At 43.5% G+C, this 121,896-nt stretch overlaps 2 protein-coding genes and 3 long non-coding RNA genes across 11 annotated transcripts; 2 read left to right on the top strand and 3 right to left on the bottom strand.

Moving 5' to 3' along the window:
* Window positions 1–2,080: 2,080 nt before the first annotated feature.
* On the bottom strand, window positions 2,081–16,599 carry MORF4L2 (mortality factor 4 like 2). Of its 6 annotated transcripts, none has more exons than XM_073227672.1 (4): window positions 16,455–16,599; window positions 11,024–11,114; window positions 4,980–5,104; window positions 2,081–3,636 (listed from the first exon to the last, which is right to left on the bottom strand). In XM_073227672.1, the coding sequence occupies exon 4, from the start codon at window positions 3,610–3,612 to the stop codon at window positions 2,746–2,748; it is 867 nt and encodes a 288-aa protein (XP_073083773.1). In that variant the 5' UTR covers window positions 3,613–3,636; window positions 4,980–5,104; window positions 11,024–11,114; window positions 16,455–16,599; the 3' UTR covers window positions 2,081–2,745. The 6 variants fall into 6 exon arrangements, with proteins under 6 accessions (XP_073083773.1, XP_036864419.1, XP_036864420.1 ...); XM_037008524.2 differs by having other exon boundaries at window positions 4,980–5,084; XM_037008525.2 differs by lacking the exon at window positions 16,455–16,599 and adding an exon at window positions 13,679–13,797.
* Window positions 12,744–39,052, top strand: LOC108404347 (uncharacterized). Its single transcript, XR_001854911.3, has 4 exons — window positions 12,744–13,009; window positions 30,280–30,413; window positions 32,519–32,704; window positions 33,867–39,052. It is a non-coding gene; the product is annotated as an uncharacterized lncRNA (long non-coding RNA).
* Window positions 26,823–49,263, bottom strand: LOC108404345 (glycine receptor subunit alpha-4). Of its 2 annotated transcripts, XM_017671873.2 has the most exons (9): window positions 49,132–49,263; window positions 45,440–45,570; window positions 45,092–45,159; window positions 44,219–44,442; window positions 44,001–44,083; window positions 42,379–42,519; window positions 39,064–39,278; window positions 34,431–34,580; window positions 26,823–29,206 (listed from the first exon to the last, which is right to left on the bottom strand). In XM_017671873.2, exons 1-9 carry the CDS (start codon window positions 49,200–49,202, stop codon window positions 28,916–28,918), a joined length of 1,374 nt encoding a protein of 457 aa, XP_017527362.2. In that variant the 5' UTR covers window positions 49,203–49,263; the 3' UTR covers window positions 26,823–28,915. The 2 variants fall into 2 exon arrangements, with proteins under 2 accessions (XP_017527362.2, XP_073083772.1); XM_073227671.1 differs by lacking the exons at window positions 45,092–45,159; window positions 49,132–49,263 and having other exon boundaries at window positions 45,440–45,565.
* LOC118970557 (uncharacterized) lies at window positions 46,555–87,339 on the top strand. The gene is made up of 6 exons (XR_005058615.2): window positions 46,555–46,803; window positions 47,344–49,244; window positions 64,273–64,397; window positions 84,129–84,220; window positions 84,434–84,523; window positions 86,736–87,339. It is a non-coding gene; the product is annotated as an uncharacterized lncRNA (long non-coding RNA).
* A 710-nt stretch (window positions 87,340–88,049) lies between these two features.
* Window positions 88,050–90,775, bottom strand: LOC140847408 (uncharacterized). The gene is made up of 2 exons (XR_012127398.1): window positions 89,920–90,775; window positions 88,050–89,522 (listed from the first exon to the last, which is right to left on the bottom strand). It is a non-coding gene; the product is annotated as an uncharacterized lncRNA (long non-coding RNA).
* Between the last annotated feature and the right edge of the window lie 31,121 nt (window positions 90,776–121,896).

Genomic DNA, 121,896 nt, shown 5'->3' with positions numbered 1-121,896 from the left:
TGGTTCTGTAAGAGAGCACCTCATCTCTAAGCAGTGTGGACACCTGATGGCAGTGGGGATCCTCTCAGGCTTTATTTTGGTACTAGATAATACCTAGGATGCTGTACAACTAATGGAGAGTCCCCAGACTTACTGAAGTGGATATCCCACCATGCTACAGTTGGATCTCAGGGTCATATTTATGTTCATTTAAAGGCAATGTTTTTTAAAAACATGGCATTTCTAACATGTTGAAGCATCTGAGCTAAGATCTATCTGTATTCTAGGCCCCCTATTCAGTTTCAGTAACAAACAAACCCTTATTTTACAGTGTGTTTTGTGTCATGAGCTATTACACAACTTCTCTGAATGTAACAGTTCTTAAGAACCTTCTAGTTGGTCAGGCCCTAGGTCCTGCAGAAATACAATAATTCTAAGAATATAGGCAAACTATGAACTATAATTATTTTGAGATATGTGTGAGCTAGAAATCTCTTCATTTGTTACCCCTGATCCACTTTTCCTCCCTGGTCTGTGTCCTCCCAGGTTAGCAATTCAGACTCTATCAAAGGTTGTCCTTGTCCTTTGGCTTCCAGTTTGGCCAAAGGGAAATACCCAGCAGATTAAAAAGGGAAGGAACAGTGAGGTCAGGTATTTCCCCCATCCTGGATTCTCTCTTCGATTTTCTGTTGCGGTCTCTGTGAGCTGACTGCATCCTGAAGATCACAGATACTGCCAGGTGGTCCTTTCCACACAGCCACCACTCCAGGAACCCCTCCCTCCTCTTTCTTCTCCCCTCCTCTTCTTTCCTGTCACCCCCAGGCCGTCTCCCAGCTCCTACTGTACCCCTCCCTCCCTCCTACTCCTTCCCCCCACCCTGCTCCCTCCCTCCTATTCTCACCTGGAGGTAGTAACACCAAGTTACAGGCTGAACTGTGTCACCTCCAAAAATATGTTGAAGCCTCCAGTACCTCAGAAAGTGACTATATTTAGATAAAGTCTTTATAGAGGTAATTAAATTAAAATGAGGTCATTAGGGTGGGCCGTATTCCAATATGACTAGCCTTATAAGATTAGGACATAGATACAGAGGAAAAGACCATGTTAAGACACGGGGAGAAGGTAGCTGTCTAGAAGCCAAGAGAGAGGCCTCAAAAGAAACCATCCCTGCCAATGCCTTGATCTTAAGACTTCTAGCCTCCAAAACTAGAGGAAAATTAATTTCTGTTGTTCAAAGCACCTAGTCTGTGGTACTTTGATATGGCAGCCCTAGGACACTAATACGTACCATGACCCTATTCCTCTGCTGAAAACATGCAGATAATATTCTGTTAAACTCAAGTCATGCATTTTGAGTCCCATTTATTTCCTCAGGGTTCCAGAGGGTTATAGGATCCACAGGATCCAGTAGGATTGTATGTGGTGGTTCTTTCCATATTCATTCTTACTATACTCTTCAAAATTTCTGCAGTAAGGTAACCATAGAGTACTTCTTTTCACTAAAGTAACAAACACTGTTATGAAACAAAACTTGGACTGACCAAGAAATTTCCATATAAAATGGATTTATAATCACAGGTATCCAAGATTATCCCCTCTTCTGTAGATCCCCTACACTAGTATTCCTAATGGTATGCCCAAGGGACTATAAAAACAGAACATGACATCAATGCTGGAACTCGGGAGAGCTGCCGTCCTTGGCCCCAAATTTACAAATACCTCTGATAGATTAATACTGAAAGGTGGCTGCCCATGTTTACCGTGGTGGAAAAGAGCAAATCTCTGCATTAAAAACATTAAGGGACTATTAAAGTACCCACTTAAAAAATGTAAGCATTAAATATCCTACTGTTCCAGCCCAACTTACAGGGGCAAGGAGCAGAGGACCAAAACTAGCTCTTACAAAAAGCACTAGAAAGCAATCCCACTATAAGAAGCCACATGGAGAGGAAACTAGCCCCAAAAGGCATACTCCTGGATTTCACACCCAACAGAAAAAGGAATTCTTTCACTAGAGTTAGAACCCTCCTTTGATATTACTCAGACCTTTCCTGAACCTTCTGACTTGTCAGCTTTATTAACATTAAAGGCACACTACAAATTATTTGCTTTGAAATTTAGAAACAAATTTTATTTAAGATCTGAAATACAATTCCTAAAATATCAACTTCTCCAGAAAACCGTGGCTACACAATAATGCATTGCCTCTATCATGTTAGAACGTGCATTAGACTCAAACACAAAAACCATGAAACAAATCACCATCCTTCAACAATTTGAGCAAAGATAGAATGCCTAAGGAACAACATAGATGGACTTGCAGAGGATGGGCTGTTTTACTTCAAGCACCATAAAAAAAAAAAAAGAGCACAAATGCATGGGTTTTCGGGTATATACATTAAGTTGAACCTTTGGCACTAGGAATCAGGGCATTTTGTCATGTAGCATTAACACATATTAGAAAATTGTGTAGTGTCAAAGGGATAGAACCACCAGCATTCAAGCAATGTTGTCAACTAGGCAATAAAATGTTCTACTCAATGCTTCTTCTTTGTCTAATTACTGCATACACTGGTAGCAACTTTGAAATGAGAAAAGGAGCTTACACTCCTTTTATTTTCTGTTTAAAATAAAACAAAACAAATTCAAACATAAGCCCTGTTATACATTAACAATTTTAAGGAACATCAATTATACAAGAAAAGGACTAAGAACAAAAAGAGTGTTTACAGATATTAGACATAACAGTGAGTGGTCAGTAGACCCTCACAGGGCTTTGCGGTGGTACTCAGCCGAAGCTACTTTGTAATCACTGGCAGTAAACAGAGACGCAGCATTCTTTGCCAGATATTTTAGGAAATCATGCAGATAGCCCAACAACAATGCAAGGCTCTTCTCATCAAGGGGCGTATACGCCAACATTGCTCCAATTCTTACAAATAATCTCAGTAGGTGTGGTGCTCCATAAACCTGGGACATCGGTGCATCAGGGTGAGCCAAGAGGATCTCGGCATATTGGGGCCTCTCAAATTTGTAGAGCAGCTGAGTGCCCAACATCACATTAAAATACTCTTTTATTCCTGCCACAACTTCATTAACTGCATATTCCTTATTATCAACATTTCCCTGTGATCTCTTGCAATTTGCATACTCTTCCAGAATTGCATCCACATTTTTCTTAGCAGGGAGTTGAAACAGCTGCTTCTGCCTGGTAACTAAGTCCCAGTCCTCAACAAGCCATGGTTTTAATTCTTCAGGGATCTTCACTTTAACTTCCATTCTATTCTTGAAAGCCTCCTCGCTTTCAACAGTGGGGTCTGCCCGGGCCCTTTTCTTCCGAGGTGGCTGAGGTGCTTCGCTGGTACTGCCACCATCTCCGTTTCCTGGAGTCTTCTGCTTGTTCTTTCTTGTCTTCCTCACAGATCCTGAAGGGGGGTTCTCAGCAGAGCGACCCCCCCATCTGCCTGGGAGAGCTGGTTCCAGATTCTTCTGCTGTGGACCAGCTGTCTTCTTTCCTGAGGAGGCCCCTCTCATCTTACTTCTCTGCATATTGCTTCTGGTTGGTTTTTTGAAGTTGTCTTCTTCTGTAGATTGTTGTCCACGAGTTTGAGAACCCTGCTTCCTGGAACTCATTCAACCCTGTTTTTATGCCTATCACTGTAATATATAAAGTATTTTACTTGGTTGTTTCCTATGGTGACCTTTAACACCCTGTGCTTCGTAAAGGCCCATCAAAGCACAACACACACTACTCTCTTAGAATTTGGATTTCCAATCCTATTTCAGGACCATTGGTAAGTGATCACTACCTCCTCCCTTTCTTTGATCCTCACTACCCTACCACCCACCACTCCCACCCCACCCAATCACTCCTCAGACCTGCCCATAAAATTTAGTTTTTTGATCCTGCTCAAAAGACAGGAATGTAATTTTAGAGAAAGAATGAATTAAATGGGAAAGAAACTACAAAAGGCAATGGAGTTGAAATTTAAGACTTTTAAACAGCAAAAATAACAAGATGAAAGGAATAAGATTAATTTAGTTGACTGGAGGCAACAAGAATAGTAAAAGTTTTTGTTTAAGTCCAGGTAGGCACAAACTAGGGTGATGACAGAGTCAAGAGAAACTGAATTTAGAACTTAATAAAGGAGAGGGAGGAGTCAATGGTGGTGCTGCAATTTTGTGCCTGCATAATTAATTAATAAAAGCATTGATTTTTTAATTGTTATTTTGTAGTTAGCAATAAAATAATAGGAACAGGTAATTCATCTACTCAGTCATCATACGTAACTGAGTATCTGCTTTGGAACAGGTACTATATGCTAGCTGCTAGGGATTCAAGTATCTAAAGTGACAATTCTAAAACAATGAGGTTAGTACAATAATCAGGCACAGAATATTTTGGAAGCAAACAAGAAATGGCACATAACACCACTTTCAGCGATAGCTTGTTGGAGGAGGTGATAAAATGGTGAGGGAGAAGTGAGTGATGATTCCTAGGTTTACGGATGGGTGATTAGGTCATGAATATTATCACCAAATGAGACTGCATAAAAAGGAAATGGATTAAGGGAAAGTAGTAAATCAGTACTGGATCTACTCAGTGTGAGGTATGCAGTTAAACACAACTTTAAAGCTCAGGTGAGAAGTCAGAGCCAGAAATGGAGATGTGAGAGTAATCATCATATAGCTGGTAGGGGAAATGATTAGTCAATGAAATCATTCCTGGAGAATACAGAATAAAAACAGATCCAAGTACGGAATTCTGGGAAAAAAATCTAAGAAAGACTAACAGGTGAGCAGAGACCACAAGTAAGACAAAAATGGTCTGAGCAGTCATAACAGAATTAGAATGTTATTCTTGAAGTAAAAGAATTTGAGTGCTTTGAAAAGGGAAAGGGATCATGTACAGTATAAAGTCCAGCAGAGGGCTAGTAAAATAAAGATGAAAAAGTGCTCTGATTCTTATGGTGTGACAGATAGAAATTCCTTTGACTTACATAATCCGCTTCCTTTTTTCTGTTCCAAGAACTCCTAGTGTTTTCCCAGATGGAATCTTATAGATCTTCTGATATGCTTTGGAAGGATGAGGTGGGAGACACAACCTAGAAAGAAAAGCAAGTATCTGCAAATGAAGATGAACTTTCATGAATATAGGAAAAAATTAATTTATAAACATATGGTTTACAAATGTGGCATCAGAAAAAATACAAGTCCCACTGATATGTGTACTTTTACTTCAATTAGGCTTCTCAATGTGAGTTGTGAGGCCTTGGGCAAGAAATGTAAGCTCTCTTGGTATCTTTCTTATCTGCGGAATGTGGCAAATCACCCAGAGCTTTCACAGGCTCTTGCTAAGAATTCCATAAATATGATGGGGCTGCACAGTAAGCACAGTACCGTGCAGGAATACCTCACCTGGGAACAAGGACACAAAAATGTTCACTGCACTGGTGGTTCTAATACTGAAGAACTGGCAACACCTAACTATTCTACAGTAGGGAAGTGGTAATATAGATTATTATGTATGCATACTATGGAAGCACATTCATTCGAAGCAAGCAGAGATCCATTCCTGACATGGATTCTTACATAAACAGGCAGGTTCAATATGTACAATAAGATCCCAAAGAGCACAGGTAGAGAGAGAAACGTCAGTCTCAGACAATTCTTATCAACAGTGACCCAATTTGTGTTTAAACTATGTGTATATAATATACACAGGAAAGAATCTAGATGGACAAACACCAGACTTAAAATTACGGTAACCTCTGGGAAAGAATGAGGAATGATGGGGGACCAGCCTTCAACCAGGTTTCTCTGGTAATTTAGTTTTCACCCACAGAAAAAGCCTCTCCACCAACCCCTCACCCTTAAGACAACATGGACAGGTGTCAGGGAAGCCCTAAGGGGGAAATAAGAGGTAAAAAATGCTTGAAAACTAGAACTCTGAATCAGGGAAGCCAGTTATTGGGAAGAGAAGCCTGGGGGCTAACATTTTCACTAAGCAAATGGTATCCTCTAACTGAAAGGGCACAAAGCTCTGAGCAGAAGTTAAAGGGCAAAGGTGATCCTCAAGAGAGCATCAAAAATCTGTGAATATAGACACCGACTCTATGGGAACAAGAAACCTTTTGGCTCAAAGGGATGTACAGATGCATCCTATGTAAGATCAGACAACAGCCAGCGTGTTAAGGCATTCCATTTCAAGCTATCATGCTTACAAAATGTTTCTGAAAAAAAAAATTCAGTGACTGGGACAGAGGGGACACATTATCTGAGGTTATCAGAGAATTTAGCTTAGTAATAAAGGTAAAATCCAGAAAACCCACCTTGGGGCTAATACAGTACAGAGCTTCCACTAAACAAGGAGTTAAAATACCAACTAAAGGAAGATGGCCCAGTGCCAATCAGACTGTGTAAAACACAAAGTAGAGCCAGCCTGGACAGGAACTATTTTGGAAGTCACACTGGTCACCAGCAATCCCTTATTGAGAAGGTACTTGGAACAGCTGAACCTACTGTATATCCTTGGCACTCATCACACATAATCACACGTAGGTAAACTATAAAAAGATGTGTTTCTCATTGTGTTTTGTCACTACAAATTCTAGTTTATGTTAAGTCCCAAGTCAAATGAAGTCTGACATTGTACAGCAAAGTAACTGCATTATTAGTTAAGATTTGTGCCAGAATAAATAAAACCAGGGAAGCCTTTCTAAGAATTGTCTCAGTACCTTTTCCACCTGAGTTCCTATACATCCAGCTGACAACTATTCCTACCAGGAGTCAGAAGCCAGGCAAGAAAGGGAGCATCCACCCTTTTGGTGTCTGACAACTCCTTGCAATACAAATTTATGGATATGTTTACTAGTCACTGCACTTTGTACCTCCCTTCCCAGCAGCTCACACTGTTCCATGGATTGATGACAGCTGTGCATTTTCCTTAAAAACATTGGCATTATATATTGCTTTATTTTGAGCTTTTAAACATTGAACCTGCCAGTTTCTGTACAGTAAGTTCACTAGCTTAGGACGCTACTCTTTGCTCCAATCACATTTCCTCTGTCTCATCTAAATACCACAAAAGCCCCATTTCCTCTTAAATCTCTGTTAACTACTCCAGTCCATGTTTCTCTCCCATCTCTAAATCTTAATATTTAATTATTTAAATATTCCACGTGTTAGTTTTGCTTATTGAACTACCCCCATTAATCTCCAATTTGCCACAGGTCATGTTATAGAGTTCACATCTCCAGCAGCATTTAGGTCCCTGGTGGGTATTCAATAGTCAATCAAAATAAGGTGGTGATTCAACACATGGCAAAAAAAAATAGAGGCACAAATTAGGAATAAGTCATTGAATACTTTACCACTTGTTTCCCTAGGTCAGCTCTACGGGACGCCAGATGGCGAGAGAACATATTTCTTTGCTACCTCAGTTTCCCGTTGTTCATCTCTGTAAATACTCTGAGATGAACTCATACTGAGTATCAAATCTTAGATCTCCCCTTTTAAAAACTTTGCCATTACAACCATTTCTCCATGTTTGTGGTCATGATATGCAAACATCTTTAACGCTGTAGTTCATCAATGTGCATACCTTATTTTACTTAAAACATCCCCTCTGTAAAGTGTGAACCTCCTCAATTCACCTTACAAGTATCAAAACACTTTCTGCCCTCATTTCATGTCATTGAAGATACCCAGATGCACATTTAGTGGATCAAGGTAACACTTAATATACTGCCACATTATGTCCCCTGGAAGTTGTAACCAGTTCCCAACCTCAGTAGTGTGTAAAAATGTATCTCAATACTCTGGTCAGCACTAACATTAAAAAAAAATGTATTTGTAAATTTGATAGGGCAAATGGTTGCTGTTCAGTATGTATTTATTGTCTTGATATTTGACTGTCTGATGTTAAGACTTTAGTTTTATACGTAGTTTTTCCTTCCACTGTTGTTTGAAATTTAAGATTACATTTTTATGGATATTTTATAATTCCTTAATCCACCCAGTATTTTTGTTACAAACTGAAAATCTGTAATTTTCCAATTTCATGGCCCCTTTTACTAAGTAATCTTTTATGTACCTATAAATACCAGAATACATAAAGATGTGGGTATTCTCCCCTCCAGGCCTCAATCCTAGAATGTGTGCATGCTAACACATCTTATGTACACTCAAAAACATACCCTTAAACTAAATGTGCGTATTCTAATCACAAGCACCTCTGCTTGCACATACCTAGCTCACTCATTTTAATATCCCCATCATTCTGTATTCTGTATAAATTGTAACTTAACAAGTCCCATCCTAATGAACACTTAGATTGTTTCTGTTATTACAGAAATGCTGTAATAGCCATCAGTATACACATACTAGAGCATTAGTATCTCAGGATATAGTCTTGCAACTGTTCAAAGGATTTGCTTATTTTACAACTTTGATGAGAGGCAAATTCAATTTGTAAAGGACCACTTTAGTATGTACTCCCAGCAAAATGTTTTCACCCACACATTCAGTAACACTGGATAAATCTTAAAACTTTTGCCTAGGATATTTCATTTGAATTTGTGTCATGAACATCATGTTCATAGTATCTATTTAAATAGATATTTTGCTCCCCTTACATTTTTCCCTTTTATTGATTTCTAATACTAATTTTTTTCACATGTATTTTTTCCAAGCTGGTTTTTCTAAGTGTGACCGTGTATGTACAAGTATGGAACAAATATGCCAACCTCTTCGTGAACTTTGGCATTTATGTTATGCCTAGGGAAAATGCCTCCAAATCAATATTCTAAAAATGATTTTCTACTATTATTTCTTGGTATTTTTATAGTTTCTTTCAAATATGTAACTATTTTTTCCTATGGGTCTTTTAAGGTACTCCCTCCTCAATGATTTTTGATTATTCAGTTTTTAAAGATATCACTGTTTCCAGGTCATCTGTTCTGTCAGTGATATGTCTGTACTCATACCAGTCCCACACTGGTTTAATTACCATAGTTTAAAATACTATTGTTGCCCTAGAATTAACACTTGTAAATGGGTTCCAAGGATGTTTGATGCAGTACTATTTGAAGTAGCAAAAGACTGGAGTCAACCTAGAGGACTATCAATAGTGATTTGGCAAAATAAAATGTGCTTTATCCTTAATATGGAATATCATGGTGGTTAAAGGAATGCTACTGTGAAAGGAATCATACAACTTTATGAATGGACATGAAGACATCCAAGGAAATTTGTTGACTAAAAATATCAAGTTGCAAAAACAATACCCATAGTGTAACACCATATTCATGTAAAAGAAAACACAAAACAGTATTTTATATATATCCATATACATTTTTTAAACAGGTACATAATTTAGAAATCTAGAAGGAAACAGAACCGGTAATAGTGGTTAACTCCGGGGAAAGTAAGAGAATTGGGGGTATGGAGAACAGGAAACCTGAGTCTATTCCTGACTTTTTACATGGAGAATGTATTCACTTATCAATTATTTGACTAAAAATTTATACTAAAATATACATATTTGAAGTTCAAAATGTTTTTCTGACCTATTCTTATCCATGGATCCCATAGTTGGACTCTTAAATTATCACTGTGTATACTTTGTAGGTGTACCACTTGAACTTGTTTCCCTCCCTCCTCCTAAGTTCTGCTCACCCTCAGAGGCACAGGTCAAGGTCCTTTTCCTCCTTGAGGCTTTCTCCATTTCAGGCTGCCCTGGACCTTCCCTTCTCTGAGCTCCTATTGGCCTAACAGTCCACCTCCCTCCCTTTATCCCTTAATCATTCTCCAAAGGGCCTCCTGTAAAAGTGTTTCATGCCTAATCATCTATGGCATCTTTCCCACCATGGCAGTGCCCTCCCCTACAACCTAGCTTCCCAAAGGGAAAACAAAATAAGGAAAATATAGTGACTCCATGGGAAAAATGAAGCTGTCAAGAGACTGAAAAAACTTCCTTCATCTCCTCATGCAAATGATGGGCCATTCAGCAATGTGGACTCCAAATGCTAACATTTGTGTATATGGATGCCATAAATTACGAGTGTGAACATCCCCTGCATTTTGTTGGAATAATCCTATAAATGCACATGTCAGTTGCATTTATATCAATTCTCTCTTCTGGATCTCGGAACACTTCGTTTATGCTTAACGGATTTTGAGTCTGAGACAAGGGAGGAATGATATAAAAGCTGTTAGATTGAATACAGTTATGATTCACTAGTTAAAATTATAGCTCCTGGAAATTCCTTTTTAAATAAATATGATCAATATACTCAATATCTTTCTAGATTGTTAGGACAAGCCAGAAGTCATAATTTCAGAATTCAGTTCTAGTGGTAACTGCTGCTTCTAGAATCAGGAAAGAAACCAACAGTATTAATTTTTTGTACAATTCCAAAAATACCCACTGCTTTTAGAAGTATTAAGTATGTATGTGTGTTAAACAGAATGTACCAGAATGACCGAGAGAGCCGTAGTCATTATTCAGGCAAACACTTGAATGTGGCCAAGCACCATCCTGGTACTTTCCATGCAATCCCCTTAACAATCCTATTAAGTAGGAACTATTATTATCTTTATTTTACATATGAGGAAATTTAGGGACAAAATGAGTAAGTTGTCTTGCCCAGGGTTAATCACATACTTAAGTGGAAGAGCCACGATTTAAATTCAGGAAGTCAGTATTTGCTCCTAACCACTAAATTATGCTACACATGGTATGCCACAAAGTTAAAAAGTATGTATATGTATACACATACACATATATGGATGTATGGAACTATTATAAGGAAACAATTGCAGTATCTTTTATCAAAGAATGTAAGGTTACAGAGCCCTCTGCTTTTCAGTCACTTGCTATATTGGAAGCACCGAAGGACTTAGCTGCATCCTTTCCTTAGAATTTAAAGTGCTTCCCCAGATAGATGCTTATTAATTTTCAAAATATTCCTGGAGAGTTAGGAACGTTCTGTGGAATTAATCTTGTTTGGGAACTTGAGGCCAGGAGAAGGGAGGCACTTACCCAAGATTCTGTAATCAGGAATGGTTCTGCAAGCAGGATCAGATCTTCTGATCCTTGCTATACAGCAAACTTAAGCTTTTCTGATGATGGCCTAGAAGGTCAAACAAGGGGACAGGAAAGGACATAAATAAAAAGATAGGAAATGATGGTTTTCTTCTCCATCAGTCACTGCATTTTATTACCACATACAAAGGACACCAAAGCTGATAAATAATGTACATTTCTTTTTTCTTTCTTGTGGTTATATTTACAAACCCACTTTATTGTATGTTTATCCTGGTTTTTGATAAAATAATTTCTACTTCATTTTTTATTAAAGACTATTTGAAATGGTTAAAAATGGAGGGAATATTATAAATATTTACCAATTTATCATCCAGCTTCAACAATTACCAACTGAAGGCCATTTTGTTTCATCTATAACCCCACCCACTGCTCCCCCCACCTCCGTTTTTTTTTAAGCTCACCGAATACCTGACTTTCTGAGTATTATGGAAAATTTTGAACATATACCAGAGGAGATGGAATAAGGAGACCCATACGCCCATCACTCAGCTCAAATGATTAATTTAGGGCCAATTCTGTTTCACCTATAACCCTCCCCACTTCCTCCTATCGCTGAGATTATTTTGAAGCAAATCCTAGTCATTCACGTTATTTTGAAGGCAGTAACAGACATTTTATTATTTAATCTGTAAATATTTTCGTATATATCGCTACAAGATAAAGGCAATTTTAAAACATAACCACAATACCATCAAATCGTCTAAATAATCGACATCAATTCCTCAAAAAAAAATCAAATATCGAATCGGTCTTCAAATTTTCCCAATACGTCTTAAACATGTTTTTTTACAGTTGGTGTGTTCAAATCAGGATCCAAACAAGGCCTACTTAATGGTATGTGGTTCACCTCAACCTCGCTCTCGTTCTCCACCCCCCCTTTAAACTTTTCAATATGGAAAATTCCAATCTCCGCTATTTTGAGGTAATTCCCAAACAGCAAATTATTTTATCGATTAAGACTTATATTCCTCTCTTTTATTTCTAATTTCTTCTAGGGAAGAAGTTGTTTGGCAGGAGAAGGACTTATAACGAGCAAATTTACATAATTTGTTTTTTCTCATTCTGTTACGCGGGTTTTTCTCTGCACAAAAGCGAATATATTTCGGAGCCAGGATTCCTATTAAGCGCCTCATACGCACTAACATACAGCAAACGCCTCTAAGGTACACATCTCTGAGGTAGATAATATTATTAACACCATTTTACAAACATGGAAACCGAGACGCAGAAAGAACAGGGGCCAGCCTAAGCTGGGCGTTGGCGAGTAGAAATTTAAACCCAGCTCAGCCCGACTGTGAAGCCATTAATCTTGTCCATATATGAGGATAATAAGAAATCGTTAACCCTTTCTCCCCACCCCCACCCCGAAACCTGAAACGAGAATCCAGTTCTTTCCAGCAGCCGACGTAGGATCACCCCGGGCCTCCAACCGCCATAGTAAAGCCAGGTTTCTCTGGCAACTGATATCCATAGGCAGACACGTCACCCTGGAGGCGGGCATACGCCCTCCAGCCAACCACAATCGTCTTGCCTAAGTTTTAGAATGTTCCATAACCAAATTATTGGACGAGGCTCACAACGTAAGCAATGACACTTCACCGCAGTAAAGGCGGGTGCTAGCAACCTGCTCGTTCACGGTTACGGCTTAAAGCAAACCAATTATCTCCCTCCTTTAGTCCAGGCTCTAGCCAATTACGCTCGCCCTCTTAGGTCCTTACCCCGCCCCCCAAAATCACGACAGCCGTTGGGTCATAAGTCTATAGGGCAGGGTGTTCACGTGGCTTCTTTTCACGACCCAGAGTTCCCCTGACCAGAGGTTTTCCCCGCCCCCCACTGCAGGGAGGCATTATGGGTTTTTTTTCCCTCACTGGGAAAGGAAGTGTCTACGTGGCCTGCGGAAACAGACTGGGCGGAAATGAGGTAAGGTTCCCGCGAGTAGGGAACGAGAGGCCACGCCCCCGGACCTCTCGCGCAACTCTTGGAGAAAAAAATAAAAGGCAAAATAGGAGTTTTGATGTGTGCAGAGTCGGGGTGGTGGGTGCTGCGGGCGTGTGGCGCTGGGCCTGTGTGTCTGTGTGCGAGCGAGGTCCCGTAGCCTTGGGGTTGGGTTGCGCGCACGCGCCCACCCTCGTAGCTCTGGAGACCATGGGTGTGCGCAGGCGTGCGCCCTCAGTGTTCGGGCTGGGAGTGTGTGTGTGTGCGCACGCCCGTTCTCTGTAATGGCTTGTTCTCTACTTTTTATGTTCGAAAATTGTTTTAATGAAAAGGAAAATAAGGCGACCATAACAAAGGCCTTTGCTAGAAATAGTTCGATCTCCCCTATCAGTTTAATTTTAGACCTTAAAAATGCACTTGCTTCCCGCGGTTTCCTGCGTGCCAAAACCCTGTTCTAAACCCTCCCACTCTCATACTTGCAATTAAAAGGAGCGGCTTCATTCCTGTTCTTTAGTATCCTTGCCCCTTCTTCCTCTTCCCCTCCCAGGTTGCGGGCAATTCTGGCACAAACATAATTTTTTGCTGAGAAATATATGACAGCTTTCTCCTCCACTTAGGGACTCCAAATTTCTGTGGGGGCTGAGGCGCTCTTACCTTTTTGTCCTGAGCTCCAAGAATAGTGTCCCCTTCAGGGAAGTACGCACTCAGTTAATTTTCCAGAAAGTTCTCTCGGTGAGGTTTATACCTTTTGAATCTGCCACTAGATGCCGCCAAATCCCAGCAATGGATTGGCTGTTTGGTCCCTGGAATTATGGGATTCCCCCACCCGCCCCTTTTTCATTTGCTGAACTCTTCAATCTATAGGGATCGTATATATTTTTCATTACTTAGGAAAAGTCAAATTAACTTCCGTAAATAGCCCTATGAGGCAAGGGACTACAGCCCTAGATTCAAATGTTTTTACTCGTTTCTCTGCTTCTTTAAAAAAATAACCCCCCTCCATCCCTCTCTTCTTTCCTCCTTGCCTATTTTTGAGTCAGAATTAATGAATGATCCCAGGCACTAATTCTAATGAAGATTTCTGTGCACCTTTTTCAAATGTTCACAAACCCCCTCCCACCCCCCAAAAATGAAAAATACAGATGGATCCTGGTATTGAAAACTAATCTTTTCCTCTTGAAATTTTTGTTAGATATGTGTTTTTTGCATCCTATTTTCTGTAGTGGTACTGCTAAACTTTATTATGTATTTGGAGTCAAGTAAATTTAAATCCCATTTTGCCACTTACTAACTCTGAGACTCTGGGCAGATGATTTATGTTCTGTGATCCTCACTTTTTTCATGCTGTCTGTATTTTAGATACTCTCACATCCTTCTCATGGATATTCTTTTATTTCTCACAAGACCCTTATTAGATGGATACTAATATATCAAAATCAAACAGCAGAACTTATACCTCTTTCAGTTATCAATTCATAAACGTAGGCTCTCTCTGTCTCTCTGTCTCTGTCTGTCTGTCTGTCTGTCTCTCTCTCTCTCTCTCTCACACACACACACACACACACACACACACACACACACACACACACACACACACGGGGGGGGGGGAGGGGGACAAGATTTAGAGTAGTGGTTCTCAAAGTTGGTTTCCCAGACATACCAGTATCATATTATCAACTTTTGGGAAATTGTCAGATTCAGATTCTCAGGCCCCACCTCAAACTTAACGAATCAGAAATTCTAGGAGTAGGGTTTGGTTCTCTGTTCTGGTGATTCCATAGACTGTTCTGGTGATTCCAAAGCACACTGAAATTAAAACCACAACTTTGGAGGGTAGAAATACGATGCTTATTTTTGTTCACTCCACTAGAGGGTGCTAAAGAATGTAAAGCAAAATTAAAAATGTTTTTTTGAGACACCGTGCATATTATCAGTCCTGTTTTACAGATTATTAAGAACTAATGTGTAGAGGTGTCAAATTATTTTCTTAGTGCATACAACAAAAACTTCACCTGTGTCTCAAGCCCAAGCCCTTTACAGTACTCTGTTGTTCAGCCATAATAGCTTGTCCTTCTGGGCCTCAAAATACATTACAGAGACCTTGTTCCCTGCTTTGGCTAACGTTGACTATAGCACCAAAAAGAATGCATGAAAGCAAGCCAAATAAATGGAAATATTTTGATCATTTCCTACCCTACCTTTTTTCATTATTTAATAAGATTTATTTAATTATTTAAATTTTTTAATAAGATATTTAATTTTTTTAATAAGATATAAAAGCTCATAAATGCTTCCCTTCTTGCTTTTCAATTTCCCAAATGCTCTCATGCCCTGGAGTTAATCTTTTTTAGTTTATGTCTGAACCTCTTCTGTGTGTGTATGTGGGGGTGGGGGAAGAATCAGCCTGGTGAGGAAACACAATTATTGAAAACCTATTATGGGCCATACTCTATATATAGCTCTATACCCAGTAATCCCAATAGTAGGCCTGTAAATTAGGTGAGGACTATCATTATTTCATAGATGATGAAAGTGAGTTCTGGAGACTGTGATGATTTTTCTTTGGTTATGTATCTTGTAAGTAGAGAGCCTGGGTAATTCCTCACTTTCACCATACTTTAAATGGGAACAAATATTCCTGCTTCATAATGTTAGAGTTGCAGTATCCAATATAGTAGCCACTAGACATGTGAGTATTTAAATTTGAATTAATTAAAATTCAGTAAGATTAAAAATTCAGTTCCTCAGTTGTACTAACCACTTTTCAAGGGTTTGATAACTACTTATGACTAGTAGTAGTACCTTATTAGATACCAACAGATTAAAACATTCCCAACATCACAAAAGGTTCTATGGCTCAGTGCTGATTTAGAGTATATAAGATATGTAAAAGGACATAGCATATTACATATTTCATGGCAGGTGTGCAAGAAAAGTGATTTCCTCTGCTCTCTCCTTTCAGCATCAGAGTTAGGTGTGTTCTATTTTACTGATGGAATAAGGAAAGAGGAGTAACTTACCCAACGCACTTTATCAAGAGGTGTCTGGTATTGGAGACACATCTCCTGACTGTAGTTGTGACAATAGCTCCAATATTCTGTCTAGTAGCCCCATCTTTATGTTCTACTGAGTGAGATCTCAAGGCCAAGGGTGTGAATAATGTGAATTAACTCTGGAGTCAGGGTAGTAGTGGCAGAAGAGACATAGGAACTGAATGCCTTTTATGTTCCAGGCGCATTGTGCTCAGCTCTTTACATCTATTATCTTAGTGAACCTCACTGAAGACCAGAGAAGTTACTCACTTCAAACTGGCAATTAGTAAACAACAAAACAAAGACTCAGGCTTCTCTCTAACTGCAAAACCATGGTTTTTCCCATTATGCCATGCTACCCTCTTAAATGTAAATACCCGCCTGCCCCTTCCACTTACCACTGGGATAAAGCTTCAGCAGATTCCTGACTGTTAGTGGATCTTCAGAAAATGCGAGTTACTCTACTTGCCTTTGAATTTACGGCTGAATTTCAGTCTTCCCAATCTCTTTTTAACTGGAAGGGAAAGATACCTTCCGTCAAATATTTGGCTTCTAGGCCCAAGGCCAGAATTACTGTCTCAGCCATCAGAGAACACCCAATGGCTCCAAGATCTCTTGTAAATTTTCAAGGTCACTATTTGCACATGCATTGCCTTCCTGCTGATTAGAAACAGGAGCCACCTGGGGGCAGACAAATTGCAGAGAACTGTCCACTCCCGTGGTACAATGAGAAAAATACTTTCCTTTCTCAGCTTCCTGGTTGAAGCCACACCAGGGCAATTGAAGAATGAATTTCAGCCTCCACTTGTTCCCTCTTGATGGGGAACAACTTGTGCAGGGTACAGCATGTCCTGCTCAACAGTATCTTGTCTTGCTTATCTTACCTCACAGCTAAAGAGAGCATTCCTATGTCTGGAAGGTAGTGTTCAGTTTGTTCTAGAGGGTGGGGAGGGACACTGTGTCCTCCCTCCCATGGCTTCTCTGGGTAGTAGATAAAAATGCTCCATTCTAAGGTTATTTGGGTCATTTCTAATTTGGTTCTGACTAGCTTATTGTATGATTTTTAAAAAGAATGGTTACTTAAAAAGTTTTTTAAAAACCCCAATATTTCAAGGCTAAGCAAAATGGTATTTCTTTAATAGGAATGTTTTTCCATCTATTTATACTTTCCTCATTCCACAGGGATTTCATAAAACCAGTTCAGCAAATTAGTCTGAATCAGTCTAGTTTGCTAGCCCATGACATACAGGGCAAACGATGGAAATAGTCATGGGAAAGTTTTACTCTTTCAGGGGTATCTGTTCTCTTCTACCTTCACTCTCCTCCTTTAATCAATCGCCTACTGCTCCAAATGACCCATCCATTTGGCAGACATTACTTCAAATGACTGAGAACCTGAATCTAATCAATGAAGTCCTTGTGTGACCTTGGGATGCAAGACTTGAACATATTCCCTTGGTTTCTCCTTCCTGAATCAATAGTGTAGCATGAAATGTACCAAAATGTGTGGTTTTGTGAAACACAGACTTCATTTGGAATGATAATATCAAGTCATCTGTCTTACACATCAACAAACAGAAATGATCTCTGATTTCCACCAGTGTAGGCTGATTCCTACAATCCAAGTATTGCCTCAAGAGGACGCCTTGAGCCAGTTTTCCAGAGACAATTTTATTCATGCTTATAACCTGTATCCACAATCTCTATTCTACTGGGAATGATTAGAGTTATGTCTTTTGAAAATTTCAGCTGTCATGTTACTAGAGGAGAAACCAATAGTTCTTAAAGTGCTTCATCTTTAAATTGTTGAAGCTTAATGATAGGTACATGGGGTACTCTTCCTCCTCTCTTGTGTATATCTTGAAGGTTTTCATAATAAAACATTTTTAAAAGACAAAAAGAAAAATTAAAAAGCGCTTCATCAGTCCTGGGGAGGAGAATACACATGGGTTTCTTTTTAGAAGGGTACTTATTAACCAAGGGGTTGGGTAGGACATACATTCCTTTAGTAGAGAATGTATCATGTAGAAATTTGAGGAGGGGTGGTATTTTAGATTGGAAAACCCTCTGTGCCAGGAATTCTGATAAGGTCTCCTAGAAGGGGACTCTCCTCTGGTCTGGAGTCCCCTTCCACAAGATCCCTGAGGAAGTGTTGCTGTAATGAGCCCCTGTTAGTGAAAGAAGTATATCATATTCCTCAGGTCTTTGGGAGGGAGGGAGCTTGAAAACCACAGAAACCACCCTCAGCTAATTGGTGAAAACTGTGTTAGGCAGCAGACAGAGGAACGTAGGTAAATGGAACCTGGGGACAAGAGACTCTGATGGTGTAACAAGGTTTTTCTCATCCCAGGTAACTGCTGGAGAGGGCAGAGCTGTTAAGGAAGGAGGGGACCAGGAAGCAGAATATGTGGCAAAGAGGCCCTCACTTAGTATCTCAAAAAGATATTCTTTGAAGGTTCCAGGCCCCATCTGATTTGCAGGTTTTAAAACCATGGAAATTCAATCACTAGGTTGTATACTTGAAACCAATGGAATACTGTATATCAACTATACTTCAATAAAAATATATCAAAATGAAAATAATAAATGAAACAGTGGAAATCTGTCAGAGACAAAGATTACACACACACACACACACACACACAAGCACATGCATGCATCCACGGACCTGGAACCTGTCAGCTCACCTTCAAAAAGCACACAATGGCTCCATAAACACATTGAAAACTGCGGTTTGGTTCTTTTGGGTTGCATTTTTACTGTGTGACTGAGCAAACGGCAGTGTTGGAACCCTGCTGGGAATGAGATAGGATTAGAGAGCTGGGAAGTGTTTAGGGTGTGAGGATCTAAGAGGACATGTTTTTCCAAGGCCCTGAGGTTGAAGTAACGTGATTAGAAACTGGGGACAGAGAAGAGAGCAAGGGCAGTTCCTAAAAGGTACAAAGCCGAGATTCACCCGGCTGCTCCCAGGCCTGAGTTGTGGGTGGGATGTCAGTGAGACCCAGGCGGGTGCCGCCAGCTTTCAATAGAGCTGGTCTGTGAAACTTGGCTGAGAGGACAGAGAAAGATTGATGTTTGCTCCAGAGTGGGGCTGTCAGCTGTACTCACCGCCTCACCATGGTCCCAGCTGTAAACAAAAGTCCTGGCCCTTCATGGCACTGCAGAGCAGTCCAGGCTGGCGTAAGTCTCTGAGGACAGCTAGACCATTTTCTCATCCTGGCTGACGACCAGAAGACAGAAGAAACAATAGAAGGTGGTGGTGGTGGTGGTGGTGGTAGGGGGGCAGGATTGGAAGCAGGTGAGAAGCAATGACCAGTGGGAAGGAGCTGTTCATTTCAAATCTTAGGTCTTTGAATGCAAGTAGCAGAAATCTTTCAGGGAAAGCAGACCCCTTTCCTTGTCAGCTTCACACATAATAGTGAATTACTAAAGGCAGCTTGTAGGGACTTGAGTGCCTCCTTCACACACTCACTCACTCACTCATTCATTCATTCATTCATTCATTCAGTGGGTACCTTATATGCCCATCACTCTGCTAGGTACCCTCAATGATGCCAAAATAATAGAAGAGAGTTCATAAATTCAAGGAGCTCATAAGGAGTTTGGAGATATGTGTAAAGTAACAATACTAAATACTGTATCTTTAAATGCAAAGGGATAAATATGGAATAGGAGTTTAGAAGCAAGAGAAGCCTATCTGGGCTTGATTAGAGAAGTTGGAATTTGAGAGGGTCTTAGAACTATAGACATGATTTAGCTAGAAGGAAAAGGCTCTCTTGGTAGTCCAGTCTGGGACCAAATCACGAGCAAAACTGAGGACTGCTTTGGCTGAAGCAGAAGTGTATTGTGCTGGAGACCCCTCAACTCCCTTAAACTCCTCACCATGGCTAACGAAGCTTCAAGTCGCACTTGAAATGTCACTTCTTCAGGGAGGCTGTCATGGAGATCAAGGAAGATCAAGATCAAGGTTAAGTACCCTTGCTTTATGTTTCCCTAGCACCCACTACTTTGGCCTTTTAAAGCCCCCACCATTTTCACCTAAGGTCTCTACAGTTTGTTCTCCACACTGACTCAGGATGTTCTTTGCAAAATGCAAATCTGTTACATCACTTCCCTCTTCAAAACTCTTCATCCCTTACTACTGTGTTATCTTTTGACTTCCTTTATGCCCTTCCTGCTTCCCTCCTTCTTACTTTTCCTTCAGGTCATATTTTAAATGTTTTTGTCTTAGGGAAGCCTTCCATGCATGACATCCCCTACCCCAACTTCTACTACAACTAGGTCAAGTCTCCCTCTCATATATCTCTGTAATACTTCCACATTTTTTCCATTGTACTTTCTCCAATAATTTAACCCAAGTCTGTCTCTCCGTCCAGAATATAAGTCCTCTGAGGGCAGGGACTGTTTCTTCTTCTCTGTGTTCCCCTTGTATTTAGTACAATGTCTGGCATGTTGTGGTACATGCTCCATGAGAATATGTGAAGGAGTCCAAGGCAGATGAGCAATATTGGTAGGTGAAAGCCAGCCTGAAGAGTTTGTCCTTATATCTACAGGCAAAGGGAAGCCTTTAAAAGTTTTTGATTATGGGATGAAGAAATCATTAGGCTTTTGATTTCTGACCGAACTCTGACTTTTGAAAAAACAGAAAACAATTCAAATGAGCAAAACCCAGAGAACTACAGTCTCAGCTTACCCCACACCCTGGCATCCCAATTATCTTGTGGAATCATATTCTATTCTAATATGCCCTCCACCAGTACCTCCTCCAAAAACACAAGTAAACTTACTCATCGATCCTTCCAACCAGAGAGATCTGGCAGTAGGGCCAAATGTACTTACTGCCAACATGCAGTAGTTCATTTTGGCTGATACTTAGCTACAGATGAAGACCTTTTTCCTACCTTAATGGAGTTCGCAGCTGAGTGAGCCCCTCGTACTGATCACTCACTTGATAGCTTCAAATGTGTGGTGAAAGACTTTGCCTTACCTGGGCTCACTTAGGGAGACTTTTCACAGTGCTAAAACCCTGCAAAGGCCCTGAATCTCAGGGATGGGTCTTCCATAAAACTGGGGACCCAGTGAGACTCAAAGAATAGATGCTTATGCCAATCTGCACTAGACTTTTGCCATTCCATGAGGAGGCTAAATGGTAGGGTGAAGAATGTCTGGAAGGGCATTCAGGCAGTAGCTATTCCTTATCCTAATGAGGCTGGGCCTAATATGGCAAACAGGCCTCCAAGGCATACCCTGTGAGTGAAGCAGAGGGGAGGAACTCAAGCAATGACAAGAAAAGGAATTACATTTCCCAATTAAAATTGAGGAGCTGTCCTGCCTTCTGAGGGAGGGGGGCTGAAACAAAAATGTGACTCCAAGAAACCTTCCAAAGACAATCAGAAAGCACCCACCTTCACCCTGGGGTAGATATTAAAGCCAAGGTATGGTTTCTTTTCATCTTAGATTCATTTCCCAGGTGGTCAGGAATATAGCAAATGGGTATGTCAGAGAGATAGTGCAGCCCTGCCTCCAAGGAAGGGTCAAGTGAAGAAAAGGATACTGTTTTGTAGCTGCAGTCCTTACTCTCTTGTTATCTCTTTGTTGAGGGCTAACATCAAACATGGTATCAGTGACGCTTTGAAGATATACACATTAGGTTTAACCTTCTCTCTCTCCCTTGAATCTTTTACTTTGGATATCCACCACCAGGATATCACAGAGAGAGAATACGTAAGTAGCAGATAGACGGAATGAGACTAATTTCCATGATTTATTGCTCTACTCTGTTAGGTGGCCTTGGGTGAAGAGGGTTCAAACACTTGGAATGTAAAATCCTAAGAGATGGGACAGAAAACGTTAGCTCCAAAATCAATGGAGTGTATTTCGTAGAAGGAGAACAATGTATTAATGAGAAACCCACATTGTGACCTTTAAAGGACCAACCTAAAGCCTAGGCCAATCAAATGGTGATAACAGGTTATGTTTCTATTAGGGAAAGGCTAAAAGAAGTATAAAGGATTCACAGATAAATTCACAAAGGAATCGTGGAGAAGGCCACTGTGAGTTTGTAGAATTTGGAGCTTGGCATGACCATTTTACAACTGTAATATCCTACTGTTGCCAAGATTTGCTACCTTCTTTCTATTCAGACTGTGCACATCTAATCTGATTATCAGCCAACAGATTAGCATGGCAGGGGTTGGGGAATGAATGGTTATCTCAGGGACAGTTTCCTCAGCTACAGATTATTTGTGGCCTTGAATCTGCCACAGTCTCTGTATCAGAACAGCCTCAGAAATGACACTCTGGAACTAATAAGTTATGACACATGCTGGTCCTTCACTTTCAATTCCATTCTTTCCCTTCCAGCTTCAACTAAATTGAGAAAAAAGAGACATATACCTAGGGTCTGAGCTTTGCCAAATCAGGCTGTCAGCATCCCCTTGTTGTCTGATAAGCAGACCAAAATAAATGATCTGGGAAGGCCCTTGCTCTGTTGTGCAAGGTTTTAGAATTCTGTGACATTGTGATCCACTGACCTAGCTGTCTTATGGGCAATCAATCCCATGAGAGATTAGTTTTTCTAAAAGACCAATTGTTAGTTTCTCTGTGTGGGAAGAGTGGTAAATGCAGTCAAGATAGCAAATGTGCTGCTGTGACCAAGAGTCCCAAACCTTTTTGCCCTTCTGATGGTCGGGTGGCTTGTAACAATGATACTCACTGGCTGAAGTAGTTAGGGATTAGTGTTAAATTGATAAGACTGAGATCAGTCAGCAAAGCATTGTTTGGTAAATGTAAGGGAAGGGAGGCTGATAAGAATTCAGGATTTCTGTAGGTTGATAATTTGAAAAGGAGTTTAAAGTCAGCAAGATGCCCAATTGTTAGATTCCTTTGTTGCGACTGCCCTTCATTTTGGCGTATTCTTGAAAAACAATGTCTTTCTATACTATTATCCAAATAATACTGTTGTAAAACCTTTGCCCTATTAAATGGATTACATTTGAAAGTTGTAGATGATGCAGTTTCATTTTACCAGTTTTTTTTAAAGCAGTTGGTCCTCCCCCCAATGACCCTACTCCAAACAAAATATTATGGTACAATAAATAGTAAATCTATCACCTGACAGTAGAGTTCCTCTCACTGATATGTGCGTATAGTGTGTGTGTGTGTGTGTGTGTGGTGGCTGCCTGTTCTAGGACTCCTTGATGATGACTGAAAATCCTTTGCTCAGTAAATAAGACAATGAACTGAGAAATAGGAAACCTGAGTTTTGGTTTTGCCCCTGTCACTAACTCACTGTGAGACATGGGCAAGGCACTTGGCCTCTTTGAGCCTCATTTCCTCTTGCATGGATATATAATTATTTTACCTCAAAGGTTTGCTTTGAGAATAACATGCCATTTAAGTACTTTGAAAATGAAAAGAAAACAAGGATGCTTGTTACCTTGAAAGTATAGTCCCTCAGGACATATCCCTTATAAAGTAAGTATAGTTGGTGAGAACTATGCTGAAATTGGGTGGTCAAAAATGTTTTTTGAAGAACTACAGTGCCCACTACTTTAAAAAGTTATCCAGCAAACACTAATCCATTTCATGCTGTGAGCTTGGTATGGGGAATTCAAAGATAAATACATTATAATCCTATTCACATGTAAGGGAAAACAGACAAAAGAACTCTATATAATCTTACAAGTACAAATATAGATCTATGAACAGGGTGTTATTGGAGACCCCATATCTGTCTGATTGTTGGGGTTAAAAACGTTTGAGAAGGCTTCACAGAAAATGTGTATCTGATTAGAACCTTGAGAGTGAGGGCCTCAGGTGGAAGAGAACAGAGGAGGGCATTTGAAGGCCAGGGAATAGCATATGAAAAGGCACAGAGCATTAGAAAGGATGAGTTATTGGGTTCAGGGATCTGTGGGTGGATCAGCATGGCCAAATGCAGGGTGCACTTAGGGGAGTGAGGCTAGAGGCACTGGCAGGGGCCAGAGCTTAAAAATCTCTTGGAAGACAGTTTGAAGAATGTGGGCTTTTTCCTGAAAACAACAGGGAGCTATTGAAGGATTCAAAGCAAGGAAGTATCATAAATAGATCTGTGTTTTAGAAAGATCAAATTCACAATAATGTGGGGGACAGGAAATGATACTGGAATAAAAAACTGAACCAAGATGAGGTCAGGGAGGATAGAGAAGGAGGAGGTGAAAGAGAGACTACGATGGTCATGTAATAGCTAATTTTTTTGATCACTTACTATGTGCCAAGCACTGAGTTAAATGCTTTACCTACATTATCTCATTTAATTCCCACAACAACCCTATGATGTAGGTGTTATTATCACCTTCATTTAACAGATGTGAAAATCGAATCACAGAAAGGTTCAATGATTTGCTCAAGGCCCTAAAGTTATTGTGTGCTGGATCTTTTCAAGGCTTCAAATGACCCTTTGGAGGAGGAAACAGGCTGAGGAAGGTGGAGTCATTCATTCAAGAACCTATATCTAGTGAATTTTGGGCTCTGTCTGGTACCCAGGCTCTGTCTGGTACCAAAGGCACTCTCTTAATCACTGCACTGTCATGAATGGAAGCTATTCAAACAGAGAATATGTGCATATTTTTGTAGATCAGCTCTGTACAGCAAAGCCTCCCCTGAACTTAAGTGTTAGTAAGAATGGTCCTTGTTCCAGGGAGTCGATAGTGAGAGCATGTATCTCCTTGGTAACGTACCACACAATATGAGGCATCCAGGGCATTTGGAGAAAGCCTCAGGTGAGAGCAGAAACTGAGAAAAGCAGAGCTGTTCAGGTGGGGCAGCAATAGCTGAATTCTCATGTGACTTTTTCAGTGGCTTTATGACAACAGCCATACTTCATGCTTCCAGGGAGGGAATGCTCTGAGAGTGAGAAAGCACCTGGCTCAGATAGCCATCCTCCTCCTAGTCTAAGATTGGTTAACAGGCTGTTCTGATGCCACCAGTCCAAGTTTGTAGACTGTAAATGTTATCCTAGAAGTGAAAGTAGTGTGAGGCTGAGAACAGCTTAATTGCTTCCCTTCAGAGATGACTGGCTCTCCAGTGGGAACAGTATGTGGAGCAGGGAGAAGCAGATGATTGTGCTGCCAAAATCCTACTGCTGTATTTGCCTGTCATTGCCAGAATTTTCACTTGATGATTGGTTTTTGAAATACAGCATGGTACTAGTCTTCATATTTGGAATATTATTAATGTTTAATCAGATCATTATCATTCTTTATTCAACAATGCAATTACCAGGTTTTGATATCTTCTTTGATTATATTATACCCAAGGACCAGCTTGGGTGAGTGTGTGTATGCACATGTATGTGTGAACACTATCTGACTAGAAGTCCTCTTCCAGGTTTATTTTTCTATTATCAATAAGTTAATGGAAAGAGAATGAATAGAAATATGGTATATAATAAACTATGTGAGGTGTCAAGCCTTCATTCTACATATACCTACTGAGTATTGCTATGTATCTGGAGCTTGTGGACTAAAACATTGTATAAGATGCAGTTCCTACCCTTAAAGAGCTTATTCTACATTTCTTCCATTCAGCAAGTGATATTACTACCTGGGTTCCTAATCCCTTGTTGGTTCTCATGCTTGGCTGATCTGCTTTTCATCAGCAGGGCAGCCTAGGAAGACCTTTAATCCCAACATAGCGAATTTGGATTTAAGATTTTGACACCAGAAATGATAAGATAATAATGTTAATTACAACATTGGTAATAGTAAGGCGAGAGTGGAGAGAGGCAAGTGGGGATACATGTAAAGAGTCCCAGGAGGTGATACGTTTTAGACAAAGTTGGGACATTTGCAATGGGTCAGTAAAAAGGGAAAATAACTTCAAGAATCAAATTTCAACTAGAAGAATGTCAGTTCTTTGGTGATGGGTGGGGAAAACAGGCTTATGGGAGAAAGTAAAAGGAATAAATTGTATTTACTACCTTTCTTTGACATAGAAAGCTCTTTTTTTATTTGACTGAATCATGGGAGAGCAAGCAGCCGTGCTAGTGGATTGAGAGGAAAGAGGAAGACAGAGCACTGGTTTTCAAAAGAGCAGAGCAAACTAGAGAAAATATGGAGGTGCTGATAGCCGGAATAAGAACTGAATAAATAAAGCCTTTTCTCTTGAAAAATGTATGTATAAAATATTTAACTGACATTAAAGATTAACAATGAATTAATGAAAACACCTGAAACACTTTATGTAGGAAGTTTTTTCTCCTTTAGAAAATATGCTGTTTTAAAGCTCAAAATCCCTTTATTTGTGATCCAAGCAGAAAGTAGTGTGGAGCTCTGGAGAGGTGAGTACTTTAAGAATGAGGGTAAATAGAAGTTATCCCCAAATGAGTTTCTTATATAACCTCCTGCCAGTTCACTGTGGTGCGAAGGGTCCAAGTTCAAGATTTTCATGATTGAATGGATTGTTAGGAATCAGGCACTTCCAGTGGGACTCGGCATTCCCATCCCTGTCCCCTTACCCCCACCATACATGTGTGGAAGGGTGAGGAAAATGAAAGCCATTCACACCTGATTCTGATACCATGTGTCTCCCTTCTCCATTTAGGGCCTTTGATGGGGAGGGATAGTACCTTCCTCCTGGCATTGCCTCTGAGTAGCTTTGTGACCTCCTTTGGGCTATTATGTTGGTTGGTACTTTGGTTTCTTTGGCTCCCAGCACCAGCTGATGCCCTGACCTGAGTCCCAGTTGGGCAGGCTCTAGTGCTCAGTGCTGTAGCTGTCTCCAGGGCATTGTTCTTGAGACTTCCAACAGGGCAGATTTGTGCAGTTGGCCCATCTGGACAAGATCTATAACAAGTAGAGCTCTGTGCAATAAGCTCATCTCCATAGTTCACCCCCCGCTACCCCCGCCTTCGGGCTGCAGCAGCCTGACACCCCAGCCCCACCATGGACAGTATCAAAGAGATACTCTCTGCTCCTTTCAAAGGGGTATTGCTTGTGGCATCTCATTGATTGGCATTACCTGGGCAGAAATGGGAAAACAGGGATTCTCTACCCTCTCAATTCAATCTCCTCCCTTAAGCCAGTCCTATAGTTTGAATCTCCTTGGCATGGGAGCCATAAATAATATCACCAGTAAGATTAATTTTTGGTCCACCTACCCTAGTCTGCTCACAATATTTTCTTTAAAACCAAGGAACAAACAAGAGGAGTATATCCATGAACAGGCAAGAGCAGATGCGCTCAATGGGGCCAAGTGGGGAGAGAAAGCTGAACTCTTAATTTGACTACAGGGTTTGATTTGGTCATTGGATTTATTGACTTTCAATTTGGAACAGCATGGAGGAAGGCAGGAAGAGAGGGAGAGAGGGAGGAAGGGACGGGGTGGTTGTGGGAGAGAGACTGGACTCCCAAGGTTAATTATTCTAGGTCCAGAGAAAAGGCCAGGATGTTTAAGAGATCATTTGATCACCTCTGTGTTCCAGCTGTTAGCCCTACACTTTAATCTTCTCCTTTTCAGTTCCTCACCGTTGGGTGATTTCAAAGGATTCAGTGCAGCAGGCCCATGCTTCCCCATGTCCCAGTGGCATGTCCAGCCTAAAATGGGCTCTTCTACACACTCTCTATTCTGACATTTCTGGTAGCTTCAACTGACTGCTACCCTTCCTCACTGTGGAAGGAGAAGGGAAGCAAGAAAAGCATTAAGAAATAACTCCAACTTATGGCTCTCTAACTTCTACAACTACTACCCTGAGGTTGGCCAAGTCCATATTTTCCCAGGACAGGGTCATCTATATGCCTAGCCCTTCCCCAGGAACCTTGAAGCCCACTTTATCCTGGAAAAGGTTGCAAGGCACTATTATTTGCTCACTAAAAGGAGGTGAAGGAGCAAGTTAGAAATTAGGGGTCCTGGGAAATAAAGAGACATTGGAGAAAAAGAAGCAAATGAAAGCCCAGCCAACAGAAGACTCTCTGAGGATAGTTTCTGTGTCCTACTCTTCCTGCATCCTACTACCTGGATCACACTTTTCTTGAAAGTTTTCTAGCATCACCAAGTAAGTTTCTGATCGAGGAAGCATTTTTCTCTTTTTACACTCCCCAGCAGCCAAACACACTCTGCCACCATGCTAGTTAGTTAGGGAATACAACAAATATTTCTGAGACCAGGAAGTTCCAATGGATCTGTATAGGTGGTCTTTCTGAGAGTCCCAGATTCCTGACCACGTTCTGACACTGAGCTTCCTAGGAGATTTGAGGAGGACCACGTTGTTGGGTCATAGAGCAATGTCCTACCCTAGTACAGCCCATGACTGTTCCAACCTTGCTGAGAACTGGGGAACCTGTCACCATGCCTTTTTCCCACAGTCAAGGAAACCTGACTGGGTCCCACAGGGCTGCACTTGTGGATGGGAAAGACTCCCTATTGGAGCCTGTGTTGGGAGGGACAGAGGTCACAGTAAAGGCCTGGCTCTGGGTAAGAGATTGCAGGGCGAAGAGGGATGCAGATTAAGGTGACAAATGCCAAAATGAAGTAGCAGTGGTCTGACTGTTCTCCACTGGACAACTGGAAAACAGAGAGGCTCCAGCAAGGGAAAAAGGTCATCCCAGCCCCAGAAAGATGGCCAAACCTTACTCTCATGAAAAATAGGATAGCATGGAGAAAATCTGGATTAGGGTAGATAACCCAGCTTTCCAAGTACAGCCACCCTTGGCACCATGCAGTGTAGACCCACCCAGCTTTGGGATTGGCTGTCCAAGTTCTGAGTGGGAGATCAGAAAGAAGCTATCCAAGCCCCTGACAGATCTAATGGAGGGAGAAGGCCCACGCAGGAGGAAGCAGGAAGCCAGTGGCTGGACTTTCTTTCTACTCCCCACCCTATTCACAGTGCCTGGTGAATATCTTCTGGCCGGAGCACTTTATAGACAACCCAGTAGAGGATGTTGAAGATGAGGAAAGTGAAAGGGAAGACAGCCCGGGATATGGTGTCAATCCTCTTGGCATGGTCCACATAGAGTTTCTGCATGGTTTCTCCCTCCCTTAGAAGAGGGGCTAGGGGTTGGGGCCTATAAATGCTAGAACCTTCCATTGGACCTCCATCCCTTGCCTGCTTGCAGTGGCCCAGGCCATAGCCATGGAAATAGAAGCGACTTGCTTGGATGCTATCTTCCTCCTGGAATTACATGAAAGAAAGGTCAGAATTAAGGCCAGGGCATAGAGACCAAGGTACAAACAAATATTTCATAAGTGATGCTATGCAGAGGGAGTGACAGGATACACAGGTGCACTGCATGCTTTCTTATGCCACAAAACTACTCATGAGATAGGTGTATGCTAAGCAGCTCTACATGGGAAGTAGGCTATACATTATGATTCCATTAGCAGATAAGACCAGAGCTGCCTTTTTAAAATGCATTTCCATTTACAGCCATCTAAAACCCAGTTATAGTGGGACATCTCAATGTCAAGTTATCTCTGACTGGTAATAAACAATAAACAGAACAATGGAAACTTTAAAAAGCATAACTGATATATTTAGTAAACTTGACTTAAATAGCTTTCAAAAGCTGCAGAATTAATTCTCCTTATACATAGTATCTTTTTAAAAATTGTTTATCTGGACTCAAAGTTCAAAATTCCAACATTTAAAAATACCTGATGGATTATGCAAATTAAGGTAAAGTTGATTACTCTATTGCAGATATGTGTGCCTCTCTGCAAATCAGCCGATCTCAACAGAGGGGTCAGTACATGTAGGGTAGCATTTATTACCCAATACACATTCTATTCATGTAGAACACTTACATTATGATGAACACATTAACACTGAGGAGATAAATTATATAAAAGTATTTAAGTAATGTAGCAGACTACACCAAGTTTACTTATTCAGTAGTCAGTTGACAATTTTAAGTAGCTATAACACAGCTGAGAGCCAGGAAATAAGGACAGAAAGATAGAGATGGAGACACACACACACACAGAAAGACAGAGAGAAACAGAGAGACCAAAGCCCCTGAGTGATCAATACAGAGAACTTTACTCCTGTAAGAGCCCTTCAGGACCCCACTCAGAACTTTAAATTTACTCTTAATTTATATATGACCCAAACATGCCTAATTCTGTCGATTTCTAAAGGGCACATTGCCATCAGAAGTGATGGTTCACAGCCTGGAAATTAGACAGAGGACAGGTAAGCATACACCAGAACCTAGAAATACTTCAAAGATCTTTTGATGTTTACAGGAGTAAAAACTTCAACTATCTAAAAGATCATCAAAGTGAAATGCTCCTGTGAGATGATGCCAACTACCTTCTTGGTTTGCCCAGGACTGAAGGCTTCCTAAGACTTGGGACTTTCAGTGCTACAATAGAATAAGGTAAATGTATATTGAATGGATATGACATAGACATACATATAGTATGGATAAAGTAGATTTTACACACACTGTACAGTTAAAAGGGTGTCATAGGGTCTTTATAATGTGACCTCTGCAGCTATGGTAACACACTGAAAAGTGGCTTCTTAGATGAGATATCTGTGTGGTGGGTCCCAGGAACTCTTGATTATTACATCACTAGAAGGCCTAGCTAGTCACTGGGCATCAGGGGCAGGCAAGCTCAGGACAGAGATTCACCAACAGATTTTAACTCTTTCTCTTCTTCCCATGGATCCATAGTACAACCTTGGGAAAGGGCATTGACCTTGTTCACTGCTGTGCCCCCAGTGCCTACCCCAGTGCTTGGCATCTAGTAGGTACCCAGTAGGTATCAGTTGAATGAATAAATAGACTGATGAGCCACATGCTTCAGAATATAGAACAGGGAATGGCTTTGTTCTCAAGTAGCCAATATCCTCTCAGGGTCTCAAACTGAAGGGTCTACTCAGAAAAGAGTCTTTCTTACTCAGTCACAAAGTGTCTGGCAGGAAAAATAACTGCTTCTTGCTCCACCCCTGTACCATGGCCTGATGCCCTTCAGCCTCTAGAAAGATTGGCACCTTTGGCATAGAAAAGAATATCTCTTAGTCGGCCCACCAGAGATCTTTGCTACCTAATACTTGATTTTGCCAATCTCTCTGGTGAGAGTTGTACATGTGTAAGCCAGAGGCAAATTCACTACTATGGCTATGCTTCATGCCTGAGTGGTAGTAGTAGGATGGCCTTAGCTCTCCACTTAAATTTATTTTCATAACCCTAGTCACCAGAGGCCTGTATCCTCTAGTTCATTTTCACACCATTCCCACTTGGGAGCTTCTGCTAACCCCATGTTAGAGATGAAGAACCAGAAGCAAACAAAATATCTCCCAAGTAATTGAAAAATGAGGGGTTAAGTAAAATGATTCTCTCTTTTGCTTTCCAGTTCAGGGTCCCTCGGGCTCCCTGTTCCCCATATCCTCATCCCCTCAGCCCTCCCAGCTAGAGGATATAAGCACAGAATAATTTTGTTTGCAAAAAGCTCTGAAAGAGAAAATCAAGTCCAGAAACAGCTGTTTCTGTTTCTATAGATGTAATTATTTCTCCTTCTCTCCAATCACAGTAAGTCTAAAGGGAATTATTCTGGAATATTTTCCAGGTAGAAAAAACTGTTTCACATGGAAGAGAAAATATGGCCAATAGAGTAAGCCACCCTTGGCCCTTTTTGATTTTAACAATTGTACCACTTGTAATTGAGGGAGCAAAGATGAATGGCCTGATATCCAAGGGTAGGAGTCCGGAAGTTGGTTGTTTTCTATTTAAGCCCAGTTCCGAGGTATGTGTGTGTGTGTGTGTGTGTGTGTGTGTGTGTGTGTGTGTGTGTGTGTGTGTGTGTAGAAAGGACAATGGAGACTTAAGCACCACTTTGTGGTTTCTGTGACTGTTGAGATAGAACATTTCTGTGGCAGCCATCTATAGGGAAGGAGGTCTGGGGAGCCAGAGAGAGAAGATATTCTAAAACCAAGCTGGGAAAGGAAATGCACAGTGTAAGAGGTGAGGTGTGGAGATGGAAAAGAGCAGTAGGCATTCAGCAATATGTACTGAAGTGGAAAGAAAAGATTGGAGATTGGCAGAGGGCGCTGAGGGATGGAGAGAGGCAAGCAGTGTTCTGGGACCAAACCCTTGAGAGGACTTGGCAGTATTTTAAAATTTCTTCCATTTCCCAAGTTATTTTATTGATAATACATGGTTACATGGCTGTTGTGTCCAGAGCTTGGTGCTAGGGCTTGTTAAGTTTATTAAAAAAGGAGAGATAGACCCTTCCCTGTGAAGCTGACAGACTAACTGGGGGGAAAAAAACAGAAATGTATAGAAAAAATTAAACTACTTTAGACAGCGACATGGAAGGAGGCCACCATGAGGTAGAGAAACGTGTTTGAGGAGAGACAGAAGAATGGGATTAAGCCTGGGACTGGGTGTACAGCTGGCTGCCCCCTAGAATACTCCTAACTTGCTCTGGGCTAAGAGATCACTAAAATTCATATGGATTCTCTCCTGTCCCTTAACAGGGCACCTCTCAGACTGAAGGAACAGCAGGGCCCAGAGAGAGGTTCTAGAAATGGATTAACTCTGCATCAGCTTATCCAGCCTGCTCCATGACCTCCCCAATTCCCACTACAGTTCCACTGAGATGGCAATGGCTGTAGGAAACTTGAAGAAGGACATGGACTAATGGTACAGGTTTTGATTTTCAGGTATTATTTACATTAATAATGAGCCCAGCCTACTTTTAGGCAGGATCCAGGAGCCCAAGCAGGGCCCAGGCTGCTGCTAAAACTTTGTAATAATTGAGCACTGCTTATGACAGACTCCATTATGAGGTCAGAATCAACCTGTATATAGCCAGGAGGGTACAGGCTGTGGGCAGTTGGGGGCTGGAGAGGTGCAGGGAAGGAGAAGGGGCCACTGCCAACTGGGTGTAGCTGTACAGTAACTGCGGCAGCCTTCTAGTGCTGGGACACCCACACAGGCGATTTCGCTGGCAATAGGCATCTGGAACTGATTGGCAGCCTGCTCTTCTTTATGAAGGTAGGCATTGAGGAAGACATCAAGGTCAAAACCCCTATGAAGATAAGATTTTGGTACCTGCAGACAGGTTAGACACAGCCAAAAAGGGGGTGGGGACAGTTAGTTTAGAAAATGGTGCATCTTCTTTTCTTGCCCTTCTGCCAAGTCTATATATTTTTTCTAACCCTCCGCATGGGATAGGAAAGGCTTTTTAGGTCTCTTGAAGAATGGGATCTACTTAGGGAAAGGCACTTGTGTTTCAACCCACTAGAGGGCGTATTTCCCAGAGTCCACCTAAAGACAGGCAGGAATTAAAATTCTGACAAAACCGCTAGACTGATCTCAAACCACAAGGTCCTCTGCCCTCAGCTGAAAGGGACCTTAGCAAGGGACATGTAATCCTGGAGGTAGTTTGTGAGCTATTTTTAGTGCGGGCATATGATAGGGGTACCCCAGGAGCAGCTGAGGTGAGAGATTGGGTGTTAGGAGGAGAGCCGAGCCTTAGTGCTCAAGTGGCCCCCGACAGGCGGCAGCCAGTGGGCTCTGATCACTGTTTCTCCTCCAGAGGTCCTGTGTGCTTACCCCTTTGGCTTTAGAGCCTCCAGATTAGGCCAAAAACAAGGAGGTAGAGCTCAAGACAGACCAGCACTCTGGATCTAATGACTAATCGATGCGTATGTAGCTCAGCAAAGGCTTTTGGTTTTCCTCACAATCGGGCACTTGGTTCGGTGAGAGAGGCCCCGCCCCCTCTGTTGTCATGACAACGGACCTAGCACCTATTATATGGGTAATCTGGGGTTAACTGCCTTGGTCGTCAGGACGACAAGATCTCTATTTTTATCTCCCCAGGTGACCACTCTACTGTAGGAGAAATGGGGTTAACAAACAGGAGTGAGGGAGAACAACAGCCCACACCCAACAACTCTGACCCGCCCATTGAAGAGCAAGGCGAAGAAATCCAACAGCCAGAGAGACTAGTAGTGATTTTTCAGTTCCATTTTAGCTATGGAAACACTTTGATCACACTCCCCCAGCCTGACCCTTGAATTCTTAACCACCAATCAGTGTATGACCTGGGGTGTGGGGAGAGATGGGAGCAACCATTATAATTCTCCTAATACTGGCTAGTATTTTTTTCAGTGCTTAGTATGTATCAGCCACTGTGCCCATGCTCTTAATCATCCTACTAGACTGCCCTAAGGGACTAATGTCCCATTGGACAGATAAGGAAACGGAGTCAAAGAGGTTAAAGTACTCAGCTTATCTGTGACCAGCCTGGCACAGGAATCTAGGGGTTCTGATGGCCCGTCTAGTCCTTGCAGGCCTAGGTTGTGTCTAGGTTTGTGGGAGAAGGGGGTAGGGAGGAAGGTGCCAATGGGGGAGGGAAACGGGCCCCTCCCTAGTTATACTCACCATGCGTTGGCACTTCTGCCTTCTTCGAAGTCGCATGAATTTCTTATGCTGACAGGAGACAAAATTTACAGCAGCATACTCCAGCAGCCCAGCGAAGACAAAGAGCAGGCACACAGCCATCCAGATGTCAATAGCCTTCACGTAGGACACCTGCAATATCCACCAACAGAGCAGTCAACTTTCTTGGAGTTCTTTTGTGCCTATCGAGGGGTTTGCCAGCCCATATCCACTGCCTGCTGTTCTTCAGTTTTATCCTGAAGTTCTGGTTTTTAAAGACGCTTTCCATGATATATGCCAGTGTCTGAAGGCCCATGTCAAAGAGATGCTGCTACCCATAATCCTTTACCTCTCTGCACTCTCCACCCGCCTTTCCTTTCTAAGCTTCTTTTCCTTTCTTTCTTTATTCTTTTTGCACCTCTGTTTCTGCTGCTTCTGCTTCTTCTCATTTTTTTTCTTTTGATTCTTTTCTTGCAGTAAACACCAATGAGCAAGAATATTGCATTTGTTTGTCCTCTGTTATCTCCTAGGGTCCTCACAGCTACGGTGGGAATAGGGCAGGGCTTGTCACTCCCACGGGAGCCACGTGAGGACACTTGGGGCCTGGGGAGGAAAAGTCTTAGCCAAGATCACCCAGTGAGAAGGTGGCACGAGGGCTTGGGTGTTCTGGGCTTCCAGATAGTGGCACTGCCATTTACCTAGGCTGCTGTGTCAATATCAGGTGAGGAGTTTGTCCTTTCCCACCTCCACCCCTGTCATTCCATTGACCCTGTGGTTTTTCCTGCTGTTCTTTGTGGAAGGCCCTACTCAGGAACTGAAGTCAGTGGCTCAAGGGAGCACACCCAGCCTGGGCTATGGACACTTCTCTAAATTCAAGGCACTGTTGGTATCTGCTTATCCAGTCCATAGTGTTCTCTTCCCCTTACCTGCCTTGGCAGCCTTTGAGTACTTTTGTCTCCCATTCCCCTGTGAAGACTGAACATTCACCTCTCCTGGAGGAGCATTGTGGCTGGGTGTGGGGCCAGGAAAGTGGGGACAGAACTCAGGTTTAAGAAGTCTTTTTCCCTCCTCAACCAGATCCACTACCTACATGGTTTTAAGCTGCTGAGCTCACCCTATGGGGCTGCCAGCAGGAGTCAGATGCATGACAACCTCTTTCACCAGCCTCTGCTAGGTTGGGCTGTGAGGGTGCTGCAGAGTCCAGGTAAGGAGCAGATCTACTGGGATAATCGTTCCACCTCAGTGGTTCTTAACTCTTTCGGCACCCACCAGGGGCATTTGGTTGCACAGTTCTGGGCTGTGTGTGGCTACCAGCACCTAGTGGTAGACGCAGAGTTCTGCTAAACAACCTACAATGTGCAGCACAGCCCCCCCAAATCCCCCAACACAGGATCACGCAGGAAAGAATTATTCAGCCCCACATGGCAATTGTGCTAAGGTTGAGAAAGCCTGCTCTGTCTTCTTTAAGGTGATTCGACTGAGGCGGTAGTGGTGGGTTGCTAGGCAATCCTGATTAAGTACCCCTTGGTGTTTCCATTTGCCGCCTAATAAGAGGGTATCCTGTTTCATTCACCATCTCTCAGTCCCACTGTGCTCCCAGGGAAGTCAGGTGACATGGCAATCCATAATGAGGTAATGACAAGGGAGGTCCATGAAGGGCTTTGGACCATGAAAAGGAAAAGACACCATAAACAGCAGGAAGAAAGTCTCGTTAACAACGAATGTGTCAATAATGCACTTTTAAATAGTGCTGGAATCTATCCACTCGCTATCGTAGCTCATCTCAGGGATGATTTCCTAAATAGTCTCTCTATATCTATGTTTGCCTCCTCTGATCTGTTCTACAAACAGCAGCCAGAGTTTTGTTTTCAGAATGTAAATCTGATCATATTCCTCTGCCTACAACCCTCCAGTGGCACTCAATTACTTTGATGTTATAATCTGTGTTTCCCTGAGCATGGCATCTAGCCCCTGACCATTTCTTCAGCTTTATCTCACCTCTTGCAATCTATGACTCTGCCATGACGAACTATTTCAGTCATTTCCAAATAAGGGGACAATTTCTCTCTCTGTTTTTCTCCTTCACCTTGACAACTCTGACCTAAACATTCACTTTAGATACCACATCCTTTGGGAAACCTTGCCTAATTGTCCCAGTCTGGGTTGGTTGCCCCTGCTATATGTGCCCAGGTTCTTCTTCTTACAGCTTCTTAGTAGCCATCAAATGTCCCTGGCCACTTCCTTCACTAGACTGACAGCTCTTCAATGGCAGGGACCTGCTCCTATCATGTTCACTCTTCCAGCCCTAGTGCCTGGCCAAGTGCACATAGTAAATATTTGGAATGAATGAGTGGATGAATGGGTGGATGATTTAGCAATGTGTTTCTCTCTGTGGCCTTGTTTGCTCTCTTGACCCTCCTTGCTACTACCTGCCCCAGAAGCTGTAGGCCATTTAGATTACAGGGTTTCAAGAGAATTGAGTCCCTCCTTCCTGCTATGACTTTAGCTCTAATCTGTCTGTCTCTGGTAGAACCTTCCATTTAGCCCTTCCATTCTGCTCTGAGCCACCTACAGTTAGTGTAGATCAAGAACATGGCAAGAGACAGTGATCAATGCCTTTGGGAGTCCCCAGAAAAGTAAAGAAGGAGTGGCTTCCTGGGAGCATGGGGAATGTCCATCCCAACTGGGTTTCCTCACAAACTGAGCCTCTGCTTCTCTCACCTGGACACTAGAGTTCGATTTGGGGTGTGATTATTGCAGCTTTCAGAAACCCCTGACCTGGCCCTCCCTTTCCTTGGGGCTCCCACCAAATAATGTTGCACAAACTCAAGAGTGAGCAGAAACCCCCAGACTTACTCAGTTATTTGCTCTGTGGGGCTGGCCAGTGAGGCTGTTTAGTACATATTTTGCTTACTAGCTGATGAGGTCACAAAAGCTCATCAAAACCTGATGAGATCAAAATTAAAAATTAAAAAAAACTAAAAAAAAAAACCTAATGAGAAGGCACCAAATACTGCAAACAACCCTCCAACAAAGTCCATTTTTTCCAAATGAGGAAAGTAACTGATTCCTGGGAGCAGACGAATTGTGCTTGCTCACAGGAGACACCTGGAAAATGAAGTTCTCTTGGCAAGAAGGAGGCATGAATTGCAGCACCTCCCTGAATTACAGAAGAATCCCCTTTTTGCATGGCAGTGGCAATAATCTAGGGCAGGATTCTTGGATCTGAACTACTTTTCTGCCTCTAGTCTTCCTACAAGGCCACTCCCATCACATGGTCATTGCAGCTGCAATTGGCCTGTAGCCTTTGCCTAAGCTCAGGCTGCCTCTCAGAGCCTCTTCAGCATCCCTGTTTAGAAAACACATTTATAGGAAATGCTCTCTGACAACTTCCCCAGGGACACTTGATCCTAATCTGACCCTTGTCACTGTTTATCTCTAGAGAGCTTTGAAACACCACAAAGGTTTCCCACCTTTCACCAGCTGCTTTAGCCCTAGGTCCAGCACTCAGTTCTTTCCACCCAGATATCTAAAACAACTATAACACCAGCTAACATTTATTGAGCAGTTATTATGTGCCAAACACTGTTCTCTGTGTTAATACATTATCTTATTTATTTTTTGCAATAACCCTATAGAAGAGGTGATATTCTTATTCTTTTATTACAGACAAGGAGATTGAAAGGTTAAGGAATTCACCAAATGGTGAAGCTGACACTTAAGCCAAAATCTGCCTGACTCTATAATCTCCTACTCTTAATGACTATATTCTTAGGAATAAGCACTGGGAGATGGGATATCACATGGCCTGGTTCCCATCAAATCAGAGCAAAAGGGAGTATGTTCACTGAAAGATCCACAAGGAACTGTGCTGCTTTCATCTCTCAGTCTTCATGGCCCTAGTACAGTGTCTCGTACATAGTACATGCTCAATAAACATTTATTGGATGAATGAATGGGCTTGCTCCCTAATTTCTCACAGCCTTGCAAACTGTAAGGACTTTGAGGTAATTTCTAAATTCCCTACACAAAGACATAAGGCAGGGAGACCCTGGGCCCAGTCCCATCAGCACAGATCTCTCCGTGTAATAAAAACATCGCCAGGCCTCAGAAAATCAGAGTCCACTGGCTTTAATTGCCATTTTCTACCTCAGAATCTTCTCACTCCCCAAAATGGACATTGTCTCTAGAGCTTTTTGTAATAGTATCCAATTTCTGACATAGTAAGAGACAAATATTGGTTTGAAATCCTTCTATTTTTTTTATTACCTCTTGTGGGACATGACCCTGAGTAGGTCATTGTATCTCTTTGGGCTGTATTCTTCTCATCTGTCCCATGAAGGAGTGAGACTTTCTATTCATTTAGGGTCTTTTGATCTTGGACATGCTAGTATTTCTTGATGAAAGTCAAAGTAAGTCAGGTACTGTCTCTACTCGTTCCCTAGACCCCAGCTTCTACATTGTGAGTAATGTCATTAATAGTATGTTGTAGGGAAAGAGGACTCAAGCCACCTGCTCTTGTCCAGTGCCTCTTCTATACCTTAGCTCCAAGGCAAATAGTAAGAAGGAAGGAACAGGGGATCAGTGGGAACTGGAGAGCTCTGTGGCAAACAAGCTCCCTGGCATGTCTCTTCACCTTAGGCAAAGAAGCCCGGGAGCCAGAGCTCTGAGTTGTCATGGTGAGCACAGTGGTGATGCCTAGGCCCACACGGGCAGGGGCAGCATCCATGTTGATCCAGAAGGAGACCCAGGACAGGATGACGATGAGCAGGCTGGGGATGTACATCTGGATCAGATAGTAACCCATCTGCCGTTCCAGGTGGAATTTTACCTCGATGCAGGTGAATTTCCCTGCAATGAAAGAGGTGAGTTACTAAGCCCCAGGTCCCCAGCCTGCAGCTGAGGGTCAGGATTAGGACAGCCCTATCTCTGTGGGCCAGCCTCTGGCCTCAGCTGGGCCAAAAATGAGCCTTTCAAAATGGTCCCAGAGAGAGCCACATTTAGGTTCTGAGGAAGTGCTCAGAGTAGTCATCAAGGACTTGACCCCTTGCTCCTAGCATTTTGGTTTCCAGCAGTAGACCTTCGACTTGACAGCATCACAGCAAGAGGATTAAGAGAAGGAGTGCTCCACTGTTCACCGTGTAAGAACTTATTCACTATTGTAAGAACTTGTTCACCATGTAAGAACTTGTTCGTTATTCTTCAGAAGATTGGAGACTGTTGAGAATTAGGCTTGGGGTTGATTAATGATTGTGCATTGAGTCCCCTATACAAAATTTTATTGTTGTTAACAACCATTTGATCAATAAATATGAGAGATGCCCTCTCAAAAAAAAAAAAGAGCAGGAGTGCTCCAGAGCCAGACTGCTTGGGTTTGAATCCTGAACATTCCACTTACTAGCTGTGTGACCTCAGGCACAACCCCCAAGCTTTTTGAGCTTCAGTTTCCTTGCCTGTAAAACAGAGTAGTACCATCAACTCCATCACTGGGCTATTGTAGGAGTTAAATAAGCTAATGAACTTGAGATATTGAGCACATAGGTAGCTGGTGCTACTATCATTATTAACAAAGCAATGAGCTTAGATTCTGCTAGAATCTCAGCAGCCTTTCTTGAGCTTGCTAGTACCCCAGAAGCTCTCTAGCAACAATGATTCACTGAAATAAACACTGCTAGAGCCTTAAGCAAGTGAGAACAGCCAGATAGCAAACATCTGGAAACCCTGTCCCACAGAGACTGGTCAAGACAGCAGCAGCAGGTTCCCTGAGAGCATCAGGCGGAAGCATTCTATCCCACCAACAAAAAGTGCATTGGCGCCAGACACACGTACCACTGCTCTGCCTCCTCTGCCAGCCATCTTCACTTTACCCCTGCTTACCATGCCCTGAGGCTAAGAAAACACTGGCTCAGAGCTTCTCCCAGCAGCAAGGCAGAGAATAACCAAAGCAAAAGGCAGAGGATGTATATATTGTTATTTTATTCTGGCCTAGGCTTGCTCTTAACAGGCCTGCCTAATTCCTCAAGGCTAGTGATTTCAGCAATGACTGATTCTGGCTTTGACATGCTGTGTGATGCTGTGAGCTCCCACTGGTCTCTGAGTCCACCCCACCCTAGGCTTCTTGCCATGATATAGCTTTGCTAGGTATCCATATTTTCTTTCTTTCCTTTATTTTATTTTATTTTTTGCTAATAGTGTTTTTGTTTTTAATTACAAAATTAATACTTGTTTAGTATAGGAGAAAAAAAGTAAGAAATAGAGAAGGAATAATAATAATATTTGTAAGCTCACATTTATCAAGCCCCTACTAAGTGCCCTGACTTTATATAGTTTGTCTCATTTTAATCCATAGTAACTCTTTGAGGTAGGCAAAATTATTATTTCCCCATTTTACAGATAGGAAAACTGAAGCTTGAAGAGATAAGTTATGTTTCTCAAGGGCACCCACCTAGTAAATGGTGGAGCCAGAATTCAAACTCAGCTCTATCTGACTCCAAAGTTCTTGGTCTTATCCATTGTATCACACTACTTTAGAAACATTTAGTGCTATTTCCTCCCACGATTTTAAAACACATGCTTTTGGTTTTTCTTAACCACAATAGAATCATTCTGTGTATACAACTTTGAATCTTAACCTTTTACACTTGTAGATATAAGCACCTTGCAAGCATCCTCTTTAATGTCTGGATAATATTTCACCAAGCAGATACATTATGTGATTTACTTAACCTCTGCCCTATTAGTGGATATTTAGAACAGTTCCAAGTTTTTGCTAGTATAAACAGTGACCCCAGAGGCCTCTTAGGGTCTAGAGCCAATATAATATTTTAGAATATTTCCATAAAATAGATTCCAAAAAGTGGGATTCCTGGATCAGTAGGTAGGGAAAAAATTCTAGCTTCTAGACTAAAGTTTCTCAAAGTATACTCCCTGGACTACTAGCATCAGAATACTCAGAAAGCTCATTCAAATGCAGATTTCTGGGTATCACTCTAAGAGCATGTAAGCAGAATCTCTGAGATGTAGAGCTCAGCAACCAATATTTTAACAGGCTCCCCAGGGGAACATAATGTACATCAAAGTTTGAAAACCATTGACCTGCATATGAACTGCCAGGGATTTTTCCTCAATAAAGGTTATGCCAATTTCCACTCCCACCAGCATTTTCTAAATTCAATGGCCCCACTCCCCACACCCCTATGCACACAAATACATATATGCATAGGATGGTACTCAGAGCATGTCAGCATACTCTAGGAGGTACTCAGAATCTTCCTTCTTTGGCCTCTGGCCTCTATCTCAGGGTCATAGTTCTTGGTAGCCAAACTGCCAGGGGAAATGATGAACAAGTAGCTCTTAGGGAGGTTGCAGGGGGCAGATGCCCAGGCTAGAAAAGCAACCCTTTTCCATTTGCTGGCTCACCTTTCACACCTAGGAAAATAAGCCAGTTCAAGAGAGTTGGACAGTGGTAGCAGTGGGAGGGGTAGCAGGTGTGGGTAGGAGGTAGTCTGCCTGGCGCACTGATGCTTAGTTCCTCCCAGTGCACTGCAGCCGTTGGCTACTCCCAGATGTAGATGGACTCCCACCTTCCACTCAAGCTGGGCTCCAAGACAAGTGGGACACCCCTGCCATTTAGTGGCACAGGCCCATTGGCTCTGCAGTCTGTAGCAGGGTCAAGAATATGGGCTTTGGAGTTAGATCCAGTTTTGAATTTTAAATCATCCATTTACTAGCTGTGTGACTTAGACAACTGAATGAACCTCTTGAAACCTCAGTTTTCCCTTTCTGAAAAATGGGCTGTTAATTCCTGCCATAATGAGACATGGCATATGAAGCTCTTAACCCCCAACTGGCACAGATCAGACCTTTAATAGAGGCTGGCTGCCTTGCCCCATTCCCTCCCATCTGGAGGCCTTCTTGTGGCTCACAATCTGTAAAAATCCTGGGTTTTTACCTGTGTTGTAGTGCTTGGTGCAATAGCCTAGATCCTTCTCATCCCGCAAGATAAATTGGGGCAGAGTCAGCCCCTCAGCCACTTGGACAGCGGGAGCATCTTCCAGCCACTCAAACACAAGGTCATTCATGGTGTAGCCAACTGAAAGTGACAGAGATGGTGGAGGGCTATAGTGCAGGTGCTGGGTAAGGGTAGGGAGAGGGTTAGAGCTGGGAAGAAAAGAGATGAGGAGTAAGGCCTGGGTTTTAGGAGCTTCATGCTCATCTTGGAAAGGAAAACCTTTCTAAAGAGGGTACTCGGTCATTTGTCTTTTGGGCTCATCCTAAGTGGGTAAATAATAAAGATACTGGACTCCTCTTCAACCTAGTTCTCAGGCTTTAGAAAGGCCCAAAGAGAAATTATTCTGGAAGACCTAGCAGGTTGAAGGGGTTGGAAAGATGTGAAGGACCCCAGCTGGCAACCTCCTGCCATATCTCAAACACAAGGGAGTAAGCATGTGTACTGACCACGTCTTGAGCTGAGCCAACCTTAGAGCCAGGGCTTCTGTCACCTCACTCCAGGGAGGGGAGAGCTATTTATACCATGCCAGTCATGCATGGGACAATGTGCACACCACAGACTCCTAGCCAGGGCCTCCAACTAGGGTGGATTGAGAGCTAATGTCTGAACATGTCAAATTTTTAACAGATAGCTAGCAGTTTGCAAAGGCTGTTGCCACATACATGACCATATTCACACATGTTGGGTAGAAATGGGATCAGAAACAGGCTCACAGGTGTCCAATGTAAGGCCCTGACCCAGAATAGCTGGGTGACTTTGGGCAAATCACTTTTCCTTATTTAAAATGCTCCACCTAATTTTCAAAATTGTAGTGAAAGGTAGTAAGAACTGGATGTGAAAGTGGCTTATGACCTCTAATGAGCTGACCACATGGGACACTTTTTATCCATCACTGTTCTTAAATGCTGTAAACAGACTGACAAGCCTTCTTCTCTGAGGGCCGAGAGGATACCTCCTGCTCTCATAGTCTCACTTTGCCCAGGCAATGGCAAAGGAGTGGATGTAGGAGAGGATCCAACCTTGTCGTCTTTTGGCTTCTTTGCAACTGGGGCAGCTCTTACAGGCTGGTTCCCCTGCCTTCACTGACCTTACCACCCCAGGCACTGTCCTATGCTTAGAGCCATCCTCTCCCACCTCTCTACAAAGGTTATCTGGGCTCATGAAGAATTAGGGTTCAGGAGTACCCCTTCTCTCCCAACTCTGACATTTTTATAGGCATTTTGAATGTTTTAAGGGGAGTAAAGGTAGACTTACTTCAGGCACTGTGGAACATATCTTTGGGCAGAGGAGGTGCCTCTAAACAGTCCCGAACAACCTACACAAGCACATTTGTATGTAAGGCTGTCACCTTTCCATTCCCTGGCTCTGTGGCAAAGTCAGACCAACAAATGGGGATGGGAGAATACACTGGCTTGGGTGTTAGCAAGACCCAGACTTCAGTCTTATCTGTGCCAAAGTTCCTCCCCACTCTAGGTTACTCTTTTCCTGTCTGGAATATCATGGGATGGGGGTTGACTAGTTGGTATTCCGATCCTGTTGCATGACTCTCTATGGACACTTACAGCTTTCTAGCTGCATGGTGCAGGTCTGGATGTCCATGGGGAAGTTCTTGAGGTCCATCGGGCAGGACAAAATGAGAGTCAGCCTGGCAGGGATAGGAAGAAAGAAATGACATGGGCTTATTAAGGTCCAGCACAGCACAGGGTACCCTCCTTCACCCCTTAGCCTCCATCTGGCTCTTCCCTTTGACCCAAACTCCCCAGCCATCCAGCAGGTGCACCTGATGCTGTACAGCACATTCCCATTCTTGAAGATGCGCAGTAACTTGTTGTCCGTGGTCACCTCATGGAAGTTGGCCCCTTTCTCATTGGCAAAGAATAGATCTGGCTTCCAGATAGAGTCCAGCATGGAGGGATTGAGGTCCAGAGAGTCGTCAGGGTATTCTTGGTAGGCTAGGCGTGGGTCATTCCACTGCTGCCTCAAGAAAACATTCACCCGGTAGTCCTGGGAGGGTGCAGAGATGGGCCCATCAGAGGCAGTGCTATTCCAGGGGCCCAGCAAGCCTCCAGGGGCAGGAGGGTCATGAGGAGGAAATGCTGGGAGTGTGTCTCAGGGGCAGTGGACGCTTTCCACTGGGGAAGGAGCCTGCCTTGGGCTGATGTGGCAAAGATGAGAAGGGGAAAGACATTTATTAAGCACATACCATGTGCCAGGCTCTCTGCTAAGTGCTTTCTTTATATGTATCGTCTCGTTTAAATCTCACTGCAGCCCCTTGAAGAGAGTGCTCTTATGACCTCCATTTTACAGATGAGGAAACTGAGACAAAGGGCAGTTTAAGGAAACTGCCTAAGGTCGCACAGCTATTAGATGGTTGAGTCAGGATTTAAACATAGGCTTTCTGATTCCAAAGTCCATGCTCTGCACCAAGCTCCCTCCCTAGTTTGAACATCTGCTCTTTGAGCTAGTCTGCGGTTAACCACTAAAGCCCTGGGCTGGGGAAAGATACCCTCCCAGTGACCAACTTCAGACATCCTATGGCTTTAGCCATGACCACAAAACAGGAAGAGGATAGCAGAGGGAGGAAAAGCTTGCTGTCTGATAGGCTTCTCCCATTCACACTAGAGTGGAGGTGGGAAACAGGCAGAATCCTTACCATGGTAGTTTCAGTGACAGAACCAAAACTGTTGATGAAGATGTTGCAGGTCACGTTCACAGGTGGGCCTAAGGGTAGCAAAGCACAGCCATGTTGGCACAGCATTCCAGGGAGCTGGGAACAGGTTCTAAGACTCCCTCCTTGAGATTGAGGCCAGGCTACTGCTGGAAGGAGGCAGTGCCAGTTACACAGGCCCATGGGCAATTGGGAGGGGAAGCTCCTTCTGAGCTATAAGAGCTAGCCCTGCACCTCCAGCCTCCTGTCCTTGGGGCAGGCCATAGGGGCTGGCTCAGCAGCACACCCCCAAAAGAAGTGTGTGTGGGGGGGTGCAGGATGAATGGTTCTTACCTTTAAAATTGGGCCGAATCCTGGCATCATATCCAGATGTTCTCCCCATAAGCTTGTCGAAGAAATCAGAGGGGGACGTGAGCTGGGACCTTGTCCCAGATTTGACTTCCTCCTCTTGTGCCAAGGCCACCCTGGACAGGAGAAATAAAGAAGTCTGAGGCCATTTGTGTGCCGCATATTTATCAAAGATTCTTTCATTCCCTATTTGCTCATGCCTCTGGTTGGTCTCCCCATCTGGCAGGAGGCTAGGAGAAGATGGATCTCTGTGCCCATTTGCAAAATGAGAAGAGAAACAGCTATAAGCCAACACGGCAGCTCAGCTGTTCACTCTAGAAAAGTGCTTTAACATATATCTTTTTATTTTTTTAATATTTATTTATTTATTGTTATTTTGGTATCATTAATCTATAATTACATGAGCAACATTATGGTTACTAGACTCCCCCCATCATTCAAGCCCCCCCACATACCCTATTACAGTCACTGTCCATCAGTGTAGTAAGATGCTATAGAATCACTACTTGTCTTTGTGTTGTACAGCCCTCCCCATGGCCCCCGCTACATTATGTCTGCTAACGTAATGCCCCTTTTTTTACCCTCACAATTCTCAGTGTGATGAGGTAAGGACTGTATTTTCCATTTAACAGATGAGAAAACAGGCTTCCTTAAGGAGGAGTGACTTGTAGGAATGTAAATTGCTGCAGCCACTGTGGAAAACAATATGGAGGTTCCTCAAAAAATTAAAAATAGAAATATCATATAATCCAGCAATTCCATTTCCAGGTTTTTATCCAATGGGAATGAAATGACTATATTGAAGAGATAGCTGCACCCCCATCATTCACAGCAACATTATTTACACTAGCCAAGAATGAATGCAAAAAGAAATGGTGGTATATATGTATATTTATGGTGTATAAATATATGTATATTTATGATGGTATATTTTAATACATTTAAAATGTATATAAATAGATTTATATATTATATATATATATAAAATGGAATATTTTTTAGCCATAAAAAAGAAGGAAATCCTGCTATTTGCAACAATATGGATGGATCTCAAGGCATTATGCTAAGTGAAATAAGTCAGATAAAAGACAAATACTGTCTGATCTTATATATGGAACCTAAAAAAGAAACAAACAAACAAATGAAGAGGAGAGACTTGCCTAAAGTCTCAAAGCTGGTGGGTGAGAGGATCAGGGCCCAAACCCAAAGCGGAGGCCTCATCCTGTGTTTTCTTTCTAAAGGAGCTTTGAAAGCAGTCAAAGAAGAGTAAGGACTCACTGGGAACAACGTGGCTACTTTGATGTTTTGTCCATCTGGCCCCTGCAAGGATGTGAGAGCCTCCCAGTAAGGTAGCCATGCTGAGAAGGCCAACTCACATCTTTTCTTCCCCCTGAACAGATTGGTTTTGAGGAAGATACAGTGTGCTTTGACCTTGCCTACAGGCCAGCCTCCTTCTCCCCTGACATTCCTTCTACATGCCTGCTTGTCTGCTCACCAGCCAACATCTGCACTAGGGAACAGGAGCTCAGCAAAGCCTTGAGGGCTTGGGTGGAACTCAGGGCCATACTCAGGCTGGACTCCTACTGAGATCCATGCCTCCTTCTCCATCCTGCCATCATCACTGTGCCAGATACCAGAACTGGCTCGCCCACTGCCACTGTTGCTGCATACTGTGGCACTGGGAGGCAGGGTGATGCTGTCCTTCTGAGTCCAGCTCTCTATGTGCCAATGGGCCCCTATTTCTCATTACATCTGTGCACCAACTAGTGAATGATAAAATAATTCAAATAGCTAAGGCACCTTGCTAAATGCCTTACTCACCTTATCTAGTTTAGTTCTCACAACAGTCCTTTCAGATAATGATTATTATTATCATCCCTGTTATATAGATAAGCAGACTGAGGATCAGCAAGGTGAAGTGACTTGTTCGTGATCATACAGCTAGTAAATGGTAAAGCCAAGATTTGAACCCAAAACTAAGTCCATCTACCACAATACCAAGGTCAGTGAAAGGTGTGCCCTGACCTCCTAGAGTTCTGCCTCTTTGAATACCCTGAGCAGGAGGAAGCCCTTACCATGGGAACAGAGGCCACTCTGGCCCCAAGCAGGGGCTGCCAGAGGAGGTGGCCTAAGCAGACTCTGAAAATCCAATGAGGCTCGTGGTATTGCTGGGGCAAGCAGAAGTCTGTGGCTTCACCATGGGTGTCCTCACCAACCAGGTGCTGCTGCTGGCCGCCTGCCACCTGCCTGCTGGGAGCCCACATGGCTCTGAACAAGGAGCAGTCAGACCCTCGCCACTGTCCTCAGCCCCACTTTCAGGTCTCCTTTCCCACTAGCTCCAGCCCCAGGACACAGGCTATGGGCTAAGCTGTCTTGGGCCGTAACCCCTATTGCAGCCCCTCTCTTTCAGGGCTACCTTGTCTGCAGATGTGAGAGCAGAGTTGCTGTGTGCAGTCACTCCGTCCTCCCTTTCATTCCTGGAAAATCCCAAATACTGGCAGGACCGGGAGGTTCCAGAGCTGAAAATCTTGCTCAGGCAAGGCCCTGGGATGGACAGGGGGAGAGCTCTGATTTTGCTACCAGGTACTTGAGTGTCCTTAGACAGGTCACTCCCTTTCTCCAGGCCTCAGTTTCCATATGTACAATGAAGGACTTGGACTCAAGACTTCCTAAGGGCTTGCCTTGCTTTAATCGTCCAAATGGGAATACTGCCATGGAAGCTTGGGCCTTGAGGCAGCCTCCCTTCCAGAAGGGCCAGCAAGCTCCAGCCGCATGCCCCCTTCTGCCTACATGCTCCTATCAACTCCAACTGAGCTGCCATTCCACTTTGGGCTACTTGCCCCTTTTAAGAAGTTTCCTGCCCTACACATACTGCATCCCTCTCTGCCTGTGGGCCAATGTGTCTGCAAGCAGTGAAGCAGGAGGTTTCTCAGAGGCAAGCAGTCCTGGAGTGCTCCTTGAATTAAGAGGAGGAGGATACAATGGTCACACTCTGCCCCCTCCACCTGGGGAGGCACTCTTTTTACCACCAGTTCAGCCCAAGCCACAGCCATCTTTCCTCCTCAGCTTCCCTGTCCACTTAGATTGGTTCCTGGTCTCATGAGAAAGTAGAAATGGGTAGCAGACATTTACAGGGAGCTCAAGGCATGTCTTGCCCCCAAGCCCAAGAAAGGACTGCCACTTAGTGCCCTGACAGGGACAGTGAATAGCCATGTGCGCACAGGCAGGGTGACTGCAGAGGGCCAAGGTTTGGCCCACCCAGCTTCATTCTGATGTTCTTTGGGGCAAACCCCTTCTATTTGAAGCCTCTTGGGTGGGCAACTGGCAGATTTGGTGTCCTTTTTAAGGATCTGAGCACTGTGTGGCCATGCTGTAGGGTGATAGGGTTGGATGCAGGACAGATAGCCTCCAGTCTGAGGCTCAGCTCCCTAGCCCCTACCTAGGCCCAGGAAGCTCCTACCCATGCAGAAGCCTTCCCACTGGCTATGGGGCCTCGACATCCCTCATGAAAGTCTCCTGGATCCTGAGAGGGGGAGGATGTATCCTCCCCTGGAACCTTCCAGACTGTGAGCTTTTTGCAAACTTAGAGGAAACTGTGCTGCAGCCCCTGCTGCACTGCCCACTGCCTGCAGGGTGTTTGCATGCCATGCACCACCTTCTCACCATGCTCAGCTCACCGGAGGAGGACCTGCCCTGCCAGGGTCCAGAGGAGAAGGAAGCGGAGGGCTGCAGGAATGGGAGCTGTCATTCTTCAGGGACCCTGGAGCCCTTTCACAGCCTGGCTGTCGAGGTGAGTGGGGATATCCCAGTGGGGAATGCTGAAAGTACAGAGCCGTCCTCCAACTTGGTCTGCACACCAGGAGCCACCAGCCGGCTAGGAGTTGTGCACTTTCTCTCCTCTTCTTCGCTTCTCTCCTCTTCTTCGCTGCTCTCCTCTGCCCTGCCTTCCCAGTCAGGGACCAGAACTATTCCTCTGGTGAGGATCCTTACACAGATAATTCTGCCTGCTCCTGCGTGCTCTGGCTCTCTGGGGGCTCCAGAGGGCCTCTGCCTGCCCGCCGGAGCCAAAAGGGATTCTCTTTGGGTAGCAATCACTCTCTAAACCCTGGAGAGTCTTGGAGGGGAGGGAGGAGGAAAGCTGGTAAGAAGATGTTTCCCTCCCTCTCCCATCCCCCCAGGTGCTCCCTCCGAAAGCAGCAATTTAAAGGCACAGTCGCCTGCAGCTGGAGTGGGGTCCAGAGCTCAGTGTGTGCTGGGGAGGAGCTTGAGCTGCTGGTGCCAGGGGAGGCCGGTGGTGTTCCATACAGCTTCTGACTCTCCAGCTGGAGAAATGCACGCAGGCTGTCCTGCTTTCCATCCCCAGCAGGTTCCCTTTTAGCCCAGAGCCAAGGTGGGGTGACCTGGGCTGTCCTAATGATTTTTATAAGGAGGAAAATGACCTGAAAGGGTTTAGGTGAAGCCACTGGGTATTCTCATACTGACAGCTTCAGGTCTGAGAGGAGAGGAGGAGGAGGCCGAGGGCAGGGGCGCTTTTTCCTCAACCCTCTGGATGGAGGCCCAGGGGATGGATGATATAGAGAAACTTCAGAGCCCCCTTCATATTTGGTCTGCCTGCCTATCAGTCTGTCTGTCAGCCTGCCTGCCCTGTCTCCTTCATCCTTGGAGTTGTGCAGCCTTTTCCCTACCTGCTTCCCTCCCTCAGGTTGTGCCTGGTGAGCTGGGCTGGCCCTCTGTTGCTCTTGGAAACCCCCTTTCCACAACCCCCTTTCCCCAGCCCAGTCCAGCTGTGAGAAGGGACAGACATTGGAACTTCAGAAGAGTCAAGGGGGACAATAGCAATAACCAGGCAACCGTCGCCCTCCAGGCAAGAGAGAGGCAGGCAGCAGGGTGGGGTGGGCAGTGATCCCCTCCCTTGCTTGGCCCATTTGCTAACAGCATCTAGGGGCTTCTGCAGCTCCAGGTCCCCTGCTGGGATTTGCCTCAGACTTGCTCACATATCATCTAAATGGCTCTGGGACTTCCCCAGTGCTTCTCCCTCCTGCCCTCCCTTGTTTTCTTCACTCCCTTCGCCCCTCTCTGTCTGAACCTTTCCCTCATTTATCCTCTCAGTCTTCCTTCCTGATTCTTCTCTGGGTCCTACCTTCTGTGACCAGCCCTCTTTTTTGGCCCACACTTTCTCTCCATCCCTGTTTTCTCTCTCAGCCTCGCTGGTTTCTCGTTTTTTCACTCTCTCCTCCTAAATTATGACAAGAAGAAGCCAAGGGTCTCTGGTTTCCCGGTGGATACTGTCTCACTGTCCCTGCTGACTTCTGAGCATGTGCTGGCAGGAGGTACCACTCAACAGGGGTTGATCCCAGAGTGAGTGCAACCCCCCAGCCTTACCAGAGAAGGCTTTGTGGGGACTGCCAGCTCTTCTACGGGACCCAGTGGGGACTGAGAGGGATTAATGACACTAGAGGCAATGGTGGATGGAACTGGCTCTGTATCTCCCTTTTGGCTGTGTTATTATTAAAGAGGAGGAATTTTTTTTTATTTATGAATGTGTATATATATATATATTTTTTTGAAGCATAACGAACACATTTTTGCATGGTGAACAAGTTCTTACATAGTGAATAAGTTCTTACATGGTGAACAGTGCAAGGGCAGTCATCACAGAAACTTTCGGTTTTGATCACACATCATGAACTATAAACAATCAGGTCAATTATGATTATTCGTTTGATTTTTATACTTGATTGATATGTGAATCACACATTTCTCCCTTATTATTATTATTATTATTTTTAATAAAATGCTGAAGTGGCAGGTAGTTGCAAGATAAAGGTAGAAAACATAGTTTAGTGCTGTAAGAGGGCAAATGTAGATGATCAGGTGTGTGCCTGTAGACTATGTGTTAATCCAAGCTAGACAAGGGCAACAAAACATCCACAGATGCAGAAGATTTCTCTCAAAACAGGGGGTGTGAGGTTCTAAGCCTCACCTCTGTTGATCCCCAATTTCTCACCTGATGGCACCCCTGCAACTGTGCCTGTCTTAGGTTGTTCCTCCCTTGAGGAATCTTACCCGTCTCTGGCTAACCAGTCATCTTCTGGGGCCATACAGGGAAATGTAAAGTTGGTAAGTGAGAGAGAAGCCATATTGTTTGAAAACGTTAGCTTTTTACTTCTTTGCAGATTTATGCCCTGTGGCTTCTATGCCCAGCATTTGTCTTGAGGTATCTTCACCACTTGGAAGAATTATGATACTAGGTAATTTTGATATGAGGCATGAATTCTACTTAGGGGTTGTAATTATGAAGGAAGAAGAGAAGCTATAGAAGTAGCAGATGGAAGAAAACATGGGAAGATTGATTATTTCTTTGACATATCTTCTTGTAGTGTGACATAAGCGTGTATAGGTTTTAAATTACTAATTAAATTGCGTGCACACATTAACATAATAGGAATACAGCTACATAACCAAAGCAGACCTACAATTACCAGCCATATCCAGTGAAACCGAGAAAACTAGTTAGGCACCCGAGGCATTTGTGAAAACTTATCAATGATATGATGGATATTGTCTAACTGAATTTGAATATTTTGAGAAAAATCAGACAAATTAAAAAAACACATTCCTGGGAACTGTTCACATCCCATATGTTCTTTTAACAGTAGATAGTCAATAGTCGCAAGAGTTTGGAGCTCTGCAACTTACACTTCTCCTAATTCTTGGTTGAATTCTGACAGTATAGATCCAGTCAAATTTGTTGTTTTACTGTATGCACAGTCCAGCTTAGGTATCTCCTTCTTCATTCCAATGGCAAGTCCAGGAACCGGTGGGATGAATGCAGCTACAACTGCAACAGCACCAGGATCTTTGTTGAAGTTTTTTGATGATCATCTTCTGGGATGACTCTTCCAGAGAATGTTGATGTTGGAAGTTCTTCTTCATATCACATCTTAATTCATTTTCTGGGTAGCCAAATTAGGCTTTGATCCTCAGTATAAACAAAAACAAACCCTTTGCCCACACTTTGATATGCCCTTTATACCATTGTGAAGAACTTATTGGAGATAACCACCTAGGAACTGCTTTTTTTTTTTAAGAGAAAGGAATATTATCAGAAAAATGTACTTCCATAGCTGATCATCTGACACCCTTTAAATGATCAAAATTAAGGATATTTAAAGCATGCATTAATCGGTGATTTGCAGTTAGTTTTATCCTATCAGGGAGTAATTGCCCTTTTCTTTTTTTTTTTTGTTATCATTAATCTACAACATGTATTTCTACATAATCTACAACATTAATCTAGAACATTATGTTTACTAGGCTCTCCCCTATACCAGGTCCCCCCCACAAACCCCCTTACAGTCACTGTCCATCAGCATAGCAAAATTTTGTATAATCACTACTTGTCTTCTCTGTGTTGGACAGCCCTCCCCTTTCTCCCACCCCCCCCTTTATGCATGCTAATCATAATACCCCCTTTCTCCTTCCCCCCATTATCCCTCCCTACCCACCCATCCTCCCCAGTCCCTTTCCCTTTGGTACCTGTTAGTCCATTCTTCGGTTCTGTGATTCTGCTGCTCTTTTGTTCCTTCAGTTTTTCCTTTGTTCTTATACTCCACAGATGACTGAAATCATTTGGTATTTCTTTTTCTCTGCTTGGCTTATTTCACTGGGCATAATACCCTCTAGCTCCATCCATGTTGTTGCAAATGGTAGGATTTGTTTTCTTCTTATGGCTGAATAATATTCCACTGTGTATATGTACCACATATTCTTTATCCATTCATCTACTGATGGACACTTAGGTTGCTTCCAATTCTTCGCTATTGTAAATAGTGCTGTGATAAACATAGGGGTGCATCTGTCTATTTCAAACTTGAGTGCTGTATTCTTAGGGTAAATTCCTACAAGTGGAATTCCTGGGTCAAATGGTAAGTCTATTTTGAACATTTTGAGGAACCTCCATACTGCTTTCCACAATGGTTGAACTAATTTACATTCCCACCAGCAGTGTAGGAGGGTTCCCCTTTCTCCACAACCTTGCCAACATTTGCTGTTGTTTGTCTTTTGGATGGTAGCCATCCTTACTGGTGTGAGGTGATATCTCATTGTGGTTTTAATTTTCATTTCTCTGATAATTAGTGATGTGGAGCATCTTTTCATGTGTCTGTTGGCCATCTGTATTTCTTTTTTGGAGAACTGTCTGTTCAGTTCCTCTGCCCATTTTTTAATTGGATTTTTTGTTTTTTGTTTGTTGAGCTGGGTGAGCTATTTGTATATTTTGGACGTCAAGCCTTTATCGGATCTGTCATTTACAAATATATTCTCCCATACAGTAGGGTTCCTTTTTGTTCTATTGATGGTGTCTTTTGCTGTACAGATGCTTTTCAGCTTAATATAGTCCCACTTGTTCATTTTTGCTGTTGTTTTCCTTGCCTGGGGAGATATGTTCAAGAAGAGGTCACTGAAGTTTATGTCTAAGAGGTTTTTGCCTATGTTTTTTTCTAAGAGTTTTATGGTTTCCTGACTTACATTCAGGTCTTTGATCCCTTTTGAGCTTAATTTTGTGTATGGGGTTAGACAATGGTCCAGTTTCATTCTCCTACATTTAGCTGTCCAGTTTTGCCAGCACCATCTGTTGAAGAGACTGTCATTTCACCATTGTATGTCCATGGCTCCTTTATCAAATATTAATTGACCATATATGTTTGGGTTAATGTCTGGAGTCTCTAATCTGTTCCAGTGGTCTGTGGCTCTGTTCTTGTGCCAGTAGCAAATTGTCTTGATTACTATGGCTTTGTAGTAGAGCTTGAAGTTGGGTAGTGAGATCCCCCCTACTTTGTTCTTCTTTCTCAGGATTGCTTTGGCTATTCAGGGTCTTTGGTGTTTCCATATGAATTTTTGAACTATTTGTTCTAGTTCATTGAAGAATGTTGCTGGTAATTTGATAGGGCTTGCATCAAATCTGTATATTGCTTTGGGCAGGGTGGCCATTTTGATGATATTAATTCTTCCTAGCCACGAGCATGGGATGAGTTTCCATTTGTTAGTGTCCCCTTAAATTTCTCTTCGGAGTGATTTGTAGTTGTCAGGGTATAGATCTTTCTCTTCTTTGGTTAGGTTTATTCCTAGGTATTTTATTCTTTTTGATGCAATTGTGAATGGAGTTGTTTTCCTGATTTCTCTTTCTATTGGTTCATTGTTAATGTATAGGAAAGCCACAGATTTCTGTGTGTTAATTTGGTATCCTGCAACTTTGCTGTATTCCGATATCAGTTCTAGTAGTTTTGGAGTGGAATCTTAAGGGTTTTTTATGTACAATATCATGTCATCTGCAAATAGTGACAGTTGAACTTCTTCTTTGCCAATCTGGATTCCTTGTATTTCTTTGTTTTGTCTAATTGCCATTGCTAGGACCTCCAGTACTATGTTAAATAACAGTGGAGAGAGTGGGCATCCCTGTCTTCTTCCCGATCACAGAGGAAAAGCTTTCAGCTTCTTGCCATTCAGTATAATGTTGGCTGTGGGTTTATGATGTATGGCCTTTATTATGTTGAGGTACTTGCCCTCAATACCCATTTTGCTGAGAGTTTTTATCATGAATGGATGTTGAATTTTGTCAAATGCTTTTTCAGCATCTATAGAGATGATCATGTGGTTTTTGTCTTTCTTTTTGTTGATGTGGTGGATAATGTTGATGGATTTTCAAATGTTGTACCATCCTTGCATCCCTGGGATGAATCCCACTTGGTCATGGTGTATGATCCTTTTGATATACTGTTGAATTCTGTTTGCTAATATTTTATTGAGTATTTTTGCATCTATGTTCATCAGGGATATTGGTCTGTAATTTTCTTTTTTGGTGGGGTCTTTACCTGGTTTTGGTTTTAGGGTGATGTTGATTTCATAGAATGAGTTTGGGAGTACTCCCTCCTCTTCTATTTTTTGGAAAACTTTAAGGAGAATGGGTATTATGTCTTCTCTGTTTGTCTTATAAAATTCTGAGGTAAATCCGTCCGTCCCGGGGGTTTTGTTCTTGGGTAGTTTTTTGATTACCATTTCAATTTCTTTGCTCATAATTGGTTTGTTTAACTTTTGTGTTTCTTCCTTGGTCAGTCTTGGAAGGTTGTATTTTTCTAGGAAGTTGTCCATTTCTCCTAGGTTTTCCAGCTTGTTGGCATATAGGTTTTCATAGTAGTCTTTAATAATTCTTTGTATTTCTGTGGAGTCTGTCGTAATTTTTCCGTTCTCATTTCTGATTCTGTTGATTTGTGTTGATTCTCTTTTTCTCTTAATAAGTTTGGCTAGAGGCTTATCTATTTTGTTTATTTTCTCAAAGAAGCAGCTCTTGGTTTCATTGATTTTTTCTATTGTTTTTGTCTTTGATCTTTATTATGTCCCTCCTTCTGCTGACTTTATGCCTCATTTGTTCTTCTTTTTCCAGTTTCGATAATTGTGATGTTAGACTATTCATTTGGGATTATTCTTCCTTCTTTAAGTGTGCCTGGATTGCTAAATACTTTCCTCTTAAGACTGCTTTCTCTGCGTCCCACAGAAGTTGGGGCTTTGTGTTGTTGTTGTCATTTGTTTCCATATATTCCTTGATCTCTATTTTAATTTATTCGTTGATCCATTGATTATTTAGGAGCATGTTGTTAAGCCTCCATGTGTTTGTGAGCCTTTTTGTTTTCTTTGTAAAATTTATTTCTACTTTTATACCTTTGTGGTCTGAAAAGTTGGTTGGTAGAATTTCAATCTTTTGGAATTTACTGAGGCCCTTTTTGTGGCCTAGTATGTGGTCTATTCTGGAGAATGTTCCATGTGCACTTGAGAAGAATGTGTATCCTGTTGCTTTTGGGTGTAGAGTTCTGTAGATGTCTATTAGGTCCATCTGATCTAGTGTGTTGTTCAGTGCCTCCGTGTCCTTACTTATTTTCTGCCTGGTGGATCTATCCTTTTCGGGTGAGTGGCGTGTTGAAGTCTCCTAAAATGAATGCATTGCAGTCTATTTCCCCCTTTAGTTCTGTTAGTGTTTGTTTCACATATGCTGGTTCTCCTGTGTTGGGTGCATATATATTTATAATGATTATATCCTCCTGTTGGACTGAGCCCTTTATCATTATTTAATGTCCTTCTTTATCTCTTGTTACTTTCTTTGTTTTGAAGTCTATTTTTTCTGATATTAGTACTGCAACCCCTGCTTTCTTCTCTCTGTTGTTTGCCTGAAATATGTTTTTCCATCCCTTGACTTTTAGTCTGTGCATGTCTTTGGGTTTGAGGTGAGTTTCTTGTAAGCAGCATATAGATGGGTCTTGCTTTTTTATCCATTCTATTACTCTGTGTCTTTTGATTGGTGCATTCAAGCCATTTACATTTAGGGTGACTATTGAAAGATATGTACTTATTGCCATTGCAGGCTTTAGATTCGTGGTTACCAAAGGTTCAACTTTAGCCTCTTTAGTATCTTACTGCCTAACTTAGCTCGCTTACTGAGCTGTTATATACACTGTCTGGGGATTCTTTTCTTCTCTCCCTTCTTAGTCCTCCTCCTCCATTCTTTATATGTTGGGTGTTTTATTCTGTGCTCTTTCCTGTTTCCTTTAACTGCTTTTAGTGGGTAGTTGATTTTATTTTTTTCCTTTAGTTAGTATTTGGTTGGTCTGCTTTCTTTGCTGTGATTTTATTTTCTCTGGTGACATCTGTTTTTAGTTTTAGGAGTGCTCCCGTCTAGAACAGTCCCTCTAAAATATCCTGTAGAGGTGGTTTGTGGGAGGCAAATTCCCTCAACTTTTGCTTGTCTAGGAATTGTTTATTCCCTCCATCATATTTAAATGATAATCATGCTTGATACAGTATCCTTGGTTCAAGGCCCTTCTGTTTCATTGCATTAAATATATCATGCCATTCTCTTCTGGCCTGTAAGGTTTCTGTTGAGAAGTCTGATGATAGCCTGATGGGTTTTCCTTCATAGGTGACCTTTTTCTCTCTAGCTGCCTTTAAAACTCTTTCCTTGTCCTTGATGTTTGCCATTTTAATTATTATGTGTCTTAGTGTTGTCCTCCTTGGGTCCTTTCTGTTGTGAGTTCTGTGTATTTCCGTGGTCTGTTCGATTATTTCCTCCCCCGCTTTCAGGAAGTTTTCAGCAATTATTTCTTCAAAGACACTTTCTATCCCTTTTTCTCTCGCTTCTTCTTCTGGTACCCCTATAATATGGATATTGTTCCTTTTGGATTGGTCGCACAGTTCTCTTAATATTGTTTCATTCCTGGAGATCCTTTTGTCTCTCTCTATGTCAGCCTCTATGCGTTTCTGTTCTCTGGTTTCTATTCCATCAATGGCCTCTTGCATCTTATCCATTCTGCTCATAAATCCTTCCAGAGTTTGTTTCACTTCTGTAATCTCTTTCCGAGCATCTGTAATCTCCCTCCTGACTTCACCCCGTAGCTCTTGTATATTTCTCTGCATCTCTGTCAGCATGTTTATGATTTTCATTTTGAATTCTTTTTCAGGAAGACTGGTTAGGTCTGTCTCCTTCTCAGGTGTTGACTCTGTGATCTTTGTCTGCCTGTAATTTTGCCTTTTCATGGTGATAGAGATAGTTTGCAGAGCTGGCACTAGTGATGGCTAGAAGAACTTTCCTTCTTGTTGGTTTGTGGCCTTCCTCTCCTGGGAGAACAGTGACCTCTAGTGGCTTGTGCTGGGCAGCTGCACGCAGACAGGGCTTCTGATTCCTGCCCGGCTGCTATGGAGTTTATCTCTGCTTTTTCTGTGGGCGTGGCTTGCCTCGGGCAGCTGCTCTGATATGGTGGAGGGGGAGCGTTGGAGGGGGAGCGGCTGGGAGGGTAGTTATCTCCATGAGGGGCCTCTGTGCTCCCTGCTGCCTAGCGGCTTAGAGTGCCCAGAGATCCCCAGATTCCCTGCTGCTGGACTAAGTGTCCCGGGACGCTTCCGTCCAGTTTTGAGGTCCCTGTCCGTTTAAGACTTCCACAAAGCACTCGCAATAAAAAAAAAAAACTGCTCGCTTTCCTTTGTCCCTGGGCGCCAGCCTCAGGGACCCACTCACAGGTCGTGCTGTCCTGTTTCCCTAGTATCCAGGACCCCATGCATGCACTGTGTCTGTGCTCTGGTGCAGATGGCTAGGGCTGGGTGTTTAGCAGTCCTGGGTTCCCTCTCCCTCCCCGCTCCAACTCCTCTCCTCCCGCTGGGAGCTGTGGTGAGGGGCGCTCGGGTCCCGCTGGGCTGGGGCTTGTATCTTGTCCCCTTCGTGAGGTGCTGGGTTCTCACAGGTGTGTATGTGGTCTAGATGTTGTCCTGTGTCCTCTGGTCTCTATTCTAGGAAGAGTTGTCTTTGTTATATTTTCATAAATATATGTGGTTTTGGGAGGAGATTTCCGCTGCTCTACTCAAGCCGCCATCTTGGCTCTGCCCCCTCAAAGAGCAGGAATTTTTAAACCACAAATGAAAGGAACTTTAAAGAACACGCATGGATATATTAATGGGGAAGCTGGGCTTTTAGAATTGGGGCAGGAACGTTACAAGCCTCAAATAACTATATAAGTGCAAAATGCAAGCACCCATTTTCCTCAAAACATCTTTTGACCTGCTCACCCACCCTCCTTGTTTCCTGTAAGCATCACAATGCCCACTCCATGGGCAGGAACCAAGCATTTAAGAGCCTCTCTGGACAGAGCTCCAGGCTAGGGAGCGAAGGGTAGGTGTGTGGGGCCAGTGGGTAAGGTACTTGGCTCCTCTGTTTCACTCTGTCCCTCTGACAAACTTAATCATGCCACTTCCCCTGCCTCAACTGTTCCCCAGTGCTTTCAGGCTGGAGTTCAAGGCGCTGCATGGTCTGGTCACTGAGCTCCTTCCCTGCTGCATCTAGAGTCGCCCATCTCTCCAGCTTCCAGGTGGTTTCATGTGTCGTTCCCTCCACCCTTAATCATCCTTCTGGACTAAATTTCACTGTCACTTTCTCAAGGGAGATTTCTTGAACTGCCTCTGCTCTGTTCAGGTCTGGGTTAGACTGCCTTCCAATGTGTTCCTCCAGGACCCTTGCCTTCCTCCTTCATAGCACCTGTCACCCTCACACCTTTCATTACAGTAGCTATTTTACTTGCCTCCCCTTTCCCACCACCAGTTCCCTGAGGGCTGAGACATATCCACCAAATCCCCTGGGGCTCAGCCCAGAGCATGGCACCATAGAGGCAGTCAGTGAATATTGGTTAAAAGGTGCATCGTGGGCACCCAAGATGTTTCCCCAAGCCCAGTGCATCTGTATATTTTTCTATTAAACAAGAATGATAAGTCTGACATGCAGAGAGAGGGCCAGCATGAGGTAATGGTAATAAGGAGAAATTGGGAAGCAGTTTTCATTCCATGCCCCTTAGGCCTGTGGCCTTGGCCTTACACTCAGTCATCTGGAATTCCTGCCTGATGGAAGGCATAGGCCTCTGGGGACTGATCCATTGTATTGGGCTTACCTCCTGTGTTTCCCGTGGCATCCCTGAGTGCTAAGAGCATAGCAGGGTCAGCTTACTGGGAAGGAAGATGAGAGGCTGTAGCAATGACCAAATGTCTGGCTGGCATGATGAAGGGATGTAGCTTTCCCAGGGTGCTGGAAGCAGACTTTTTGGGAGCAGAAGGGGGTGAAGGGAGGCAAAGAACTGGGTAAACTTTTCCTAGAACTTGACAAACAGCAGAGTAGATAGGTGCCCATTCAAGTTTCCTGTGCGAACAGGAAGCCCCATTCTCTGAAGATGACCTCGGCATTTTCTGGTCAGGGAGGGGTACAAAGTGGTGTCCAGCCTTGCCCCATAACCCCTTTCTCTTCTTCTTATCAAACTATGGTGTATATGAATTTCCTGCTTCCAAAATGTATCACATCCTTTTCCTGTGTTGTAATTGGCTGCCACATTGGCTCTGAGAACTGGCTGTATTGCTGTGTTGAGGTTGTGTGGAAGCTACAATAGACAAAGTGTTTTTTAGGATGAAAGATATTGTTTCATCAAGAAAAAACTACTGAGTTGCTAAAAATGGCTTCAGCACATTTTTATAAATGTTTCATTCCAGGAGGGAGGCTGTCACATTTCAGCCCTGTGCAGGGAAAATTGCAGGTGTGCCCTCCTGACAAGCAGGCTTCCTGAAGCCTCACTCTGAGAAGCAACGTGTTTGTGTTGGGATGGGCAGTACAGGTGACCTTTGAACGACACAGGTTTGAACTGTGTGGGTCCACTTACATGTGAACTTTTTTTTAAATAAGTACATTGGAAAAAAATTTTGTAGGTTTATGGCAATTTCAAAAGATATTTTCTTTTCTCCAACTTACTTATTTTAAGAACACCGTGTATAAATATACATGTAACATATAAAATTGATGTTAATTGACTGTGTTAGGGGTAAGGCTTATGGTCAACAGCAGGCTATTAGAAGTTAAGTTTTGGGGCAGTCAAAGTTATACATGGATTTTCAACTGTGAGAGGGTTGGTGTCACTAACTCTCATGTTGTTCAAGGGTCAGCTGGTGAATTCAGTGACTTCTAGTGCTTAATTTTGGGAGCAAAGTTGGAGAATCATTTAGCATACCATCCTAGATCCAACTCCCTTACATTGCCTATCCCACTTATGGAATTAGAAAGCAGTCTGAGGAGTGCCTCAGAAGGCGGGCTGTGTCCCTAGTCTGAGGAAAATTCCCAGAATATTAGCCATTTTTCAGAAGATTTTTGTTGAAGGGTGGTGAAATAAAAGACAGATGTATTTTTAAAAATCTGTTGACACGGACTTGGGAGTTTCAGTTGGCTCTCCAAGTTGCAAGGCTGCGTCTTTTTGCTGTGTGTGAGTTTTTCTTTTAAGGGTCATTTTCAAACTCCAAGGATGTGACAGTTTACTCAAAACTGGGGGCTCAACTTCTGGCACTCAGAGAACACTGCTGGCAGAGGAGGGAAGCCCTTTCCCCTTCAGACTCAAGGAGACATTCAAAGAGTGTGCGGGTAGTAGTGGCCATGGGAATTTCACAGTCCTCCATGCAGCTGGAGAAAGGAACAAAATGGCAGATGTTTTTCGTTTAACATGTTCAGTGCTCCTCTAAGACTTTTGGAGAGTGGTTTGTGTCCAGTGTTTCACAGATGAGCCTTCCTTCTTTTTAAGGAATATTACAGGCATGGGCTTTGAAGACAAAGCCCGGGTTATCTGAACTTGGGAGAAGCTTTACTGAGCTCCTCCCAGTCCTCAACAACAAACCAGGTATCAATACCAGGATAGCACTAGTGAGCAATAGTCCTGTCTCTGTTGCTAGACTCTCTGTTCAGTGTCCAGGGGACGACAGAGATGTGGGGCTCCAGGCAGGGAAGGTGCATGGACTAGTGTACAAGTATGCACCATTTCTCCTGTGCTGGACCCTCAGAATCATTACTTATCCTATCAGCCACTTAAGAGCAATTCACTACATGTGTGAGAGAGTTTCGTTAAGGTTTCCACAGAGTGTGCATAGACTCTCCTTGTCTCTTGGTTTTTATAACTCTGAAGCATTGTCTTTTGGGGATGATAGGATCATGTCAAAAGCAAATTGGTCTTTGCTTGTGATCATGCTTATGAATATCTTATTTCACTCACTTGGGGATTGTGATAAGCTATGCCACATAAGGTGTAAAACCTTGCATATCATAAAAGCCACAGAAGTTGGAAAGATGAATACATATTGCCTGTGCAGAATGGATCCCACAACCCTACTAATTCATGTATACTCTCAGTAGATATTGACTCAGTACAGATCATATGCCAGGTGTTGTAGGTCCTGGAGATACAACAGTGAACAAAGCAGATGAAGTCCGTGCCCCCATGTATCTTACATTCTAGTAGGGCAGTAACCTAATTCCTTCCCAAAGAAGCTTCTCCATGTGTCATCAGCAGTGCCCCAGGGCCAGAGTACTTCTCACAGCATTTGAGATGGGCACTTATTACATGGCCTAGAAAACAAAGAGACTATTTTTCAGCAGGTAGGACTGAGCTTCATTTCCATCCATCCCAGAATCTGTCTGCTGGTCACATCACACAGGTCATCATCACCTGCGAGACACCCTCCCAAGAAGCTCATCCTCTGATAATCCAATCTTAAACAGAATAGACATGTCTGAGTTCCATGAGTATCTCTGGCGGGGTACACATATTTGTGCTGCCAGCAAGCACCTTGCTCACTAGGAGAGTTGGGGGATTATCACCACTCTTAGCACTCTTGCTGTGGAGCTTCTCTAAGTGATCCCCAATGATTTAGGATTTTCTCTCCCTCTCTCCTTCCTCTTTTCTGTCTTTGTCTTTTCTTTCTGTCTTTCTTTCAGCCTATCTTTCTGTTTGCCCTCCTGTCTTTTTTCTTCTGTCTTTCTTTTTTCTGGCTTTACCATGAACAAATTCAATGTCTGCTGCAAGGGGACAATGATGCTGAAGTAAGGAAAAATATAGTTGGTGACTACATAATGTAGAATTATGCAGAAAGCTAAATTGCATTAATGATACCCATCATATAGTTACAGTTAAATTGGCAAATTTTATATGGCAAGCATTAGAAATTTAACATTAGAAAAGGTGTACTAGCTTGATCTTGCACTCCTATAGTATTAACTGTCTGAACACACACATGTGTGTGCATGCAGGCAACACACACACAGAGCTCTTCTTGATAACCTGAAGATGAGGCCCCTGCTGCCAGCAGTTATTCATGAGTGTGACTGTGGGGTGTGAGGAAGTTGGGGTATGTTGAGTAGTTCTTTTCATCCCAAGTGCAGGTGGATCTTGTTCTTTGATTTGTGGCTGTGGCTTCTACATATACTATTCTAATGAAGCCCTTTGAGCCACAGTCACTTACCCAGAATAATTGGAATCCCTGTGTAAGGTGCCAAATTGAACTTCTCTTTGTATAGGGTGGGTCAGTTCATTTTACAAAAGTTACACTGCATGGCCCAAAGTGACAGATTCTAATCAATGACAGTCACTCCCACAGAGTCATCAGAAACTAATCAGCTAATCAGACCACAGGCTACTCCAAACCTCAGCAGGTGACACATGCCAGCTTCTGCTGCTACATGCCAGCTTTTGCTGCCACCCACTCCTGCGCCATCAGCAGTATCATCTTCTGACCCTGAGAAAGCGTTGCTTTACCTAAGTATCCATCTGTAGATGAATGGATAAAGATGTGGTACTTATGTACAATGGAATACTATTCAGTTATAAGAAAGAAACAAATCCTACCATTTGCAACAACATTAATGGAGCTGGAGGACATTATGCTAGTGAAATAAACCAGGCGGAGAAAGACAAATGCCAAATGATTTCCCTCATTTGTGGAGTATAACAATGAAGCAAAACTGAAGGAACAAAATCGCAGCAGACTCAGAGACTCTAAGAATGAACTAGTGGTTACCAAAGGGGAGGGGTGTGGGAGGGCGGGTGGGGAGGGAGGGAGAAGGGGACTGAGGGGTATTATGTTTAGTACACATCATGTGTGGGATCACGGGGAGAACAGTGTATCACAGAGAAGGGACATAGTGAATCTGTGGCAACTTGCTGCACTGATGGACAGTGACTGCATTGGGGTATAGGTGGGGACTTGATAATTTGGGTAAATGTAGTAACCACATTGTTTTTTCATGTGAAACCTTCATAAGAGTGTATATCAATCATACCTTAATAAAAATTTTAAATAAATAAATAAAAAGAGAAAGCGTTGCTTTGAGAACTCCAGTTTCTCTGTCCTGCCTATTTTCCATTTCTTTCTGTAACCTTTCCGCAATGCATTACATCTAACATGTTCTGTAATCCCCTCACTTTCCACAGCAGTGAGCCCGCTGCTGAGTCAAAAGCAGGTGCTGTTTCATAACTGCAAACCCAGAACAACCAGCCTCAATTATGGACCAGTTTCAAGAGAGACAAATAGGATGCTGAGGTCTTGACATTTTCAGGTAAGCAGTGGCACAGAGCCAGGGAAGTCTGGTCACTTGCATCACCTTAAGCAAAAGCACTCAGGAAACCGAAGTATTTTCCATGTACAGAATCAGATCTATGAAATGGTAGAATGGGGTAGAAGAAGACCATTTGGAAGATTCATGGAGTAAGGATTAATATTTTTGTACTTCAGAGAAGCACCCAGGAAGAAACTGGAAGCATGGGCAGGAGAGCTCAGCTCATCCTGAGCTATTGTAGAGGGAGAATTTGAAGTGGCTCTTTTTTGGTGGCTCTGACTCTGACAAAAATTTCACTGAAATTCCACTCAAGATCGAGTAGCAACCAGCAGCAATCAGAAGATATCCAGAGAAAGCTAAAACTAAAGAGGTCTGCCTAAGACCAGAGACCAAATCCTGGAGCTGTTAATCAGTACTAGGAAGGCCAGGGCCAGGGGAGTCTAGCTCATATTAATTGCACCCGTTGAATCCTGAGGTAGAGCTAAGTCTACTACTGACTCTAATGACACCAAAGGGCCCTCCTCATCCCCTGACTCTGAGAGGTTTCTCTTGTCCCTGTGGAGATTGGGAAGGAACTCTCATTACTGTGGGAAAGAAGTTACTGGCATTTGAGCACTTCCAACTGGTCAGAGGTAGAAAAAGTTCTGTATTCCAAGTTGGCAGGATTCATAACTACTATCAGATACATTGTAGTGTCTTTAGTAACTCCTAGTTTCAATCTGATATACTATTATTGGTTTTCTTAGATCCCTTTTACAGATGGCAAAACGAAGACCCAGCATACTGTCTTCTCTGCCTCACATCCTGTGCCTTCACGCTCATTGTACTTTCACTTTCCTAAACGTCAGTGTATTATTTTTACAAATGGGTGGAAATCAAGCCAACCAGTAAGATAGACTGAAGCAGAGATGACATTAGGCTTCTTTTTGTAGTTCTTAGTTAAGAAATGTTTAGGTGTCTGTGGCCTCTGCATTGCTCTGTACCTATTCAGATCTCTACTCAGCTGCACATACAGAGTATCATCTTCCAGAGATGAACTGAAGTCTACTGAGACCCAGTGAGGGTTAGGGTAGGTCTCTTCATTTGGAGAATGGGGGAATAGGAAGTACTGAATGACTGATACATCATGGGACTTGATTCTGTTATGCAGTTCCCCCCCAGGTCTCAGGAGGTAATAGAAATTAGAGAAAGGGGCAAGTATCTTGCTTTTTTAGGAATCAAAGGCCACTCTAGAGGCTTTTGTGGAAAGAAACTACCTTTTTCCAGCCTGCATTCCACAGAGCTTGGCCATGGGATAGGCCTTTTTCCCAAAGGTCAAACAAGTTGTTTATGAAGCCAGGAGACAAAGCTGTGCAGGCTTCTCCCCCAACTGACTGCTGTAGTCAAGTGAGAACAAACTGGATCCTTACAACATTAATGGTCAGTGGACAGGCCGCAATCAATACCTCCTTCCAAATAAAACTTTGCTATGGTTAGTGGAGAAGTTGTGTCCACCCGGATGAGGGGATCCTTTTAGCCACCAGATGAATCATGGATGAAATGAACACAGCAGCTGTTTTTTTCTGAAGGGCTTGATCTTTCACTGTTCTGCTCCACCACCCTCTGCTCCCTGCTGCCTAACCTCTTCAGCCCTGCTCTGTGCCTGAGCTAAGTAGAAGGAAAATGCAGTTGACTTCCAAGTTTTCTCGAATGTCTTTGTGCAGAAGCTTGGCCCAACCTGTCATGAGCAGAGATGGCTGCAGCCTTGACTGCCCTCTTAGGTGGCTTAGAAACACCTTGTGGCTTCCATTTGGTGCTTAAAATGTATTTATTTCATGAGGAATAAGGGGAAAGACTAAAAATAAAGAAGAGAGAGTTGCAGGGTGCAAACGAAGATGAAGGGCTAGAATCCCCCTAAAAATCTCATGCATTGCCACCAAGTCATAGAATGTTAGAAACAGCTAGGATATTAAAGATCAAATCCAATCCTCTCTTTTTGAAGGCCACAGAAGGAACCAAAAGGGTGAAATTACAGCCTCAAGGTGATCCAGCTATTTGGTGCAGAGCTGGGAGTACATTTCAGAAATACTGGCTCCCAAGATGTTTGCTCCCCATCACACTGTAGCCTTCCACCGAAAACCCAAACCAGTCCTCTTTGTGATCTCTCCACCAGGTACTCATGTGCACATCTACACTCTGCACCACACTTGGTAGCCATGAGCTCTTCCCAGCAGAACACAGGCCCAGGCAATCTGGCCTTCCCAAGTTGCTACTCTGCAGTAAAGGATCGGCAGTAGGGCTAAGGGAGTCCCTTTATATTAAGCCACAAATCAGCTGAATTATGCACACACAAGCTACTTCCTCCACTGTTTACTCAGTAATTCATTCTCTCCCCAAAAAAAAAACCAAAAAAAAACCAAGGAGCAAAATCAGAGAATAGGAGAAGAGAGGAGAGTGCAAGAGAAAGAAATAGAAATTATTAGATTTCCTTAGACTATATTGGTACCCAACCTCCTTACTGGAGCCATTTCTTAATCCCTGTTCTGCTGGGCCAACCTCCCTTGCAACCCTAGGCACACATCGTCCCACTATAATAATGATACGATAAAAATAACATTGTGTCTTTCTTTACATTAACATAGAAGATTGGTGTCCCATCCAAATACTGTGTGCTATAGAGGGCTGGGTCTCTTCAATCACAAGATGTAAGCGATCTGGAAAGAAGAAGCTGCATGCTCTGAGAGGCAAATGGGCACAAGTAATGGGGAGCCTTCGAGTCCCTTGCTTTGAGAGAACCCACTTCTAAAGAGTGGCAGGTGCTGATCCCTTTTGTTTCAGGTGAAATTTCCTGGGTAGAAAGTGATTCTGCCTCTACAAGGTGCTCAGAGAAGGCAAGTGTAGAGCCAGCCCTCATAAAAGGGCTCCGAGCACCCAACACTCTTTCCACAACAATAAGGATGCATATGGATAGGTTGAGCCAAGCCTGTTTCATAGGAAATACTTGTTAAATGTATGTTGGATGAATGGAAGAATGAGAGAATGCAATAGCTGAGAGTCTGGAGAAGAGGCTCACAGCAAGGGTTCCTCAACTCCCTGGCTCCTCTCTCTGCACCACTGCTCCCATGCATCTAAGCCAAAAGACAGTGTTTATTGTCTAGGACTTTTTTATTGACCAGACCCCCTCCAAATAATGCTGCTTAACGGGTTTGCCTGGACCCTATTCCCAGTCAGTGAGTCAGGACAGGATCTTCCTCCCCAGACCTCTTCTGAAAGTGATCATGAAAGGGGCAGGCTTGGGTGCTAGAGTACCTGGATTTAAATACTTGCTCTGCCACTCAGTAGCTGTGTGGCTTTTCACAAGACACTTAACCAGTCTAAGCCTCATTTCTCCATCCATCAAGTGAGATAATAAATAAGACCTGTGCCATCAGAATTGTCATGAAGAGTAAATGTGATAGTAGACTCTGATACAAGGCCGGGCACATGGTCAGCACTTGATAAACTTACTATTACTCTCTATCCTTTCCATTCATCTGCTCTGTAGGCTGAAGTGGTCTTACTGCACTGTGCCCCCCACCTCACCCCAGCTGGGAGACACGCGAACAGAGGATGTGGGCTTTGAGGGGAGTGCCCTGTAACTTTCACCCAGGTCAATGCTTACTAGCTTACTAGGCTGTTAGAACTTCAGCTGATAAAACATCCTGGGTGACGGCTTAGCCCTGGGAGAAGAGATGGTTAGAAATTTTGCTTGGGGGGATAGGAAGTTGTGGGGATAGACAGATAAACAGAGGAGATAGAAGGGAAAGGAAGGATGGGGAAAGGAGGGACGAAAAGTTTTGGGAGAGATGCAGAGGGGCTGGAGAGTGGAGGAGAGGGTAAGTTGCTACTGGAACATTAAGCACAAATGAGGGGAAATAAAATTAACATCTTTATTGAAAACAAAAACAAGGAAGTAAGAAATATCCCTGTTTGGGGAAATCTTGTGTAGAAAGGAACAGGTGCTGGGGCCTTTGGAGGCCAGTTGCCATGGCGATTGCTATATGTCTTCTTTTCTATTACCCTGTGATCCAACAGCTGATGATTTCTTTCTGCTCTGGTTTCTAAGTCCAGGGCTTAGCCCTCAGTGAAGCTTTGGTATTTCCATCTCCAGCACTCTGGTTAGGCAGTGGAACTTCCTGGCTTGTTGGCATGGCTCGTTTTTGATATGATACCTGTCTAGAAAGAAAAAGGACAGAGGGTACCTGCTGGGGAGCTGGAGAGAGGAGCACCCTGTGAGGCCATTTCCAGAGGGAAGAGAAGGCAAGCTTAGCAGGTAGGGAGGACTTTGCGCAGAGGGATATGGGGGGGGGACTTTGAATGACTCCTCCCAGGTCTAGGTAAATCTAGGTAGACATTTCTCTATCAAACTAAGCTGACCAGTTGTCCTGGTTTGCCTACAGTAGGGCATTTCCTGAACATGGAATTAAAATTATACAACCAGAAGGATCCCAGACAGACTGGGACAGTTGGTAACCCTAAAAAAAAAACCCCACAAAAAGTTCAAAATGAAGGGAGAGCACACTCTTCAGAGCCTGACATTAAAAAAAAATTACATTCAGGGATCACCAAAGGCTCTTGAGAGAAAATCATTCTTTAACTCAAGCTCATAAACATGGAAAATAAGTTAAAATTTTATTTTTGCTACCAAACCATCTTTACCATGATAGGTATGTAAGAGATTCTCTAGTTCCAGTACCATCAGAACCATCTTGGGACCCTGTTAACAATGCAAGTTCTCCGGCCCACCGCAGCCTGCTCACTCCAAGTCTCTGGGGTCATTGTATGGCCCAGGCATCTACATTTTACCAAGTTTTCTAGGGGGCTCCACAGCACGTGGTCCGAGGGCTAGGTATCAAGTAGCCTCAGGGGCAGCAGTCAGAGCTTGTTTGACAAGCGAAAGCCACCAAGCATCCAGAGCTCAGAGAGCCTGACTACACCAGGTCCAAAGGGCTGGGAAGTGCCGTGGCCCAGGCAAAGGGACACACCTCACCCTCCTGCACCCAGCAGCCTAGCACCTTCTCTTCCTCAGGGTCAGGCCTAAATAGCGCCTCCTCAGAGTTCTCTCCTGGGCTCCTGCTCCATCTTATAGGTGTTCCCAACATCCTGCCTTTTATTTTCTTCTGTTAATCACAATCTGTCACCTCATATCCATTGGTTCTTCATAAACGCTCACCGCCTAGCCCGTAAGCTGCACGAGGCCCAGGCCCGTGCCTGTTTTTCTCACTGCCAAGCACCCACAGCATCTAGCAGCAGAGGGTAAAATGTCAGCTAAGTGTTTTGGAATGAATGGATGAATGAATGAAAGAGTGGAGGGAACAATGGATGGGACAGCACTGGTGGCAGCCCCAGCTGGGAGGTCAGTGCTGAGTGGCAGCCGTCTGTGGGGCCAGGTCTCACTGCTCTGTTGACAAGGCCTGAAAGCAGGGCCTCAGCCCCATCTTCCCAGGGTCTGGGCTCTGGGCAGAACGCTAGGTCACTCCCCAGATGTAAGGCAGACAGAGAAGCTGAAGCAGCCTCATCTGGGGGTAGAGGCCAGGGGAAGCGCCACGTGTCCAACTGCTTGGCTGGGTTCCCTGAGGCCGGGGGAGGAGGGGCCCTGGGACTCGCTGCCCTCTGCCCTGGCCCTGGACTATGCTGCCTCTGGCTCCCCGAGGGTGGGCACTGAAGGGGAGCAGAATTTGCCACCCCAAGATAAGCCTCTTTAGCATAAGGATCATTTTAGGCTGATTATTTTTCAGAAGCATCAGACATAGCAGAAGGTCTGGAAATTCTGTAGAAATTACCCTTTTCTAAGAGCCGTTTATGTTTATAAGGGGAATCTCCATTTGTAAGGGGGTCTCCCTCTGTGCACCAGGAACAGGATGGCCAAATCCAGAAACTCCCCCCGATGGAGAAGGTGACACCTCACGTTTGCACAAGAGCCTCACCCTTGTTTACTGTGCTCTGCCTGAAACCCCATAACCCATGCTCCCTGCCACTCCCCCTGACGTCTTTTGTCTTTAGCTGAACATGGTGTATAAGGTGGTGGCTTGGGCTATTTGGGGGAGTTACTCAGTTTTTCTGGCCCCTCCCACGTGTACAGGAGGCATACATGGTATGAAACAGCAGCTGGTTTTCCTCCTGCTAATCTGTCCTTCATTACAGGGGGTCTCAGCCAAGAACCTGGAAGGACAGAGGGAAAATTCTTTTTCCTCCCTCCCAGCCCTTACCCTGCCATAATGCAGAGTCATGAGCAGGTGGCCTTGGGAGCCCAGGAGTGTTTGTGTCTCCATGGCAACGTTTCCAAGGGTGCCTCAACAATGAAGGGGGACCACACGCACATTTGCGTGAGCTCACACAGTGATGTGGACCCAGGGTCTGCACCTAGTCTGAACGGGTGGCTCGGGCAACCCGGAAACCACCTCTTCTCATGTCCAGAATGTCGTATTCCCTCCGGAATGAAAAGCCAGGTCTCAGTGACTTGGACACTGGAACAATGACAGGCCTGGAAGACCACTGTTCAACAGATCAAACTCTGGAAGATGAGTATTTCCAACGACAGGCATAAGGCTACCTCAGAAGAGGCAGGGTTGTGATGTGCACCTGGGCAGCTGGCTCCAGAGCCCATGCCCGAACCTCAGCACCATATATGCTGCCTCCCTTGTACAAGTGAAGACTCGGACACGGAGATGCCAAGTGATGTAGGTGGAGTCACGCAGCCAGCTAATGCCACAGCTGGGACCAGAAATTAGGTCTCCTCCCCCCACTCTGGTTCTCTGCCCCACATGGCCCCAGTCCTCTAGGTACAGGAGGGCGAACTTGTCCTACTTTACCAGCCAAGCAGAGTCCCAACAGCCTGCCTTCAGTCCCATGACTGGATCTTCTTTGACTGCTCAGCACTGGGAGGTTCTAAGGCTGGAAGCATGGCAGGATCCGTCCTTCTGTGTCTGTCCAGAGCTTTCGAGAAGGGCGACGCAGCAGATCAGCACCAAGTGTCTGTGGTCCCCCCACAGTGAAGAGGCCCCACCACCCTCCTGAGTCCCTGGTCTCCCGGACTCCCTCTCACAGGCCCTCTAGGGAGACCCCTCACCCCTGCCGCTGCCCCCTTCCTCCCCTTGGCTTTCTTTCTCTCCAGCTAGCTGTGGGGGCCGGGGCACGTAGGTCACTCCCACCCAGGGCTTTTAATGAGGAGTTTTATCATGCCCAGGCAGCAGAGATGAGTAATTCAGTGAAGGAAGCCCAGGAAATGTTATTCTATCAGAGAAGAGTCCCTGGATAGTGAGAGAGGCAGACGACTGCATCTTATCATGGGACGGGTGGGGGTGGGGTGACAGAGGTCCGGGAGAGGAGGAGGAAGAAGGTGAGCAGGAGTCACTAACAGAATTCTAAGGGATCCTTGCCCAAGCTACTTTGCTACTTGGCCACTTTGGAGTTAAGCCTACTTAGGCTGGTGCAAATACCCTGTAATCTGTTGGCTTTTGCCCCATCAATCAGTGAACTCTTTATGACCTAGGGCTGCTTCCAGAGAACAGTGTTGTAATCTCTAGGGATGGTGGCCTGTTTTCCTATTCATTGGTCTTTAAAAATGATCAAGAGTGCTCACAGGGTAAAAAGGAAAGATGGAGGGAAGGAGTGACATGCATTCCTGGGCCTCACTTAAGAGTGGAAAAATTCATTCATTATTAATTTTAGTCAATTTAGGGAATCTTATTACTAAGATTAAATGTGTATCTCATGCTATATACAAAATAAACTATAGCAGTATTGAATACTTAAACATAAAGGGCAAAACTACACAATCGTAGTAGAAAATGTAAGAGAGTATCTTTGCAGTGTTGAGATAGGAAGGTTTTCCTATGGTGTGGTGAGCACACAGCATGAAGGCAAAAGTGGATGGATATGATTGAAGCCCATTAAAAGTAAAGATTTCTTTTCCATGGAGGATACAGTGGGCAAATTGAACAGAGAGATGAGAAAAAATTGGAGAAATATTTGTAATGTACATGAACAAAAAAGATTAATATTCTGAATATGTAGGGCAATAAAGAGACAGGAAATTGGTAGAGAAATAGGCACTTACAGAAGGGGAAGCTCTGATAAGTGGATCATAATCACCTGAAGAAATGTTCAACGTCATTATGTATAATTAGGGAAACACTAATTTAGAAAGCAACAGATGTTCTTTTATGCTCATCAGACTGGCAAAACATTTATTAAAAGAAGTAAGTTAATAATAATTATGGTAACAATGAAGGGAGACAGGGATCCGCATACATTGTTAGGAATTATGTAAATAGATATAGCCATTTTGAAGAGGAATTTGAAAGTGTTCAGAAAACTTAAGTTTGTATATGCTTTGTGACAGAGCAATTCCACTTCTGGAGATATATCCCCCTCAAAACTGCTCTCACAGGTACACAAAGTGGCTTATATGAAAATGTTCATTGTAATATCACCATTAGAGCAGAGTTGGAAACAACCTAAATTTCCATTAACAGGGGAGCAGATAAATAAAATACAACAGTTTCAAATCATGGAATATTATGCAGTAGTCAAAATGATCACACTAGATCCATAGATATCAACATAAATAGCTCTTTAAAATTGTGATACTGCATGAAACAAAGAAGCAGAAAAAGATGTACAGAATAATATCATTTATGTAAATCCAACACACAAGAGTGGGTGTCTATCAGGAAAAGAGATGTGATTGAGGACAGCAATAAAGAAAGAGAGAAACCGAGATGAATAAAAAATAGAAACAAAATAGAATAAAGTGGGTCATACATGAATTAATGATAGTATGACTCTAACAGAATCCCAATCAATGCTTATCTTTGTTTCTGAGGCACAACCCCCTCCCCCACTCAAAAAAGAAAAGAAAATCGAAAGAAATGGGAGAAGGTATAAGAAAGTGCCCAAGACAGTGTCTGGCAACCAATACTTTCTTACCAAATATGAGTTTCCTTTCTCCTAATTCATCTGTTTTATTCTTTGAGAGGGCAGTGACAGTGACTAGGGAGTACTAAGAGCCAGACACCTGGGCATTTGGGTCTGTCTGGGGATGCCAACTGCTGCACTTGAAGGTGCCTCTGCTGGAGGACACCCAAAGTGAAATGGAGGCATGTGGCTAGAGACAAGCAAGAGGCTTCCACATCCTGAATGTTTCTCTGTGGGATGTGAGCCTCAGAGGGATGTGTGCCCCTCACGTCCCCAGTACCCCCATCTTTGTACTGAGAACTTGACCCAAGGAGCCCCACCAGTAAGGTTGCCAGCCTGGCAGTCCTGGATTCAATGGCACTAGCCCCCATATTTGCTCAAGGGTGGGGAGAAGCTTTACCTCCTCTTCTGACTGAGCCAACATTATACCTGCCCAGAGACCTCCTGGATGCTCTGAGAAATAGGCTCCATAGCTCAGGTGCTAAGGGGCCAGAACACCTGACAGCTGGTTTAAGAAAACTGCCCTCACTCTACAGGGATCTGGGAAAGGAACCCAAAGGCAGTGATACTGTTGGGGAGACAGCCCACATACTGAGCTGAACTGTCCCTAGCAGGGAGGTAGGTGCTTGGAAAGCCTGCCTTTCACTTGCCACAGCCTTGATTTCTGCTGAAGGCCAATTGGTTTAGCCCAGCCTGGCTCTGCCTGAACACGGCCAGTTCTGGAGGTAGTAGCCTTCAGGGACCTGCTGCTGAAGAAGAGAAGAGAAGGGATGGGAAAAGCCTTGCTCCCAAGAGCTTAGGAAGAGCAATCTGTGAGGTGTGAGTCGTGACCAGAGAGGCAACCAGACAGGAATGCCTCAAGTCTCCAGTCTGACTCTGACCTGTTTTGTAGCTGAAGGATGGTATTCCCTCACAGAGGTCCTAAGACAGAACTGGGGCAGTGTTCTAAGAACCAGTCAAATTATACATATGGGAAAGGAATAAATAAGTATACTTGGGGGGAAAAAGGGGAGAAGGGTTTCTGGAAAGAGCAATTGTTTATCATTTACACTCCTTGTCTTCTAAACCAAACTCCTGCTTTCTGGGATTCTCACTGGGCCAGTGTCAGGATTTGACCTTGACCTTGGTTTTGGGGGTGCTAAAGGAATTGGGGGTCTGGGACTACAAGGCCACAGAGCTGCTTGGCTGTCTGGGGAAAAAGGGAGCCATGTGGTGAGCATCATATTTGTGTACACTTATCTCCTCGCCTTCATTTTATCTTCACTCCACCCCCTCTCCCGCCCCTATGCAGTGGGGCCCTCCGTCTTCCTGGCTCACTCTTCCACATCTGTTGTCTATCTGTCTGTGTCTTAGCTTCCAAGGTCAGGCAATTGGGATTTGCTGATTAAAAAAAAATTTTGTAAAGATTTTGCAGGCTGCCTGCCCAGGAACACAAATGGCCAGGGGAGTACCAGTCTGCTCTGAGTGCTCATTTGTCCAGTGTCCTTGGCAGGATGAGGGAGGAAGGAGGGGCTGAGGCCAGGTGATAGCAGAATGCTGCTGGTCCCTGTGTCATTCCAGAGCTCCGGCTCTCAGCTTTTATCAACGGCCCCTCGCCCTCCTCCCCCTGGACTCCTTTTGAAGAGAGAGGCACTGAAGATGGGTGTAGGGTGCAAAGTAAAGGAAGAATTACTAAGCTATGAAGCACTCACCATGTGCTTCTGAGGTCAGTACTATTATCATTCCCCAATTCAGAGTTGGGAAAATGGAGGCCCAGAGAGGATAGATAATTTCATCAAGGTCTCATGGACAGTAATCTATGGGACTGCAATTCAAAGCCAGGTTCGTTGGACTCCAGCTGTGATGCTTTGAACCATTCAGCTGCCCCTCAGGAGCACTAGGTTATGTGCCTGGCCATATCACCAATATTTATGGCTATGGATGCAAAAACCTCTCTGGGCTTCAGTTTCCTCTGGTATAAAATAATAATGACAGCCCTTGTCCTGCCAGACTCCTGGGATTGTTATGAAGACCAAATGGCTTACAGGATATGAAAGAATAAAGGGACATTTCCCCTAGTAGGAGAAAGGGGAATAGAGTGAACACTGGTCTGTGAGTTGGGCTACCTGGGTTCCTGTCATGGCTGTGACCTTCTCTGGGTCTCTGACCTTGGGTGAATTACTTCAGGTTGCTGGGTCTCAACTATAAAATGAAGGAGATGGCCCTGAAGGTCCCATCCAGGTCTATGAGTCTGTGATCATTTCTCTTCTCTCAAGTCTTAGGCCATCTATCTGCTTGCTGCTAGAGTGAAATGGTCTCGCTCAGCCTACTTCCCTCATTGTGCTCACTTTGCCTGGGTCTGAAATGGTTTGGAATGAGCACAGAGCCAAAGTCTGAACAGTCTCCATGTCTTCCACTGCCTCCCTTCCACCCACTACCACCACAATGCAGGTCCCAGACATTGCCCTCCCTCTGCTACTTGTCATTAATCAGGGGAGAAACTGTGCCTTCACCCAGTCTCCTTACAGCCCAGCACAGCCCTACTCCCGCTGGGCCCCTGTATCTCCAGGGAGAGGAAATCCCAGGGCAAAATACCTCTAAAACTGAAATCAGTCAAAGGGAGAAATAAAGTTTAAAACCTGTTTATTGTTTATAAACTGTAGTGCGGGACCATCTCTTTCCTGCTCGGGCAGAAGCAAACAAGACCTCCCCCTAACCTCTCAGGTTCAGATAAGCCTTCAGTCATCTAGGTAATTACCCATTGGTATGGAGGTGAACTACTTTATACACCCCCGAGTAATGCCTGTTGATATGCAGATACACTAAAGCCAGGCAACATATTCTGGAAATATTACAGTTTTACCCACAGCCTCTCTGAAGAAAAATGAGTGACACTGGCTTCACTTGTTGTCTACCGATGCTGCTGTTGGGAATACAGAAAGGTCTTGGTCCCAGGCTTAGCAGCTCATAGTAACAGAAGCTACAGCGATATTTGTTGTCCTAAAATGCTGTGCTCCCAGTCACAGCTGGAATTCATGAAATTGGATTTTACAGGGTATTGACTATGTGTGAAATACTCTGCTAGGCACTAGGAAGGAAATAACTAGATAGATGAGAAGGTCACAGGCCCGTGGGTGAGACAAATGTGTCTCCTGGCACTGTAGCACTTTGTGTACTCCACAAGAGTGGTCAGAACTCTGTCTCATCAACTATACTTCTACAAAAAACTGTCAAAAATAAGAACTTTTGTCTCATCAGATTCTCAAAACGAGATATGCAGGACAGTGTCATTTACGGAAGAGTATACTGAGTCATGTCAGTGCAGTGAGAACGTGCCTGTAAAAGTAGGAAAAGAGTAAGAATAGAGGAGTAGGTGGCAATTGCAGAGAGATGTTTGATGATGTGAGGTGGCCTGGTTCTCGCTGTACAGGATTGCGCGCCACTGGGAGAGCAGGGTTGTGGGAAGGCTTTGCTTTATATTTACAAAGCTTGTTCTTCGGACCCTGAAGGGTCTGTCACCAGCACTGCACTTTTTTTTTTTATCAAGGTATGATTCATATACATTCTTATGAAGGTTTCACATGAAAAAACAATGTGGTTACTACATTTACCCATATTATCAAGTCCCCACCCATACCCCGATGCAGTCACTGTCCATCAGTGCAGCAAGATGCCACAGATTCACTACATGCCTTCTCTGTGCTACACTGTTCTCCCCGTGATCCCCCACACCATGTATACTAAACATAATACCCCTCAATCCCCTACTCCCTCCCTCCCAACCCTCCCTCCCACATCCCTCCTCTTTGGTAACCACTAGTTTATCCTTGGAGTCTCTGAGTCTGTTGCTATTTTGTTCCTTCAGTTTTTCTTCATTGTTATACTCCACAAATGAGGGAAATCATTTGGCATTTGTCTTTCTCCACCTGGCTTATTTCACTGAGCATAATGTCCTCCAGCTCCATCCATGTTGTTGCAAATGGTAGGATTTGTTTCTTTCTTCTGGCAGAATAGTATTCTATTGTTTATAGGTACCACATCTTCTGTATCCATTCACCTTCTGATGGACACTTAAGCTGCTTCCATATCTTGGCTATTGTAAAAAGTGCTGTGATAGACATAGGGGTGCATAAGTCTTTTTCAGTGTGAGAACTTGTATTCTTTGGGTAAATTCCAAGGAGTGGGATTCCCAAGTCAAATGGTATTTCTATTTTTAGTTTTTTGAGGAACCTCCATATTGCTTTCTGTAATGGTTGAACTAGCTTACGTTCCCACTAGCAGTGTAGGAGGGTTCCCCGTTCTCTGCACCCTCGCCAGTATTTGTTGTTCTTAGTCTTTTGGATGCTGGCCATCCTTACTGGTGTGAGGTGATATCTCATTGTGGTTTTAATTTGCATTTCCTTGATGATTAGTGATGTGGAGCATCTTTTTGTGTGTCTGTTGGCCATCTGAATTTCTTCTTTGGAGAACTGTCTCTTCATATCCTCTGCCCATTTGTTAATTGGTTTATTTTCTTTTTGGGTGTTGAGGCATGTGAGTTCTTTATATATTTTGGATGTTAACCCCTTGTCAGATATGTCATTTACAAATATATTCTCCGATACTGTAGGATGCCTTTTTGTTCTGTTGATGGTGTCCTTTGCCGTACAGAAACTTTTTAGTTTGATGTAGTCCCATGAGTTCATTTTTGTTTTTGTTTCCCTTGCTCGAGGAGATGCATTCAGGAAGAGGTTGCTCATGCTTATATTCAGGAGATGTTTGCCTATGTTGTCTTCTAAGAGTTTTATGGTTTCATGACTTACATTGACGTCTTTAATCCATTTTGAGTTTACTTTTGGGTATGGGGTTAAAAAATAATTCAGTTTCATTCTCTTGCATGTAGCTGTCCAGTTTTACCAACACCAGCTGCTGAAGAGGCTATCATTTCCCCATTGTATATCCATGGTTCCTTATCATATATTAATTGACCACACATGGTTGGGTTTATATCAGGGCTCTCTAGTGTGTTCCATTGGTCTATTGCTCTGTTCTCGTGCCAGTATGAAATTGTCTTGATTACTGTGGCTTTGTAGTAGAGCTTAATTTGGGGAGCGTAATGCCCCCAGCTTTATTCTTCCTTCTCAGAATTGCTTTGGCTATTCAAGGTCTTTTGTGGTTCCATATGAATTTTAGAACGATTTTCTCTAGTTCATTGAAGAATGCTCCTGGTATTTTGATAGGAATTGCATTGAATCTATAGATTGCTTTAGGCAGGGTGGCCATTTTGACATTATTAATCCTTCCTATCCATGAGCATGGGATGAGTTTCCATTTATTGGTATCTTCTTTAATTTCTCTTAAGAGTGTCTTGTAGTTTTCAGGGTATAGGTCTTTCACATCCTTGGTTAGGTTTATTCCTAGGTATTTTATTCTTTTTGAGGCAACTGTGAATGGAATTATTTTCCTGATTTCTCTCTCTGCTAGTTCATTGTTAGTGAATAGGAATACCACAGATTTCTGTGGATTAATTTTGTATCATGCAACTTTGCTGAATTCAGATATTAGATCTAGTAGTGTTGGAGTGGACTCTTTTACGGTTTTTGATGTACAATATCATGTCATCTGCAAACAGGGACAGTTTAACTTCTTCCTTGCCAGTCTGGATGCCTTTTATTTCTTTGTGTTGTCTGATTGCCGTGGCTAGGACCTCCAGTACTATGTTGAATAAAAGTAGGGAAAGTGAGCATCCTTGTCTTGTTCCCAATCTTAAAGGAAAAGCTTTCAGCTTCTTGCTGTTAAGTATGATGTTGGCTGTGGGTTTGTCATATATGGTCTTTATTATGTTGAAGTACTTGCCCTCTATACCCATTTTGTTGAGAGTTTTTATCATGAATGGATGTTGAATTTTTGTCAAATGCTTTTTCAGCATCTATGGAGATGATCATGTGGTTTTTGTCCTTCTTTTTGTTGATGTGGTGGATGATGTTGATGGATTTTCGAATGTTGTACCATCCTTGCATCCCTGGAATAAATCCTATTTGATCATGATGGATGATCTTTTTGATGTAGTTTTGAATTTGGTTTGCTAATATTTTGTTGAGTATTTTTGCATCTATGTTCATCAGGGATATTTGTCTGCAGTTTTCTTTTTTTGTGATGTCTTTGCCTGGTTTTGGTATTAGAATGATGCTGGCCTCATAAAATGAGTTTGGAAATATTTCCTCTTTTTCTACTCTTTGGAAAACTTTAAGGAGAATGGGTATTAGGTCTTCACCAAATGTTTGATAAAATTCAGCGGTGAAGCCATTTGGTCCAGGGGTTTTGTTCTTAGGTAGTTTTCTGATTACCAGTTCGATTTTGTTGCTGGTAATTGGTCTGTTCAGATTTTCTGTCTCTTCCTTGGTCAGCCTTGGAAGGTTGTATTTTTCTAGAAAGCTGTCCATTTCTTCTAGGTTATCCAGTTTGTTAGCATATAATTTTTCATAGTATTCTCTAATAATTCTTTGTATTTCTGTGGTCCTGTAGTGATTTTTCCTTTGTCATTTCTGATTCTATTTAAGTGTGTAGACTCTCTTTTTTTCTTGATAAATCTGGCTAGGGGTTTATCTATTTTGTTTATTTTCTCAAACAACCAGCTCTTGCTTTCATTGATTCTTTCTGTTGTTTTATTCTTCTTGATTTTATTTATTTCTGCTCTAATCTTTATTATGTCCCTCCTTCTACTGACTTTGGGCCTCACTTGTTCTTCTTTTTCTAGTTTTGTTAATTGTGAGTTTAGACTGCTTATATGGGATTGTTCTTCTTTCCTGAGATAGGCCTGTATTGCAATATACTTTCCTCTTAGCATGGCCTTTGCTGCGTACCGCCCGTTTTGCAGTATTGAATTATTGCTGTCATTTGTCTCCATATATTGCTTGATCTATGTTTTTATTTGGTCATTGATCCATTGGTTATTTAGGAGCATGTTGTGAAGCCTCCATGTGTTTGTGCGCTTTTTCATTTTCTTTGAGTAATTTATTTCTAGTTTCATACCTTTGTGGTCTGAGAAACTAGTTGGTACAATTTCAGTCTTTTTTAATTCACTGAGGCTCTTTTTGTGGCCTAGTATGTGGTCTATTCTGGAGAATGTTCCATGTGCACTTGAGAAGAATGTGTATTCTGCTGCTTTTGGATGTAGAGTTCTATAGATGTCTGTTAGGCCCATCTGTTCTAATGTGTTGTTCAGTGCCTCTGTCTCCTTAATTATTTTCTGTCTGGTTGATCTGTCCTTCAGAGTGAGTGGAGTGTTGAAGTCTCCTAGAATGAATGCATTGCATTCTATTTCCCCTTTTAATTCTGTTAGTATTTGTTTCACATATGTAGGTGCTCCTGTGTTGGGAGCATGGATATTTATAATGGTTATATCTTCTTGTTGGATTGACCCCTTTATCATTATGTAATGTCCTTCTTTGTCTCTTGTGACTTTCTTTGTTTTGAAGTCTATTTTGTCTGATATAAATACTGCAACTCCTGCTTTTTTCCCCCTATTAGTTGCATGAAATATATTTTTCCATCCCTTCACTTTTAGTCTGTGTATGTCTTTGGGTTTAAAGTGAGTCTCTTGTAGGCAGCATATAGATGGGTCTTGTTTTTTTATCCATCCAGTGACTCTATGTCTTTTGATTGGTGCGTTCAGTCCATTTACATTTAGGGTGATTATTGATAGGTATGTACTTATTGCTATTGCAGACTTTAGATTTGACCAGCACTGCACTTTTATGCAGAGGAGGTAAAAGCTTAGGGAACTGACGGACACTGAGCACTGTCTGCACTTGCCCACTGGAGGGGGTCCTGCAGGATAAGCTGAGTCAAGAGGGATAAAGACTTCCTCTGAATATCCCTTTCCAGTCTGCCTTAGGAAGTTTCCAGAATGCATCCTTAGGATTTGATTGGGAGTCCTGGAGGCTATCCACCAAGCTTTGCTCACAGAGTTGGTCATAAGCCCATCTTGTAGGACAGCCAGTGTCTCCTTGCCGTCTGCCCTTGCAAGGAGTGCTCCAAGCCCAGGGAGTTCTGCATATTGCCCAGCCCCCAATGCTCTCTGACCTCTTTCAAAAGCAGAGCTGGAGGGCACATTTGCCAAGCTCCTCACTAACAAGCAATCTCTTCTGGCTGCTCTGCTCTGCCCTTCTGCTGGAATAATTGAGCACAGAAGTATGTGTGTATGAATGTGCATGCGTGTGTGTGTGTGTGTGTGTGTGTGTGTGTTTGGCTGGACTTGGGGACTGGAGGGAGCATTTGTATTGCCTGGAGAGGGGAGGGGATTCTCTCCCACCCTCCAGTTACTTTGCTAGCTGTTTCCTTTTGCAAACATCTGATTTAGCTACCCTCCTTCTTTTCTTTTCCTGGCCCATCTTGGATACCTAGGAGCAGCTCCCTACTCTGAGCCCTAAGGCCTCACTGGCCCAGGGCCTTACCACAGCAAAACTGTAGGATTTTTTCTGAGGCATATAAAACCCCCAGGCATAGGGAACTAAGTGGAGAAGGACTAAATCAGGAGGTGGAGTACAGGGGAGGAGGCTTTTCTACACACAGGCACTCTAGCCAGGCAGTTATGAGCATGGGGTTAGGAGGCAGATTGTCAAGGTTCAAACCTTGGTTCTTATCCTACCATCAGTGTAACCTGTCTCTTTAGAGGCAGTTGCCTTGCCTTTAAAATGGGGATAATAACAATGCCTTCCTTATAGGGGGTATTTTACGGATTCAACCCATTATTGTCTCCAGAGTGGTTAGAACAGTGCTGGACATACTCTAGGTACTCAGTAAGTATGAGCCATGGTAATTATTTTACCTTCCCCATTCTCCACCATAAAGTGAAGACTGGATGAGGTGGCCCATGGGCGTCCCTGGGCCAGCCGTGCCTTCTGAGGCCAGAGCTTATCTGCTCTTTGAGAATGTGTTGTTCCTGTTCCCCCTACCCCCAAACAATTGCTATTGATGTCATTTTAGTCTGCCCAAGGTGCCAGAGGTTCTTACTAGATGCTGTGGCACCTTCTAAAGGTTTCTCTCCAGGAATCCTCAGCTCAGCCTCCGCTGCCCAGTGTCATCTGCCACGGAGCCTTGAAGACCTGTGAAAGGGTCCCAACATGGTTATTCTCTGAGGGCTTGAGGCCCAGTGGGCTACTTCATGCAGTGTGCAGAATGCTCTAGACTGGGGCTGGGGGTTAAGCACCCCTGAGCTTCCTAGTAAAGAACAGCAGGAAACACCAAAGGTAGCTGGGGAGGAGCTCATGGCCCACAGCAGAAGAGGGAAGGCGTCTCCTCTGTGCCCCCAGCAAGAGTGTGCTCTGCACTGACATCCACCAAAGTGGTTACCTCAGGAAGTTGATCAGCCTAAAGGAATAAGAGTCTCAAATCAATGAAAACTCCAGGATGGAGGGAAGAGGAAAAACAGTTGAGAGATCCAGGACAAATTTGAAGAAGCAGGGAATTAAAAATAGCTGAGCTTGTCATTTTCTTTTTTTTCTTTTTTTTTTTTTGGTCTGAGGAGATTATGAGGGCTCTGGAGCTGGGCAGGACGCAAGAAACGTGTTCTGCCTGTTCTAGGAAGAAGTGAGTTCGTGTGGATTAAATTTTCTGGATCACTGCCCAAAGTCATCACATATCACCACAGATCAAGGAACTCCCTGCCACCAGAATTCGCTCTGCAGCAGACATACTCCACCCTCCCAATGCCCCACTCACCAGCTGTCTACCCATAGCTATTGCAATTTCTGGTCTTCCTGGGGCCTGGGCATACCCCTTTGCAGGATTCAGGGTACCATGTTGACTGATACCTTAAGAAATCACATTTGGTCTCCACACACTGAAGGGAGCATTAGATTGGACACTGGGAGTGGAGGCTGGCAGCATAGCCCTGGCCCAACCCAGCCATCGGAGTCAGCTCAGAGGGCTCCAGAGGAGGTTGGAGCTGAGGACTAGAGTCTGGAAAAGGGGCATTATTCACCTCAGAAGGCCGTTTAAAAAGGCAGGTCCTCAGTAGAGAGTTGTTTCCCTCAGGGCTTTGGCTTATGTCTGGGATAGGATGCGGCTGGAGCATGGGCCAGCAGTGCTGGTAAGGTAGAGGAAGGTGCTGCCAAGGAGACACAGCATGGGAGGGAGCTGGGAGGGTAGAAATCCAGACAAGGTACTTGCCAAGCTAAGCCAGCCCTTAAGCCCTGAGGATGTGGGAAGGAATTTTAAAAAGAGTATCACTATTTATTAGGTCCTTAGGATTATGTGTCAGGCAGAGTGCCTTGGCTTTCCTGTAGTGATAATAGTTATGAGCACCTACTGTGTGTCAGTGTGCCAGGCACTTTCTGTACATGATCTCACATAATCTTCACAATGACTAAGTTTGGCATTATTATCTCCTTTTAAATTAGGCAACAGATGCTCAGAAAAGTTAGATGACCTGCCCAAAGTTGCACACCCATTGCAGAACTGACATTTGAATCCGACTTATTTTTGAAGCTGGTATTCATTCTACTACATAGCCATTCCTCACCTAAACTCCTCAGAATATTTGTCCCAGGAAATGTTCTAGGAAAAAAGAATTTTTTGATTATGTTCAGTCAGGATAGGACAGAATAAATATTGTAGCTAACAGTCCCCAAATCTTGGTGATTTAATGTGAAATCAACAATTATTTTTTACACATGTCACAGTCCAATGCTGCTTGGAAAGAGTGACGGTGGGCTGAGCTGGTGGGCACTAATCTACACAGCCACTCAGGGACCGTAATTCATTTCACAGTGTGCCTTCACCACCTTTATGACCCTGAAGTCCTATACTAGATCTTCTGTGTTCTACCAACAGGTGAGGGAAAAGAGAGAAGGTGGAGCAGGCATACCCATCTAAACTGCCACAGCCTGGAGGGGATGCACATCACCTCTGCTCACATTTCAAAGGTAAGGATGACCACCTCATTGCAAGGGAGCCTGGGAAATGTAATTTGGTGGTAGGCGCTATAAGAAGAGGAAATGGATTTGGTGAGCATCTGTACAGTCTCTGATCTGATGCTCTCTAGCACAATTTCCCAAAGTATCAGCTCTGCTGATTACCAGTTTGTGCCCTTGGATGGGTTACTTAGCCTGTCTGTGCCTCAATTTCCTCATGTGTAGAATGAAGAGAACAGTAGCATCTACATTATGTAATGAAGTGTCCACAAGGATTAATACATGTGAAGCCCTTAACTCAGAGCCTGGCATACAGTAAGTACTTGATAAATGGCATCTAGCCACAGACTCTGTTCCCTTCATCTTTTAGAGACCGTCATGCACACTAACATTATTAGAGGTTTTGAGAAGTCTCAAAGCAGAAACATTTTTAATTTTTAATGGTGGCTAACCCAGCCTTTCCCAACCCTATTTGCCTGCAGAGCCCTCTTCTTTACATGACACCTTTCAACACCCAGTGATGCTGGCATCCTCTAAAATGTGTTCTGGGAAACCACTCTCCTCCCAGTGAGGGACACCCATAAAATGTGTCAGTGCTTTGCAGATGTTTCCATTTTATGTTATTGATACTTTCTTCACTATTTGTTAACTCCTATTTGGAGAGAGGAGAGAGGGAGGTTCTTTTTTTTTTTAACATGCCAGCCTGTGTCAGCTGGGATGCTCGGGACAGGGAAAGAAGCATTCTATCTTTATTGGGACTGGGACTCCCTAAGAGGAGGAGCAGAAACTGGGCTGGTGGCTCTGGTGGTTGTGGGATAAACAAGAGAATGGAAGTCCAGATGGACCAAGTCAGCACTCCACCCTCACCTTCCAGGTCAAAGCCTAGAGAATTGAATCTCAAGAATGCCATGGATCATTGTAATCATTCTACTCGCCTCTTACATCATGAATGGAGATGCGCAAATGTTCTCTGATTCTCTAGTAAAGGGCAGCCATGAACAAGGCAGCATGCTAGACTTGGATTCTGTGCGGAGAGGACCCCTGGTCCTTGAAACCCTTACACATGGCTCTACACAGCACACCCTCTTTGACTGCTGGCCACAGTGCCCTTGTAGGAAGGTCCTGGCACAGTTCATAAACAGCCACTGTCCCAGTCTATTCTCAGGAAGGAGACACTATATCTAAATAGTTTGCCTCCTGCCGGCCCTTTATCAAGACCCCAGACCCTCCTTTTTGGTCCCATGTGTCTGGCTTCCTCTGTTGTCTGCTAGCACAGGGAAGGAGTACCTCTAATCACACCTGAAAGCAGGGGTGGCTAAGAGCAGTTTCAACTCTACTTTACTGCGGTAAGCTGCCACCTGCTCACCAAGCCACCCCAGATGAAAGTATGATCCGAATTACAGTACCTTTAAGTGGATGCAGCCTCCAGGCAACTCCCCTGCTCCTGCAACATGCATTTCAGACTGCTGGCCCTAAATCCCCACTGCACAAAAATGGCTGCAACTTTGTTCTTTGCTTCCCTCCCTTTTGCCCTCCTTCCCACCCCTTGAGACGTTTTTGACTGGTACTTATCCTAGGGCAGACATGCCTAGCTCAGTGGCTGCTCACCCTTGTGCATCTGAGGGTGGTCTCGACTGCCCCTTGTGCCACAGCGGTGGCTCCTCTGCCCCCTCCCTAGAGGAGGGCTTCCAATGCAAGGGAGGGAAGAGGAGGAGGAGGCAGTCTCCTAGGGGGAGGCTAAGCTAAGTGCCCCAGGGTAGAAGCCATATCTTATATCCCTTCTGAACCTCCTTGTGCCCAGCACAAGGCAGGCTGTAGGCTGTCAGCAGGAAGAATCCACTTCCTCCTTGCTGGGTGACTGACGGCCAATTCTCCACTGTCAGCATGAAATAGTAAGAAGCTCCCCAGGGGACACTCTGGCTCCTCCCTGCACAACCCCTGCACTGAGCTACCAGCCTCGCCAGGCCAGCTCAGCCACCTGGAGCTCCTCAGCTATTCAGCCTGGAAAGGGCCTGGAGGGAAGTTTGCCTGGTTTTGTTCTGTGCAGCTGTGGCTGGGCGCTTCTAGGAACCAGGTGCAGGTACTGGGATCAATCACAGAGCACATCAGCATCCATCACAACCCACCTACCCACAGTATACACACGCACACACAATTTAATGAGCAACTACTGTGAGTGAGGTTAATGATAGCACTCAAAGTGGTCAAGAATAACCATGGAGGGGATGATACACCAACATGTCAACTAAGAGTGAGATGCAACCTACCGGACCATGAAATTTTATTGAGTAGAACTGGCAGGAGCGGTAGGAGCATAATAGACTCTCCCTTTAAGCACACTCTTAAAACCAGCATGACATACTGCAAAGAACAAGTCCTGGGTTCTTTTCTGGGTTTCTCTGCTTGCTAGCTGGGAAGTCTTGGGAAACTAATTTAAATTCTTAGTTTCATTATCTGCAAAATGGTGATGATAACAATTTCTGCCTTGTGGGTTAAAAATGAGGTAATGTATGATTACTCATTGCAGGGAAGGAGAACGCACACCATGGAGAATCATGAGGCATTTCAGAATTTGGACTTAAGTATGATTTTGGAGAGGGTTTTGCTCTGGATTGGGTGTTGTCAGGAAGCAGGAGTAACTCTATAATTGGACATCTCAATAAATCTTATCTAAAAAGAGGGAAGATTAGCAAGAAGATAAAGATGTAATTAAAGGAGCAGTGTCTTGCCAATGGGTTTCAGCATCGAGCAAGTTCACTATGGATTCAATGAGACCAAAATATGACAATGGAACATTCTTGGGGTGAAAGGGTTTATACCCAACTTTATTCCCATGGTGGCAAGTCAATCACTAGAATCCCGTCCATTCCGAGCAAGTCTACATGTAACAAGCCAGTCTCTGCCTCTGGGCCTCTCTGCCCCAGCAGCCGTCTCAGTCTCTGTCCTTGGTGCTGCCACCGCTCCAGCCTCTCCTCTCCTGCAGCTATGCAGCCATGCCACTGTGTTGCCCAGAGCACTGGGTAGAGCTCTTTATACAGAGTCAACAACAACTTTGTAACTCCAGGGGGAAAATCCCGGAGCAAAATACCTTTGAAACTGAAATCAGTATAAGGGAGAAATAAAGTGGGAGAAACCCGGTTATGTCTTACAAACAGTAGTCCTGTATCTCTCCAGACCTGGTTGCAGAAGAGAGAGCTCCACCCAACCTCTGCAGTCCAGATAATCCCTCCCTTGCCCATGTAATTATCTATTGATATGGAGATGGCTACTTCTCTCCACCCCTTGGAAACACCATTGATATGGAGATGAACTAAAGCCAGGTGAGAGATTCTGGAAACATTCCAATTTTACCCACAGGCCACCCCTCCAGAAATCTCCCCTCACAATCTACTCATTCCCTGCTAGAAAACTGGAGCATTGTAACCAGACTAATAACATAAAATCATGATAATCCTCAAGCCAAAAGATTCAGCTAAATTCAAAGTCCTAGGCAGATTAAGTCCATAACTCACCCATTCCACAAGCTGTCAGTAGCTGAACAGGTAGGGAGTTCAGAACAATCATCACGTGGCAGCTGCAGCCAGGGGGCACATCCAGGCCACAGGGAATGTAGAAAAAAATAACCTTAGGAGCAAAAACATACATGTTTTGATGACACCAGCATAGGCAAATCCTGTCCCTCACATAGGATACATGCAAGAGAGTGGTCCTGTGATAGAATAGTGGCAGGAATGGGATCTCTTCCTGGTCTAGTATACCAGACTTTCACCACCCTCCCTGTGGGAGTGTTGGATTTTCCCAGAGGAGGACGCCACCCCAAATCACTCACGAAAGGCGTCTCTTGATGCAATAAGCAAGAGGAATTTATTCAGGAACCAGCTAGCTGGGGTCCAAGTTAGCCCGACGCAGCGGGTCTCAACAAGGACCCTGAGCACACAAAGCCAGAAGGTTTTATAGCATTTTCAAAGGGGGCAACATTTTCCACAATCACAATACAGTGTTTTTTCATAGACACATAAATCTTTGCCTGGGGCCACATCCTGGGGTCTGGTTAGATAAGATTACCTTCGGAATGTTTAGGGTGGTTCTAGTAAGATAAGCTTGCTGTATATGATTAACTGATTTGAGGTCAGCTAATTAAAGGTCACTACATTTAACACTGGCTGACTAACTTGTTTTTCAAGATTCTAATAATTTTCCTCCTTCTAGGTTAGGGGGTGGTATTTAAGCCTTTAAGATGGCTGTACTTATGCTAACTTTTGATTCTTCAGATCCTACATTTCCCCACTTCTCTTTAGGGACATTCCAATCATGGAATGTTTGTGTTTCCTTGTTGGGTGAGTGAATGATATTGTTGCTTCAACATCAGTACATGAACGGCACTCACTCTTTCTCTAACAAAAGTTATCAGCTGATTTAGTATGCAGGGTCCTAAAGTGAGGAGCAACACAAGGATGAGTAAGGGCCCAGACAGAGTGGATATCAGGGTTGTAAACTACGGGGATCTAGTGAACCAAGATTCAAATAGCCCTTGGCCGGCTTCCCGTTCTTTCTTTCTCTGGTCTAGCCCTTCTCTAAGCTTTGACATTGAATCTCTTACTATTCCAGAATGGTCTGCATAAAAGCAGCATTCTTCTTTTAAAGCTGCACACAGTCCTCCTTCTTTTAGGAACAGCAGATCCAGCCCTCATCTATTCTGCAAGACTACTTAAGAGAGGGAAGTCAGAGATTCTTCAAGTTTTGTAATGGATTGCTCTATGGTCTTTAAGTCTTCATCAATAGCTGTCCTTAGTCCTTCATAATGTTGGTTCCCTTGGACAATAGCGGCTGCCCCCGTTCTCACTCTGGCTGCGACTCCTATCTCTAACAACACAGCTAAGGTCAGCGAGACCGGCTCTCTCTTATATCTATGCCTAGGTTCAAATTCAGCTACGAATGAGAGATCATCATGATACATCAACCTGGGCACCAGCTGGACCATGATACAGAAATCACGGGAGGAGTTGAAGGCAGAAGTAGAGACACATGGGGTCACTCCAGTGTTACAAGCCCACTATCCCTCGGGAGGAGGGATTAAATACCTGTTTTTACCAGGGAAGGCTATGGGTATGGTCTCATTCTTTCTTCTACAGATAGAGACTCTAGCTGCTGCTAGGGAAAAGGGGCGATGACCGCTCTGGCTGCTTCGTGCTGAGAAGGGGGCGCAGTAAAGGGTGCAGCTAGGTCTCCATCACTGGTCAGTTGAGAGGGCCTCAGAAGGCTGGCGCTTCCATTCTGGGTTTCATTTCTATTACTATTTGCAGTTTTGTGGCTTCTAGGCAAGATAAAACAAATTGTGTTATTAGGTTATGTAGCAACATCTGGAGTTGGATTTTTTATTCTGGAAGGAGGCTGCATTATTGAAACAATACTTCTCTCTAAAATCACTCTCATTTTTACTAGAAGTAACTAGGTTAAGAAAATAATTAACAGCTGGCTTGATTATTTGCACAGGTGCAGCAAGAAGAGCAATTGATTACACAGGCTCTTTTAAATATGCTTTGCTGGAACTTTTTGTAAGGAATTTCAGATTGAACTTTTAAAGGCTTCTTGAGGCCAGACAGCCAAGCCAGACTTGCCATCAGGCTTTGCCTGCAGTACCTGTAGATTTGGATGAATTCTTCTCTTCTCGAGGTCTCTGCACCTGCCAGGAAGTGACCTTCTTTACTCACCTGGTAAGGCTGCTGGGAACTCTGTAAGCAAGGTACCAGGCCAGTTCTTCCAAGGGGCTTTGTTGGCTTTATAAAGTCAATCTTAGTTCCTTAAAGTTGTTCACATCTGAGTCCATACACATGTCTCTCAGGTATGACATTCCAGTCAAAGCCCTGGTAGTATAACCAGTGTTCTTAAGTAGTCTTCTCACAAGGAAAGCAGATTCTTATTGAACTCGTGCAAATAAACATACTGCCATGGAATACAAAAACAGTCACTGAAAGTTTTTAAACTCTGGAGGGATCAGGTAGAGAGAAGGATGTTTCAATTCTGAGTCATTTACTAAACTGTTGTCAGTTTAAGAGAACAAGGTTAAAACACTTTATCAGCAACATTTGAAACAAAAAGACACAAAATCATTTTCTTTAGTTTATGTAAACTTATGTAACTAATACCTGTTCTGCTCAAATCTAGTTCTTTACTAGTTTAGGAATAATAAAACTGACTATAAATGACAAAAGACTTACAAATGACAATGGTTAAAGATCTGATGAGAGCTTACTGTAAGACAGTTGACATAAGGAAATTCTGATATTTCTGTAATACAAAACATTCACTAACAAAATTTAGCATCATTCTCTTTGACAGTGCTTTTCTGGTAAATATATATATATATATGTCAGATAAACAAGCCAAACCAGTCAAATACTTTCTCCAATGAGAAAAAATCTTCTGACATGTTCCAGGGGCCCTCTGGAACATGTCAGAGTTAACTAGAGGTAAAAGCACTTTTTTGCATTTAATTCTATTAGAACTGTCTATCATTACACATTTATTATCTATATACCCAGCACAGTAAACGAGATACTTTAAAAAGGTGGGTCAGCAGGGGAGACTGCTGCTGTCAGTTTAAAAGACAATATATAGAAAGTCAAAATAATTCTAGGTTACTAAGCATTCTTGAGAGAATGGTAGCAGATGGTAGATTCCTCTGCTTTCATCTTCAGGAAGGGAAAAAAAGCTACAATAAGAATTCACATTTAGCTGAAAGAACTGTCTAAACTCAAGGCAGAGTATAATATCACCAGGCATACAAAAGACCTGTTAGAGATACATACAAAGAATGAATATGGCTATAGTCAAATTCAACTTAAAAGTTTAAGCAGAATTTCAAATTTAAATGTCTCTTTCTTTCACACAGATATTCAGATATGACCAGAAATATGCTTTGAGATGAAAGAGATCAGGCATTTTACTTCTTCATTTAGGGACTGAGAAATGACCTTTGGCTTACAATCAATAGCTTACAAACAGTGAAAATAATAAGAACATAACTCAGCATAAGTGTCTAAGACCAGATACAAAAAAGCAGAGAAAGTGCTTAAGTCTACAGGTCTTCCCTGAAAGCTTCAAGAATGTTTTACTCTTTAATAGTAGATAGAGCTTTTTAATAGAATTTGCATAGCAGCTTATAAGATTATTTGCATTAAAAAAAGATGGAGTCCTCCATGTTTTTTAAAACATACAAACATATCCATCCACAGCATATAAATTAAACAAGAAGACCTGGTGGTTCTCAAAAAAATCTATTACAACTTTTCTCAAAAGTAGTCACACGTTCGTCCATCTAAACCTTTACAGTGAAACCTATTTTTCTGGGAGAAACATAATCTTGTCCAGATTCTACAGTTTAATTTTTAAGAATAAATTTTGGTTTGTTAACTAAGTGCATTTAATCAGCTGAAAAAAGCTTTGTTACCATTCTGCTTAGGAATTCAATTTCTCAGGCCATGCAATCATTTTCAATAACAAAATATTTCAAAGGCAAATAAGGGTTATACAGTTAACAAACTTTAGCTTTTAGTCTTTTTAATATTACGATTTTATGGCAACTCACTGAGACTTTAAGCATGAGAAACTGCTTTGATCTTTCAACACTAAGAGCAGACTAACAGTTAAAAAAACTGTTTAACTGGAAACGAGATTCTAATTTTGCTGTGCACTCGATACCAAGACTTACTCGCTTCAATTTCACATAGCATGACTATACTAACTCTTCCACAAGCCTTCTACAACTTTCTTTTTACATTCAGTGTTCTCTCTCTTTAACAATCACTCTCTTTTACTTTCAACAAAACGAATTTCCGTTCTTTACACTTTCTCTCATCAAAACATACATCTTGCAGCATAGAGAAATGCCCTCTCCATCACCTTAAGCAGTTCTAACCAGAACTCAAAACTATTAGAAACTTCAACCTCCAGTGAACACTGAGAAGCAGGACACTGCAAACTGTCAAACCAACATTCCCTAGACTGACAAACTTATGAACACATTCTACAATTTCTGCAACCATGAGCTTCACAGCACAATCTCCCAGCAAACACAGAGCACATCTTCTCAACTTAACAAAACTCTAAGGCTTTAAGTTACTACAAAGATTCTCAGGCTGCAGGTAGGCATACACACTGCAACACACAATTAAAAAGGTGTTCACTTGCCACACTTATCCAGCTCACCTACCTGCAACAACTACGCTAGCCTACTCACAAGCCCCCCACTGAACACTAGACAAAGCCAAGCTTCTAAGCATTCTATTCTTAAAAGATTTAGCAGATAACATGACTCAAATGACTCTAGGTAAACTCAGGCAGCCGACAACTACCAAGACATGCCCTCCTTAGGCAAACTCAAATTAGCATTAATGCTTAACACTTTTTTATCAGGTTTTCTGGAAGTTTTAGAAGACTCAATTTTCACAAGCGCTTGTCTTTAAATCAATTTCATTAATACCATCCGGAGGTAGAAAGATATATTCATTTACACACTTAGGGGGTTGTCTGAGTCTGTCTCATTGTCAATATAACAATTATTAGGCACGTGAAAGACACAAAAAAACAGAGACACACACAGATTAGACACACAGCGGCCACTTTTTGTTTTTTCTCAGATTCTCAAACAGAAACCGAAAGGAATCAGAGGGTTGATACTCTCGGTGCCCAAAAATCAACCCTATCTCATCAGGTTCACTTTGCCGGAAAAACAGACGGGAGGCTACCAGGCGTCCCTGGCCTCCCAACCTCCCCGAGGCGTCCCCCAGGGTTGCAGCCTGCGGTGCTCCTAGTATGTCTACCGACCGCAGTCTCGACCCCTTTATGGGATCGGGACAGCTGCCAGACAACGGGTACCCTTTCAGAATTCCGACCGGTCTTACTGAAAAACAGAAAACAGAACACAGACAAACCAAGGCGCCACTAATCTTACCTCTTCCTCCAAGAGCGACTTCGGGAGTGAAGCGGGGTGAGCGCATGATCCCGGACGAGCCCCCAAATGTTGGATTTTCCCAGAGGAGGACGCCACCCCAAATCACTCACGAAAGGCGTCTCTTGATGCAATAAGCAAGAGGAATTTATTCAGGAACCAGCTAGCTGGGGTCCAAGTTAGCCCGACGCAGCGGGTCTCAACAAGGACCCTGAGCACACAAAGCCAGAAGGTTTTATAGCATTTTCAAAGGGGGCAACATTTTCCACAATCACAATACAGTGTTTTTTCATAGACACATAAATCTTTGCCTGGGGCCACATCCTGGGGTCTGGTTAGATAAGATTACCTTCGGAATGTTTAGGGTGGTTCTAGTAAGATAAGCTTGCTGTATATGATTAACTGATTTGAGGTCAGCTAATTAAAGGTCACTACATTTAACACTGGCTGACTAACTTGTTTTTCAAGATTCTAATAATTTTCCTCCTTCTAGGTTAGGGGGTGGTATTTAAGCCTTTAAGATGGCTGTACTTATGCTAACTTTTGATTCTTCAGATCCTACAGGAGTTACAGATGGGTCAATATATAGGGCTACAAAAGGTACATGCACTGGCCATAAAGATAAAACAAAACTTTGCTGTAAGATGCTCTTATCTCCTGGACGTTTTGGATACACTACCATGAACTTTGGGGGCCACTGTGCTGTTAATCCAGGAACACACGGGAGTCTGGCTTCCAGGCCTTTCCTTCAAGGTGCCAGAAGGGTCAGCCATCGCTGGTCCATGTGTCAAAATGTCCAGGGCCGCATCCACTCAACAGTGTTTGCAGGGTGTAAGGCAGTAGGGGTTGGCAGCAGGATGTTGCTCTGCTGGCTATACCCTGGCCTCAATAACTCCTCTTTAGTTTGCACATACAGTTGTATAGGAGAGGCAGCAAGGTGTGTTAGCATATCCACAGGGCTCAAGGCTCCTTTTCGGGACTTCTCATTCAAACACGGTAGCACTGTCCCTAAGTGAACTGACCAGCCCTGTAGACTGTTGGTGTCCAACTTCAGGCCAGATTTCAACAAACTGTTGTATCTCTCTATCATGCCTGCCCCAGTAGGGTTATATAGTACATGAAACCTCCACTTTATTCCTAATTGCTGCACCCATTCTTGTAACCCATGTCCAGTAAAGTGGGTGCCTTGATTGCTCTCAGTCACCTGTGGCTGGCCATAGGCTGCAAGGAGACGCTCTAGGCTGCTCTTGGTGGTTTGTTGATCTGCATGACATGGAGGAAAAGCAACCAACAGACCAGTAGCTGTGTCTACACAAGTCATGGCATACCGATAGCCTTCTGATATGGGCAGAGGCCCAGTGTAGTCTACCTGCCACCTGACAAGAGGTATTGGCTCCTTTACTATTGTCCCATGTTGGTGCGGGACTCGGTGTAAGTCCCTCATAGAGCACACAAGGCACTCCTTCCAGGCTCACCTGACTTCTTCAAAGGTCAACAGAAAGCCCAATGGATGGGCTACAGCCCACATTTTCTTTTCCCCATGAGCAACAAATGCTGAGGTAACCATTGGGTTACATCAGAGGCAGGCTTTCCTTCTAGCCAATGCACCTGGGCCACTGTATCTGCTTCATCATTCCCCGGGGATGCAAAAGGCAAATGGCCAGTCACATGATATACAGTAACAGTCTTAGTCTGACCAGAGGTCCATAGTTATTGCCACAACTCTTACCCCTGAAGGGGCTGGCAACCAACCATCCAGTTGGCATGGTACCATGTCAGTAGCCACTGGGTCAAGCCCCAATAGGCGGCTTAGCTGTCAGTGCAGACAGCTATTGGGCAGAGCTCCTGGGTGATCATGAGCCATACTGCCCTCAACTCAGCCCAATGGCTGCCTCTTCCCCTCTCCATCCTCCAACCATATTGTCTCAATCTCAGCATAGAAAGCCACAGCCCTCCACTTTGGGGGCTGCCCACAACTGGAGCCATCTGTATACCAAGCATCTTCAGGTATAGGGGCTTTTCCATCCTGATAAGGACTCTTGGCTACCAATGGCTCAAAAGCAAGTTCTTTCTGCTTTCCACTGGTATACGTCACAGGCCACAATAAGTGTTGGGCACTCCCCACTTAAGGGGCTAGTAGAGAGGGTGCTATTCTGCTGTAAATATGCACCCCATTTAGCCAGTGTAGGCATCTATGCCATGCCACTCCATGGCCTTTGAATCCAGTCTTGCACTCACCCTACAGTTGGATAGGTGGTTATTACCTTGGTTGGAGCTGTTCTGGTGATGGGCTCTGTAGCCAGCAAACCATGGTACACAGCAGCCAGTTCCTTCTCAATCAAGGTATACCAGACCTCTGCTCCTTTCCTTAGTTGTGACCAGAATCCAATGGGTTGGTGTGTCCATTCAAGCCGCTGCCAAAGACCCCATCCATAACCATCTTTGGTTACATGAACATCTAGCTCACAGGGCCTTGATGAGTCCATTACACTCAAGGACTGTATGGCCTTGACTGCCTGCTTAGCAGCAGTAAAAGCAGCTACATATGTCTCATCCCAGTCCCACTTGATGCCCTTTCATACCAACCAGTATAAAGGCTTCAGAATTTCTGCCAAGTGTGGGATAAACACTCTCCATTAGCCCAAAAGGCCCCAAAACTCTTGTAATACTGCCACAGCAGTGGAGGTAGGGAAAGCCTGGACCTTGTCTATGACTGCTTCAGGAATAACTTTAGTTTTACCTAACCAGACAACTCCCAAGAATTTTACAGACAAACCAGGTCCCTGAACCTTAGTGTTGTTCACAGCCCATCCTTTCTCCTGTAGATGTTGCAGCAGTCTAGGAACAGCCCCTTCTAAATCTGCAAGAGAATCAGATGTGAGCATAATATCATCAATGTAGTGATACCGTTGCTCCATTTGTGGTTTCTTCCATGTGGCCAAGTCTTGGGCTACAAATGATGGCACTGTGGAGGTATCCCGGTGGAAAGACAGTGAATGTCCAGTGCCGGCCTTCCCACGTGAAGGCAAACTGTTTGTGACTTTCCTGTGCTATGTCAATGGAGAAGAAAGCATTAGCAAGGTTCACAACATAATGATACATCCCTAGTTCATGACTTAGTGTGTCCATAAGGGTTGCTATAGAGGGTACAGCAGCTTGGAAAGGGGCTTTGACTTTATTCAATTCCCTGTAGTCCAAGGTCATATGCCAGGAGCCATCTGGCTTTTTCACTGGCCACACTGAAGAATTAAAAGGACTATGAGTTGGCTTTATGATGCCCACCTTCTCAAATCCTGTAGAGTTTCTTCAATTTTTGTGCCACCCAGGCAATTTATTCTTCTTAGTATTTGTCACTTGCCAAGGTACAGGCAGAGCTACAGGTAGGTGCTTAGCATGTCACCTCAGAACTGCCTTTGCCACACATACCCTCAGTCTGAACTCACCTGCAGTGGTCTGTAACCACAGGCCATGTAGGATGTCAACCCCCCAAAATATATTCAAGTGATGGGAGAAATGTAAACAGTATACTCCTTTGGGGGTAAATGCCCTATCCCCAATGGGATTTGGGCTTTCTTCTATCTAATTGCCTTACACCCATAGCCATCTATCAGCAGGGGTCCCAAGAAATCACTCAGGGTTGCCATAAATCAAAGTACAATCAGCTCCTGTGTCCACCAGCACCAGGACACATTGTACATTCACAGGGGACCAATTAATTGCTAATTCTACATGTGGCCTCTGGTCCCCACCACGTTGGTCCTTTACCCTCCCCTCAGTCAAACCACAATGCCCAATCATTGTCCTTTGGGGGTGAGGGCTCAGGCAGAGCCTGACTGCTGTTCCCCAGGAAGTCTTGCAGGGACACAGTCCAGACATGGGGCTTTGCCTCTGTCTTCCATGTCCTGGACCTCAGTGGCTGGAACTGCTGCTCTGGCTTTAATTGGTGCCACAGTTCTAACAAGGTCCTGTTGGGCCGCCCATCAAGTTTTTCTTTCAGTACCCCAGCCTTTATCAAATCAACTCACATGTGGATCCTTGAGAACTTCACGGGGCCCTTTGCACATCTCCTTTCAGTGGTAGCCCATACTTCCTCCCGTACTCTTATTGTTTCAACCTCCCTTAGATCTGCTAAAGTACAAGTAGCCTCACTTATACATTGCTTTATATGGGGGGCAAGAATAGTCACTAAGGACCCAAAGAGAGATGTGGGAGCTGTATGCAGCACCAGATTTCTCATTCCTATGGTGAACAACTCCTCATCAGGTCCCAGGGGGTCCATATTATAGATTATATTTTTCATACCCAACTCCCATAACACATGCTGGAGCTCTGCATATGTTTTCCAGCTAGTGGGTAAGTGTGGTAAATCACACTGATTAGGCCAAACTTCCCTGATGGCTGCTGTCAGACAATCCAGAAGCACGCGATTCCCTCAGGTGTGATGGGCACTTTGCAAGTGCTGCTGACGAGAAGGATGAGTCATCAGGGAAACCAGTCTAGTCATTTCAGAACCCGACATAAGAATGTTTTCCACCCCCATACCCCAGAGATGCAAAAGCTATGTAGGCAGAGGTTCCAATGGCTTCTGCCAATACCAGACTCTCATGTCCACCATCTTATCCTGGGTATGGGGTGGAGCACAGAGTGCTCCACAACCTGGGGAGGAGGTGGCTTCTCCCTTGAGGAGCCTGCAGTTGCATTTTTTCCTTTCTTAATTACAACTGAGTGGGCCTTTAATACAGGAGAGCCTGGTGCCTTGGGTGGTGGCCTTGGCAACAGATCAGCCCTTGGCGACACCCCTCATCCTCTCCTGACACCTCCTTCACCATTGCCAGCACTGAAGGTGTTAGGCTGGAGAAAGGAAAAACAAGGACATGCAAACAGAACAGAGAGATACCATAAAAGGAGAACAGACCAGACCCCAAGGTCCATGTCTTATATGGAAAGTGGACAGCTCTTCCTGAATTACATCCTTCTGATGTGCCAACTAAGACCTGAATGTCAGCCTCCTCCCTCTTGGAAGGAAAAGAAGTTTCTAGTTGTCTGTTATGTCACCTTTAGCCAATCATACCTCTCCACACCCCCTAGGATAGCTTGCCCACTCCTCCCCCTCCTAACCCCTTATAAGCCCCATCTCCCTGACCAGGTGTGACTTCCCCGGCCTGTGATAGCCAGACCACAGAACATCACCTGGGAAATTGAGCCCAAATAAACTACCTGGTCCTTTGTTGCCTCTCTTCGCCTGCTTATTTTGGCTAGAATTTATCTTACATTTGGTGCCAAAACCCGGGAAGGAGCGTGAGCGTGGGGCCCTGACCGGCCACCGGTGACCCCGCCCCCTCCTTCCCCGCCCCGGACCTCAGCCTGCTCTCCATTGCTTGGACTATTTTCTGGTGAGTCTCTCAGTTTCCCCCAGTCTGCTTCCCTTCCTAACTCCATTTCACCTGGTCTGTTAGAAATCGTACGTATGTACAGGTGGGGGCATCCAGCCCCTTGGGCATCCAGCCCACCCTCTGTGGGCATCCGGCCCACTCCTGGCCCTGCAGTGTGGGAGACGTCCCTACCCCAGGCCCCAGGATGTCTGCGGGCATCTGGCCCGCCCCTGGCCCTGCGGTGGGGGAGACGTCCCTCACCCAGGCTCCCAGGCTGTCTCCCCTGACTTGGTGCGCTTGGGATGCTGGGCACTCCTCTCAGCGGGATTAGTTGGGAAGTGGCACAGGTATGGGGAACCAGCCCTCGAAAGCAGAGGCTCAGACCCCATTGCGGTATCTCATTTCTAATTTGGCTACTCTGTATTTGTCCTGGGAAGTTCGCCAATGGAAGCTAGCCTTTCTTTGCTCTGAGGCTGGGCCTCAGTATCCATTGGACAATCAATCTCACTGGCCCCCTGAGGGAACTTTCAATTTTGGCCTCCTCACTGACTTGCTTAATTATTGCCACTGGAGTGGAGAGTAGAGTGAAATCCCATATGTGCAGGCTTTTTGGACTTTGCACTCCTGCCCAGACCTTTATGTTAAGTGTTCAATGACTCAGGTTCTCCTGGCCTGATCTCCAGTTAAAGATTGTCAGCCTCTTAGTCTTCCCAGTCCTTCTTCCTTTTCAGATCCGCCAGAAGACCTCAATTGCCTGCCTCCCTCAACTCGCAATCCCCTTCCCCTCTATCCACCACCATCTTTAAGTCCTTTGTCTTCACACGTGTTGCCACCATCTTAAAGTCCTACATTCTGAACCATGCCATTCTCCTGTTTTCCTCTTCTGGTGGCTGCACCACCACCTCCCCCTCTCCCTCTGCCTTCACCACCCTCTTCTGTCACCAGAACATGCTCCTCCTGCCCTCTAGTTCCAGAAGCCATGGACAAGAAGCTGAAGAGAGGGAAAGCAATTAGATATCAGTGACTCAAGTCTTTTTTTCGGTTTGTCTGTCTGTGTATATGTTTTTGTGTAAGAAGTGTTGCTGACTGTAGTCGTTGTGTCTCAGTTTGTATGTTTGTGTGTCTAGGTGTGTAGATGAAAAGTATTTTTTTTACCTCCGAATGGTATTAATAAAAATTTATTTAAAAACAAGCGCTTGTGAAAATTAGGCATTCTATAACTTCCAGAAAATCTAATAAAAAATGTTAGCATTAATGCTAATTTGGGTTTGGCTAAGGTGGGCATGTCCTTGTGGTTATCAGCTGCCTAAATTAACCTAAGGTCATTTAAGCTGATGTTATCTGCTAAATCTTTTAAGAATAAAATGCTTAAAGGCTTGGCTTTGTCTAATATTCGGTAAAGGTCTTGTAAGTAATCTAGCATAGTTGTTACAAATGAATGAACTAAATAAGTGTGGCAAGTGAACACCTTTTTAATTGTGTGTTAAAGTGTGTATACCTACTTACAGCCTGAGAATCTTTGTGGTAATCTAAAACCTTAAAGTTTTGCTAAGTTAGGAAGATACACTTCATGTTTAGTGGGAGATTGTGCTGTAAAGCTCATAGTTACAGTGTAAGAATATGGTAATTTACCCTCCATTTGCCCCATGGTCCCAAGCACATAAGCGGGTGAGAATTATGCCTGGGCTTGCCTGGGGCTTGCCTGGGCTTCCCCCACCTTATCTCTAAACATCCCAACCCTCCCCCAAGGCAACAGGATGAGTGGATCCGCCACAATAAATGGCACCACGCTGCTGCCCTCTCTCTCTTTCTCTCTCTCTGTCCCTCAGCCCTCTCTCTCTTTGTCTCTCTCCCTGTCCCCCTGCCCTCTCTCTGACTCTCTCTCTCTGCTGCCCACACCCCTATGGGGGCAACCATTTTCTCCTTCAGATAATAAAATCTCTTGCATGAGCCTGTGTCCCCTGAGTTGTTCTGGGTAAGGAGGGTCGCGGTGAGATACACTTTCATCGGTGCCATGCCTTCGGATGAGGCTCTCCCATTGACTTTGCTTTTCCTCTGGGAACCTGAGCTGCTTTGGGAACCCTCACTGCCCGATCCTCCTCCACGGGCTCACCGTCCATTTCTCCAGTCGCTCATCTTCTTGCCCAACACTGGTCTTTGATTTGGTGAGTCTCCCCTTCATCATTGACTTAAATGTCCCTTTGGAACCTGGGAAGTGACCGTTGAGTGTCTGGCACCCCCAAGGGCTCCTCTGGGACAGGGGTACCCTCAACCACGACTTTCAGAGTCACAGTTGATCCCCATAGTCAACCCTTCTCTGCCTTCCCATGGTGAGAATCCTCATCCACTGAGGCCCAGTCTCCATTTGTCTACATTTCTAGTCTACTCATAAACTCCTGGTACCAGGTACCTAGCCTCCCCGGCATTTTCACCTTGACCCCTCAGTTAGAGGTGGTGACGACCCCCTAACTGTGCCTGGTCTTCTCTGCAACCTTCTCAATCGCTCAGGGATGCCTCAGCGACTTCTGAATGGTCTCGTTCTCATCATGGGATCTGGCCCCTCCATTCCTGCAGATTCACCACTAGGGTGCTTACTCAATAATCTAAAGCACCTCCACCTCACTCCAGACCTCAAACCTGTTCACTACTGTAATGAGATCTGGCCACAATATCCCTTGGGCAATCAGTCTAAATGGACCCCAAATGACTCTTTAGATCCTAAAATTCTCTGTGACTTACACAACTCCTGTGAGCACATGGGCAAATGGAAAGAGATCCCATATATCCAGGCTTTCTCCAACCTCCGAACCAAGCTCTCTCTGTCTCCCCTGCAATCCTAAACACCTACTATTGCCTTAAAGTCCTCACCCCTATGCTTTTTTCACGTTCCCAAATATCCTCCAACTGCCTATCAGACTCCTAGACAATGCACCACCATAGGCTCTCTTGTCCCCTCCTGGCTCATGCCAGGAGCTCTGTCTGTCCTCTCACTGCATCATTATGTCTCAATCTGTATGTTTGTGTCTAAGTGTGTAAATGAAAAATATTTTTCTACCTCCAGATGGTATTAATAAAAATTGATTTAGAGACAAGCGCTTGTGAAAATTGGGCATTCTAAAATTTCCAGAAAATTCTAATAGAAGATATTAAGCATTAATGCTAATTTAAGTTGAACTGAATAGACATGTCTTTATGGTTATCAGCTGCCTAAGTTTACCTAAAGTCATTTAAGTTGATGGTATCTGTTAAATCTTTCAAAGAAAAATGCTTAAAGTGATGTGTAGGTTTGTCTAATGTGAGTAACTATTTAAGCACGTGCCTTAAAACTTTTAAGAGCTTCCCAAAATCAAATTCAAAAAGGTGCTTTTTACCTCTAGTTCACTTTTATATTTTCCAGAGGGCCCTTGGAACATGTCAGAGGAATTTTTTCTCATTGAGGAAAATATTTGGCTAATTTGGCTTATTTACCTGCTTAATTACCTAGAAGGCACTGTCACAGGGAATGATGCTAAACTTTGTTACTGAATGTTTTGTGTTACAGAAATATCAGAATTTCCTTATGACAACTGTCTTACAGTAAGCTCTCATCAGATCTTTAACCATTGTCATTTGTACGTCTTTTGTCATCTATGCTCACTGTTTTATTACTCCTAAACTAGTAAAAAACTAGATTTCAGCAGAACAGGTATTAGTTACATAGGATTAAGTAAACTAAGGAAGATGATTTGGTGGCTTTTTGTTTCAAATGTTGATAAAGTGTTTTAAGCTTTTTCTCTTAAGCTGACAATTTAGTAAATGACTGCCTTTATAAGCAGAATTGAAACTTTATCTTTCTCTCTACCATCCCTCCAGAATTTAAAAACTCTCAGTGACTATTTATATATTTCATGGCAATATGTTTATTTGCACAAGTTCAATAAGAGTCTGCTTTCCTTATAAGAGGACCAGTTAAAAACACTGGTTATATTACCAAGGCTTTGACTGGAACATCATACCTGAGAGACACGTGTGTAAACTCAGATATGAACAGACAGCTTTAAGGAACTAAGATTGACTTTATAAAGCCAACAAAGCCCCTGAGAAGAACTGGCCTGGTATCTTGCTTACAGAGTTCCCAGCAGCCTTACCAGGTGAGTAAGAACGGTCACTTCCTGGCAGGTGCAGGAACCTCAGGAATGTCTTGGGAACCTCAAGAAGAGAGGAATTCACCCAAATCTACAGGCACTGCAGGCACAACCTGATGGCAAGTCTGGCTTGGCTTTCTGGCCTCAAGAAGCCCTTAAAAGTTTAATCTGAAATTCCTTACAAAAAGTTCCAGCAAAGCATATTTAAAAGAGCCTATGTAATCAATTGCTCTTCTTGCTGCACTTATGCAAATAATCAAGGCAAATGTTACTTATTTTCTTAATCTGGCTACCTCTAATAAAAATGAGGGTGATTTAAGAGAAAAGTATTGTTTCAATAATGCAGTCTTATCTATACTAAATCCTAATACTAGTCATTGAGATGTAAACTCGATCCAGAATTCTAGTTTCCCCATGCTACCTGGCTATAATTCTCAATTAGACTTTTCATATTTCTAGTTCTCATATTCAGCCATGCATTCTTAATCTTGTCAAGTTTGTCCTTCCAGAATGGAAAATCCAACTCCAGATGTTGCTACTTAACCTAATAACAATTTGTTCTATCTTGCCTAAAAGCCACAAAACTGCAAATAGTAATAGAAATGAAACCCGGAATAGAAGTGCCAACCTTCTGAGGCCCTCTCAACTGACCAGTGATGGAGACCTAAGCTGCACCCTTTACTGCACTCCCTCTCAGCGTGAAGCAGCCAGAGCAGTCATCACCCCTTTTCCCTAGCAGCAGCTAGTCTCTATCTGTAAAGGGGAGAATGAGACAGGGACCATAGGCTTAGACAGAATAAGGTGAGAGCCTCTGGAGAAAGCAAGGCAGGATATTTGCAGTCAGAGCAATGTAACTACATGCTAGGAACCCCCGTCCTACTAAAACTGTTGAACATTCTTCAGTGAGATCAGTTAATGTTCCCCAGATAAAGAAGGGTAGCACATGTTTTATTATGCTAATCATTTGTAATCGTGTGTAAGATTCACTTTAGCATACTAAAAGGCCCAGGCCTATGTGCTGTCTTTCCTCCTTCAGATCTTATGAGGTAATTTGAGCAACTAACTGCAACTAACTGCAGACCCAGCTGTAGACGGCATAGTAAAAGGCAGGATTCTTTAGCAAATAGACAATACCTCAATCCACCTTGGGAGCTGAGCAGGCAGCCTTTTGATATGCTCCCAGACCAAGACGCCGGTATCCCAGAGAAAAATCAAGGCAGGAAATTCCTTATGTTAAGTTAATTTTTAATATTCAGAGAACACTTAAGTCCTTCCCCAAGGCTTTAAAGATAGTCCCCACCTATTTGGACAGGCTCTAACAGAAGACCTCAAATTCCTTACTCTCTTGAGCTCCACCCTCCTTCAATATGTAGATTATCTCCTCCCGTGCAGTCCCTTCCAACAAACGTCTCAACAGGATACTATTCTCCTTTTAAACTTTCTCTCAGAATACAGCTATCGAGTTTCAGCTGTCTCCACTCCAAAGTTCAGCTGTCTGCCACTCAGGTCACATACTCAGGAGTTCAGCTCTCCCCAGGCTACATAAAATCATACTATATAAAATTAAAGCAAATGAGTCTCGGTATCAAGTACACAGCAAAATTAGAATTTTGTTTTCAGTTAGAAAGACAAAGTTTTCTTAACTGTTAGTCTGCTCTTAATATTGAAAGTTTGCAGAAAGTTCTCTAATTGTTTTATCAAAGCAGTTTCTCATGCTTAAAGTCTCAATGAGTTGTAGGAGTATTTAAGAAAATAAGATCTTAATATTAAGAAGACCAAAAGCTAAAGTTTGCTAACAACTGTGTAACCTTCTTTATTTGCCTTTGAGATATTTTGTTGTCATTCTAGTTAAATAGATAAGTATTGCTTCATAGCAACCTATAATCCTATTTAAGCAAGTGCCAAAGAAACTTTCTTCTGACAACTTCCCAAAATCAAATTCAAAAAGATACTTTTACCTCTAGTTAACTCTGATATTTTCCAGAGGGCCCCTGGAACATGTCAGAGGAACTTTTTCTCATTGGAAAAAGTATTTGGCCAATTCAGCTTATTTATCTGATATATAATTACCTGCTTAATTACCTAGAAAGCACTGTCAAAAAAAATAATGCTAAACTTTGTTACTAAATGTTTTGTGTTACAGAAATATCAGAATTTCCTTATGTCAACTGTCTTACAGTAAGCTCTCATCAAATCTTTAACCATTGTCATTTGTAAGTTTTATTATTTATAGTCACTGTTTTATTACTCTTAAGCTAGTAAAGAACTAGATTTCAGCAGAACAGGTATTAGTTACATAGGATTAAGTAAACTAAGGAAGATGATTTTGTAGCTTTTTGTTTCAAATGTTGTTGATAAAGTGTTTTAAGCTTTTTCTCTTAAGCTGACAACAGTTTAGTAAATGACTGCCTTTATAAGCAGAATTGAAACTTTATCTTTCTCTCTACCTGATCCCTCCAGAATTTAAAAACTCTCAGTGACTATATATTTCATGGCAATATGTTTATTTGCACAAGTTCAATAAGAGTCTGCTTTCCTTATAAGAGGACCAGTTAAAAACACTGGTTATATTACCAAGGCTTTGACTGGAAAATCATACCTGAGAGACACGTGTGTAAACTCAGATATGAACAGACAGCTTTAAGGAACTAAGATCGACTTTATAAAGCCAACAAAGCCCCTGAGAAGAACTGGCCTGGTACCTTGCTTACAGAGTTCCCAGCAGCCTTACCAGGTGAGTAAGAACGGTCACTTCCTGGCAGGTGCAGGAACCTCAGGAATGTCTTGGGAACCTCAGAGAAGAGAGGAATTCACCCAAATCTACAGGCACTGCAGGCACAACCTGATGGCAAGTCTGGCTTGGCTTTCTGGCCTCAAGAAGCCCTTAAAAGTTTAATCTGAAATTCCTTACAAAAAGTTCCAGCAAAGCATATTTAAAAGAGCCTATGTAATCAATTGCTCTTCTTGCTGTACTTATGCAAATAATCAAGCCAACTGTTAATTATTTTCTTAATCTGGCTACTTCTAATAAAAATGAGGGCGATTTAAGAGAAAAGTATTGTTTCAATAATGCAGTCTTATCTATACTAAATCCCAATACTAGTCATTGAGATATAAACTCGATCCAGAATTCCAGTCCCCCATAACGGCCTGGCTAATGTCCCTACTGGGCCCCTTAATAACAGTTTGTGGTTTACTTTTAGTTGCCCCTTATGTCCTCAGGTTCCTGCAACAGCGGCTAACCCAGATGACCCAGGTCACCACCAACCAGATGTTACTTCACTGTTATGCACCTCTTCCCACTGAACCCCCTCCTTCAGCCTAATACCAGCCTCAAACCCCCATGATGCCCCTTGTCAGCCAGAAGTAGCCAGATCGAGTCGTCACCCATTATGACCAAAAGGCTGGTATGTTAGGCTGGAAGAAGGAAAAACAAGGGCATGCAAACAGAACAGAGAGATACCATAAAAGGAGAACAGACCAAACCCCAAGGTCCATGTCTTATATGGAAAGGGGACAGCTCTTCCTGAATTCCATCTTTCTGATGTGCCAACTAAGACCTGAATGTTAGCCTCCTCCCTCTTGGAAGGAAAAAAGTTTCTAGTTGTCTATTATGTCACCTTTAGCCAATCATACCTCTCCACACCCCCTAGGATAGCTTGCCCACTCCTCCCTCTCCTAACCCCTTATAAGCCCCCACCTCCCTGACCAGGTGTGACTTCCCTGGCCTGTGATAGCCAGACCACGGAACATCACCCGGGAAATTGAACTCAAATAAACTACCTGGCCCTTTGTTTCCTCTTTTTGCCTGCTTATTTCAGCTAGAATTTATCTTACAGAAGGCACCGCTCTTTCCTCCCCCTCCCCCATGACCTCCTGCAATGCAGACTCTCCTGCTGCCTCCCCCTCACTACTGCTAAGGAATCTTCTAGGAGTGCGACCTGTGCTCTCAATAACTGTTTCTCTTCCTTAAGGGTATCCCATAAGTCATCTCCCAGCTCTACCAAGTGATGCAAAAGCGTGTCTCTCTCCTGCTGAAGTCTCTCTTCTCTCCTTGATAACACTCTCTCTCCTCGATAACATTTTCCACTATCTCGAGGAAAAGAGATCCTACAATGCCAGCTGCTACACAGCTACTCAGGTCCTCTAAGCTGTCTTTTATCTCACAGAGGTCTAATTCCACAGCTTCCAGTGTCTCGACACTTCCCCAGTTCTGGGGAAGGCCCCACCCCTCTAGGAGGTGCTTTACCCTTGACCAATTCCCCACTAGAGGCTCCCCAGTTGGAAGCCCCACATATAGGCGTTCCCAAGTGAAGCTGCATTCTCTGCCACTGCAGCTACCTGCACCTCCCCAGCATCCCTAGAGGCAGCCTGCCCAAGGGTCACACCCATGTATACAGATTTCAGGTTCAGAGGTCCTGCCAACTACTGCCAGATGTAACTTGGGGGGAAAAGTCCCAGGGCAAAATACCTTTGAAACCGAAATCCATATAAGGGAGAAATAAAGTGGGAGAATCCTGTTTATTACTTACAAGCAGTCATCTTGCATCTCTCCAGAGCTGACTGCAGAAGAAGAGAGCTCCACCCAACCTCTCTGGTCCAGATATGCCCTGGCTCACCCATGTAATTACCTGTTGATATGGAGATGGCTACTTCTCTCCACCCCTTGGAAACACCTATTGGTATGGAGATGCACTAAAGCCAGGCAAGAGATTCTGGAAATATTCCAATTTTACCCACAAACGAATTGCTCACATGTGTGCAGTGAGTTAGCCAACCAGTGCCAGGTGACAATCCTGACCATAGGAACCTTCACTTTATCCACAAGCAGCCACTTATATTAGCTAGGGTGGGGGAAGTTTGGCCATTTCTCTGGTTTAGATGATGTCCATATTTTGTGTTTAGATCTGATTACAAGTGAGCTTTTCAATCTAACGTTCTCCCAACTGAGCTATTTTGGCCCTCACAGTGGTCTTTTTTAGTCTTGATCCATCATAGTCACTGAGTGGCCTTGTCTGGTGTTGATGTTCTGTGAAATTGTTTAGCAGGAGAACAGCAAGGCTCAACTGATGCTACCAGGCCACGTCCTAATGGTCACGGGCTGTTTCTTTCTTTTTTACTTCCCTTATAGATAAGGGCAGATGAAGTCAGACTATAGGACATCAATCAGTAATATCCAGGTTTTCACCATGGCCAAGATTTTGCTGATTAAGAGGTCGTTTGAAGGATGTAGTCTGCAGTAGGACTAGGGTCAGGTCAGTCTGTGTTGCTCATTATGCTGCAGGATGAGTTGAGTCCTCTGATGTAATGGTGGCACAGTAGCATTTGAAACTCTAAACAGGAGACATCAACCAGTTGCAACACTAACAATTATCGGAAAGGAAATAATTAGTCCAGGAAACAAGTGGCTTTTTACCCCCAACTCTTTTACTTATTGTATAGTATAAAGGTAAAGCAAGAAAGATTTGCTATGGCATAAAGTTCCCCTTGACTAGTTAAGAGGAAAGTAAAGGTAATGTGGTTATCCATAACAGCCCTGGCTACTGAATTTAGACTAGTTTGTTGGGCTTTCAGAATATAAATTATGTTTTTTATGACTTTTTATAGGGTTAGAAACAAGTTTTGGACCATCTTTGCCATTTGTATTCTTCCTAATTTGAGAATGGCAGCTCAAATAGTATATACAAGGAGGCAATCAGTTATCCCTTCTGGGAGTTCTCCAGCTCAACATAGAAAGATACCTATATTTGCATATTGTACCTATTTCTGGAAGATAAGCTCTATTTTTAATTTGTCAATGCTAAGTTTCATACATTAATTCATGTAACAATTTGTAGTAAAGAGTTTGTTAATATACCTTTACATTTATCACTTATGCATACACAGATATATAAATAAGAACTGTCTGGACATCCAAAGATTATAATTAACATAGGTCTAAGGTCTTAAAATAAGTTAAGAATCTGGAGATAACAACTTAATGAATACACTGAATTCTTATGATTTGTAGCATTTTAAGAATTTCATAAAATTAAACTTTTGAAAATATAAACCATTATTATTTAGTTGAATAGTTTAATACAATTTTATACATATAAATTTAATTAAAATTTGGAAACAGTGGTGACTTATTGAATTCATAAAACCAATGTAGGAAGTCTAGGAGGTTTGAATTATGAGAAATTGAAACCTGGTCTTGAAAAAAAAATAGTGTTTAAAGATACCAAATCACACCACAATTCTTCTTTTATCTTGAAACTAAGCCTCTTTTTATTTTCTTTTAGCTTTAGAAACAAGGCTATTATGTAAATATACTTTTCAGCACATACAAAAATAAGGCAGTTTAATAAATTTAAAATTTTCCCTTTATAAAAATTGGACTTTTTAAAATTGCAGAATAGTTGACATACAATGTTATATTAATTTCAGGTTTACTGCATAGTGATTTGACAATTCTGTACATTATGAAATGCTCACAGATAAGTGTGGTTACCATCTGTCACCATACAAAGTTGTTACAATATTATTGACTGTATTTCCTAAGCTGTACTTTTCATCTCCATTACTTATTTATTTTACAATTGAAAGTTTGTACCTCTATCTCCTTTTGCCCATCCTCTGCACCCCTACCCTATGGCAACCACCAGTTTGTTCTCTGTCTTTATGAGCCCATTTCTGTTTTGTTTGTTTTGTTTTCTAGATTCCACATACAAGTGAGATCATATAGTATTTATGTTTCTTTGTTAACTTATTTCACTTATCATAATACCTTCTAGGTCACCCATCCATGTAGTCATGAATGGCAACAAATTTGACTGCATTTGGACTAGATAGTCCTACAGTATATTCAAGACAATTAAATTTTTTTGATAAGTTAATATTTAAAGTTTCATAGGAGAGGAAAAAGAGAAAATAGAACAGAAAAAATCAGAAGGAAAGAGGGAGCCAGCTTGTAATCATCACTATAAAGGGCTAATTATGTTTCCTCTGTGAGGAGAAGAAAGTTAACATGTAGAAATACAGATTTTCTGGTCTGCACACACACAAAAAATAGAATAAAATTGTAGTATTTCCAGAATATCTCACCTGGCTTTAGTGCATCTGCATATCAACAGGTGTTCCTCAGTGGTGTAGACAGTAGTTCACCTCCATACCTATGGGTAATTACCTGGGCAACTGAGGGTTTATCTGAACCTGAGAGGTGAAGGGGAGGTCTGACATACTTTGCTGGAGCAGGAAAGAGACAGCCTGAACTGCAGTTTGTAAGCAATAAATGGGTTTTAAACTTTATTTCTCCCTTTGACTGATTTTGATTTTAGAGGTATTTTGCCACAGGATTTCCTCTCCCTGGAGTTACAAGCATATAGCTTGTTTTGACATAACATGGACCCTTGACATGTATATCGAGCTGTATAATTAAAAAGCCAGCATTAATTAATACCCCAAATATGGAAACTAAGTAGGTGATATATTCTTTGTTAAAGGAACTGATCTCTTTTTTTTACACAAACAAGACAATCTCCTTATGAAGGTTTCTTGCTTTTTGCTCTAAAGTACCTCTTCAGTTCACGTCTAGAGCTTCTCAAAGGGGCCACCACAATTTTAAATCATCCCTGGTGAAATCTGTGTCTGTTGGAGGGAGAAGCATACAAGTCAGCATTATAGGGAGAAAACATGAAGGAAGCAGGTGTTTAGCCTGCTTTTTTAGACTGAAAAAAACTATGAGAGGTTGAAGGCAAATTCTGGCACACTAAGACCCCCACCCCTTAAGATCTAATCACCAACACAGAACACACCCTACCCCTACTCGTTAAAAACGCACTTCTTCACCCATGAGCTGCTGCTCCCTCTCTCTGAGGGCAGCCATTTTCTCTTTCAGATAATAAAATCTCTTGTGTGGGCCCATGTCTCCTGAGTCGTTCTGGGTAAGGAGGGTCATGGTGAGATACCCTTTCATTGGTGCCATGACTCGGATGAGTTTCTCCCATTGACTTTGCTCTTCCTCTGGGAATCTGAGCTGCTCTGAGAACCCTCACTGCCTGATCCTCCTCCACAAGCTCACCATCCATTTCTCCAGTTGCTCGTCTTCTCACCCAACACCGGCCTTCAATTTGGTAAGACTCACCTTCATGGTCGACTTAAATGTCCCTTTGGAACCTGGGAAGAGACCGTTGAGTGTCCGGCACCCCCAAGGGTTCCTCTGGGACAGGGGCACCCCCAACCACGACTTTAAGAGTCACAGTTAATCCCCATAGTAGACCCTTCTCTGCCTCCCCATGAGAATCCTCATTCACTGAGGGCCAGTCTCCCTTTATCTACTCATAAACTCCTGGTACCAGGTACCGAGCCTCCTTGGCGTTTTTGCCTTGACCACTCAGTTAGAGGTGGTGACAACCCCCTAACTGTGTCTGGTCTTCTCCGAGACCTTCTCAATAGCTCTGGGATGCCTCAGCGACTTCTGAATGGTCTCACTCTCACCATGGGATCTGGTCCCCCCATTCCTGCAGATTCACCTCTAAGATGCTTACTCAATAATCTAAAGCCCCTCCACCTCACTCCAGACTGCAAACCTTTTAAGCTTACTCACTACTGTAATGAGATCTGGCCAGAATATTCCTTGGACAATCAGTCTAAATGACCTCCCAATGGCTCTTTAGATCCTAAAATTCTCTGCAACTTATATAACTTCTGTGAGCGCATGGGCAAATGGAAAGAGATCCCATATATCCAGGCTTCCTTCTACCTCTGGACCAAGCCAGCTCTGTGTCTCCCTTGCAATCCTAAACATCTTCTCCTCACTCTAAAAAACTTCATCCCAACACCCACCAATTCCCACCATGTCCTCTGACTTTAACCCTGCTTATGAACCTCCTCCCTACCAATCTCAAACCCCTACAGCCCCCCATTAACCACTAGTTCCTCTCCCACCCCAACCTTCTTCTCTGCAAGATCAAAATCCCAACCCTCCCAGCTCCCCTAGTGCCATTGCAGGAGCTACAGCACCTCCTCCTCCACAACCAGTTCCCCTTCCCTCACCCAGTCCCTCACCAAGCCCTCCAGTCACTTGCTCTCAAACCCAGATCCTAGCCCCACTATGGGAAGTAGCCGGTACAGAGGGTGTCATCCGGATCCATGTCCTTTTCCCTATCTCTGACCTATCTCAAATTGAGAAAAGATTAGGCTCTTTCACCTCCAATCCAGCTACTTATATAAAAGAGTTCCAGTACCTAACTCAGTCATATGATCTTACCTTTCATGATATTCACATGATCCTATCCAACACACTTTTGCTTGAGGAGCATAGGCGAGTCTGGGAACAGGCTAGAACTCATGCTGATGAGGTTCACCAAACTACTTCAGCTCATCCAATTGGTGCTGAGGTGATTCCTGACTGAGACCCTAATTGGAACTATAATACAGCAGGGGGAGTCACCAGTCAAGATCAATTCATCACCTGCCGCATGGCGAGTCTCAGGAAGTTAGCCAATAAAGCCATCAACTATGAAAAACTCCAAGAGGTTATTCAGGATAAAAATGAGAATCCCTCTGTGTTCCTAGACCGCCTCACCAAAGCTCTTTTACAATATACAAACCTAGACCATGAGACCCCACATGGGAGCCAATTATTAATGACCTACTTCTTCACCCAGAGTTTCCCCGACATTAAGGCTAAACTTAAACATCTAGAGAAGGGACCCTAGGCAGAAGTCCTGGCAGTGGCCTTCAAAGTATATAATGGAAGAGATGAAAAGGCCCTTAAACAAAAATATCAAATGCTGGCTAAGGCCTTTCAACCTACCCCAACCACTGGTTCTCGGGTATCCTCACTTCCTAAGAAGCAGCCAGGAGGACCTCCTGGTCCATGCTTCAAATGTGGTCAAATGGGTCATTGGGCTAGAGCCTGCCCAAATCTCTGGAAGCCCCCTGGTCCATGCCCTAAGTGCCATCAGGAGGGACACTGGGCCGTTAACTGTCCTTGCACACCGGGAGATACCAGGCCATCCATCTCTAACACTCCACACATAGACATTCTGGGTCTGGCAACTGATGATTGAGGAGGCCTGGGACTCCTCCACCCGACCACTACCATCACTGTACAGGAGCCCAGGGTAACCACTGTGGTACCAGGTAGGCCCATCTATTTCCTTTTGGACACCGGGGCCATCTACTCAGTCCTGAAGAAGTTTTGGGGACCTCCCTCCCTCTCACAGTCCCCTATAGTCAGGGTAGAGGGCACAGCTTATCAACCTTTACAAACTCCCATGCTTCACTGCATCTTTAGAGGCATTATTCTCTCTCATTCCTTTTTAGTGATTCCCCATTGTCTGGTTCCCCTTATGGGAAGAGACCTTTTATACAAGCTAGGGGCTCTTATCTCCTTTACCTTTGGCCCACGCCTCAACCCCGACTCACCGTTCATCCCTTTTCTACTTGCTCTCCAAACCATTCCAGACCCACCTCCCTCCCGTTTTCCACTTGCCAAGTAAACCCCACAGTCTGGGACACCTCTACCTCATCTATCGCCACCTGCCCATCTGTAACCATCAAACTCAAAGACCCTACCTCCTTCCCCTCACAATCTCAATACCCCTTCTACGAAAGGGCCTTGTCAGGCAGTTCCCTTTACAACACCCTGACATTGGCTATCAAAAAACCTAATGGCTCTTATAGGCTAGTTCAAGATTTAAGAATTATCAGTGCAGCTGTTATTCCAATCCATCCAGTAGTCCCTAACCCCTATACTTTATTATCTACTATCCCCACCTCTGCTACTTACTTCTTCATCCTTGACCCCAAAAATGCATTCTTCATGATTCTCCTCTTATACCTTCAACTCCTCCACTTATACCTTCAACTCCACAGACTACAAATCCTCCAGTAATCTACTCTACAACCCAAACAGGACCTCCTTACAGCTGTATAAGGCGGCATATGTGCCCTACTCCAAGAACAATGCTGCTTCTACACCAACAAATCTGGTCTTGCCTGGGATGGTGCAAAACACCTCCGTGAACAAGCCACCAAACTCCTAGAAAACTCCCCTAACAATCCATTCTGTTACCCCTTCAATTGGCTCCTGCCCCTCCTAGCCCCTATTACCTTTATTATTCTTCTCCTTTTCCTTCCCTGCTTCATTAACCTATTCCAAAAATTCATTCAAAATCAAATTTTGAAAATTTCTAACCATACTGTCAACCAGTTACTCCTCCAGGGCTATCAAGGCCTTCTCACAAAGAATAATGAAATCAGCTAGGTGACATCACAAATCATCTCAGGATGCCCACCCTTCCCCAGTTCTACAGCAATGGCCTCACTAACCCCAGAAACTGCACCTCCTTCCAGCAGGAAGTAGCTAGAGAGTGAGATTCTATGCCCAGTTCCCCAGAGGCCCAATTAAGAAAAAAAAAAAAGATGGGAATGAAGGCAAATTCTGGCATGCTAAGACCCCAACCCCTTAAGATCCAATCACCACCGACCAGATGGTTTCCCACCCCTTAAGATCCACTCACCAGTGCAGAACACACCCTATCCCTACTCATTAAAAATGTGCTTCCTCACCCATGAGCTGCTGCTCCCTCTCTCTGAGGGCAGCCATTTTCTCTTTCAGATAATAAAATCTCTTGCGTGGGCCCATGTCTCCTGAGTCGTTCTGGGGTAAGGAGGGTAACAGCAAGATACCCTTTCAGAGGTGTTTTTTTAGACTGAGAAAGCCCCATGTGAACTCAGGTTTGTAAAGATGGTGGTGGTGAACTTTGTGTCTGCAGAGTCTGGTCAAAGGCCAATCACCACCAATCAGGGGCTGGACAAAAACTTCTTAGTTCTGGGTAGATTAAACTAAAGAAAGCAGATCTCAGGGGATGCAAAGACAAGTCTTTATAAGGTTTTAAAATGATAATACGAGGTAAATGTTGTCTAAAGGGCACTGGTCTGAGGAGACCTTTTGAACTCCTCAGATCCTGGGGCCAGCTCAAGGATAAGTTAGTTGAATCGATGTTGTCCTCTCCCTATAGACTTTTCCTCTTATAAACAAACAACATTAAAGACACTAGACAAGCAGATGGACTGTAGGAACATGTTAGAAAGCCAGAACAATTTCACCAAGGAACAATACAAATCCAATCAGATAACCAAAAATACCCCAAGGGATCTCATTCCTAGAAAAGCAAAATAAATTCAGAGCTGAAAGACTTCAGTGAAATATCAGAGCTCAATTCAGCATGAACTTACCTCCCAGTCGGGCAGGCTGGCACCTCAAAGAGGTAGACGCAAGGAATCGACAACATGGTCACTATTACTAAGTAGAAGAGCTGGGTCCAAGCCGGCAAGGGCTTCAGTTGAGTCTCCATGACCCTTCATTCCTATCAATGCCCTCCAGCTGAAGACCACCAGGAGCTCACCTGGGGTTGAACAAGTTGGGCTTACTTACTTCTTGTTGACGTGAGGGCGAACACAAGTGGGGCAGCATGGTGTTGGGGTGCCTCCCTTTGCTGCAAAGAACAATAATCCAACTTGATCAACCCCACAGGTATAATCTTGGTGGTTTATGGCTGAAGGGCACTGAGAGCACATGAAGTCAGAGAGCCTGTGTTTGGGCTTCTGCCACTTATTAGTCTGTGTGACCCTGCATAAGTCACTTAAATTCTCTTTGCTTGTCTAAGTTGGATGTGGTCAGAGTATCCACTTCTTGGGCTGCTGGAAGACCTAGAAGTAAAATCTGTTAAAAAAAACAACAACAGTATGGTAGCTGGGTTTTGTCTGAAAGGGAACCTAATGTAAACAGGAATCCAGTGGCCTGGTGAATTTGGTGCCTGCGATTTCGCTACAGACAGAGAGCACTGCTCTGCCGGTTCTGGAGCTGGTGGCAGGCAGAGGCTTGCAGCCTGCAGCAGTCCCTTTTTCCCCATCCACGGAACCCTCTGCCTGACAGCAATTTCTCCAAGCCCTGTTGCTGACATATTTGTTCTGTAATTGTGGTACATAATTTAGCACTTTCTCTCTCTTTTTTAAAATTTTTATTTATTTATTTGTTTGTTTGTTATTCTGGTATCATTAATGTACAATTACATGAGCAACATTATGGTTACTAGACTCCCCCTATTATCAAGTCCCCACCACATACCCCATTACAGTCATTGTCTATAAGCATAGTAAGACGCTATAAAATCACTACTTGTCTTTTCTGTGTTATACTGCCTTCCCGGCATCCTTCCCCCACATTATGTGAGCTAATCTTAATGCCCCTTTTTCCCCCTTATCCCCCCTTATCCCTCCCTTCCCACCCATCCTAGCCAGTCCCTTTCCCTTTCATAACAGTTAGTCCATTCTTGGGTTCTGTGAGTCTGCTGCTGTTTTGTTCCTTCAGTTTTCCTTTGTTCTTATACTCCACATATGAGTGAAATCATTTGGTACTTGTCTTTCTCTGCCTGGCTTATTTCACTGAGCATAATACCCTCTAGCTCCATCCATGTTGTTGCAAATGGTAGGATTTGTTTTCTTCTTATGGCTGAATAATATTCCATTGTGTATATGTACCACATCTTCTTTATCCATTCATCTACTGATGGACTCTTAGGTTGCTTCCATTTCTTGGCTATTGTAAATAGTGCTGCAATAAATATAGGGGTGCATATGTCTTTTTCAAATGGGGCTCCTTCATTCTTAGGGTAAATTCCTAGGAGTGGAATTCCTGGGTCCAATGGTGTTTCTATTTTTAGTTTTTTGAGGAACCTCCATACTGCTTTCCACAATGGTTGAACTAATTTACATTCCCACCAGCAGTGTAGGAGGATTCCCCTTTCTCCACACCCTTGCCAACATTTGCTGTTGTTTGTCTTTTGGATGCTGGCCATCCTTACTGGTGTGAGGTGATATCTCATTGTGGCTTTAATTTGCATTTCTCTGATGATTAGAGATGTGGATCATCTTTTCACGTGCCTGTTGGCCATCTTAATTTCTTCTTTGGAGAAGGGTCTGTCCATTTTTTAATTGGTTTATTTGCTTTTTGTTGAGGTGCGTGAGCTCTTTATATAATTTGGATGTTAACTGTTTATAGGATATGTCATTTATAAATATATTCTCCCATGCTGTAGGATGCCTTTTTGTTCTGTGTACTGATGGTGTTCTTTGCTGTACAGAAGCTTTTCAGCTTGATATAGTCCCACTTGTTCATTTTTGCTTTTGTTTCCCTTGCCCTGGGAGATATGTTCATGAAGAAGTTGCTCATGTTTATATCCAAGATATTTTTACCTATGATTTTTTCTTTCTTTTTTTATATTAAAATATTATTGATATACAATTTTATGTTGGTTTCAAATACACAACACAGTGGTTCAACATTCACTCATGTTATCAAGTCATCACCCCCTCCAGTGCAGTCACTGTTCATCCACATAGCAAGATGTTACAGAATCATTAACTGTATTCGGCATGCTGTACTACCATCCCCATGCTGAGGTATACTGTGATTGCGAATTACACAATTTAGCAGTTTCTGAGTTACTATCTCTGCAGCAACACCTTGGGTAGTGGACAGAGCACTGCACTCAGACTTACAAGAGCTGGGTTGATTCCCATCTCTTCTGCCACTAGCTGTGCCTTATGAAGCCTCAGTCAGACATGTGTATGATGGGTATAACATCCCTACCTCATGTGTTGCAGGATTAACAGGAATTATGTTTGTGCCAGAGAAGTGGGGTGAAAAAGTGATTATTTCACTAGTTGACCTCAAGGTTTCTATTAAGAAGAGGGCAGTCTTTTTTTGTTGTTGTTGTTATCATTAATCTACAATTACATGAAGAACATTATGTTTACTAGGGTACCCCCTTCACCAAGTCCCCCCAAAAAACCCCATTACAGTCACTGTCCATCAGCATAGTAAGATGTTGTAGAATCACTGCTTGTCTTCTCTGTGTTGCACAGCCCTCCCCATGCCCCCCCCACATTATACACGCTAATCATAATACTCCCTTTCTTTCTCCCCACTCTTATCCCTCCCTTACCTCCCATCCTCTCCAGTCCCTTTCCCTTTGGTAACTGTTAGTCCATTCTTGGGTTCTGTGAGTCTACTGCTGTTTTGTTCCTTCAGTTTTTCTTCGTTCTTATACTCCACATATGAGTGAAATCATTTGGTATTTGTCTTCCTCCGCCTGGCTTATTTCACTGAGTATAATACCCTCTAGCTCCATCCATGTTGTTTCAAATGGTAGGATTTATTTTCTTCTTATGGCTGAATAATATTCCATTATGTATATGTACCACATCTTCTTTCTCCATTCATCTACTGATGGACACTTAGGTTGCTTCCATTTCTTCACTATTGTAAATAGTGCTGCGATAAACATAGGGGTGCATCTGTCTTTTTCAAACTGGGCTGCTGCATTCTTAGGGTAAATTCTTAAAAGTGGAATTCCTGGGTTAAATGGTATTTCTATTTTGAGCTTTTTGAGGAACCTCCATACTGCTTTCCATAATGGTTGAACTAATTTACATTCCCACCAGCAGTGTAGGAGGGGGAGCAAGTGGGACTACATCAAGCTGAAAAGCTTCTGTACAGCAAAGGACACCATCAATAGAACAAAAAGATACCCTACCGTATGGGAGAATATATTCATAAATGAAAGATCTGATAAAGGTTTGACATCCAAAATATATAAACAGCTCATGCACCTCAACAAACCAAAAGCAAATAATCCAATTAAAAAATAGGCAGACTTGCTGAACAGACAATTCTCCAAAGAAGAAATTCAGATGGCCAACAGACACATGAAAAGATGCTCCACATCGCTAGTTATCAGAGGGCAGTCTTTTTAAAGGAAAACTCTCTGATAAGCCAATTGCAGGAGGAAGGAGAGACCTTGATGGAAAGGATTGGAAGATAACACACACTTAGCTCAACTGTTCTTCCTAAGAAATAAACATAGATTTGGGGTGGGGAAGAGCAGAAAAAAGAGGAAATGGGAGAGGGGAGCAAGGAGCAAAGTGGATCCACAGCAGAAGGGCAGTTTACACAGAACTCCCAAGTAGCAATGCAGCCGAGGACTTTTAAATGCAGGAATGATAATCAGTTTTTAATTGTTTGTTTTGCTATAACATATATCCTCTCCATCTACCCAGATCTTAATAAATTCTTGTTGTTCAAATCCTTCATGTCAGTGATTTTTATAGAAATTCAGGAAAAAAAGCAGCATTTCCATTCTGGTGTGATAAAATGTAGAAAGAAGTGAGCAGCCATGGAAGATGAACTGGGTGTGAATCAGAAGTTCAGTAGGCGCCCAAAATTAGAACCAAAGTTGGTCATGGGATTCCAAGCTCTCTCAGGAGTCTCAGAAAACTTGGGGAAGATGCAGGACTTCCCTGACAATGGGTGGGATGGGAGCCTGAGTCAGCTTTATTGGTTTTTGAAAAGACAGACTGGCCCTCTGCTGACTACCTGCTTACTTGGGGAGCACCAAGCCCAGGTAGGTGTTGTGTTGGTTGTGTCTGACTCTCCATTTGGTTAATGTCTCTGACGTGGCTACCAGTTTGTGTGGAGTTTCCTCAGGCAAGGGCTGTGTCCAGAAATCCTCATTTCTCTGTCTTTCCCTCAAAGCCAGGCAAAGTGCTAGGCATAGCATAAGAAGAGAAGCAAGAAGATTAAACAGGAGGAAGGTCAGACTCTAAGAAGAGATTCCTACTTCTTGTGCTGTGTCCTAGGCTGGAGTGGGATACGAACCCAATTTGGCTTGCTACCAAGCCTGAACTCTTAACCTCTTCCTTAAGCAGCCTGCCTCCGGGCCCATCTCATCTTGCTTTTCCCCAAACGATTTTCCCTAGAGCTACGGGTGGCTGGGAGGCCCCAGTAAGGCTCACAAGATGAAGGAATTGGAGGCAGAAATGACAAGTAGAAGGTGTGTCTTTAGGGAACGTGATTTCTTGTTTGAGGTTTGACTAGCAACCCTCCTGATCCCCTCCCCAGAAGCCAGTTTGGCTGGCGATGGAAGACTGTCCTTGCGTGTAGGATTGCCAGAATAAACAAATAAAAATACCATGAAATTTGACTTTCAGATAAACAAGTAATTTTTTAGTGTCAGTATATGTCATACAGTATTTGGAATGTACTTACCCTAAACAATTATTTGTTATTCATCTGAAAGTCAAATTTAATCAGGCATTGTGTATTTTATCTGGCAAGCATACCTGCCTGGCCATGGTATTTCAGAGAGTGGAGGAATGGGGAGGTGGTGGGGAGCTTATGGAATTTTCTGTTCAGTGGTTTCAGTGAGGAACCTAACACCTGCTGTTTTGGGCAGCAGTTAAGGGAACTGCTTCCAAGCTCAAATGCTGGGGTAGGCTAACCAGCCTGTTCTGCTTTTCCTGGTACTTTACCTAGTTTTAGCACTGAAATTCCCACATCTCAGGAAACCTCTTAGTTCTTGGCAAACCTAGCTGTGTTGGTCACCTCCTGTGAGGGCCATCCTTCGAGGGGATGGAGTTGTTACAAGACAACAAATACATGCTTAAACCACTACATGAGCCTCCAAGTCTCAGTATTCCTAAGTACATTTCCTCAGGCCCATTTTTAAAGATACACAGGTTCTAGGGAACTCTAGTAATCCTGGATCTGAAAGGCATTAGTTCTATAGACCACCAAAGTTCTGCCTGTCTTTGTTTAATGTTTAAACATTTCCAGAGATACTCTGTCACCTCCTCTGATTATTATTGTTGTTATTGTAACTTAGCATGGTCACTGTGCTGAATATTTTATGTTCATTCCTTGTGTAATCTTCTCAATAATGTGTGAGATCACTACTCTTATTATACCTTTTGTAGGAATGAAAAAAATGGAGACCTGGAGAGATTGGATTGCCCAAAGTCGCACAGCTGGTACTTGGTAGACCCGGTATTCAAACCCAGGGGTGTGTGACTTCAGAGTCTATGTGATTCACCACTATTCCCCACTATTTTTGGAGACCATGTTACTGAAGAAAGCCAAACTCGTCCCACAGGACACACAGCACACCGAACACTGGCATAGGGGTGTAGTGAAAGAAAGTGGGTGTGTTTGTCACCAGGTGCCATGTGAGGAGATCATGCAGTTAACGCTCCTCACTGGGTTACAATCAGGCATTTTAAGGGAAAACTTAGGGGTGGGGATCGGGGCCCAGGGTGCATGATCAGCTAAAGCACATTGGTCGGCGGTGAGGGAACAGCTGGTTGTTTCAGGTTTCTTAGTTACCAGTCTTCTGTCTCCAACTGTCTGAGGCCTCTGAGCTTGTGGTCAGCAGGTGGTTTGCCTGATGAGGTCTGAGTTTCTGTAAAAACATCTCAGGAATACAAATGTTGAGAGTTTATCTGCACCTTGTGAGGAGAAACAAAGGGTCCTGTGTTAATTTGTGTTTATTGAGTTCACTTTACCTTGTTGCTGCAACTTCCCCCTTGCCCGAATTCCTAACTGCTTGTCAACATGCTGTTGAGGGACTGTGATTTTCTCTGATTTCTTCATGAGAAGTTTGAGAGGTGTCAAGCTCTGATCATCTGGAAGGCCCACTTGATACTTAGCTAAAATCCTTCATGCTGCAATTCTAATAACTTCCCTCTCACCTTGTTATTAACAGAGGAAGGATGGCTACTCCCAGGAACCCCAGGACTAACCACCCTCTCCAAACTCAGCTCTGGACAGCCAGCCCCACCCCAGCATCCACCAACTACCTCCATGCCCCCCTTTTTGAGGAAATTTGAGAAGACCTGGGCCTCCCTTGCTCCAGAATGGAGAGCCCTATTGGCTCTTCAGGCTTGTAGTTTAGGCTCAGCAGCTCCCTGTAAGGCCAGCTCCTTGGAGTGGGTCTCATGGGCTGAGAATGGACTAGACTTTCTGTGGCTGGGCAGCAGTGGCACAGCCAGAGTAGGGAGAACATCCCAATGAGGATTTGCTTCTCTTTCCAAAAGTCTCTGCTGTCGGGGGTTGGGGGGTGGAGGGGGGCGAGTGGAGATGGAGGCTAAGGGAAGCTGCTGCCCCTCTCTACCCTTTGAAACCCTTCCAAGAACTGCTGGATTCAGCCTGTGGAAATAATTGTGGTGCCTTACAAATTTTGAAGGATTTTCAAGAATAACCAAAGGCGCATGTGAAACCCTCCTGAAAGTCCTCTAGGGGAATTGCTTCTTAGACTTTATGGTTTTAGAGTAACTGTGCTTAAAAAAAGAACCCATTTTCCTGTGGGGCCAGGAAGGGGGCAGGCCAGGAAGGAGGATGGCATTAACCTCTCC

This window comes from Manis javanica, chromosome X (assembly GCF_040802235.1).
Source record: "Manis javanica isolate MJ-LG chromosome X, MJ_LKY, whole genome shotgun sequence".
NCBI lineage: Eukaryota > Metazoa > Chordata > Mammalia > Pholidota > Manidae > Manis > Manis javanica.
The sequence above is the reverse complement of the archived record's forward strand: the minus strand, read 5'-3'. Positions and strand labels throughout refer to the sequence as shown.

Excerpts from the sequence above, each read along its gene's own strand:
- LOC108404345 (XM_017671873.2), bottom strand. The coding sequence starts at position 49,202 with ATGACAGCTCCCATTCCTGCAGCCCTCCGCTTCCTTCTCCTCTGGACC. Across the intron at positions 44,443-45,091 it reads CTGTCACTGAAACTACCATG|GACTACCGGGTGAATGTTTT; the intron begins GTAAGGATTCTG and ends GCACCCTCCCAG. Across the intron at positions 44,084-44,218 it reads AATGTGCTGTACAGCATCAG|GCTGACTCTCATTTTGTCCT; the intron begins GTGCACCTGCTG and ends TATCCCTGCCAG.
- MORF4L2 (XM_073227672.1), bottom strand. The coding sequence starts at position 3,612 with ATGAGTTCCAGGAAGCAGGGTTCTCAAACTCGTGGACAACAATCTACA.